The sequence below is a fragment of the Mytilus galloprovincialis genome, chromosome 5, assembly GCF_965363235.1.
Source record: "Mytilus galloprovincialis chromosome 5, xbMytGall1.hap1.1, whole genome shotgun sequence".
Taxonomy (NCBI): Eukaryota; Metazoa; Mollusca; class Bivalvia; order Mytilida; family Mytilidae; genus Mytilus; species Mytilus galloprovincialis.
The window spans coordinates 42,842,494-42,964,389 of record NC_134842.1 but is presented as its reverse complement, the minus strand read 5'-3'; the positions used below and the strand labels follow the sequence as shown (position 1 = coordinate 42,964,389).

Sequence of the window (121,896 nt, the reverse complement as noted above, 5' to 3'; positions counted from 1 at the left end):
TTCGGGTCATAATGTACCAACACTTTAGAAGACTTCAGTAGAGTTTTTAATAGTTCAAAAGCCTCTTGTTGTGATTTGACCCATTCCCATTGTTTTTGCTTTTTCAACAGTTCATGCAACGGTGCTAGTTTTGAAGATAAATCCGGCAGAAATCTGTTGTAGTAGTTTAGCATTCCTAAGTACGATTTTAACTCGGTAACATTTTTAGGTTCCGGTGCCTATGTGATCGCTTTGACTTTGCTTTCAACAGGATATATTCCATATTGATCAATTCTATGACCTAAATACACTACTTCATGTGCTAGAAATACGCATTTGTCCTTGTTGAGTCTCATACCTGATTCCTGTATCTTGCCTAATACAGTTTCTAAATTGTTTAAATGTTCACTCTTTGAACTTCCAGTGATAAAAATGTCGTCTACTCTCACAACAACTCTCGGGATTCCTTGCAACAAATTTTCCATTGTTCTTTGAAATATTCCCGGTGCGGATGACACTCCAAACGGCAAACGATTATACTGATACAATCCTTTATGCGTGTTGATTGTTACATATTTACGTGACTCCTCGTCGAGTACAATTTGTTGATAGGCCTGACTCAGATCTAGCTTGGAAAAAGCTTGTCCCCCACTTAATGTTGCATAGAGATCATCGGTTTTAGGGATCGGATAATTGTCAAGTTTAGAGACTTGGTTAATAGTTACTTTGTAGTCCCCACAAATCCTTACTGATTTGTCTGGTTTTACTATTGGCCCATTCGGAAAATTCCACCTTTTCGATATTTCCCCCTTTTTCCAATCTATCAAGTTCTTTTTCAATTTTTTCTTTGAGTGCGAACAGCACTGGCCTTGCATTGAAATATTTAGGTGTAGCATCTTTATCTACATAAATCCTTGCTTTAGTCCCCTTTAACGTGCCTAGTCCTTCTTTAAATACTTGAGGGTACTTACGTAACAAGTCTTGAAACTCCTTGTCCTTTTCCGGTTCCTGATTGTGTGACAATTGCTCAATTTTGAATATTGATTTCCAGTTGAGTTGTAGTTTATCAAGCCAATCACGCCCAATTAAACTCGGTCCCGTTCCCTTAACCACGGTGATCGGTAAATCCACACTTTGACTGTTGTATATCACGGTAACATTCCGTTTTCCTAACACATCAATTTTCTCTCCTGAGTATGTACGCAAACTACACGGTGATTTTTCTAATAAATTGTCACTTCCAAGTACTTGTTTACATGTCTCCTGACTCACTGAAACTGATGCACCTGTATCGATTTCCATATTTATTTCAGTGTTGTTGAGTTTAATGGACACAAGATACGGTTTTCTTTTTAGCTCACCTGGCCCGAAGGGCCAAGTGAGCTTTTCCCATCACTTTGCGTCCGTCGTCCGTCGTCGTCCGTCATCGTTAACTTTTACAAAAATCTTCTCCTCTGAAACTACTGGGCCAAATTAAACCAAACCTGGCCACAATCATCATTGGGGTATCTAGTTTAAAAAAATGTGTGGCGTGACCCTGCCAACCAACCAAGATGGCCGCCATGGCTAAAAATAGAACGTAGGGGTAAAATGCAGTTTTTGGCTTATAACTCAAAAACCAAAGCATTTAGAGCAAATCAGACAGGGGTAAAATTGTTTATCAGGTCAAGATCTATTTGCCCTGAAATTTTCAGATGAATCGGACAACCCGTTGTTGGGTTGCTGCCCCTAAAATGATAATTTTAAGGAAATTTTACTGTTTTTGGTTATTATCTTGAATATTATTATAGATAGAGATAAACTGTAAACAGCAATAATGTTCAACAAAGTAAGATTTACAAATAAGTCAACATGATCGAAATGGTCAATTGACCCCTTTAGGAGTTATTGCCCTTTATAGTCAATTTTTAACCATTTTTCATAAATCTTAGTAATCTTTTACAAAAATCTTCTCCTCTGAAACTACTGGGCCAAATTAATCCAAACTTGGCCACAATCATCATTGGGGTATCTAGTTTAAAAAATGTGTGGCGTGACCCTGCCAACCAACCAAGATGGCCGCCACGGCTATAAATAGAACAAATGGGTCAAATGTAGATTTTGGCTTATAACTCAAAAACAAAAGCATTTAGAGCAAATCTGACGAAGTAAAATTGTTTATCAGGTCAAGATCTATCTGCCCTGAAATTTTCAGATGAATCGGAAAACCCGTTGTTGGGTTGTTGCCCCTGAATCGGTAATTTTAAGGAAATTTTGCTGTTTTTGGTTATTATCTTGAATATTATTATAGATAGAGATAAACTGTAAACAGTAATAATGTTCAGCAAAGTAAGATTTACAAATAAGTCAACGTGACTGAAATGGTCAGTTGACCCCTTTAGGAGTTATTGCCCTTTATAGTCAATTTTTAACCATTTTTCATAAATCTTAGTAATCTTTTACAAAATTCTTCTCCTCTGAAACTACTGTGCCAAATTAATCCAAACTTGGCCACAATCATCTTTAGGGTATTTAGTTTCAAAAATGTGTCCGATGACCCAGTCATCAAATTAAGATGGCCGCCACGGCTAAAAATAGAACATAGGGGTAAAATGCAGTTTTTGGCTTGTAACTCAAAAACCAAAGAATTTAGGGCAAATCTGACATGGGGTAAAATTTTTTATCAGGTCAAGATCTATCTGCCCTGAAATTTTCAGATGAATCGGACAACCCGTTGTTGGGTTGCTGCCCCTAAATCGGTAATTATAAGGGAATTTTGCTGTTGGGTTATTATCTTGAATATTATTATAGATAGAGATAAACTGTGAACAGTAATAATGTTCAAGAAAGTAAGATTTACAAATAAGTCTGGTCAATTGACTCCCTAAGGAGTTATTGTCCTTTATAGTCAATTTTTAACAATTTTCATAAAATTTGTAAATTTTTATTAACATTTTCCACTGAAACTACTAAGCCAAGTTTATTATAGATAGAGATAATTGTAAGCAGCAAGACTGTTTAGTAAAGTAAGATGTACAAACACATCACCATCACCAAAACACAATTTTGTCACGAATCCATCTGCTTCCTTTGTTTAATATTCACATAGACCAAGGTGAGCGACACAGGCTCTTCAGAGCCTCTAGTTGTACCTTCCAATTGATACATTGTATAGGTATCCTCCATATCATCACTATCCTCTTCAACAAAATGTGTTTTAGTCGGACGCTGCTTAGGGTACACTTTCCTTTGCTGTGTTTGTTGCTTAAATTTCGTTTTTCTTTAGCATTTTGCTTCCCCTTATTTCGGCATTTTTTCGCTAAATGTCCCTTCTCATCGCACATATAACACTTTGCATCTTTCCATTTACAATTATGAGATCCTTCACATCTGTAACATTCCTCATTACGAATTGTAACTTTGTGCACTTGCTTAGGTTCCTGAACTTGCAGATCGTGTGCGTTCTTAGCTGCCATTTACATTGCTGTTGCAACTTCCATTGCTTTTTTTGAATGTCAATCCAGGTTCAGCTAACAAACGTCTCTGAATACGGTCTTCTTTTATTCCACAGACAAGTATATCTCTCAATATATCATCAAGAGTAGCTTTGTAATCACAATGTTCAGATATCTGTCTAAGCTCTGCTACAAACTGGCTCACCGATTCGTTTGGCTGTCTCAATCTACTGTTAAACTTGCACCTCTGTACGATAGATGACGGTTTTGGATGTTGGTGATCCGTGACTAACTTAGCAATGTCATCATAAGTCTTTTCCCCTGGCTTTTGCGGAGTACTTAAATTCCTCATAAGTTTATATGTCTTTTTGCCACAAGCACTTAAAAAAATTGCTCGTTGCTTTTCCATACTTTCAATGTTATTTGCAATAAAATAATGGTTAAGTCTTTCGGTGTATTGTATCCAATCTTCTGAAATGTAATCAAATTCGTCAATACGTCCATAATTTGTTGGAATTATTATAGGTGGTGCAGCTTCGTCTCCCATTGTTATGTTCACAATGTATTCACTAAATCGAAAAAAGTTTTAAATCCTCGTCGCCAATTTATGTGGCATCTTATGCTACATATATATAAAGTAGAATCCAAGTAAATACTAATATTTATTATACAACTCAAACGATCGAACTATAGTTACAGAATGATTATAATCCTAATAAAAGCCTTATTAAACTATGTGTAGATAATGAACCCGTGTGTGGTCGAAATGATAGATACATAGAAACTGTCACAGTATCAATTATCAGCGGATGTAACTGTTTATATTAATAACACTACAATACATAAATATAATAAGCAAGTCTAAAAGGGTACAACATCACCAAAAAAAATAATATCATGAACAAATACTAAATATTTCGGATAACTTATATCCTTCATCAGTAAGATGTCAAATGGTTCTTATCTTGACATGTGGTAGTCACACTATAATAGTAATCTCGATCGTTATACAAATAATTTGTGTAAAAACTTAAGTACGAAGTTGGATATCATTAAAGACCCAAAATTTCGAAACAAAGGTTTTGCTAATACATCTAAGGTAATCTATTACCATGGTAGAAAATTCGTAGTATTTCGAAAACTTTCAAAATTTATAATAGAACAGTCACTTAAAAATGAAAAAGAAAGAAGCAGGTAGAGGTCAGAATACCTTAAGTAACGACGACCACTGCTCCAAAGTCACATGTCAAGCTTTTACTGCCTTGTCCTGCATTTAGATAAGAAATACGAAAAAATCACCTTGAGTGAAATTAATATTGATGCATGCACGTGGTTTTCTTGTTCAAGAAAAAATTAATGGAAGGCATACGCACTGATATTTTATAATACGCATTTGCGTGATCTCGTATATTATTCTAGGCTCAAATATAATGTTAGTTGAATTTGGAAGTCAAACTATCTACCTCAAGTGTCTTGACTCCGGATTCATTGCCATTTAATCCGGAATTGTTTTGACGCAAACCGATTTTGTGTCGTGTAAACAGGGTATAATATAATGTACATGAACCAAGCCGTTAGCGTGTGTAGGATAGCTGGTCAACCAGTGAATAAAATTTTCAAAATCGCACCAAATTGCAAAGATTTAGATGCTATCAGGTTGAACTATTGAAAAAAAATAATGATAATAAAATCTAATTAACATACATTCCTATTAATGAATCATTTCCAAAAAACTTATATAATAACACAAACGTCAAGTTTTTCTGAGACATTATTTTATCGATTTAAGATCAATCTCATCTTCAAGTCTAACTTTCCATTTCATGACTATACTAATTTACTGCTATACAAAATATAAGTAGAAACATATAAAACAAACTAAAACAGTATAAGATAACTAACGTTGTATTTGAATGATTGTAATTGTAAAATATATAGTAATTACGTAATATGTGGGATGCAAGGATTTAAAATCGTTGTAAATTATGTTTTTTCACTAACTTCAGTTTAAATTTACGATATTAACTTATGTGTACGCATTTCTGATAATTGGTGCAACGCATATAATTTTTATAATGGTATTGCATATAATTTTCATAAATGTATTTACTGTTGAAACCTGTGCATGGGAAATAAGATAATATTTGTCATAAATTATATTTCATTAATGATAAATTTATTCTCAGTTTAAAAGTAATTTTAATGAATATTTTAATATTTTATTGGTCTGTTAGTATCTATAGTAATAAAATCAAATATTTTGACAGAAATATCGTTTTGTTTAATTATCTTTCTGCTTTCCGACAACTGTTTTTTCCGACCTAAGATAAATATTTACGACAGAAATGTGGTTTTGTTAATTTTCTACTTGCTTCTCGACATTTGCCCAGGCTATTGAAATACAAACTATCACGTTGTAAACGTTCAGAAATAATCAGTTTATTCTGGGACATAAAATATGCGTATTAAAGGAGTAGGTTCGATAAGGCCCTTAAATTGTACATGTCTTTTTGTTAAAAATTTACGTACTCGTATTCTATTCATGACGTAAGAAAATTCAATGAAAACGGGTAAATTTCCTTTGATGTTTTTTACAGGAAATATAGAGCGCATGCGTCGACAAAAACAATCTTTTCACATACTGATGACGTTTATTATAACATTTAACATATTTGACTTGAATATTAAGTTTGTCGAAGCGTGCGCTCTATGATTCCCATGCCTTAATTTGGTTAAGATCCGGACGATTTTGTCAAATTTAGCAAAAATCTCTATTTTCGGCCCATTTGGGAGATAAAAATCAACGCTTTAAGATAGAACTTGGACAACAAACTTCTTTTTTACTTTCTCACATGTCTTTTCATCAACTTAAAACATTTCTTTTTTTATCTTGAAACATTGAACTTTATAATCAGGGCCATATTTGACCCTTTCCGAACTTACTCCTTTCAAGGTTGTGTCACAATGCACAATGCACAATAACACATTGTAATAAATTACACACACAATGCGTAGCCTATCCATGAAGGGATCGTATCAAAGACATCGACAACTACCTACATAATGATTGGAAATTTTCGAGACGACAATCTTGTTTTCGAGGATAGCACATAAAAGTATCTAAAACTCACCAATATATAGGCCTGAACCCTCTGAGGCGGGAACCTTTACAGTCAGGATTCTACTTCGTCAATGTATCTACTAGCTATTTAGCATCATTTAATGTACTTTAATGCATTTGATCAACTTAAAACTATTGTCTGATCGGTTGTCAGGGGGGGATTTGCGAAAGTTCAAAAATATTTGAAATAATTCTAATTAAATATTTCGTGGAAAGACAGACTAAAACTTTTCAGAGGTTAAAGACGATTACCCTTGATAACACATAAAAAAAGGATTTTTTTTCGGAGTTATGCATTTTTAAGATCCACTTGAAAAGTCTGTCGTCGAGTACTTTTAGTAAAAATTTGTTATTCGAACACACCTACTCTGTTATGACTCATTAGAAAGGTATTTCACTTGACCAATATATTTCATTTTTTAGTACTGTAAATTTTTAATGTTATATCAACCTAGAGCCTAAATATATAAAAATTAATAGAATCTGAAGCGAGATGATGTCTCAAATATTTTTCTTTTATAAGTTTTCAAGACAGAATAGTCAACTCAAACACGCCTAAACATAAAAAGGTGTACTCGACTTTCTCTTTTCGATGAAATTATTGCCCATTTTGGGGATTTTTTCCCAAAAAACAGTCACAAAAAAACCAGTCGCCGGGCAGAGATGCAAATTAATGCTTTGAAAAGATCAATTTATTATCTTCCTTTCGAAGGGGTCTCGGTAGCCGAGTGGTCTTAGTAGTACAACTACTGTATCACTAGCCAGTCAACACTGAGTGTGAGTTCGAATCCCACACGGGGCAGGTGCACTCGACTCCAATCTTAATTGACTAGAATTGTCAGTTTTCCTACCGACGGTCAGTGGTTCTCTCCGGGCACTCCGGCTTCCTCCACCAATAAAAAACTGACCGCCACGAAATAACACAATAGTGTTGAAAGTGGCGTTAAACACCAATCAATCTTCCTTTGGAATATTTTCGGCGGAATTTATGCTAATGCACAAAAAAGATCCACATGTATTTGCCCCTTTCACAATCGACTGTTTTGTGAAAATTTGTCTATAATTTAAAAGGTTACAAATATATCGAAGCTCCATATCATAATTTAATTTAAGTAAAAACACATACATAAGATGCATAAAATTTAAATTATGCACTGACTTGAACTTTTAAGGCCCATAGAAACAGATGTAAACAATTCAAATTTACCAATTTGGCCTTTTTTACCTTCTCTAACAAAGAGTTTCATTTCTTTTGTTTAATTTCAACTGGGTTTCCGCCTGTTTAATAAATATATGGTATATCAAATACAATCCATTATATTAAAAAAGACAAAAATAAAACTATATATAGATCTCAATATTAGCAATTTGTCCGACTTTTAATTTCCTGTGATAAGCATAAAGGATTACAGAAACATAATCAATATAAATATTAAATGACTAAGCAATAAAATTGAGAAGGGAAATGGGGAATGTGTCAAAGAGACAACAACCCGACCATAGAAAAAACAACAGCAGAAGGTCACCAACAGGTCTTCAATGTAGCGAGAAATTCCCGCATTTCTCCTCATTTATTTGCCTTGCAAAACTTTACTTGTACATGATAAAGTATCAGTAACTGTTATAAAAACAGGAAAAACAAATATATTTTTTTAAAATTTATCATTTCTCAATATTTTCGGTGACGTTACTTCATTCCTTTTTTTCTATTTTAGAATGTCGGCTTGTAAAAATAATAATTGACCATATGGCGTATGGCACTAGGCTTGATTATTAATAAAAAGATATTTTCTTACTATAAACTGTTTTTGTACAAGAAAATGAAGACACGATATTTAACTTATAATTTTTGTATCTTCATAAGAAATATGAAAAAAGAGATATTTACACTTGCAAACAGAATTAATATCATTCAAATTCCAGGTTTTTGCTGTCAACTTATGTGGCACACATATGCTTTAATGCATTGAACGAGATGAACATAATCACTAGATTTCAACAATTTCTCTTGAAAAATGTGTTTTATCAACTCAAACATTTTTTTTCTTTTTTATTTTTATGCACCGAGTACAGTAGTAAGGATAGGAAAGGGTTATGTTTTCTGGTCTGTGCATCTTGCAGTCCGTCCATCCGTTATATAAATAGTCTATCCTGTATCAGATTAAGTTTTTGGTTAATTAACCATTAAGTTTGGTCATATCAACTTGAAACTAATAAACAAATGTATTATGCTGTGATCTTTTTAAAGTATGTACCAAATAACAGTTTTGCCCCTATTTCATGGTTCACATGGTTCATAAAATTGAGAATAGAAACAGGGAATGCGTCAAAGAGACAAAGACCCAACCAAAGAGCAGAAAACAGCCCAAGGCAACCAATGGGTCTTCAACACAGTGAGAAAATTCCGCATCCGGAGGCGGGCTTCAGCTGGTTCCTAAACAATAATGTATACTAGTTCAGCACATGGACTCCAAAACATATACTTGTAAATGAACAAATTAAAAAAAAAAATACAAGACTAACAAGGGCCAGAGGTTCCTGACTTGGGACAGGCGCAAACATCTGGCGGGGTTAAACATGTTTTGTGAGAATTCAACCCTCCCCTATACCTCTAGCCAATGTGGAATAAACAAACACACAGTTATACGCATAGTAAGATTCAGTTCAAAAGTCCGAGTCCGATGTTATAATAGGTAACAGAAGAAACTAAGCAAAATGACAGTAATCAACATAAATTAACGAAGGACTACTAGCAGTTACTGCCATGCCAGCTCCAGACCCAAGTTAAACTGATTGGAAGATCATCATATGCAAATCAAGCACAATCCCTCCCGTTAGGGGTTTAGTATCCTACCATCATAAGATATGCAAGAAGAACAACAACTAAATATGCTGCCGAAATTTACCAACAGCAACTTACTTTAAATAAATCAAATATTAACAGCAATAAATGTCCTTTCCTAGATTTAGATATTTCAGTTTTACACTAGAAACTCTACACAAAGGTTTACGACAAAAGGGATGATTTTTCTTTCCCTATTGTTAATTTTCCTTATTTGGACGGTGATGTTCCTCTTGCACCATCTTACGGTGTTTATATATCCCTTACTCGTTCGTTATGCCCGTGTCTGTAGTGACGTTTTGGATTTCAATAAGCGTAATTTATGTATTACTGGTAAATTATGAAGTCAGTGATCCTATAAATAAACTTATTCTCAAAGGTTACCAATTCAACACTGTAATTAGACCATTGAATATTGTTTTTATTGGTATAAATATTGATTTTGTTATCAGTAAATTAAAATCATACTAAATAGTTTTGTTATACACATATTAACTTAAACGGTACTACAGTCTTTCTTTACCTTTATTTTGGCATTGCACAAGGTCATGTTTTTCTCTGACTGTTAATGACGTCTTTACACTAAATCCATTGGACGTTGGCTGTGTACTGATTGATAGTTTAGTCTTAGATACATGTTTTTTTCTATTAGTTGTTATTGGCTTTGATCTTGCTGTCAGTAACTGCGAGTACTCTCAGATCTGTACATCGTGTTCTTTTTGTTGTTAGGGATGAGGGCTGGATAAATACCCTGCCAAGTCCGGTCTGTGTTTATGTTTGATGTTTCTCTTCTTTGAATCGATCTGATGAGTTAAGCCTTTTCAACTGATTTTTATAGTTTGTTCTTATGTTGTCCTGTTACACCACTGACCCAGGTTAGGGGGAGGATTGAGCGCTCACAAACATGTTTAACCCCGCCACATTCTTGATGTGCCTGTCCCAAGTTAAAATCCTGTAGTTCAGTGGATGTCGTTGGTTCATGTCTTTCATATTTGTTTTTCGTTAATTGTTTTGTTATAAATTAGGCCGTTAGTTTTCTCAATTGAACTGTTTCATAATTTTCATGTCGGGGCCTTTTATAGCTGACTATACGGTATGGGTTTTTCTCATTGTTGAAGGCCGTACGGTTGCCTATAATTGCTTACATACACTGTATTTGAACTTTGGTGAATAGTTGTCTCATTGGCAATCATACCTCATCACCTTATTTTTAAACTGGTTTTAGAATAAACGTGTTTATTTCCGATGCAAAGACCCTGTTAGTGACTCAATATTAATTCCAAAAAATGCCATCTTTAATGACCTGACAAGAGTATCGTAACTATATCCCTTCTGAATAAGTCTGTTTGAAGGTTTGGTTAGCTTTTGAGGTGAATAACTTCATTTTTGTGCTTTGTATAGAATATTACCATAAAAGATGGGATGTGAAATACCTGAACGTATACGATGTTCATGGTTGTTTTTGCTATGTTACTTTAAGTATATAAAGTATCTTAAATTAAAAAACAGTATACAGAGAACTTGAATGTACAAACAATCCACACTTCAATCGCTCGAAATCTTTTTTTGCTAGGCAAATTACACATTACTAGGTAGTTGCTTAGCAAAACATCTGTTGTCAAGATATCACTAGGACATTTTTTATTTATTTGTATTACACTATAAAATATTTTGTGGTAAAACTTGCATTTCAGCTTTATGTGCAAATACATGCTCAATAAGTTTGAATTACGTTGCTTGCTAAGCAAAATAGTCAATCATATGCAGACTTTGCAAAAAATGTCTATGGTATGCAGTTGTTACGCACAATACATGTTATGCTATTGGAAGAAAAAAGTACATTATACAAATTCATATATTTATTGAACTTGATTATCCTAAGGCGTGTTAAAAATATAATATAAACTGTTTTAGATTGTTTTAGTTAAAATCTTTCACTTTTGTAAAAATTGCTTAGTTCGTATGTTTCCATGGGAACCCATGAACATCTGCACTTGGTTCGGGTTCGGATTTATGTCCTTTTAATTTTCACGTTTTCAGGTTTACAACGATTATTCTCAGTGATACTAAAATACTATTTGAAATGTACCTTCATTGTTTATTTATAACTATTTTTTGCTAATGAAAACTCTGGTTGCTATGATGGTTATGTTAATATACATTTAAATCATTTAAAAAGGAAAACATGGTAACTAAAGATATGTATATATGACTTAATATGAATTACTAGTATATGAGAGTATTTGCCCTTTTTTGTTCTTTTAAATGTATAACATTGTATTACAAAAGCCCTTTTGTGTGGTTATTAGGCAATACTGTGGTTTCTAGGTTGCTACTATTTACTCCTTGAACTGTAGGATTCAACTGTGATTAATGTCAAAGTGATTGGCAACACAAAACCTTACATTTTAAACGATTTAGATGTCTTTTCCAAGAGAAAATGCATTTTAGTTGGATATTTCAGTTTGTTCTATGAAAACCGTTGCTAGGCTTCAAACGAGTCATACAATAACTTACATCATGATACCACTTGCTATAAAAATGAGCTAATCAGCACCAGTAATATAAACTGCAACAGATAAAACACTAACCTTGCGGTCAACGGAACAACTTTATATGTAATACACCACTCTTTAAATATTTGAAATACACATCATACTTTTTATTTGTAGAAATTGCTTTACTGCTTTTCACAATATTGAATATGCGTTGTTCAGATCCGGTAAATTGTTCATTGGAGTTCGCAACGTGAACAATTTCCCTTTAAGATGCACTGTCCTGTAATAATGAAAGATACATAAAACAAAACGCAGCAACAAATATTTCGGCTGAACAAATAGTATTCGTCAGTGTCTAAGGCTATTTGTTGAGCCGAAATATTTGTCAACGCGATTTTATAGCATCATCTTCATATACTACCAATATATGTTAGTAGCATTGCGCAAATCTTTTAAGAATTTACCATTTTGTTTCTCATCTTAGTAGTATCGCCTATTTAGACGATCCTGTACAAATTTGCTGGTTGGTCCTTATTATAGACTTTTATATATGAGAGTCTGGATGGGGGTCTGGGGTCCTTCATTTCTGTATTCTTTATTTTTTTAGGCTATTTTTCTCTATTCTTTATATTTTAGCTCCTCATTGTTCTCTTTTCTTTATATTTAGGCCATTTTTCTCTATTCTTTATAATTTTTGCCCTTTATTCTCTATTCTTCATATTATAGTACCTCATTGTTTTTTATTTCTTTATTTTTTGGTATATTTTTCTCTATTCTTTATAATTTTTTCCCATTATTCTCTATTATGTAAACCCCCATCTAGAGTCTCATATATATAAAAGTCTATAATAAGGACCAACCAGCAAATTATATATACAGTGTATAATCCTTATAAGGACAAGGTGCATCTCCATTTATCAATCCATAACTAATAATGTATAATACACTTGTAAACGTATAGTAAATTCTGTAATGTTTACCTATTGAGATACGTTTGTTGACCTCATACTAATAATTTTACACCCGATAGTAAAAATGTGCGATGAACCGTAAACAAGAATGTGACCTCCTAGGATGAACAATCAAGTTTAAAAACAAGGACATTTCTGATGAATGGGAATTGCGCGACAACGGTATTCATGGCTGAACCTAATAAAAAGAATTGTGACGGATGTAGTATTGATCGAATTCAACGAATTCTGTAATAAATTCATAAAATTGGGAACTACCAGTACACCTTTTGCTCGACAAATACACACATGATTTTAATAGTACTAGTCAAACTAACCCAAACTGGGGGCACATTCCAGCTATTTTCTTTGGACCAGTCGAAAGAGAAAGCGTCGACTCCTTAGGTCCCTGGAACCCAACATTTTGAATCAAACCGATCAATATTATGATTTGTATCGTCTGCAAATCTGTCAATAGTTGATTTCCCACATCTGTTTACATTTATAAACATTTATAGCAAACCTTTTTCTAAATTCTCCCCGTTGATAAATTCAGAAATTGTAAAAAAAACTAAGGTTCCAACTCCCTTAAGCAAAGTTGACCTTAGACGAATTTGTGTATTACTTTTAGGTCGTATAGTTCTTCATTTGCGTGGTTCGGTTTATATCCATCCGTCTTTCAAATTTTGAACTTTGAGGATTCCTGATGAAGGTATATCCAGAAAAGCGTCTCGGATGCATAAAATTGATAGTGTTATTTTCATTTTTTTTTCAAATACACAGCCAAGTCGTCCAAATGAAAAAATTCTACTAATTTAAAGTAATCTGCTAGTACATTCTCAGATCTCGGGATCCACTCAACTTCAACATACATGCACCAATTGCATGTGATCAATTGACAAATATGGCCGAAAACTAAAATCAAAGATATAATCTACCCGAGAACAGATTTAAAAAAAAAAGTATTTCTTAAAATTTGTAATTTTTCAAAAACTCATTTGTCAATTTTAATAAAAAGTAATATGAGAACATCTACACATAGCGTACGATAATGATAATTTGTCCCAGAAGTAATTTCCACTGTGTAAAAATATCATTGAGAAAGCAATCTATTAGGTGCAATTATTTCAATTTGCATTTATCTTCTTAATGAAATGCACTACGAAATAACTGTGTTCTCGGGGCAAATTATTTATATAAGTAAGAATAGAAATCATGAAAAAAAGGGAAAACAGAAAGTAATTTAATAAATGGAACATACATAAATAAATGATCATGACAGTTGTATGATTCAATATTAATTATTACCTTACGCTACAGTTTGGGAAACAAATAACGGTTACACAAATGTAAATGTACATGGATGAAAAGTCGTCTCAGGATTTCAATTTCAAATTCAACTTCCTAATCTCCAATCCACAGACTTATCATCCCCGTATCTTTAAGTAGTACACAAATGTAGACAGTCTATTGTTTACGGCTTTTGGGTATTTGAGTTGTTGAGTTGCTGCCACCGTGACGTATCTATCACATCTCCTTTTTATTCAAAGGGTGTATTCGTATATGTACGCGACTTTGATATCGTCATTAAACTCGCGCCACTCATACAGTATTTTATATTACCGAAATCATTTCACATTTTTGAATATTCATAACATAATCTGAAATGATTTCGGTAAGATGGAATGTATAAAAACCAAGGTAAATTACTTCCATGTGGTATTATTTGTGATACGATATGTATTTTGAATTATATTATAAATTAAATCGTATTAATATATTTTTAACACTAATATTTAAGTGGAATTAGTAAACAATAATTATAATGTCTGATGGAAGATCGCTAAATCATTTGATAACAATACACGCTTAATACAAAAAAGCTTAGATAATCATGTCAAAATCAGAAAATAAAAGTGAAATATAAAATACTGTATGAGTGGCGCGAGTTTAATGACGATATCAAAGTCGCGTACATATACGAATACACCCTTTGAATAAAAAGGAGATGTGATAGATACGTCACGGTGGCAGCAACTCAACAACTCAAATACCCAAAAGCCGTAAACAATAGACTGTCTACATTTGTGTACTACTTAAAGATACGGGGATGATAAGTCTGTGGATTGGAGATTAGGAAGTTGAATTTGAAATTGAAATCCTGAGACGACTTTTCATCCATGTACATTTACATTTGTGTAACCGTTATTTGTTTCCCAAACTGTAGCGTAAGGTAATAATTAATATTGAATCATACAACTGTCATGATCATTTATTTATGTATGTTCCATTTATTAAATTACTTTCTGTTTTCCCTTTTTTTCATGATTTCTATTCTTACTTATATAAATTATTTGCCCCGAGAACACAGTTATTTCGTAGTGCATTTCATTAAGAAGATAAATGCAAATTGAAATAATTGCACCTAATAGATTGCTTTCTCAATGATATTTTTACACAGTGGAAATTTCTTCTGGGACAAATTATCATTATCGTACGCTATGTGTAGATGTTCTCATATTACTTTTTATTAAAATTGACAAATGAGTTTTTGAAAAATTACAAATTTTAAGAAATACTTTTTTTTTTAAATCTGTTCTCGGGTAGATTATATCTTTGATTTTAGTTTTCGGCCATATTTGTCAATTGATCACATGCAATTGGTGCATGTATGTTGAAGTTGAGTGGATCCCGAGATCTGAGAATGTACTAGCAGATTACTTTAAATTAGTAGAATTTTTTCATTTGGACGACTTGGCTGTGTATTTGAAAAAAAAATGAAAATAACACTATCAATTTTATGCATCCGAGACGCTTTTCTGGATATACCTTCATCAGGAATCCTCAAAGTTCAAAATTTGAAAGACGGATGGATATAAACCGAACCACGCAAATGAAGAACTATACGACCTAAAAGTAATACACAAATTCGTCTAAGGTCAACTTTGCTTAAGGGAGTTGGAACCTTAGTTTTTTTTACAATTTCTGAATTTATCAACGGGGAGAATTTAGAAAAAGGTTTGCTATAAATGTTTATAAATGTAAACAGATGTGGGAAATCAACTATTGACAGATTTGCAGACGATACAAATCATAATATTGATCGGTTTGATTCAAAATGTTGGGTTCCAGGGACCTAAGGAGTCGACGCTTTCTCTTTCGACTGGTCCAAAGAAAATAGCTGGAATGTGCCCCCAGTTTGGGTTAGTTTGACTAGTACTATTAAAATCATGTGTGTATTTGTCGAGCAAAAGGTGTACTGGTAGTTCCCAATTTTATGAATTTATTACAGAATTCGTTGAATTCGATCAATACTACATCCGTCACAATTCTTTTTATTAGGTTCAGCCATGAATACCGTTGTCGCGCAATTCCCATTCATCAGAAATGTCCTTGTTTTTAAACTTGATTGTTCATCCTAGGAGGTCACATTCTTGTTTACGGTTCATCGCACATTTTTACTATCGGGTGTAAAATTATTAGTATGAGGTCAACAAACGTATCTCAATAGGTAAACATTACAGAATTTACTATACGTTTACAAGTGTATTATACATTATTAGTTATGGATTGATAAATGGAGATGCACCTTGTCCTTATAAGGATTATACACTGTATATATAATTTGCTGGTTGGTCCTTATTATAGACTTTTATATATATGAGACTCTAGATGGGGGTTTACATAATAGAGAATAATGGGAAAAAATTATAAAGAATAGAGAAAAATATACCAAAAAATAAAGAAATAAAAAACAATGAGGTACTATAATATGAAGAATAGAGAATAAAGGGCAAAAATTATAAAGAATAGAGAAAAATGGCCTAAATATAAAGAAAAGAGAACAATGAGGAGCTAAAATATAAAGAATAGAGAAAAATAGCCTAAAAAAATAAAGAATACAGAAATGAAGGACCCCAGACCCCCATCCAGACTCTCATATATAAAAGTCTATAATAAGGACCAACCAGCAAATTTGTACAGGATCGTCTAAATAGGCGATACTACTAAGATGAGAAACAAAATGGTAAATTCTTAAGATTTGCGCAATGCTACTAACATATATTGGTAGTATACGAAGATGATGCTATAAAATCGCGTTGACAAATATTTCGGCTGAACAAATAGCCTTAGACACTGACGAATACTATTTGTTCAGCCGAAATATTTGTTGTTGCGTTTTGTTTTATGTATCTTTCATTATTACAGGACAGTGCATCTTAAAGGGAAATTGTTCACGTTGCGAACTCCAATCAACAATTTACCGGATCTGAACAAAGCATATTCAATATTGTGAAAAGCAGTAAAGCAATTTCTACAAATAAAAAGTATGATGTGTATTTCAAATATTTAAAGAGTGGTGTATTACATATAAAGTCGTTCCGTTGACCGCAAGGTTAGTGTTTTATCTGTTGCAGTTTATATTACTGGCGCTATACTAGTATAACTAATAAAGGCCAATGGTGTTGATTAAAAATTACACCATTCAAGGCCCTTTTGTTTTCTACGAAATTTATATTACCATTGATATACAAGTTCTGGTTTAAATCAGATACCGATACCAACAGTAACTATAACCTGTTACCTAAAATGCACGTTCTGCTTCTGTGTGTATTTGGGATTTGCTATATTCACGGGTCATAATCAAACCTGAACTTCGTCATTATGCAGGGATTATCATTCAATCAAAAATACATCTACAAGTAGTTTTCGTCTGTAGTAAGAAAACCTGGACGGATTCAAACAAAGAACACTGTGCACCTTATAATCAGCACTAATCAAATGATGATACGAATACTAAAAATCCAGGCTGAAAATAAGGCGTAAAGACTTTAATTCAGTCACAGACGCGGGTGTGTTCTAGTACAAATATAATTATGATGATAGGCATGCCTTATTCATCACCATTGAAACATGACAAACGCGAATATTGTATTAATACAAGTGTTTTAACATAATGTTTAAGTGACCGTAAAATCTAGCGTTGGGAGAAAAAACTTCTTGGAATAAATGTCTTTTTTTTTAAATAATTTAACATGAATCATTTTCATACATTCCTATCTTTACAAGGTATTCCGTTAAAGAAATTTTTACATTAATCAAACAATAAGAAATCAATTATCTTGAGATATTTTCGTTTCTTATTAGATTCTAAACGATGATATAGATAAAAGTAAATAATTGATTACGTCATGACTACAAAGGTTAATTTTCTCCTGGATTTGATTGCTGATGGGTTGCAGTTTTTCTTGTATATCTACAAATATATTGTTTCCAAAATCCATATTCATCTGTCTCTTCCTAGAACCTGTTTAAAAATAAAATATAAACAGCAAGCATATTTTAAGTTTGTAATTTTCTTTCTTATTTCTGAATAACGAGAAAAACTGAGACAATAAACTGTAATATAAGTATTGTAACACAGTAGCGAGAATATTCAATTACAGAAAGTAGTAGTTATATCGGCAGTTGGTATTACATTTCCACAAAGGTCAATTACCTTCAAAGCGGTAAGTTCAATACAGGTAAACGAATTGCTAAAAATAGGTTTAATATAATCTTCGATAATGTTTAATCAGCTGTTATCTGTAAATATTGATATATTTTAGATTAGTTCCACCTGTAGTACATGGCAACCTAAATAGAAGTATATCTGTTAAATACATTGAAAATAACGTATAACAATTATTCCGATAGCTTACTCTGTACATTGTTGCATTGTGCTGTAATTCACATTTTTTGCTCAGGGTCCAAAACAAATTGTTTTTTTCATCAAAAACTGGAAACAAACTTTTTTTTCCAAAAAAAACCATAGCCCCCCCCCCCCCCCCCAGAAAATTAAATGGTTGCTGCCTTACGTCTTGGAAAAAATGTCACGTCTTTTTTGTAAACACTAATGTGTATGGAACGAATTTAGAGACATAGTCTTATCTATGGAGCGCATTTAGCTCTTTACATTATACTGATATAAATAGCACAACATAGACAAAAAAGAGGTGCATTTAGCTTCCTTAATATAAAATATATTTATAAACGAGGTGCTTTTAGCTTCCCATCAATAAAACGATATTTATAAAGGAGGTGCATTGATCAATGTGAACAATGCAGATGCAAATAACACCAATAAACACGATTTCAGTCAAAACAGCTTAGTTTTTAACAGGACCTCCATTTAACAACGAAATCTGGTATAAGTAGCCCCACACATAGCAGCTGGTCCAGCTCAGTCAGAAACGGTTCGATTGCCCTCCACCTCATTTTATGGATCAGTGATCAAGGTTATAGCAAGATTTAAGCTAGGATTTTAGGCCTTTAGTCAATTTTGCGTGATAAGAAACCTGACCTTTCTTGGGTAGCAGCTTTACATGATACTTGTTGTACTAAAGTGATTGTAAAAGGTTTTATACATGAACAAAAACATGAGTATCTTCGTTTTCAGTATATCAGAGTATAGTAAAATTGAGAATGGAAATGGGGAATGTGTCAAAGAGACAACAACCCGACCATAGAAAAAACAACAGCAGAAGGTCACTAACAGGTCTTCAATGTAGCGAGACATTCCCGCATCCGGAGGCGTCCTTCAGCTGGCCCCTAAACAAATATATACTAGTTCAGTGATAATGAACGCCATACTAATTTCCGAATTGTACACAAGAAACTAAAATTAAAAAAGTACAAGACTGACAAAGGCCAGAGGCTCCTGACTTGGGACAGGCGCAAAAATGCGGCGGGGTTAAACATGTTTATGAGATGTCAACCCTCCCCTTAAACCTCTAGCCAATGTAGAAAAGTAAATGCATAACAATACGCACATTTAAAATTCAATTCAAGAGAAGTAGTATACATGTACAAAAATCTAACAATTGAGATTCAACACAAACAGCTGTTTTTCTTCAAAAGATACATATTGTATGTTTTTGTTTTGATTGGTATGTTTCAGAATATGGACTAAGGCGACTAATATCATAAATCTATTTGTTAACGTTCCTGTTTTTATAATTTGCGTATGGTCTACATATGCTACAAAATAGAGAAAATGTTTTAATATCAAAAATAGAGAAAATAGAGTAAGTAAAAAAGAGAGAAAAATAGGTTCTTTGATATACAGAATAGAGAAAATTGGTATAAAAAATAAAGAAAATAGAATACCGAAGCCCCTCTCATTAAATCCACTAATTTGTACCATAGCTCAACAGACCTCTTACTGTCAGAAGTATATAGATATATCATGAGTTGGTATTTTAATACAATAGTGTGTGATAAGGTTGTGTGAGGGAATTCGATGTTTGATACACCATGGTTCATATTAACGCACTTCATCTGTTAATTTCTGTGTCGTTTGGTTTCATGTGAAGAGTTGTCTCATTGGCAATCATACCACATCTTTTTGTTTTATATTCGTGACAATACCGTTGAACAAATCAGAATTAAATCTTTTGCAGTATTTTTACAAATGATTTTGCTATGTATACGTGTATTATATGTTAATACATAAACGCTTTAAGAAGGTTAATTTCCTGCATATAGTCAATAATTTTGTTGACCTTTTAAGCCCAAATTTTCTATAGCTTTAAATACGCTAACGAGATGCTAATACAGACATATAGGTTTTCGAGATTCTTATAAAATATTTTGGTGATGAGTGTTTTGTAGTATAAGAAATTGTCTTATAAAATCTCACATTTTCTCCCTACCCAATTCACCCAAACACTTAATCTGATATGGACTGGTCATTGTTATTAAATCTTACGCAATTTGATTGGATGAAGTTATTATTGCTTCACCTTTACATATTTACTGGTATGAATTTGTCCTGTGTGTATTCTGTAAGCACGCGAAATTTTATAACGTCAATAATTATTGTTTATGAAGACAAGGATGACAACTCTAGATCCGAAGTTAAAAATCTTAAAGAAATTATAAAAATACTCTTGTTTGTGGATTAACACTTATGGTTGTGGTTTTTCTATAGTTTTCTGTCCTAATATTATACTTAAAGGTCAAGTTGAATTTTGATTAATTTTATTTTTAATTAAGGGGCTCGCGGGTCTAAATCAATTTTTTTTTTATTTAATATAGGATTTCTCTATATTTTTCATGAACTTTATCTTATACTTAATAGAAAAATGAAATAAAAAATGGGGTCACCGGTAATTTACGCTCACAATCTGCCTTCGAAAGAAGCATACATTTTTGTTAATGTCCTTTTTTCTGTTGAACTAATAGGAGAAATAGCGGTAATGTCGAAATAAATAAAGAACTAAATTACAGAAATCTCTTAAATTTTATAATTATTTAGTTTATGTACAGCTTATACGAAAACAACAATAAAAAATATATGTCACCGATGAGATATCTACATTTCAAAGGTCACCTGGGGCCAACACGAATTGATTTTTTGGAATGACTTTTTGTACCAAATGATAAAGTAACAACTACTAAAGGTAATAAATAAAATTTGTAATGAAATATTAATGCTTAATTTTTTTCCTGAAAATCTTATACCCGCGAGTCTCCTTAATACGATTAAACCAATGTTCTTTAACTAGAGAGTCTGGATTACAGTCAATCTTTGGAATAATGGGCAACATAAGTGATCTTGAAGAATAGATAAAAATGTCCTTAAAATTAAAGAATATAGAAATGAATAATTCACAATTTCACTTGGCTAAACGTTTCTACTCTGAATGCATTTAAAGTATAATTACATTCTGTATATCTGAAAACAGGTTAATATGCATTTTTTTACACACACATGTGTGCTTCAATTGACCACCAAACTGTATACTGGACGAGTTCGTGATATTTTTATTAAATAAACAAAAGGTATGTAAGGTTTGATTTTAGATTACATTTTTTACGAAATTTTCGTTTTTCAGTGATGTTTCACAATAATGAAATAGCGTGTTGTTTAGAAATTTTAGAAACTTTATAGATTTTCGTGCTTTGGAAAATGTATTATCTTGAAGAAGAACTTCAAAAGATATTTTATGCACGTCTACATGCTCTACGCAAGGTGAAAAAAATTCTGTGTCTTAATAGAACATAGCAATTCCAGTCTCATTAAGCTGTTATTAGTCCAAATGTTACAGTTCGTCCTATACGAAGTCTTTTTATATTCATTTTGTGCTCTGGTACAACACGACTGCAGTTAACATTGATCATGTTGATATACTTGTTCCCTGAAAAAGAATAACAAACAAATTATCAATTTTATTGGAAATTTTTGTAGTAGTTTTTTGTTTCTGTTATTGTCTAGTAGTTTGTTTGAAAAACTTCAAATAATAACATTGACATACAATGTGTTGACTATACAAACGTTCTACAAGGGTAGGGGAGGAGGTTTAACAATTCAAATTCCTAAAGTAATTTTAGAAAAGGACAAATTTTATGTGGTGTCCTTCTTCAATTCCCCTTCATAAAATCAATACTATTTTTTATTTTTTTGAAAAATCAAGCACCCTTTGTATTTTTATTAATGTTAAATGATGTGAAAATCGAATATGAAAAATATGGAAGAAAAATAGCAGAAAAGCAATGAAAATAGGACTATATCAATTGCTGGTAAAATACAAACAAACTAAAATAAAGAAAAACAAGAAATTAATCTATAACATTTGTTATTCAATCAATTTATTTTATAGATCTTATTATTAGGATAATTTACTGTGGATACATATTTTAGTGGATTGAGGAAAATATATAGATTTGCCAGTAGTCATGTTCTTCCTACTTGATTTACTAACCATCACATTTTGAATAAAAAAGAAGCGGAAAAACTTAAGTAACTTTCAAATCTAATTTGTGGAATGGAAAATAACAACACCATGCAAAAAATGAGAACAAAAAAAAAGAAAAGAAAAGGAAAAAGTCCACTAAACATTACATAGATACTTAAGGACTCTACAAAAAAGTGGAGGTGATCTCTGGTGCTCCAAAAGGTTAAGCAGAAAACAACTACATGTATATAGAATATATATTAGAAGGTATTGTAAGGATATCAACCTGTCATAGTATAATACCATTGTGACTTTTCAGATTTCTTAATTACTCACACAAAGCATGTTCTATGTTCTGTTTCAATAACAATTTCATTAAAAGTGTGTGTATATATGTACACCAAGCCATTGACATTGGTGGAAACATATTTCTAACGTTCATCACAAACAAATAATTGTAAGCATGTCTGTCAATCGAGTGTGGTTTATTTTACACATTATAAAATCATCAACATCATCAAAGAGGCCAGGAATACACACTGGTGCGACATAATTGTGTTTAGTCGAAACAGGTGGAAAGCCAAAAAAAATTCAAAAATGAACAGTAGTAACGAATAGCCACAAGTGATCTAACAACAAGAGAGATTATCACAACATATTACCAGCCTTGACACTTTTTATGAAGGTGGTCATTCGTGTGTAAATGCAGACCTAATTAATGTGATGATGTTTTCCATATTAAAGTGTCTAATCAATGCCTAAAACGTACAGGTCCAGGTTTGATATGATTAATTTATTACCGTGATTCTATTAAAATAGCACTACAGTCAAACTTGTCTGACTCCAACAAACAGTCTTTAAAGAACTATTTCTCCAAAATTACTATGTGTTTTTTTCAAATCTTTATCTTATTTTTAATCTGATATGCTACTCTTTCTTTTTCTTAAGATAAAGTTATGTTTGGTATGATCAATTGAAAAATTAAGCTAATTCATCAGTGTTCATTGACATACAATTGGTCTTCCAACTTAAAATATAGCACGTTCAGGTCAAATGGTAGCACACATGTGTTTTCATCCCTTTAATTGACCATACAAAAGATACAAAATATTGTCTCAATTTTTGAGCTCATCTGGCCCACAGGGCCAAGTGACCTTTTCTTATCACTTGGCGTCAGTCGTCCATCGTCGTTCGTCGTCGTGTGTCGTCCATCAACCATCGTCGTCGGTCGTCTGTCGTCCGTCGTCGTTAACTTTTACAAAATTCTTCTATGAAACTACTGGGCCAAATTTTAAAATTGACCACAATTATCACTAGGGCATTTAGACTTAATAATTATAAAAGGTACCTGGCTTATAATTTGATACGCCAGATGCGCGTTTCGTCTACATAAGACTCATCAGTGACGCTCAGATGAAAATAGAAAGAAAGCCAAACAAGTACAAAGTTGAAGAGCATTGAGGACCCAAAATTCCAAAAAGTTTTGGCAAAAACAGCTAAGGTAATCTATGCCTGGGATAAAAAAAAATCCTCAGTATTTCGAATAGTTCATACTTTTGCAACAGTAAATTTATAAAGATTACTCCCATGTGTCTGATGATCCCGCCTGCTAACCTAAATGGCCGACATGGATAAAAATAGAACATAGGGTTAAGTGCAATTTTTTCCATTATTTTGAAAACTGTTATAAATTAAGAAAATCTGACAGGGCAAAAATTTTCAGAATGTTCGGCTCTACCAATTGTGTAAATACGTCAAAACTGTCAGACGACTTCTTATAGAAGTAATTGCCCCTAATTGACAAATTTTATCACTTTTTTTCAATTTTACCTATTATCGTGAAAACTAAAAATCTTGAAAACTATAATAGATAGGGAGAAACTTTAAATTAAAAAATGATCAGCAAGGCAAATTCTACAAAAAGGTGTAATGGTCGAAATCGTCAATTGACTCCTTATTGGAGTTATTGCCCTTTGATGACGAGTTTTACTATTTTTTGTGTTTTCGCTTTATATCGTAAAAATTATAATAGATAAATAAAAACTTAAATAAGCAAAAATGATCAGCAAGTCAAGATCTCAATCAAGACAAGATAAAAGATATCAATCGACGACTCCTTATTGAAGTTATTGCCCTTTAATGACGTTTTTTACCATTTTTGTTTGCGTGTTGTCTTGTCTTATATGATAAAAATTAGAATAGGTAAATTGAAAATTTAGATAACAAAAATGATCAGCATGACAAAATCTACAAACAAGTAAAATTTTGCCGATATAGTAAGTAGACTGCCACTGTATATAGGTGCGATTGCCCTAGATAGAGAGAAACTGAACAAACAAAACGATCAGCATTACAAGATCAACAAAAATTAGATTTTTGTCATGAATTTTATTCTCGTCTTCAATATTGGAGAGTTTCCGTTGTTGAATATGTATAGAGGCATAGGTAAGCGACACAAGATCTTTAGAGTCTCTAGTAAATATATGCAGTTAGTTAGAAGATATTTTGTATTAACTGCTTGGTGCCATGCCTCATTTCGACTTTCATCTTTGAAGACCTATTAATTGATTCAGAAACAAATTATAAAAAAACTGGCATATTATTTTGTGGAAAATTCTCCTTTAAAACATATATTTCATAGGCAAACCAAAGTAGTACCAATAATAATTTTTGCTACCATTTTTGATAACAATTCTTACAAAAAAACACGTCGAACCTCTCTAAATGCAGCAAACATATAAAAATTCTACTAGGAACACCCAAGAAGTGTTCTGACCCCATCATTTTTTCAGTAGTACCACACAGTTTGTGTCTTATATACACTTACACTTTAAATTGTGCATTTTTTGTACACTGTCCATCCCTTAACAACATTAATTTGACATTTGAAGTCACATATTTGACCAACTGCTGTAATGATCCTCCCGTGTCCAGACAGTCTAAGATAAGAGTATATTAAGAGTGGTCAACTGCGGCTGTATACAATTAATATTCAACATCGTTTTCACTATGAAATAATAATAATCATTCATCGTGTATATATTCAAAAAGAAGTTTATTGTACTGTGAAATGTACTAGAATACAGGAGCTTAAAAATGTGCAATAAATAGTATTTACATACAAAGACATTATTAAGTCCATCCCTGTCTGAAATATTCCTGTTTCGCATAATGTTTGAGGTATAGGAAATTGAAAATGACACGAACACAAAAACAAATGTTTCAATGCTTAAATTTCCTAGAAAATGCTTATCACTTAGGCGTAGAAGACAAAAGAGAAGAATATATACAGGATTCAGAAAAAAACTACTTTCTCTATTATCAAGGTGATTTGTCTAAAATGAAGATTGTTGTCAGATTCAGATGATTTGTTCTTGCCTAAGTACGAACATTTGTCAGAAGCTTTCAAGGCTACTCTTATAAATTTACTCATATATTTCTTCGTTTTAGTTTTTTCCCCATCTGTATTTTGCTAGATTTGATTTGATGCACACTTTAAAAAACACCGCTCATCCAATTCTGAAAAGGAGTTAATCATGAAAAAAACGTTGATCACGTCACGGTCACATGAGAAATTTATGTCTATTAGCCAACAGATATAACACTTTCATCCAATCAGAAGACGTGTTACAACCAAAAACTAAATTATTCTAGAATAAAAACAAAGGGGATTGTAAAGCAAGACAATATACCATAATTTCTTTTCGCATGTGAAGAACTCTTCTACTCGTGGCATACTGTTGAAATTAGTTGCTGTAGTATAAGAGTATGCTCCCACGTCTTTGAAGTATATCCAATCTCCAGTAGATAGGTCAGGGAGTTTGATGTTGTCTACAACTAAATCCACTGCGGTGGAAGTTGGTCCCCAAATAGTACTGTTATATAATACCTCTTCATGATTGTTCTTGAATGAAATAAATTTAAAATTGACATCTGTGTAAAACAGTAGATTGCTTTTTTTTAAACACATTTGGAAATCCGATTTTATCGAATATGACTATTTCACAACATTGTTTAAACAAAAAAGTTTAATATCTAATTTTAAGAGAACAGGATATTGCCAATTTAAAAAGGAAGATGTGGTATGATTGCCAACGAGACGACTGTTCACAAGAGACCAAAATGACACAGACATTAACAACTATAGGTTACCATATGGTCTTCAACCATGAGCAAAGCCCATACCGCATTGTCAGCTATAAAAGGCTCCGATATGATAATGTAAAACAATTCAAACGAGATAACTAACGGCTTTATTTATATAAAAAATGAACGAAAAACAAATATGTGTGGGTCGTGTTAACTGAATTTTGTAGATCTTATCGATAATCAAGTAACGACTGTACAGATAGATGATAGCATAAAATACGCTGCTTCCTGCCTACTTAAGCTGTTTGACCTTTCCTTGTGCCTTTCTGTGTCACAAGACCTTTCTTATGATCATCAACACCACGGACCGCTTTTAAACAATGGAGAGAAAGTCTTTAACTTTTTTCCCGGATAATTTGATAGACAAGTCTCTGAATTCCAGTGATTGTTATATTCGTCAGTATTTTATCAGATTTGCATGTCATGAATTAATTCTGATTAGTTTTAGTTTTTGGGAAATAGATAAATTGTGTGTTACACCAGTTTTACAATAATTGACATTCCACTGGTTAGAAAACTTATATGATTCAGTGACAACGAGTTTTTGGGAAATTGATAAATTGTGTGTTACACCAGCGTTACAATAATTGAAAGTCCACTGTTTAGAACATTCATTTGACTCAGAGACAACGAATCACAAAGCAAAAGATTTTCACAGTTTTTGATATGTGTATCAAGTAAATAGTTTAGCCCTATTTAAGAAGATATAAACACATATTTGAACGATTATTCCTTAGTGTATTATATAAGTATGGCCTTCTTAGTAGGTGAAACTGTTCGGGATGACTCCCAGAGGGCTTAAGCCCATGGAAGAAACCCACAAAAGTTGGCGATTCAGATTGCCCGTAATCGTTTCAATTAACCAAACAAGCCAGGCCTAGAAATAAAAAAAAAACAGTGAAATTGTTACTTGGATGGAAAATTGTCTCATTGGCTTTCATACCACATCTTATATCTATGTAACAACTATTAGACATCTTCAATATGATAAATCATACCATAACTCTTGGAGTGGACTATATTGTGTTCTCCGTGACCGTTCGTTCTAAAGTATGTTCGGCAAGCAAATATGTTCGTCATGTATCTCATATTCTAATGAACAGAATGGCTTCATATTTGGTTAGGTTAACAGTGGTGAGCTGTAATGTGTGTGACCTTTTTTTCTCGAGTGGGGATATGATAAGCACGACAACACGTTCAGATGTTGTTTTATTAATATAACAAATCGAGTGATTATAAAAACTCAACCAATTTAAAGGCCACTTCCGGTAATTGTCTGATGTTGTTATTAGGGCTATGATGATATTGCCATCCTGGAGAGGGGGCTTGAATGAAACTACAGTTGACAAGGTCATGTGATCGTAATTCGCCGTTTTAAAATCTAATGCATTCTGGGTATTTGATTCAAAACCGTACATCAAAATGTTGTGATTGGTTAAAAACCTTTCTAAACAATTGAAATTCAACCAATGACGTAACGTTATTTTCATTTTGGTGTACGAACAATAAAATTACCCATTGTCCTCTAGTTTCTGAAAAGGCCAATTCTGAACAATGAGAATTATTTTTGACATCTTTGACCTTCAAATGTTTGGGTTCGAGCATTTTTTATGACTGTAAATCCAGAAAAGCACTTTGAAAGCACACTATCTATAAAGTGTTTTATTCATCTGATAGTAATAATAATTGCAATCATTTAAATTATTTGTATTATTTGAATCTGTTTTTTTATACTTAATAATTATGAGAAATGAAACATGTATATTTTGGCCAGGTGTTGGTATAGGGCAGCGGTATACTACTGTTGCCTTTATTGGAATTTATGATGCGATATACTTGCAAAAAAAATCAATATATGTCACTAAATAAATATTAAAAAGAACGCTCACTGTAAAGTGTGAAGGTACATAACACCCCGGATCAATCAAACATGGCAGAAAACTTCCGAATATACCCTCATTTACATAGTACATTCTAAGGTGTTCATTCTGTGCTGTTGGATGGTCAAGTAAATCTCCTTCTGAAAGATAACGTTACTGTACTGTGTAGAAACCTTAATTCTAATATGTCGTCCTTATTACCATTTGTAAACAAAACTGTGTTCTAATTAGCACAACATATGTTTGACACTTGCCCACAAATTTACTGTTTATATTCTCCCTATTTTCATTGTTATGCTAAAAAAAATATACATTTTAGTAGCATACATAAACTTTCATTGAATATTGTTTAACAAACAACATATATTTATCCTGCTTTTAGTTTTTAAACTTATTAAATGTGAAAATGTAATGTACAGTTCCACGGGGAGTAAATGAGAACAGCCAAACATTTATTAGGTATTTTTGTACGCCTCGACCTATACAAATACTGTATTTGTCCTTTTAGAATGGAAATGATTCCTTCAAATCCTGTGTTTGCTCATTTTAACATAGATAGGCATTACATTTGACCATATTTTACAACTCGCTAACGCTCATGGTAAAATATCGACAAATATAATGCCTACCGATGTTAAAATGAGCAAAGAACATGACATGAAGGAATTATTTCTTAATTAATGACTGGGTATGTGTTTTTTCAAACTGAGAAATCCCCATGCCCAATGTGTTAAGGATGCAATCACAACTTGGTTGATGGGTGTATCATTTATTTTTTTTGAAATAAGTCGCAAATACTCTATAAGAGTGTAATATGTTTAAACCATAATAAAAAAAAAAACAAACTTGGTAACACATTTTCTTCATCTGTAACGATTTTCTTTGTTATGATATTGGTGGAAATTGTGAACGCTGAAGCAACATAGTACCGTCCGGGCTCAGCTATAATCCGAACGTCATTACTAGGGAAATATTTATCCAACGAGAGGTTCACAGCTTTAGCTATCTGTAAAATGGTTCACTGTTAATTATAACTTATTAATGTGTACTTGTTAATTCATGTCAAACACCAATATCTGTTAAGTTTCTTTAAATGATACTCACATATGTTCTTTCATTAGATAATTGCGTTTATGACTGTATATATACATATGAATTGTAGAAAATATAAACAAGTGTAAAAAAACACAACTATGTGTTGTCAGAGAAGGGACGTTTATTCACTTGCTAAATGTATTGTGAGGGACACGTTCGACATGTTAATAAAAAAAAATGTTAAAGCCAGGTGTGTTTAAATATTTTAAGGATGTTCGCTATTCTTGTTTTTCACTTTGGTAAGATATTTGGATTCTTCTAACTTTATTCATGTAGTGCAAATTGAAACTGTGCCCGCTATCCCCTACTTATCTTTTCAAAATTTCCTTACATATAGTTAAATAATCCATTTACACAAAAAAAAGTGTCAATGTTAAATGTATGAAAAATCTTTGGAGAATCATTCCCCACAAAATTTTATATTGATTTGTATGCGGCGAAACTGATCAGCAAGACAAAAGCTACTTGTCAGTCGGCTCCTTAATTGATTGATTGTCCTTTAATGACGATTTGTAAATTTTGTTTACGTTTTTCATTCTTTTGCATATTATCCTGAAAATTATAACAGCATGAACAGATGGATGAATATTTTCCCGTCTTTTCATATTTTTATGAAACTATAGTAGAAAGAGAGGATTTGAGAGCAAAAATCTGCAAACAGGTTGATATTGCTAAAATCGTTGGTCAACTCGTTATGTGAATTACTGCACTTAAATGACAATTTTTACCATTTCTGTGCGTGTTTGCCTATTATCTTTTAACTTTAATTGATAGACAAAAACGTTAGTTAAAGTAAAATTGATCATCAAGTCAAGATCAGCATACTGTATGGTAGAAGGATTTATCAGTTGTCTTCTTTTAGTAGTAATAGCTCTAAAAGAAGATTTTTACACTAATTGTGTTTTGGGCAAAAACTGTAGAAGACAAACAGACACTTGAAACAGATTTTTTTTTATCAGCAATCCAAATTCAACTAAAAATTAAGAGATTTTAGTTTTGAATAATATTCGAGTCTCCAATATTGAAGTCCATTGACGAAGATACACATAGACCTAGGTGGGCGCCGTAGACTTTTTCGAGCCTCTTGTTATATCAAATTCATTACATACGATACTTCTAGAGCTAAACATATCATTAAAAATAGTGTCAGTACGTGTAATATTCAAAAATTGCAATAAACGTATACAAATGGTATACGTAGACATAAAATCTTTTCAGTAAAAAATAGAAAAAAAAAAATAGGAAATTTATTGTATGCAAATTCATTTGATTTTATTCGGTAACCTTATGTTTTATTTTATATATAGCCATTTTCGTATGGTATTTATTAGAATTTTAATGTGTAGGATACATTTTTTCTTCTATTGCCTATCGATTATTTTCTTTATACTTATTGCTTCTGAAGGATTAAAACAATGAAAAAGAAGGCCAACTAACGCTCTTGAAATTTGAATAACTTAATTTATACAGCTGCTGTATAAAGGAAACGTCAAACAAGACTATGTTGAAGATGTGGTATTATTGTCAATTAGACAACTACCACAGGAGACCAAATGACAGAGAAATTAACAACTATAGGTGACCTATAGTTATCAAAAGTACCAGGATTATAATCTTGTAAGCCAGACGCGCGTTTCGTCTACATAAGACTCATCAGTGACGCTCATATCAAAATTTTTATAAAGCCAAACAAGTTTGTCCTATAGTTGTTAATTTCTGTGTCATTTGGTCTCCTGTGGATAGTTGTCTTATTGAAAATAATACCACATCTTCTCATTTTTATGTATAGAAATTTGAGACATTAACTGCCAATTTTGTGCAGTACAATTTCTACCTTTAATGTATTACTAAAACTTGGTCGATATCACTAGTTTTTGATTATTTGACCCCGCGAATATCAATAGCCCAGTAGAGGCATAGATTGTCGATATAAGCATATGGTGGATTACTAACACATAGATTGTCGATATAAGCATATGGTGGATTACTAACATATAGATTGTCGATATAAGCATAAGGTGGATTACTATCACTGGCATTGGTTGATACCTATACTGGTAGATTCTTAGACACCAAGTGTATCGCCTGACAAGTAGCCTTTACTTAGCTTCTAACATTGAAATATGACAATCGTTTAATTGAACTTTGCTCTTATTAAATTGATGAAATCATTTTATTAACGTATCCTTCTCATGCAAATTCTTCAAATTCCCTTTTCTGGTTTGCCTTTACTTTTTGTCTTTTTGTTTTACCAGCTTTCCGACGTTTGTATTACGGATAAGACAATAATCGTCGAAATCCATATCTAGTTAAACAATTGTGACCGTTAAGTTAACTAAAGTTTGTTGACGAAAATACTATAAATGGAAATACATTTCACTAGTCAATATTTGTAACCTTCAATTGGGTCATTTTACCGTTACTATGTTGTTTTTTTAATAACACAAATTGAATACATAAGGCATCTATGCAGTGCCTCTGTACTTGCTTACTTTTAATAATAAATTGATAACAAGTACATGAAATTTGTCAAATATATACATAAATTAAGTTTGGTGTTTTTCAATTCGAACGAAGTTTTCGCTATGAGTTGACTTTTGCTTATATTTTCAGCCTGAAACGGTACCTATAATTCGAAAAAAAACGCATTCCAAGACTTCGATTAATCATTCATTTGAATACATCAATTGATGTTGAATTCTATACACACAGACTATAAGTGTGCATTATTCGAGGCTTACCTGTTCAAAAGTTATGTTTGTCTGCACATTTTTCTCGCCAGGAAATCCCCCACCGATGTCAAGGATGTGCATGTTAAATCCAACAGAGAGTCCTATATCAAAAACACGTCTTGACTGCTCTATCGCTGTTTCAAAGGCTCCGGCTTCTAAACAGCCACTTCCAATATGAAAGCTAGTTTGTAAAAAATCATACTTTATCAATCTACGAAAAATTATTGTTTTTCTCTACCGCCACTTACGATTTTTTCTTAAATTTTATAATCATTTCTTGATATCTCTATTATCGCCTATTGCCCTAAATTTGGCAATTATATCCTGATATCTTAATAAGCATGATATGTCGTTGAACTGTGACAAAATATGTTTCTAACAAGTAAAATGCATAAAGGTATAGTCATTAAGATGATAAATACTGGATTTTACAACAATGTTTAACTACAATGTAGGTCGTGACAAAACCGATAAAGCTAAAGAAACGAAATTGAAGTTGATTTACTCAAATATCTCTATTGGCAAATATATGTTGAAAACATTTTGAAACAAAGAACATGAAGAAAGCAAACCAAATCTATTGAAAACTAGTGACATTCATCTTATTGCTATGAGAAAGATGAATTTTAATTATTAAAAGTTAAGTTACCGCTTCTTTTTTAATAGTTTGTGAACAAGGAACGAGACTGTAAATTCTTTTGGTGCAAACTATCAAAAGCAATCTATATAGAAATCAAGCTCAAATTCACATTCAGTCCAGAGTTTAAAAAAAAGGTGTGAATAAATTAAACAGACACTATCGTAGATCTACCTTCAACAATAGTCTGTAAACAACATTAATATATAGCATTCTTACCTTATACCGATGACATTTATTTCTAATTTCTTAGCAAATTGTAGCAGTTTTAAAGCTGTTGACAGGTGACATCCAAACTTTCTCCCCAGTTGACAAATGACCTTGTTGTTTGATTGTGGACTGATTCTCAGGACTAATCTTTAATTAGAAAAGAATTGTTTTATGGAAAGGAATCAGGCAGGGTTTAAGTCCAATATATATGATATGATGAAAATTCTCAATATAATTTCCATGTTTACATGATACAAGATAGTCGATATAAAATTATCAAGGATATTATATTTGTAGGTAAAAATAACTTGGTATTCATTTGCTAAATATATAATGAAAATTGAAGATTTATTTTTTATACTGTTTTGCTGTTTAGAATTGAACTTTTGAAAGACATCTATCTAGAATGAAGTTTTTACCATGTTTACTCCAAATAACAACAAACAGTCCAGTTGTGCTTTCTATTAGAATTATTCACAAATGGTTGATGCTTTAAAAGAAGACACCTCACCATGGATTTGTTATGGTAACTGTTTTTAAAAAGTGCTTGTTTTCAAACACTAGAAATGGGCAGCTTTTTAAATGTCAAGAGTAATACAGTTGGATCTAAGATCAACACCTCTTACCAGTCTGATCTACCTAGGTTCAACCTTGTTTTTTGAGTGTTTATGATAATAAATCGGTTTTTTTTTTTGGTCAAGTGATCTTTAGTTTTGTTTAACGGCGTTGAAAAGCGCCTTGGTCGCATGAATTTTATAACTTATTGTTTTTTTCTGTTTTCATCTCATTGCTTGTCATCAATAATTATTTTCAAGCTACTTTATTTTTTAAATTGTACTTTGCTTGGGGGTATTCCTTCTTGATCTTTGTTAGTTCATCCTCACAATCGAATGACATCAAAGTGACTCCATTATCAGCAGCATATTTGATAAATGATAGCTGTTTAGATGTGTTGGCATATATAATTCTAGAGGGATCAACTCCAAGGTCTAAAATCTTCTGTATCTCAGCCTATAAATGAAATTATTTAAACAATAAATTACACTACTCATTGCAATATTTTCGTTCCGACAATTTTGATGTACGAGCTTTTATCTAAACGGTTGTGTTTTTGTGTTTCAATCTTGTTTTAATTCATTTTGTACCATATTGGTGTGAATGAATTTGCTTCGATGGGTTTTTGTCTCAGAGAAATTTATCTGACCATAAGCCAATGTTTTATCCTTGACTTGATTGAATATAAATGCGCATGTTCAATACATAATTATGTAATAGTCTAAAACTAAGTTTGCAAATTTCTCTGACCAAGCTAATCTAAGAAAACTTTCGTCAACGGAAGGAAAAACTTTTCTGATATAGAACACTAATCACATATCAGGATGACAAATAAACAATTTCATTCCGGTTCTGAAACGTTAATTCCGAGACATCGAATAAATTAACATTACTGTAATGCATTGTGAGAAAAGATTCAAATTAAAATTTAAATTTATTGACCATAATATCAATGGCCTATTGCTTCATTTGGAGTGATTGTTGTACGGGTGGTATGTGTACATTGACTTTTTTTGCGCTATAAATCTAGGTTCAATCCACCATTTTCTACATTTGAAAATGCCTGTACCAAGTCAGGAATATGACAGTTGTTGTCTATTCTTTTGATGTGATGTATTCTTTGATTTTGCAATTTGATTAGGGACTTTTCGTTTTGAAATTTCCTCGGAGTTTAATATTTTTGTGATTTTACTTTTTTCAATATAACAAGATGTTTGGGATTTTTTTGTACAAAACTGTTTAACAAATATTCTATTTACCACAATATATAAAGTTTCTCCCGTTTGCGGTTATGTTTTACTTCTTTCTCTACAGACCGCAAATCCCGTATCTTGATCTGGTTATTTTTTTTTTAAACTGATGAAATCTTAACTGAACATAAGTAATTTACCCTTCCAGAGCACCTGAGATCACCCCTAGTTTTTGGTGGGGTTCGTCTTGCTTATTCGTTTGTTTTTCTATGTTGTGTCATGTGTACTATTGTTTGTCTGTTAATATTTTTCATTTTTAGCAATGGTGTTGTTAGTTTAATTTCGATTTATGAGTTTGACGGTCCCTCTGGTATCGTTCGCCCCTCTTTTACATTAATTATTCAGTTTTATAGTTCTCGTGTATTCTTTGTTGTCAGGGATAGGATACATTATCTGTCCACTAATATTCTATGTTTTTTTTAATACTTATATTTATCAACTTTTTATGTTTACCTTACTTGCACAGTCAAACGAAAGGCCCATATCTGCTAGTAGTCTAATTACAGGATAAATATCATTACATTTTACAGCTGCAAAACAGAACTATTATCTTAAATAATATCAATAATAAATGCTTATTTTTATTTGTTTTACTAAAGCTTTTTTTTTTTGTCTTTTGTTTATATGAAGACAAAACGACTGATGTATTGAAACATTTTCAACGGATTTTCATTGTAAACATTTAAATATAATGTACAAACAAAAATATTGATATCGATGGTTTTTCAAATGAGAGGGGTGTTTCGAAGCTACATTCGCTCGAAAGGCGAATTTACGTATAAACCGAGATTGATTATTATTTTTTTTTGTGGGAGGGGGGAAAATTATAAACTTGACCTTTTTTATATAAAAGTGTTTTTAACTCATTTTTTACGCTTATCTGGTTTCAATTGTTCTACGTGGTTATTCATATTAATTGTGGAAAAAATGGTATGTCACCTCTTGTCTCAGCGTTTGAAAATTTCCAACATCCCAATGTAAAATATAAAAAGTGAATGGTAACATGTAAAGGCAGTCCATTATAAAATTTTGTATTCTGATACATGTATAATTTTAACCTTGAAGTTCATGTCTCATCTTGAACAAAATGCTGGTTGAACATGATTTATACAGGTAATATACTTAAATCATATTCCAAGAATATTTTTTTATAAACATTTAATAGACTTTGCAGAAATTGTATTTATAAACATGGTAACTTTTGTATACTTTTAAGAGGGATAGGATTACCTACCATAAAACGGTTCAACTCTTGGTAAACATTCCTTCCACTTTTTGTGTTTCGATATTATATCACCAAGGTCGCCTATAGAAATAGCTTTTTCCTATAGAAGTTTATATGAAGATAGTATAAATAGTTATCAAAGGCACCATGATCATAATTTAGTACGTCAGACGCGCGTTTCGTTTACATAAGACATCAGTGACGTTAACTAAATATATAAGTTGCTTTAATCTAGTTAGTTTATGTGCAGATGAACACATAATCCAGATAAGACGAACTCATGTACAAAGATATACTACTATTATTCATGTTATCCTACTTGATATAAATGCTTCATCCATCGCCATTACAAACATGCCATACGATTGGAGAGTATATTAGTTTACAGTGTCTTTAAGTAAGTTCTAGCTTTGAGAGAAAGACTTCTTCAAATAAACTTTCTATTTTATTAAAGAATTTAACTTAAATCATTTTCATACATTCTTGGCTGTAAAATGTATTCCATTAAAGGAATAGATCTTTTTCATATTACCAACTTTTGACTCCGTAATTTATAATTTTTCGACTTAAATTGCACAGATACTATATTTTTGATGTTACTTCTTTTTGTTGCTCTTACTTGACCGAGTATCAGGATGTCTAATCGTAGAAAAGGCTGAACCAGTAGTCTTAGGAAAAGGTTACCTGCCGAAAATTATATAATCTGGTTTCAAAAGTCAGTAATAAGAAAATAGATGTAGTCTAAAATTTTTAGCAAGTAACAATCAATGCATTAGTTTGCGATATATTGGTTTCTAATAAATTAGGTTTTAAACAATGATATAAATAAAAGTAAATAGATGATTACGTTATGACTGTAAAGGTTAATTTTCTCCTGGATTTGACTGTTGATGGGTTGTGGTTTCTCTTGTATATCAACAAATATGTTGTTTCCAAAATCCATATTCATATATCTCTGCCTAGAACCTGTTGTTAAATAATATATATTTTTATAAAGAAACCAATTTTTCAAGACGTTTCGGCCATTGGCCTTTTTCAGTTGCCAATAGCCGAAACGTTTTGAAAAATTGGTTTCTTTATACAATTTTGAAAACAAGAAATAATATATAAACAGAAAGCATATTGTAAGCATGTACTTTTTGACAAGTTTTTCTTAATTCTGAATAACTGGGAAACATTAACATGATTAATAAGATAAACTGTCATGTAAGTATTATAACACAACAGCGAGACCATTCAAAAATAAAGAAAAGTTACAGTTACAAGTATATCGACAGTCGGTTTTTCATTTGTGTTAAGTTCATGATACTTCAAAGCAACATGTTCAATACAGATAAACGAATTTCTAAGCATAACTAAGTTTAATATTATTATTGATATGGTTGAAAACAGTATTAACATATTTAGATTAGTCCCGTCTACCTATGTAAATTTACGTGGCAACTTAACGAGACATTTGCAGAAACTAGGTCTATACCTAGGATTACACTTTAGACTTACGATTACAGGTGACGGGGGATAATTATCGACACCGCAAAAAAAAAAAACAAGTCCATACTTAATGATTCCCAAGATCTCTATTATAATAATTACATAAGAGAAAAAAAAAACAACTTGGAACTCGTTTGTCATTTTTTATTTGTTGCTGTTAACATGGTTAAAAACATAGATAGCAAAGATTTAACTATTTGAGTACACCTATTCTTACATTTCAACTGAGTCTGGCGAACAGTCTAACATATATTTCCGACATTGAAAAGTTCGTTGATAACTGTTTTTTTTTTTCCCTTTTTTTCTCTCAAAGAGTTTTCTCCATTCACGTAGACAAAAGTGTTTGTCCTATTCAGGATAAATAAAAGATTTCAAAATTATACTGAACGGCAAATGAAATTTCATGAAGTATGAATAGCTCAAAAACACCGATCCGCTGTATTTCCTCATTCTCTTTAAAACAAAATAAAAGAGAGAAAGTATGTCTGGGCATAAATATGCTAACATGCTCCATGGTTGATTGCACTTTTCCTAACACCAAGTATTTTCAGCAATTGTCCCAAACTAGCTACTGCAACGACAATTGCGATATTTTGTGTCTCATGTTAAATTTATCTTTAAAATAATGTTAGTTCATTCTATCATACTTCGTACATTTACAGCATTTTCAACATGGATAATACCGTATTCAATAATTGATGTTAAAATATTGCTGCAAATATATTACAAAAAAATCGTTGTTCAATTATAGAAAAAAGTAAAATAACAAAAATACTGAACTCGGAGAGAAAAACATCACTATCGTTACATTGTTTTGGATCGACGGTTTGTTTTTACACTTTGAGAAAGCCCAAGATTTAAATGCTACCTGTAAGTGTAATTGTAATCCTAATCGTAGGTGTATGACAGTTTCCGAAAATGTCTAATAGATGCAAATCTGTTGAATGCATTTTAAATTACATGTAACAATTATTCCGATAGTTTATTATGTTCATTGTTGCATTGTGCCGTTATGAGGTATTCTTTTCAACAACCAATTATTCATTTAAGCTAACAATATTTACTGTTGAGAACGTATAGGCATAAGGACAAACATCATCATATTTATTATGCCTTGCAGCTACATATTTGCGGGTATCTTTCGTATTTCTTTGCTTTGAGACTGGATAAGACATAGCAATAAGCAAAAATTACGATAATAGTGGCAGGTGTCTAGTACTTACGTCTTTAACAAAATTTGCCACGTCTACTTTGTAGATAATAATATTATGGAACGGATTTAGGCACATAGTTATATGTATGGACTGAATTTAGATCCACACAGTATAATAAATTATATAGCGCATTTCGGACAACATAGGAGTTGCATCTAGCTTCATTGAAATAAAATATATCTATAACTAGTTGAGACATTTCCAAAATCTTTTAAGAGAACTGTAGTTTTTTACCGAAATTGTTTGTATTCTTCTCTGCACATTTTAAGTCAAAATCTGCTATATCATATAAAATACAAGGAAGGTTGCAATATTTTAGGTGAAATGTTATGATTGATAGATGTCTAAACCTATATTCTCTAAATAAAATGTTGAACAATGTTTTAAAACGTATGTGATTGTCATTAACTGTAAGGCAATACGTACAAGCTTACCGGGAAAATATGCCCCCCTCAACAAAGTATAAATTAAAGTAATCTGTCTTAAATAGAAACGATGTTTGTATATTCAAATACTAGAGATTAAGCGAGGCGGTGACACCTATGATGAATAATTCATAGCTATCTTGTATCTTCTACCTTTAGATGGTCAACTTTATTGATGTTTCTTCAAACGCATTACACATTTGACAAAGTTTGGTTTTGTTTTTATCATCAAACAAATAACATTACTAACTTTGTATTTTCAAAGAGCAGAAATGCAAACCATGACTCCATGAAACAAGAAAAACGTTTTGTTTCCTTTCTCATACATTTTAATTCAATGACACTTCTAAATCGGAACAAGAAATGTTATCTTGTCCCTTTTACAGATTTGAATAAATTCATCAAATTAATGAAAGATGAATATATTTTGGTATCACATTTGTAAAGGTAAACTTCGGCAATAAACAAATCACTGTAGTTTAGTTAGACAGCTTAAAGTTACATCACCGCTTGACTGCTTACCTTGCCAATGTTAGAAAATCTACAACATATCAAACGAAACAATAAATGAAATGATATAGTTTACTGGTCTAATGCACGAATACTTTGAATCATTAATGCAAAACTAGTTCTTTTTATGTGATCATTGATAACACCTTTATTATTTTCATCTTGTACACAAGATTACAATTATGTACTTGTTTGTGCAAATTATTTTATAAGTGGTCGGAAAACCAACCACAACACATGTATAAGCACGAACATTTTAAATTAAACCTGCGTTTTTATTTTATAAAAATCCACAATACCTATCCAAATCTGATACTGAAATGCAGACGAAACATATAAGAGCACATAAATAATTTTGATTGGAATCGACAAAAAAAAAGGATCAAGGGCTAATAATTTCAAGTTATAAAAAAAAACGTTTCCGACGTAATTAATATATTTATCTTAATTTACAAGTGTGGACACAGATCAGTGTGGATAGAAATTGTTATGGTTGTGTTAGTATGTTTGACATAGTTATCATCACCGATTTTATGTATTTGTCGTGCCCCCTTCAGCAATTTCTTTGTCTTTCACATAGGATTCTATGTTAAACTGTGTTCAACTGTGACGGTCATCTTGCCTTTTAAGATAAGAAGCAAAAGCTAAAAATTGGCTTTGTACAGGGTTTTACATAGTCTGTTTTTTAAAAACTTGTCTTTTTGCAAGTGAGCACTTGCTGAAATTTTTTAGTTGCTTATGAAATTTCTATACTACCATTTACAGACGTAAAATGACGTAAACTTAGCTTTCTGTATTTTTGCCGAAAAGCTTCACTAGAGTAAGCTGCTGTCACACAGTGTCATCTTATAACAGATCATTTGTAGATTATTGCTTTTCCGAATTCTAATCAAACGGGGAACCTAATCAATAAAACTAAAAGTCAGGGAAGGTTCTAAATTGAGAATTTCCGATATATTTTCTTTATTTCATCGGTTTAAAATTATTAAGTAATTGATATGAAATATTATCCAACAAGAATCTACCAATATGAAACGCTTAAAGAGAGAAAAAAACATTTCAAGTCAAGTATTGTAAATTAATTTGAAATACATAAAATCATGTTAAACATAACGTTTAAATTTGGCGCTGTGTTATATTACATGTTATAGTCATAATATTATTTCCATTTGGCATTTATCTAGACAATTGTCATTTTCCAGATGTCAAGTTACATGCAAGGATACATAAATGATACATGAGAGGATAATATGATTGTCTACAAATGAAATTCATTCAGCGTTTGGTGTAATACGAGTTGTGCTCATTAGGTTTTGTCCAATAGTTTAAATAAAGGCAACAGTAGTATACCGTTGTTCAAACTCATAAATCCATGGACAAAAAACAAAATCGGGGTAACAAACTAAAACTGAGGGAAACGCATTAAATATAAGAGAACAACGAAATAACACTACAATGTAACACACACAGAAACGGACCAAGCAACAGACAAAATCCCACGAGAATAACAAATATAACATCAAAACTAAATACATGAATCTGGGATAGACAAGTACCGTGACATGTCTTATCGCAATGTGAATTTACACTAAAAAATAAGAGAAAACAAACGACGCAACGTTAAAATGTAACACACACGGAAACAAACTATAATATAACAATGGCCATATTCCTGACTTGGTACAGGACATTTTTAAAGAAAAAAATGGCGGGTTGAACCTGGTTTTGTGGCATGCCAAACCTCCCCTTTTATAGCCATGTGAAATATAACATTAAGATGGCAACTAAACACCACAGGACTACAATATAAATAAATTGGAGAATACAATTGACAAAGAAACACACGAACAACAGTCAACGAAAGGCAACAAGTTGAAAATTTTAATACGCCAGAAGTGCATTTTATCCACACAAGATCTACTAGTGATGCTCAGATACAAAAGTTTGAAAGCCGAAACAAGCACAAAGTCAAACAGCATCGAGGACCAAAAGATCAAAACAGTTGTGCCAAAACGGCCAGGGTTTTCTGTTAGTTACCAGAACATCCTTATCATTTAGAACAATTTATACTTTCGCAAACAGTAAATTTATAAAATTAATAAACAAAAGCTGTACATGATAGAACTGAAATATTAACTAATTACAGGAATTTAACATTGGCACGGCATTTGCTATATCAAATGCCAGACACTAGCATATACTATTCCTTCGAATATTTGGATGGCTTATAGACGCCTGTTGATGATTTTTCATGAAATTCATCGATTATACGGTTATCATGTTATATATAGTGTAAAAGTGTAACCAATAAGCAACTAATTTCAAGTTTTCTACAAGACCTGTACGGTTAAATATCTACATTATACACAAATTTGAAAATTTAAATTTCTGGAAACATTGTATTCTTTAAGAATGTGTTGTTTCTTTTTGGAGATAGTATTTTATGCGAAACGACGAATTAAGCTAATGTGAATATGCATACAGGTTTATTTCTTTTCAGGACGACACGAAAAAGTATGTGACAGCACTATATGGAAATTTGCGATGCTGTAGATTTAATCATTGAACACATCAATCCACCAGACTCTCTCAAAGAGGAGAGTGGGTTTACTTCAAGAATATGGGAGCATATGTATTCCAATGTGTGTCATCTTTAAATATTATGCCCAAAGTTAAACAATATTTCATATGTAAGCTTTATTGTTAGTACTTTTGGTTTTTTTAGGTAAAGTTAAGAACCTAAGCAGCACTAGAATATAAAATAAGTAAATAAAAGGATGCTACGATCTTTCCAGAATTGATCAGTTACGTGTTGAGCGCTTGGGGCATATTAAAGTAAAATTTGCTAGTATAAAATTTTATATGGATATCTCATGCAAAGTTCTCCTTGTCCTGATTTGGCTATAATTATGATTTCTTTTGGTATTATCAGCTCTTCAATAATAAAATAAGGTTTTGGGTTTTCAAATATTTTGCCCTCGAGCATCACCAACGAGATATTAATTGTCGAAAGACGCATATTATGCAGTTAAAATTATGTCCGTTTTTGTTATTAAAGGCATCAATGAAACGTTGAGATTTAAAAAAAACAATATTTACTCTTTTTCGTTGCTTTGTGTTTTTTAAACATATTAGGGATTTTGTGTTGTGGATCAATACATCAAAGGATTTTTTGCATTTAGCTATGCATCAGGTTCAACTTTTTCACACAAGAAATTTTTAGAATTGACCAAACGCTATCTAAGTTTCGACATAGTTCAATAAATTTTTTGTCACATCAAAACAGACTTTGTAAATATTTTCTGAATACTAATGATTGACATTATATAAGGGGAATGTGGTTATATTTCAGAACATGTGTGTGTATGTGCTTATAAAATTAAAAAATAATAATTTTGTACGCAAAACTCGCGGTTCATCTAGATAAGACCCATCTTTAGCACTTGAAATAAGGAAAAATAGCTGGACAAATCTAACCTGAAATTGTACAGCTTAAAAAAACGAAAATCCCGAAACTAAGTGCCAAGTACGGCTAAAGCAATCTATACACTAAAAGCTATGGAAAATGAAATATTGATTACTGTTGATAACTCTTGGTGAACCCTTCCCTAACCTGGAATAGTATTATAAGAATATCATATAATAGCAAACTGAAACAAAGTTGGGAAGTGGTCGAAGTACATATAACAAATCACAAAAAGAAAAAAAGACACAACTAGTCATGTATTTCTAGAATGCAATTTCAATCAGTAAACACAAAATGGATATGGTTACAAGACTTAATAAACAGACAGAGAAAAGCAGGACAATATGAATCGATAAAATTTTAGAAACCACATTCTTAATGTGCCTGTCTCACGTCTGTGTTGCCTTTAACGTGGTATTTATTTCTTTTAACTGGTTTGAGTTGTCTCTAATGGTGGTCCGAGTTTTCTTCAAGAGTGCAAAATCTTTGGTCCGAGTTGTCATGTATCAGTAATAAACTTTAAATCCTGTTTTAATGTATTAAGGTAAGTAACTTTGAGGCTTCCATACTAATACAGATTCGCTTTTGTTTTTGTTTTGGATGTTGTTGGTTTTGTTGTTGTTTTGTGTGCGGAGAGGGGGGTTGATGTAATCGAGAAAAATATAGTATACTATCTAGCTATATATCTATGAATCGTTCCATATATAATCATTTTGTTAAAGTATTCTTTTAATCTAAATATATACATATTTTTCTATTGTTTATCTGTATTTCAAAACAGTGTCATTTTCAATAACAGCTGTTTTTCGTGTTTGTTATGCTATATGAAATAACATCTACTTTTTATACTCAAGACCAAAGCTATGAAAAAGCCCAAACCATAATATCACTAAATGGACCACATCTCGTCAAAACTGTTTTATGTTGTACCACTACAATTTGTTTCTAAGATAAATTAAACTGATATTTCCTTGTTATTTTTATATGACAAAGGGCTTGTGGTTTTGGTTTATTTCCATTAGTAACGTTGCATATCTGCTCTTAAAATGTACAATTGTTTAAACACAACAACTTTTAGAACCAGTACCATGTCTAGATATTTGGACCTTTTGATGTGTTGTACTGCCTAACCTTTTCTCAATTTTTATAACCTTGTTTATGTACTACTCAAATTGCAACGTTTTATTTAACCTTTTTAAAGATAAACTCTAAGATATTTTGATGATATGATAATATATTAATAATTGAGAACTTTTTTGTTTATATCATGGGGAAAATATATCCACTAATCACCAAGACTACACAAGGCGAGTGATAAACACATTACGTGATGTCGAATATATAAAACATTCACAACGTGAAATAACTGATCTTACTCTAGCGAAATGAGGTCAGACGTGCCATTGTATATATGGATAACAATACATATACATGTATTTAGTTCTAGTAATTTATTGGACAAAATGTAACATGTTGATAATGTTTTAAATATATACAATAAATCGTACAATACTCAATAATACATAATCTTGAGAAATGCAATATATCTAAAGCAGATTATTATCTGTACAATTAAGGATAAAAAATTAATTAAGTTATTTATGAGAAAAAAGTGTCGTTTTGCGCACTTGAAAAAAAGGATCTGAAAACTGCAGCAATGCTTTCAAAAGCTAAAATCTCTCTGGTTACTCTGCGTTTAATTTTCAGCAATGAATGAATTGCTAAAAATTTTGTATCTAACATATATGCAGATAAGACAGAAAACTATTAAAAATAGAGCAACCACATTTGTTTATGCAGCATTATCGCCAAGGTTCTTTTTTCTTTTCATTTCTTGAAACAAGCATTGTAAACATTTTATTCTTAATATTCATTGCACGTTTTAAGCCCGTCTTAAATGTTCCAGAAATAAAAATAAATTTTAGTAATTTGTTTATAACATTACAAATTTGAAACAAATAAAAAATATTTTTAGATATTTTCTGCTTTTCATTCTAACAACTTGAAATCATGACAAAACATACATATATACACGCGCTCCTTCACGCAAATTAAACACAAACATATACAACTAGATATAGAAAACTAGATAATTAAACATATTCGATACGCACATTAGGGTTTATATAGAGTAAGTAACCTTCATCTATAGGAAAGCGACATCATAATGAATTGTTTAATGAAAATCAATGCCAAAGGGATCTTCACTTATCGCTATATTTCAAGTAGTTTTGTAAAGATAAAATTGACCGCCAGATAATGTCTTTCACAATTTAGCAGGATGAGACATTTTGTTCATAGCATTTACACGTACAGGGCGTTATCTTGTGAGTTACGAAGATCATAAAAATCCTTATGTTTGTGTAGCTAGCGGAATGGGATGGTAAACATATGATCTCTCTTTTTTTTCTTTAATAGAATATTTGTGTTTAAAAACAAATTTGCAAATAACCCATTATGAGCAGTAGGAAATCCTTATACATGTCTATGAATAGACATTCTGTGTCCGTTAGAATATCACTACATTGTGCGCCAGATTTTCATAACATGCACTCCATTGAGCTGGTTTCTATCTGATCGTACTTCTATTTAATATACGTCTACAACTGTGAATTGAATCTTAAGTGCATTCGTCACTAATCAACCCTAAGACCAAATTCTGTTTTATGAATGATTATAAAATTCATATGAAAGGAGGCAAACGATGGAAAAGGGACTTTCAAACTCATGTAATTTCGGATGCTTCGGAAGGGTAAGTGACTCCAGTCGTGTTGATCATGTTAGTACACACCCGGTGATAAGTCTAATATGGTAGGTCACATTTGAGGACAGGATCGTGTGTACAATAATTGGAACATATCCGTCGTCATCTGTTAAACAGATGTTCCACATCGGTCAACAAACTCGTGATGGCGTACATAACATTTTTTTCGAAGGGAGAATTTCAACTTCATCATGTGGAACTCTTGGTTTTATATCTTTTTGTGCGCTGGAATGGTGCCTCATAGAAACGGAACGTTAGCAATAAGAAAGCTGAAATCATCTCTTTTGTCATGAGGTTTATGCTCAGCCGACTAGCATTGACAATTTTTGGATAAAAGTCAAGATCATATAAGACAGATGTAACTCTATGTTGTAAGCTTTTCTTGTAGCTTCGAAAGAAATGCCAAAACATATAAATGACATACATGTTTGTAATGATTAATAGATCTTTTGCTTATTTATCAATTAATTAATTTACTTTCTGTCCTTATTGTTTCATAATAGTATAGCTGTTAACTAAAAACATTAAAAAAAACTCCCCATAAAGCCAAATAACTTCAATAAAAGCTCGTCTGAGAATTTTGAGTGGTTTTATTTAAGTTTTGAATTTCTAGTTGGTTTTTTTCCTGTGATAATTTCTTGTAACTTTACATTGTCTTGACCCTTGAACTTTTAACGTTATCTACTATCGTCAATGATAAGTCAGAAAATTTATTTCCATATGAAAGGACACGAATTATATAATTCGAAAGAGAAATGCCTAAAACGCATTACGTTTCAATATAGTGAGCTGTAAGTATCTTTTAAATATAATATTTTGATTTAAAATTAGAAGATTTGGTATGATAGCCCATGAGAGACCTCTTCAACAAATGCCGTAGAGGATAAGCCATTATTGATCACTGTACAGCCTTCAACAGTAAACAAATTCCCAAGCCGCATAGCAAGCTATAAAGTAGACAGAATGAAAAATGTAAATAAATTCAAACGAGAAAACTAACGGCTTTATGTAAAAAACAATAATCAAAAAAACCAATTTGATAAACAGCAACAAACGACAACCACTGAATTCAGACTCCTGACTAGGACAGGCATACACAGAAGGTGGCGGAGAAAACATGTTTGCGGGACGCCAACTCTCCGACAAATCGGGGACAGTGGTGTAACACCTCAACATAAGATCAAACTATAGCAATCAGTTGAAAAGGGTTTAACTTATCAGATCGAGAAAAAAAAAAAAACAAAAACAAATAACATAGATACGAGACACAAAGTACAGATCTGACAGTATTCGGCGTTGCTATGGTAATGAACTGTGCGCCACTTCTTGCAGACTTCTTCTCATTTACATTTTAGTCGGAGTTCCTTCAGACACTTGTCAAAAACAAGATGATAAAATATACCACATCATTTAATTTCACATTAAGATATATTAATGATGTTCTTTCCATTAACAATCCAAACTTTTTTGATGGGTACCATTAATATATAATCCTGAAATAGAAATTAAAGAAACTGCTTCTTCCGCCTCGTATTAGACTTATACCTCGAATTTAACATAAGCGCTCATCTCAGAACCGGAATCTATGACAAACGAGACAATTTTAATTTTGAAGAAGTTATAAATTTCCCCACCATATACCAACTTCGCCTGCGTATGGGATATACTGTTCCTAACTCATTCAGTATTCAAGAGCTTACACCTTGTAATCAGGCTTTATAAACCATCAACATCATCTGAGTTCGTCTATTGTCTAGAAATCATCGCACGATACCAAGACCTTGTTGATAAATATTCCGTATCAACTTCACAAATGATACATAATGGTCTTGAAGTATATATTCTAGACACTGACGTTGTTCGTCATCTTAATATCTTGTTACAGTGTTCTTTTACTTTTCTTTGTATATCATTGACCTTTACTGTTAAGTCCATTTTTTTGTAATATCCTTTTTACGTGGCTCGGTATTTACATGTGCTAAAGTCATTTTTTGTTTTCTTGTTTCATGTTTACTTATCGTTTGTTTTTATAGTGATTAAGATTATAAAACAAAATTAACTGAGTTACCCCGATTTTTCAAAACACACCTATTATGTTTGTTTGTTTTATTCACATATTGTTGTCAATATAATGGAATTTTATGTGACTGTCATACAAGTAAGAGGTTTGGCTAGCTATAAAACTAGGTTAAATCCACAGTGTGCGACTGCCTGTACAAGTCAGGAATATGACAGTTGTTTTCAATTCGTTTAATGTATTTCAATTTTGATTTTGCCATTTTGACTTTCCGTTTTTATTTTCTTTGAAGCTCGGTATTTCTGCTATTTTCCTTTTTACTCAAAGTCAATAACATCTGCTACACAAAGCATGTATCTAAGACTATTTGTAAACTTAAATGTATATTTCTCAGTTTTGTTGATAATTAATTAATAACTACAGTTCATATATTAAACTGTTGAAGCATGCTTACGTATATAAGATATGTTTGTACTTCATTAAAGTGTATCATGTTCCTTTTACACTATTTGTTTCATCAAAACGTAAATTTAAATTTCCGGTAATTTCGAATCGAAAATTTATTGACGATATTTCACATTTTCAATTTTTCAAACATTTCTATTGTACTGTTCGTTATCCCTCATCCAGAATTACCCCACCTTTCTTTGATACAAAATTCAATAACAAATTGCTTGAAAACGTAATATATAAATATAACAGTATGATATCACCTTATGCACGAACCATTTTTACAATAAAATATCGTATTCCTAGATTTCACCAAACTTGGTTTTATTTCGAAAAAGTAAAATCTGAACGCCGAGGAAAATTCAAAACGGAAAGTCCGTAATCAAAGGCATAATCAACTGACAAAACACATCAAACGAATGGACACCAACTGTCATATTCCTGGCTCGGTACAGACATTTTCAAATGTAGAAAAGATATTGTTCACGCTAGAAAAAAAAACAAAGACATTCAATAATATCCAACCGTTTAAACTACAACAGGTAAGGAGCTATATGAACCTCTTTAAAACAAAACCTTTGATATACTTGAGCGTATTATTTAAACTTTTAGACTGCAGCGGTTTGTCTATGTTCAAATCTCGTAATCAACACATCAAGGTAACAAACGAAAACCGCGGGAATCGCATGAACTCCAAAAAGGAGCGCAACCGTTTAAGTCGAGCGCAACCGTTTAAGTCGAGCGCCTCCTGATATACAAGCAGCACCCACAAGGGGAATCCACATTCAGTCAAAATGTTACAATTGGGAATACAAAATGTAAGACACAATCAGTAAAATCACAGATAAAAAGAACTTAACTGTATCTACGTTGAGTAAGGGACATTCTATATGTAGCGAGCGCTCACAACAAATTTAAATGTAAACAAAATATGATAAGTATATCTTCCTGCTGGTATCAGTTTGTATGAGTCCGAGTGTTTTGCACACCACTTGTTCATTAAAACTGTATCGGTGGATATTAAACATCAAGTCAATTACCTACTGCACCTTTTTTGTTGGCGTCTTTGTAAGATTCATTTGTATGTCAAATTATTGTCATATTACCCTATTATGTCTGTTTGGGTTACTAGAACAATTTTGTCAATATAACGCACTATAGACAACTGTCATACAAGTGAAAGGTTTAGCTAGTTGAAATAGGAGGAAATAAGTCATGATTATAAATTATAATGTAATATGAAATGTAAAATCAGTAAGGTTTATCTGTTTTACTGATAACAAACACCTGTAGCTCCTACTAAATCCGCCAGTTGTCAAATGGCCTTATCTAACCCAAAGACACTAACAAATGTATAAACTGTCTGTACATCTTATTATCTAACCCTTACATATGACTAGTTGTAAAACTTCGATATGAACATCCAAATATAATGGAAAAGAGAGGCGAAAGATACCAACGGGACATTCAAACTAATAAGTCGAAAATAAACTGACAACGCCATGGCAAAAAAACGAAAAAGACAAAAAGACAAACAATAGAATATTAAACACTACAAAGAAAACTAACAACACGAACTCCATCAAAAACCGGGGTTGATCTTATGTGCTCCGAAAGGGTGAACAAATCCTGCTCCACATGTAGCACCCGTTTTGTTGCTCTTGAAAACAGGATAGATAGAACCGTTAAATGTATTTACATCATACACGACAAAAAAGACAGCATCACAACAAACATCACAGGCAACTCATAATTACTTTAGAAAATGTGACACGGTCTCTTTTAACAGAGCATTCAGTTTGAGTGACTCATGTTTCTATAGTTTTGAGATATACTTGTATGACATTTGTTTATTGTCATAACGTTAAACATAATTTACAGGCTAACAAGCAATTCATCATGACCAATGTCGATGTAAATACACGTGTAGAAAGAGTGGAAAAATTACCACCCGTCAGTAATCAAATCCAGGAGAAAATTGACGCTTTTGGACATGAGGTAATCAGTTGTTTTTCATATACATGTACTTTGATTTTCATATAGCTAAGAATAAATCTAATTATATGAATACTAAAGAAATATTTAAATAAGACATAAACGTATGCTACAAAGAAAACTTATTTATCCATGTACGAGTGCATTACGGAGACAATAGAATCCTCACACCAAAAAAACAGAACAAAAACATGAAAAGAAATAATAAAAACCAACCAGAATGAATACTCAAGGTTTGCCTTTCAGAGGTCAAACAAAATTAAGCAAAATTGTTATATACCACAAATTTGCGCAAGTGAAATTCATCACAGAGAATGTTCTTGTTTATAGAACATATCTGCCTTTCAATATGTCAGACTTGCACAGAGATCCATCCAAAGTATTAAATGATTTCTTTTCCAAATGATCGTTTAATCATTAGAACAAATGATCAAGTTAAATCTGATGAATTTCATCATCATCATCATCATCATCATCATCATCATCATCATCATCATCATCATCATCGTCATCGTCATCGTCATCGTCATCGTCGTCGTCGTCGTCGTCGTCGTCGTCGTCGTCGTCCTCCTCATCATCATCATCATCATCATCATCATCATCATCATCATCATCATCATCATCATCATCATCATCATCATCATCAATAATATGGTTTGTGCAGGTTGATTGTGGATGTGCTTGAAAAAATACTTCATAAAATGCAGCTAGCACGAAATACAAATGTATAATACGTTTTTTTTTATTAAAAACACTAGTTTTATTAACAATCAATATTACAGGGAGGAACCTTAGTGTCATTGTTGTAGAGCTAAAGGGCAACTATTTATGCAATAAAATGCTTGAAGTCTGAAAAAAGCCATCAATAAATAAATGTCATTTTAAGTTTATATATAACTAAACCACTACAGGACAATGCATTTGCTATCGGAAATCTTGGAGATATCATAAGAAAACACAGAATTTGGAAGGAGTGTTTCCCTCGAATAGAGCCATTTTATGGTACGTATTTCAATGAAATGTAAGTGCATAAAAAGGCCTTTCAACAGTTCATTTACGCACAACAGTGGTAACAAAACTTTGATTGGCGAACCCCGGAGACGGATCCTTCGTATTTATTCATTTATTCCAACAGTGCCAAGACCAACAATGCTTCTACACATAACTGGTATTGGTAATATCATTTTGTAACGTCTTTTTGAGTGAATAAAGTGCTTATCGAAAGAAAAAATACTAATCAACCGACTTGTCGTTAAAAATAGATGTCACATTTACTAAAGTCACGAAAATGTTTGAAACCAGTACATTTTTATAAGAACAAAACGTGAATAAGGAAAACTATACATAGAGTAGCAGGATAGCCAAAACAATAAACAAATTTTAAAATTTCGGTCGAGTGAAATTTTTTATCAATTCATATCAATGTGATGCCATGCCAGTTTGATTGAAAAAGAAAATTTGCTTCTGCTTACAATTCTGAGGAACTATATGTTTTATAACAGTTCTTAGTGTTTAGCATTTGTGATCCAGTAAGCAATTACGCAACAAGCAAAATCATAATATGTTAACATTAGGCTAGGTGAGATAAAAAAAAATAAACTAAAAAGCATGATGATAAAAAAAACACTTTTTGTAGTTCCCAAAACTTGGGTTCTGTAAGGCAAATGCTGAAAAAGTTTAATTGAATTTTTGAAATTTTCGAAATAATATAAGATGAAGAAGTGTATCTAAATCATGCATAGCGGTGATTCGTTGTTCATGTTAAGCAATGCCTTTCGTCCCTTTTGGCTTTATTGACTCTTCAAAATTTAATGTGAGCAGTTTTGAATTTTCAAATGTTTTGCCCGCGAGCATCACTGAAGAGACATTTATAAAATGCGCATCTGGCGCAGTAGAAAATGGCACCGGTAAAGTTTAAAGGGGGTACCTAACAATTTGACTAGAATAAAATTGACTCGTTTAATTTCCATAAAGCTTTGACAATTGATTTTTCTTGACCTGCTTATAAAAATACAAAAATTTCAAGATATTTGAACTACACAATTTACAAAAAAAAAATCATTGGATAGATATCACTTTGACGAACACTAATTTTGATCATCAAGAAGCTTGATTTCTCTTTACTATTTTAAGTGGTTAAAACTTCCTTAGATGTTTATCCTCTTACACAAAATTAGATTTTTTAATAGTTATCTTACTGAAAATGCTGACAATTATAATGACAATCTTTTTTCAATATGATTACAATAGTTATTTCTTTTCATATCACATAATATTTGAATATGATATAAAAAAAATTATGAGGTAATTAGAGCCATTCTACCAAACAAAACTAAACAGATGTAGGTGGATTTAGTTAATATTCTGAAGACGATTCCATTTGCTTGTTATTTCACATGTCGTTTGGATTGTATGTAGAGTCATTTATTTAACTAAAAATATGTTGTTACCTGAACATAGGAATGAGGGCCCTCATGGGGTTTTTGATTATGTGATTACTTGGCCGTTTTTTTAATGATTATTTGATTATTAAGCCAAATATTTCATGATTATTTGATTACCTAGGACTGTATTTTTAGTTTATGATTATTTGATTACTAAAGATAAGCAAATATTTAATGATTATGTGATTATATTGGCAAAAAAATGGTGATTATGTGATTACTAGGACCCCCCATGAGGGGCCTCAGAAATACTACAATACGTTTGGATATTTATATAGTGTTATTCATTTTGTTTCCAGCAGTAAAATGTAATGATGTTGACCCTGTGATTAAGATCCTAGCAGATATGGGACTTGCATTTGATTGCGCAAGTAAGGTAAACGAACTTGGTTTTGATAATCAAATCAGGGTTGCAGAAAATTTTATCTTAAGCATGAGTTTCTTAAAATTTTGGACAATTACATGTAAACAACACAACTGTATAATGAGTAATAATAAAATATAATCTACTACGAGCATCACTGAAGAGACATTTATTGTCGAAACGCGCATATGGTGCAGAAATATTGGTATCGTTAATGTTTTTACAGCAGAAAACCTAATGAATTGGAAATACTTGTTTCTGTCAAACATGAAGACCATTGTTAATTTTGTGATTATTTGTCATTTCAATAACTCAGCATATATATCAATTACTAAATGCAAGCTGGTTGTTGCATTTATATGAGCAAAAAAGGAGTAGTTCCGGTAAGCACCGATTTTGGCCTCAAATTTCAGGTTCATCTAACGAAAGATTTTGACCACTTTTTAAACACTTAAGTGTCTATTTCATTTGTATCAATTATTTTATGTGAACGATTTTAACTGATTTAGTCATTAAAAACGATCCGATTCAAGCTCAAATATGAAAAATCAACCAAATATGCCAAAACATGTCACTTTTCAGATGCCTTTGTCAAAAATGAAAGTGGCCGCATCCGTGTTCATCCTCAACCTTTATATATGTTATGTATTATCATAAAATACACCTTACATTTCAATATTAAGGATGAACACGAATGCGGCCACTTTCGTTTTACACGAAAACCGTCTAAAATTTAACCAAAATGCTAGAATTGTGAAGATTTCAGTAATTTAGCATGACTTAATGGTGCTAGTACCCGAAATATGTGCATTGTATTATCAAAACCAGCCCATATTTATGTAGCAGAAGCATTCACCTGTCTAATAAATAACTAAAAGTGTACATTTTAACAATTTTGTAAAACTGTTATATTTTGGGGCCAAAAAGGGGTCTTACTGGACCTACTCCTTTACAAAAGAAAAAAATCCAGCTTCATAATTTGAAATATATTATATTGGTTTTAATATACCAGTAAAATCTCATTAAAAATACCATGCTCATAATTCGTTACGAGGTTCCGATATAAAAAAAAACAAAGTTGAAAAGCATTATACAAGCCAAAAAATCCAAAAGTTGTGCCAAATACTGCTAAGCCAATATATGCATGGAGGAAAAAATCATAAGTAGCCTTTTCAAAAAGTAGAACAGTGGTGTTTAAGATCAATACATTATACTAATCGAAGTTACTTACAGATTGAGATACAGAAGATATTAGACCTTGGAGTTGATCCGTCCCGGATTATCTATGCCAACACTTTCAAACAATCATCATTTCTTAAATATGCTGCTGAAAAGGGTGTTTCTTTAATGACATTTGATTGTGAAGATGAACTAGAAAAGATCAAGAAAGTCTACCCAGAGGCGAAGTACATAACATTTTGATTTTAAAATGTCTGCTGCATTTAAATACGTCTAAACTATGCTAAATTTGTATACCAAGTAGATTTCTACATAAAAACGTCTATAAATACATGCAAAATGTTATACTGTTTTTCATTTTTACCATATTTGAATTTAATTCCAATGTTGAGTTCAATTATTATTGGTTATAATTTAATTGGAAAATTGATTTAGATGTGATCGCTTGAATTAGTCATAAAGTCATATTTTTTTAAAACCATACCTTGATTTTAATAATGGTATGAATGTATGTATGCATGTTGGTTGTGTTTGGTGCAGCTTCACAATGGGTGGTAAAAAAAAATCAAAAGATGTCTACAAACTTACAAAAAAAAATTTTTTTTGGTTTTAAGATTGGTGTTAAGAATTTGTCCACAATCAAATTACAAGGTTAAATTTCACCTGGGAAGAAAGTTTGGATGCCATCCTTTGAGAACATCGGAACTCTTCCAAGTTGCTAGGAGACTTCAACTAAATGTCATTGGTGTAAGGTAAGGCCATCAAGATACGGTGTATAATCGCAAATAATCAACTGATGTCAATAGCTATAGTTTTTTTTAACTGATATTTCATTCTACAAATACAGTATGACTTTCTCCTAATGTGTGAATATGTTTGTCTTGAAAGTGCATTGTTTCACACGATTAGTTTTCCTTGAGAAATGTCAAAGTAAGGCTTAACATTTATATTTTGTGCAGTATAAGAAACAATAACAAGCTGTAAGGCATACGTAAATGAGACACTAAGCTAGCTACACAAATAGCCATCCACAGTTAAGTACAGTGCAGTATTTTAAGTAATGAAATGCGACGAATCTGGACCAGTTTTGTATGAATCTATCAAAGAACATTAATAAGTTCCTCCCTAAAGCATCAAATTGAACAATATACATAATCTTTCAACGATAAAAGTATAATTTTGACAAACAATTGAATGAACACCAACAAAATTGAATCATTGATATGACTGTTACATTCCGGACTTAACAACAGTTTGTTTCACTTAAAAGATGGTTTCCAGAGTGTTTTTTTCTATCGTGAACTCGGTAAAAATGATGTTCATGTTCCTCATGTATGCTCTGTTTGCGGCCATTTAATGATAAATTGATCCCTCTAAATTTGGATCACATTAGATAACTTTTCAAGTTCTAACGAAGTCATGTTGTACGTTAGAAAGAAAAAAACAATTCGGGAAGGAATTTTTACAAATACGCTTACCACGGCAAGTTTTGTTAAGTTAGTACTTCTAGGAAGGAAAGTAACAATCAATTACCAAATTCAATATATTAAATCAAGACCGAATAAAATCAGAATAACAGTGTGTATAGTTTTGAGATAATCTCAATTTTCCGACACTAATTTCGTATGAATCTTTTAAAAACTAGTTTTCATGTTGGAAGTGGCTGTCTAGAAACAGGAGCGTTCGCGGAAGCCATTGAGCAGTCACGAGAAGTATTTGACATTGGTTTAGCTATGGGATTTAACATGCACCTCCTGGACATAGGCGGTGGGTTTCCTGGAAAGAAAATACAAAATGTGGAAACGAACATCACTTTTAAAGAGGTATAGCTCAGATAACTTAGTTTAAACTGATTAATGGAACAGGTAAACGAAATTTTGTAATAAATCATTCTTATGAATTTTTTCCAATATCATAACTGCATCAACATTGTTTGGATGCTTTTGGTAGCTTTGCTTTTTGGACATTTGCCTAAATCTTATAATTGCGAATGATGAAATACATTTTGTTAGCGAGTTTCGTTACGTTACGGATCAAGCTTGAAATTGACTTCAATTTTGTAACTGTCGCATCAAATGTCAGACATTCAAAATAACCACCATATCTACATATTTTCAAAGAACCTTACGAAAAAGGACACTCAATAAGTTAGCATAAGATATCGGCGATATAAATCTAATCGGATTACAAAACTTTTTTTATTTATTTGAATTTCAAATAAAGAACGAAATAGTCCAGGGCATGAACCAATAATATGCATAGATGCCAAATGGCAGTAAAAACTCAATCTATTTTGCATACTATCTGTGGTTTGTTACTCAACTTGTCATTTTCATTATTGTGCGTTTAAATATTTCTTTACTATGATTTAGTGTGGAGTCCATTAGTCCATTAACAAGAACTAGTATACATCATTGTTTATGAGCTAAATGAAGCTTGCCTCCGGGCGTGGAATTTTTTCGCTTCGTTGAAGACCCATTCCTGACGTTGAACTGTTTTGTGCTCTTTGGTCGGGTTGTTGTCTCTTAGATCTGGGAACAGTATATCTATATATATGTTCCTGAATGGATCTATTTCCCGTTTCCGTACCCAAATCTATTAAATATTTAACTATTGTTTTATGATAATGTTTAACTTGTCACATAAATAAAAGAGTGTTTAAAATTTCGCTAATGAGTTAATATACCATCTGCTTAAGATTTCAAATATGCGATTACAGAGGTCAAAGAGGGCCGTTTGTGGCACATTGTTAAATATTCCAACGATGTGGACAGTCAAAATTAACAGGAGGAAATAATCAACTTAATGTAGAATTAGGTAACTGGAGAATAGACAGAAAATATTTAGAATATTCTAGAATATTTGACTTTTTTTTTCGTTTTTGTAATTGCTATTTTTTTTTTTATTTTGGCAGATTGCTCGAGTTGCAAACAAATCTTTAGATAAATATTTCCCTGGAAATAATGTTCGCATTATAGCCGAACCAGGCCGGTACTACGTCGCCTCAGCGTTTACAATTGCCGTCAATATCATAACAAAGAAAATCGTTATGGACGAAGAAATCGTACAACCTAGTACGTATTCTTTTACAATAAATCAAACAAATCGAATGTAGCAAACAGTATATAGCAAAGATGAACTTATATATACACTTAATATATAATAAAATTGGATGGTGCTGCTGTCTTATGAAACTTGAGTGTATGTTACGGAAAAAAATTACAGAAGTAGTAAAAATCATCATAGAAACCAGGATTAACACTGTGTACGCCAGACGCACGTTTCGTCTACAAAAGAATCATTAGTACGCTCGAATAGACAAAGGCCGAATACAGGTACGACAGTGAAGATAATGAAGGACCGAAATTCCGAAAGATGTTGTCAAATGAAGCTCAATTATACCACTTTGTCGTGTGAATTTTACTATTAATGTAGATTCCCGTTGTAAGATACAGACCGTAGTGGTATCTTTTGAACAAAACTGAATGAACATGCAGTAATTTAGACAAAGTATAACAAAAATGACTAAAAGGATATGTTGTGAGCATGACAATGGGGGAAGCAACATAACGACATAAAATAATGTCTAGGTCAATGTACAAATCAATTTCTTTGCAATATGTACAGCTCTGAATTAGTCTAGTCTAATGTTGGTGCTATTCAAATTTCATCTTTAGATTCAACAGAATGTGGTGACGATCCTACAACAGAGAATAAACCCGTCAGAATGTATGTAATTAATGATGGTATATACGGATGCTTTTTTGAATGTTTTATTGACCCAAGATGTTATGTACCTTCACATTTTAAGGTAGAGGAACTTTTTACAATATTAATAATGAACCTTTAGCACTTTTGAAAAATTCTGAAGAGATTCGATCGTCTGTTATCAGCCTTGCCAAATCTAAAAACAAGCGGGAGATAACAAATTGGCAATCAAAATCATAAGTCGAAGACAAAACAACAGTTTCACAAAACACATGCCAATCTAATTAAAGTGATACGCCATTTGCAAATATAAAGCATTTTAAAAATGTAACACTCACAATAAAAGCAGATAAAAACATATAAAGGGATTTTTTTTATGAATTTCAGGAAAATGTATGGTACATACAAAGATGTATGATATTACAAGATAAACGTTCCTTGCTGATTACACGGATAGATTATACATACATATCAAGCAGTGCAACCGTTTTTTTGTTTTTTTTTTTAAATTTCATCAAACATTTAAAAATGAGTGGTTTTTTTTGTCATATATAGGTTTCTTAATCTGTTGCAACCCTATAAATAATAAAATATATCTTGAGCGTATAAGTTTTAAAAGCGTTTCGTCTATGATCGTCTCTACATCAGACCTGTCAATGGCGTTCGAATCAAATTAGTTTCAAATTAGTACGAAGTTGAAAAAATAAGTTTAGTACAGCATTAACGTGTTCTAATTATATTCCAAGAATTGATGACAGCTTTAATAATTTATTACCTGACAGAATTTGAAAAATGTCTTTATGTTTTAAAAAAAAATGACTGAATTACCTTCCAAAGTTTCCATGCAGACATAAGTATTTATTTGAAAGTATGTAACAAATGGTTTTCATTTGACTTTTCTAAATTACATACCGAACTTTTTTTGCAAATATGAGCAAATGTTTTTCTTCATGAATATATGGATTTTATATATACTTTTCAGTCTATTGATAAAGAGTTATACAACAGTACTATTTGGGGACCAACTTGTGATGCACTGGACTTAATTATAGACAATGTCAAATTACCTGACCTATCTACTGGAGATTGGATTTACTTTAAAGATATGGGAGCATATTCGTTTCCTACCATTTCAACATTCAACAATATGCCAAGAGTCAATGAATTCTACACATGCGAGAGAAAACTATGGTAGATTTTTTATTCAACAGAAATTTGTCATGTTTGCGAGAAGAAACAAAATGATATATCTAATAAAAAAAGAAGAAATAATATGCTATTATGTTGAAAACAACAACATTTGTGTACTGTAACAAAACATTCATGGTTCATATGTTACAAGTATTGTGATATTTACAGCATACGTTTGCGTTCGTGCACATGCAGTGTAGGTTAATACATATGTGCAAAAAGCTAACAAAACGTTAGCCAATATATGGCGCCTGTTTATTATAATAGAAAATATGATTACCAAAAAGACAACTATATGTATCCAACAGACTCCAAATAAAGAACATGTAGATTGAAGCAAATTTAGATCACGGTAGTATTTAATTTCAATACTGATATCTTAAAGGAAGGTTTCGTCAATCACAACCGTACTTGGTCTTCAATAATAAGCAAAACTTATACCATTGTGTCAGCTTCACAACCGAACAGCCTGATTTATAAAAAAACAATAGACGAACATACAGCAACCAATAAAAACCACTGAATTACAGCTGCTCCTGACCTGGAAAAGGGACATATGAAGTGTTGCAATGTTCAACGTGATGTGACACCTCGACCCTCCCCTCACTAGGGACCGAAGCATATAAGCACACATAAGCACAAACTACTAAAGTATAAATAAAAAGATGTGGTATGAGTGTCAATGAGACAAGTCTCCTTCCATGTCACAATGTGTAAAAAGTTAACAATAATAGGTCAAAGTACGGCCTTCAACACTGAGCCTCTTATTCGCCTAAAATAGAAATTAAAGGTTTTGTATGACAAGCAGACAACTTAAATTTGATATGTCAGCATGAGCTGCATTTTGAACCTGGTTTTCACGATATACTCTAGAACTGGTGCTTCACATCAATTTAACATGTGTAGAGAAATCGACTCTTGTCACTTGTGGAGCAGCTTTATTGATATTTCAAATCAAGTAAGTTATTATTAAGTAGTTAAATTTATAAATGGGATTCGTGCATGCAGAGAATCTTAAGTTCAAAACTAAGGTTTTGTTGATTTATGTTGTTCCTGTGGCGTTTAGAATTATTTTTTTATTTTTGACTTAATATGATTTTGATTTTCCTTTGTATGTTCATACTTTATATTAAACTGAACATTTTTTTTTTCTATTTCAGGGAAGAAGTATATCAACCCTGATTTCATCTACTTTGATTCAGAATAGAAATTTTTGGAAAAGAATGAATTTGTAGATATCAACATGATCAAGTACAGATGAAATAAAGTTAAAATCTATCATTAAACTGTAAAATATAATTATTTTGTTTTGTTTGTAAATCTGAAAGTGTGTTTATCCACCAAAGAGTAAAAATGTTACTTAAATATACGTCGGTTAAAAGGAAAGCCTAGTCGATACATATTATCACAGAATGAACTAGTGTTTAGTAGACTTTGAAAATTACAATGGAAAACTTGCATGTGACGTAATAACTTCAAAGATACTCGACAGTTTGCACAGATATCACTCTGCTCTGCTGCTGCCTGTACACCGCAAATAATTGCAGTAGGGGTCAATTTCATCTACATTTGTTTCATTCAAAGGGTCAAAATCTAAGATTTGTCAAAAAACTACTGGAGATTGAATGTCTTTATCATATGCTTGAAATATTTTTTAATGTATCGCTAGGTTTTGTCAATTGATGTACGATATGTTTGACTATCGAACGGGCGAATGTTCGGATCTGGCGATAAATGTGTCATACTGTAGTTCATGGGTTGTGTATCGTCTGCAAAAAAAAAAGTCAAATCAGCGAAACCGGAAATAGTAAAAATTAACTGCAATGTCTATACATCACTTCTTAATTTAGATGTCTTTACCATAATATTCTCAGTTATTATGTTATAAAATTATTTTATTCCTTTGGCATAAACATGAAATTCAATGATTAAACCCATACCTTCGACAATGAGTAAAAGCTTATAAAGACCTCAGCTTGAGAATACATAAAAACAATTTAGACGAAAAAAAGGTTTATAAACAGGACATTCTAGAAACACATACGCTGATTCACACCTTTTATTAAAATCGTTTTGTATAAATCACTGCCGTAGGTCTTTTAATCCCTATCATATCCAGTATAAAATCCCACTTCCAAATGTTAAACCCATCAAAGTTATAACATCCAAATTCAAAATCTATAGAAATTTAACATAAGCAAATTATCGGAAGGTTAATTCAAAAAGCCTTGATTTTGTATAGTTCCTGAAAACAATTTTACGAAAATTTCAGGCATGGCAATTATGTGAAAGACTATATTGAGAAGTTACGAATTTTAAAATGCATTACACTTTAAAAAGCATGCCCTCAGTTTCATTGAAAAGTGCCACCAAACGTTTATGGGATACACAGACGAACTGGCGAAAAGACGGACAGACGATAATAAAATGCATTTTTAACCAAAAAAAAAAAAATAATCGTCCAAATAAAAAAAGGCTTATGGATACATAAAAGTTAAATAAGAAAAAACTCAGAGTTGGCTGTACTAATAGCTAGCAGAATTATGATTGTATTATATAAATTCCCGGTCGGTTTCAAAACCTGCATCGATTTTTTAAAAGTTGTAAGCAATTAAACGAAAATAATAAGATAGCTATCATCATCAGCCAATGAACATTTTATGGTGTCTGTATATATAACGTTTATAAATTAATCGCTTTCTGTTAGTGTGTCAGTTTCTGCGTTTTAATATTGTTTTTGGATTCGAAGCAAATATGATATACAAATAAAATTTCAATTTAGTCTATTTTGATGTTGTGTTGTAAGTTTTTTTTTACCTACAGTAAAATTGGTTTTAACTCCCTAAGTTAAATTGACGTTAAATCCTAAATACACGCTTTGTGCTTACTAGCTCCTAACGTACTAGAGTCCTGCATTGGCTTTTAATTTTTGTGTTGAGCATACTTTTCCAGATGAAGCTTAGTCCAATAGGAAAGCTCTTTGGATGCACGTAATTTATAAGCCGATTATTTTATATTTCTAATTTGTTAGTAGTGGATCGATATGGCCGCTAATTTTGATTTACAAAGTGTTCTGTGACTGACAATTCCTTCTATGGTAACTATCTTGAAAATTTTGTACTTCTGGTAAGTTTTGCTGATAATACTGAAGAATTCGAACAAAAAAATAGTATCAATCCTAAATAGCATCTGTATAACCTACATGTATGTATAGCTCTTCCTTTTCTGATCATTTTAATGTGTATATGTAACTGTTTCTCTGCACCTTCTTATGTTTTTGTTCAAATGACGTGTTTAACACATGTTATTTCGTTTGTTTCTTACAATTTTATGGTCACGGTTACATCCAGAATGGGACAAGTCCGAATAAGAAAAGACACCGACAATTGTGTACACCCAAAGCGAACTTAGCTAAGTCAAATAATTTTGCACAAAACATATTTACGGAACAGTATACATGTATAAACATCAACGCACAAAACATATTTACAGATCAGTATATAAACATCAGCGCACAAAACATATTTACGGAACAGTATATAAACATCAGCGCACTAAGCATATTTGGGCGTTTTTCAATAAAAACGTATTTTCTTGTCCTAGCCACTTTAAAAAAAATGTGTTTGATCTTTGCAAGTAATTTTTTGTGCAGTCAGTACATTGAATTAGATTTAACATTTTTAAGCAAAGAAACAGTTTATTTTTTAGAGGGATTGATAAGATATTGACTCCTGAATGGTCCAAAACAACCAAAATGGCATGTCCCTAGACCGCCTGTCCAACATTCATACTCGTAAAAAAAAAGAAGAAATTAATGTTTTTTTTACTTTACATAAGTTCTTTAATAATTCAAAAGTATGTTCAGAGCCAACATATTCTAATAAACAGCTTTCAATATAGGTTTTTTTAATTTCAGAAGGTGTGTCCCTCACAAATTGTCCACTACGAAACGAAGTCATTAAAATTTGCCAATAAACAGTTTTATAAAATCAATGTAATTTTTGTTTGCAAGAGATATAAACATTAGGGTCTTACAAAAGAAGTGATGCTTTTATAACGGCAATTAAATTATTGGTAAGAAAAATTGAGCACATCAAATGGACCAGAGTGATACCGTATTTTTGATAATGTCCCCTACGAAACGGGTCAAATCTCCTTCAGTATCTGGTTTTAAAATTATGAAAAAAATATCAGTGTACAGCTTGATAAATGCTTTGATGAATACAACCAGTCTTGTTACTATTACAATATAGGGATTGTGGGGAAAAAATAAAGCATGCGAATACGTCCCTTACGAAACGGTCCCCTACGAAACAAGTATGGGAGAAAAACGTTTCGTAGTGGACACTACCACTACCATGGAGTCTTTTTTTAATCTTTTTTCAATTATATTCGTGCAAAACAAATAACAAGGATTAGTTTCATGTAATTTTTATTATGTTTTTATTAACATATAATAGGGTTGATGTCAACTACGAAACTTTTTGTCCACTACGAAACGGTTTTGTCCACTACGAAACGCATCAAAATGTCCACTACGTAACATGAGTTGAACCTTCATATGTGAAGTGCTGTCTAATCTTTATCGATAAAAATGATTTTCTAATTCAGAAAAAAAATGATATTTTTCTAGTATTTAAAGTAAACAAACTGGAATGTCTATAGGAGACATTTAAAATTGCAAAAAATATGTATGTTTAGAAGAAGTTTCGTAGGGGACAAAAGTCCCCTACGAAACAGTACACAAATTATGAAAATAATATCATTTTAAAGAATATTTAAGATTGCACTTTTTGTTTACAAACAGGTCTATTATAGAGGTATTCAAAATAACTCTTGAAACTAAATTTTAGACAAGTTGATTTTCCATTTTTTTTAGGTCTGAAATGTACGCTTTTATTGAAAAACGCCCATTTAAGGAACATTATATAAACATCAACGCAGAAAACATATTTACGGAACAGTTTATAAACATCTGATTATGTACACAAAACATATTTACAGAACAGTATATAAACATCAGCACACTAAGCATATTTAAGGAACAGTATATAAACATCAACGCACAAAACATATTTACGGAACAGTTTATATAAACATCTGATTCAGTACACAAAACATATTTACATCTAACAGTATATAAACATCAGCACACTAAACATATTTAAGGAACAGTATATAAACATCAACGCACAAAACATATTTACGGAACAGTTTATAAACTTCTGATTCAGTACACAAAACATATTTACGGAACAGTATATAAACATCAGCGCACACAGCATATTTACGGAACAGTATATAAACATCAGCGCACAAAACATATTTACGGAACAGTATATAAACATCAGTGCACAAAACATATTTACGGAACAGTATATAAACATCAACGCACAAAAAATATTTACGGAACAGTATATAAACATCAGTGCACAAAACATATTTACAGAACAGTATTTAAACATCAGCGCACAAAACATATTTACGGAACAGTATATAAACATCAGCACACAAAATATATTTACGGAATAGTATATAAACATCAGCGCACTAAACATATTTACGGAACAGTATATAAACATCAGCGCACAAAACAAATTTACGGAACAGTATATAAACATCAGCACACTAAGCATATTTAAGGAACAGTATATAAACATCAGCGCACTTAACATATTTACGGAATAGTATATAAACATCAGCGCACAAAACAAATTTACGGAACAGTATATAAACATCAGCGCACAAAATATATTTACGGAAGGGTATATAAACATCAGCGCACAAAATATATTTACGGAAGGGTATATAAACATCAGCGCACAAAACATATTTACGGAACAGTATATAAACATCAGCGCACTAAGCATATTTAAGGAACAGTATATAAACATCAGCGCACAAAACATTTTTACGGAACAGTAGATAAACATCAGTGCACTCAATATATTTACGGAACAGTATAAAACCATCTGTGCACAAAACTTATTTACGGAACAGTATATAAACCATACAATTATATTAACCTGTAGTGTTCGGGGCCTTTTATAGCTTTTAAAATATGCAGTATGGGCTTAATTTGCTTATTGTTGAAGGCCGTACAGTGACCTATAGTTGTTAATTTCTGTGTCATTTCGGTATCTTGTGGAGATTTGTACGCGATCATACCACATCTTCTTTTTTATACATGTATATAATATATCAGTGACTGTTGTGTATGGTAAACTTGGAATACTTGGTATATTTTTACCCTGTAAGTGTTATTGATAGGATTTCAAACTTCTGTGCTATAACTCTACAGAATTACCTTACCGTGTTCTGCTATCATAGGAAGCTTATTTAAATACACAAAAGAAGAAGGATAAATCGTTATTTCACTTTATTAATCTATTTGTAAAATATATGAATGTTCTTTATGAAAGATATGAAAAGCAACATATGATGATCAAGATGATCGATGAATTCAATAAAAGTTATTTATCCTGTATCATGCAGTTTGAGTTCCATACGTATTTCCTCAACTGTTATAAACCGGTATTGATTCGAAAATTAATATTTTTTTACAGCGCTCTGTTGATCACATGATTTAAAAATGGTAGATATATATCTAAGATCGTTCTGTTGGAAAACCAAATCTCTATTTGTTAGTTTGACATTACTGTTTATATTTTTTGATGTAGTTCGATGCGATTATTTTCCCACTCTTTATCCAAGAGAATCAGAAACAAGGGAAGTCAAAGAGCTAAATGGATTATGGAATTTCAGAGCAGATATGTCAGTCAACAGAACTCAAGGCTTTGACGATAAATGGTATATGTCACGACTTGAAAAGGTAAATAAGATTAAATAATCACATTCAGTTTCAGTTGACGCTGATTCACAGCTTTCATTATTGTCTGCACAGAACTGTCTAAAAAAAAGACAAAGATATAGTCATATAGTATATATCATCTCGTACTTGTGTTTTCGACCGTCTTACGTTTTCGACCTAATTCTACTTTCACTTCCCGTATGCTGCGCATGCCTATGTGACTTCATATTTGGCTGCTATACTTAGTAACAATTGGAAATGATACCAAGTGTGGTGAAGATTTTTCAAATAAAGTTATTATAATAAGTATTTACGTTTTTTTTATTTGATATCACATTTTTGTACCATTTCACTGATACTAGTTTTACCTTCCAAAAGAATCAATCTAAAATAAACAAATTTTCTATAAATATGGCAAAGCTCTTTTTGCTTGCAAAGTTAACTGCTTCAAGGTCATTTTGGGATATATATACTGTTAACGTCAAATTGGTTAAACTTTTACAGCCATTTGTCATGTTTGTCAAAATATCATTATTGTTATTTGTCAGAGGTCTCAAATAAGTATTGTTTGCATCATTTTGGAAAAGAATAACCTGTTGTGACAAAATCAGTCGATTTTTTAGCTCACCTGGCCCGAAAGGGCCAAGTGAGCTTTTCCCATCACTTTGCGTTAGTCGTCCGTTGTTGTTAACTTTTACAAAAATCATCTCCTCTGAAACTACTGGGCCAAATTAAGCCAAACTTGGCCACAATCATCATTGGGGTATCTAGTTTAAAAAATGTGTCGGGTGACCCGGCCAACCAACAAAGATGGCCGCCATGGCTAAAAATAGAACATAGGGGGTAAAATGCAGATTTTGGCTTATAACTCAAAAACCAAAGCATTTAGAGGAAATCTGACAGGGTTAAATTGTTTATCAGGTCAAGATCTATCTGCCCTGCAATTTTCAGATTAATCGGACAATATGTTGTAGGGTTGCTGCCCCTGAATTGGTAATTGTAAGGAAATTTTGCTGTTTTTGGTTATTGTCTTGAATATTATTATAGATAGAGATAAACTGTAAACAGGAATAATGTTCAGCAAAGTCAAATTTACAAATAAATCAACATGACCGAAATGGTCAGATGACCCCTTTAGGAGTTATTGCCCTTTATAGTCAATTTTTAACCATTTTCCGTAAATCTTAGTTATCTTTTACAAAAATCTTCTCCTCTGAAACTGCTGTGCCAAATTAATCCAAACTAATAGCCACAATCATCTTTGGGGTATCTAGTTTAAAAAATGTGTCTGGTGACCCGACTATCAAATCAAGATGGCCGCCACAGCTAAAAATAGTACATAGGGGTAAAATGCAGTTTTTGGCTTATAACTCAAAAACCAAAGCAGAGGAAATCTGACAGGGTTAAAATTGTTTATCAGGTCAAGATTTATCTGCCCTGAAATTTTCAGAAGAATCAGACAACCTGTTGTTGGGTTGCTGCCCCTGAATTGGTAATTTTAAGGAAATTTTGCTGCTTTTGGTTATATTTTTATTATCTTGAATATTATTATAGATAGAGATAAACTGTAAACAGCAATAATGTTCAGCAAAGTAAGATTTACAAATAAATCAACATGACAGAAATGGTCATTTGATCCCTTTAGGAGTTATTGCCCTTTATAGTCAATTTTTAACCATTTTTCGTAAACAGTCAGAGGACTTACTTAAATAAGTGATTTTCTAAATCACTGATTCAAGTAACATTATTTCCATAAAGGTTGGAAGTTAGAGTTGTCTTTCTTTACTAATCACCTATTTAAGTAGTACAAATTAATCACTAGAAGAAGTGATTTAATTTTATTGTAGCTTTAAATATAGAATACTAATGATCCAGGTACTAATTATGTTGCTAAACTTATCAGAACCAACATCTGTGTTGTCTAGGATGACCAGGTCATTTCAGGTGATGACCTTGTACTGAATCTAGGATAATGACATAAAAATCACTTGTTTAAGTATCAGACATCAATTTCCTTCCCAAAAATCACTTCTTTTAAAAGTATCATTCTTTTAATAACCCCCCACTAATTTCAACACCCCTGAACAGTGAAATTTTTATCGCGAACAGTAGAATTTTATTACATAATCTGAAAGATGAAACCTTGAACTTCACAGGAAAAATACTCCCATGCACTGCTGGGAAAAATCTTTCAAGAAAGTATCAGTTCATTATGTAAAGCCATCCCTTGCAAGAATCTATTGGGATATCCTAGGATATCCCAAGAACTTCCTGGGATTTCCTGAGATATTTTCTTGGGATATCCCAGGACTTCCTGAAATGAAATTTCAAGACTTTTCAGGAATTTTAGGGAGAGTATTGGAACAGGACTTCCTGGGATATCCCAGGAAGTCCTGATCCTAAAAGCATAGAACCAATTGGGACATTTCAAGACTTTTCAGGACTAGTAAACCTGAAATATCCAAGGATTGTCCTGAGAAGTCCCAGGGTTTCAGGACTTTTCAGGACTAGTAAACCTGAAATATCCCAGGATTGTCCTGAGAAGTCCCAGGTTTAAAAAACTTTTCAGGACTTGTTTACATGTAAATTATTTTAATATTGTCCTGTGAACTCCTGGGATGTCCTGGGATATTTCAAGACATACCAAAAAATCAACAAAAAAAAGCCATGGGGATAACATGGACTCTTATCCTTTTAATCTATGAAAAGACAGTATTCGATCATTCTTCCGACTTTTTTCTTCACAGCACATTTGATGGCATTTTTAAAATCAAATTACTTGAAAACAAATTTATTTTCTATAGTACAGTCACTGTTTTGTTCATTGTTATCATCTTCTATTCTCTCAAATGTTCCAAAAAGCTGTCTTGTCTTGACTTAAGTTTAAGCTGGTCACATAAATGTATCTTGGCCCTCACTATAGTTTTTTTTTATAACTCAGAGCTGCTGGTCTTTAACAGTAAATCTGAAACAAAACAAAAGTTTTGGATCTAAAGTTTGATAAAAAAAATTATATACCAAATCTCATGCATTAGTATGTCAGATTTGTTTAAGTCAACATGCTTTTTTCTTTATTTAAATGAGTACATACATGTATATATTTTGTGTATTAATGTACCCTGCCATTAAGGACATTTGATTCATTCATATATCATAGACTTTAAAATATCTCCTGACAATTATTTTTAGCATTTTTTCCCCCTACTCAATCATTAATTTAAAATTTGTAAAATTAAACATGTACTAGTATTCAGAAGTATGTATCTTAATGAATTAAGCAACTTATTTCAGAGATATTGCAGCAAACTGTTTGTGGTATATATCTTAATGTGAGTTTTCTCACTGTTCTATGTTTAAGTTTTTATATTATTATTAAAAGCATACCTATACAATTTAAATATTTTTTTCATTATAAGTAAAAACAATGTATTGCTAATTCCTTATGATTGTGATGAAAGAAAATCTTATGTAAACATTCTATAACTGTTTTCTTTACTCTTATTGTAACATGCACATATTCAAAATGGTGGAATCTAATGTATTTGTACTTACCAAAAGATATTATCCAAAATGCATGAAATCATCAAATTAATGCTCCTTAAAATCAAAGTCATGTCACCAGAAGAAAACATCTGCACTATTAATATAATGTTAAAATATAGAACTGTTGGAACTTAGTTAATTTCATTTATCTGCATTCACTTTGTGTTTAGGATATATTAGACATCTTTGCTTGTTGTCCAAGTTCAAATTCTAATTGTGTCAGGGGTTATTTAAGGAGTTAAATTTCTATTTTCTTTGAAAGGTTCCCTGGTTGAATAAATTTAATTTATCTTGAATATTTGATATATATATATTATAATAAAAAAATATCCATTTATTGTTTATTTACCATCTTAATGTTAAAGGTTATAATAGTAATTGCAGAACATGTATAATTTAGCCATATGTGATCCCCTGTATTTGGCCTCACACTTCCTGTCCAGTGTCTACACTAAAATAAGTATTAACCAGATGGCACATTTATACATTTCTTTCACTCTGGCTCACATTTCAAAGATAAAGAATTAAAGCATGCAAATTATTTGTGTGTTCATTTAGATACTTGCAATTATATAATTTAACCTGTTTACATTTAATCTATTATCTTGGGTATTACATCTATGGTTGTATGATCATGTCTTTAATATTGGGCTTTGAAAATAAATAATGTTTAATTAAAAAAAATCATGTTGCGTTGTTCATGTTGTTACTCATATTTTGGCTTGGGACATGTGACATGATTTGTGATATGTGAGTTTTGCATTTTCCAAAATTGTGTTCTAACATTTTTCATCAATATGATCATATACAAGTTGAACTGTGCACAAACAATTCTTGGAACTTAAATTTTAAATGGAATTGTAAATATACTTAAGTGGAATTCAAATTGCAAAAAAAGACTAAGTTTTGAAAAGAAACCCATATCTTTAAAGTCTTGAAATATCCCAGTAATTCCTGTTAATAATCTAAAGTCCTAAGAGTTCTTGAAAAATCAGGATAAACTTGTGTTCATCAAATATTGTAAGTCCTGAAATATCCCTGAAATTCCTGAAACAAATTTAAAGTCTTGGAAATTCCTGAAATATCAGGACAACAGATTTCAGGACTTCATGGGACTTCCTGGGACACTTGAAATTTCAGGATTTATAAAATTACCAGTGCTGGGATTTTTCAGGATATCCCAGGACTTCCTGGGATATCCTGAAAGACAAGATTTTTTCAGGACACCATTTTGCAGGGGATTATTACAGCATTTTTTCAATTAAAATTGAATTTTCAGCTAAATGATAGCATCAAAGGCATAAAACTTGCTACTTAAAAGAAGCAAAAAGTTCATTTTTTTTTAATTTTACTAATTAAAAGATATTATTTAAACCTATGTGTTTAAAATTTTGAAAAACTACAAAATCCCAATTTGTGACAAAACCTCAAATTTGCTACCCAAATAAGTGATTTAAAAATCACTTATTTCAGTAATTAAGTCCCCTGACTGGTAAATCTTAGTTATCTTTTACAAAAATCTTCTCCTCTGAAACTGCTGTGCCAAATTAATCCAAACTAATGGCCACAATCATCTTTGGGGTATCTAGTTTAAAAAAATGTGTCCGGTGACCTGACCATCAAATCAAGATGGCCGCCACAGCTAAAAATAGTACATAGGGGTAAAATGCAGTTTTTATGCCCCACCTACGATAGTAGAGGGGCATTATGTTTTCTGGTCTGTGCCTCCGTTCGTCCGTCTGTTTGTCCGTCCGTCTGTGCGTCAGTTCGTCCGTCCGCTTCAGGTTAAAGTTTTTGGTCAAGGTAGTTTTTGAAGAAGTTGAAGTCCAATCAACTTGAAACTTAGTAAACATGTTCTCCATGATATTATCTTTCTAATTTTACTGCCAAATTATAGTTTTGACCCCAATTTCATGGTCCACTGAATATAGAAAATGATAGTGCGAAGTTCAGGTTAAAGTTTTTGGTCAAGGTAGTTTTTGATGAAGTTAAAGTTACATCAACTTGAAACTTAGTACACATGTTCCCTACATGTATGATATGATCTTTCTAATTTTAATTCCAAATTATGACCTCTATAAAATATCCCAAAAAAGACATCATCTTCAAAAGAAATTGCATCTTTTTTTCCAGACAGGACCAGTTATACCAATGCCTGTACCATCAAGTTATAATGATGTGACACAAGAGAAATCTTTACGAGACTTCACAGGATGGGTTTGGTATGACAAGGAGTTCTTTTTGCCTCTATCATGGAAAGGACAGAGGGTTGTGGTTAGAGTAGACAGTGCACGATATTATGCTAAAATGGTAGGCTTAAAAATATTTATATGCAATTCAGTTACGCATCTATATAGCTATATCATGTATTCTACAATGTATAACTAAAACTGGATCTCATGTTTACAGCAATAAAATATGTTAAGGCCCAAACTATTAATACATGTGTTTCTTCTAACTCTACCTACCCTATATATTTAACACTTATTTTGCCCTTTTGAAACAAGCATTATTAAAGCAGAATGATTCCCTAATAAAGTAATTACCAGCTAAGGTATGTTTGTAAAATAAAATGATATTACCTACCCTATTTTTTTCAGCACTATGAAAAGGAAACTATATATATACTATAGGTCAAAGTAGGGCCCCAATATGAGTAGTGTAAAACAATTCAAACAGGAAAACCAAAGGTCAAATCTACATAGAAATGAGAAAACACTTAATATGAACCTCATTAACAAAGAACTACCACTGAACAACAGGGTCCTGACTTAGGACAGGTGCAAACAAATGCAGCTGTTTTAAACGTGATAACAGGCGCCTACAGTCACCTGATCTGAAACAGTAATGCAATATTCATATATTACAACATTGAAAGATACACTAAAAAATAACAATTAAAATGTCTTAACTTAATCAAAAAGATATACATGATATATTAAAAAAAAACAATTAAAAACATACACTGATATATTTTTGGTAATGTGTAACATGTGTAAGTTTTGTAGATAAATAGCATGTAAAACCAACCTAAGTTTGCACCCTAAATGAACTTGTTTGATGAATCAGCACTTTTTGTAACTCCATGTACATGACATCAAGTTCATTGTATCTGTGACAATGAAATCCATCAAGAAAAGTTTGTTACAAGATGTTTCTTTTTAATTGGAATGAGTCAGAAATTGTTGACAAATATAAGCAAAATCAATATTGAATCAAATTTCATTGTATTATATATTTATTGTAGTTATTGTACACTAGCTTTGAATGAAATTAAAACTTTAGAGGGGAAAAAGAAATAAAATCATTTAGCTATACTTTTTTGTACTTTCAGTGGATAAATTCTGTGTTTTTAGTTGAACATGAGATGGGACATTTGCCTTTCGAGGCAGAGATACAAGACATAGCAAAGTTTGGAACAGTGAACTATTTAACAGTAGCTGTTGATAACACATTAACACCCACTACACTGCCACCCGGTGAAATAGTGTATAAACATGGCAAGTAAGTATTCCAATGGTTAACTATTAAATGAAAAATGGCTACCCAAACCTTTTCTGTCTGAGATCCATGTTGAATAGGCATCTATATAATATAGGGTAAGTGTAAAGATACATGTACATGGACAATTTGAACTGGTACTGCTGTTGAAACCAAGTACAATTTTTTGGTTATACCACTTTTTTCATTTCTATGGTAGAAAGTATACAAGATCATATATTCACTTTCTAAAGTAAAAGTAAATGCAGTATTTCTTTTTCACAGTAGCTATTGCTAACAATAGGAAGAGTTTCTTTGGGTGTCATTTAATCAGGTTTCAAATCTTCTTGATTCTTGAGTCTAAACATGCTGAAGGTCTGCATCACCTGATGTCTTCAATATATAAATTATTATTTGAGGTTTCATAGTCTTCCATGTTTGTACTGAATATGCTTTAAAAAAATTGCTATCAGATGTAAAGCAAACAAAACCTCATTTCATCATGTCTACAACTTATCAAACTTGTAATATGATGTACCGGGGTACAGAATAACATGTGAGTTGTCGCATGGTAACTCTATCTGTTATTTTTATCATTACTGTGGCTAGTTTTTGTCGAGCCTGCAGTTTTTGTCGCAGAAAGCTTAACAAAGGGATAGTGATCCGGCAGCGGCAGCGGTGGCGACGTGAGCTAGCTTCTTAAAAGCTTTATATTTTAGAAGGTGGAAGACCTGGATGCTTCATACTTTGTACATAGATGCCCCATGTTAAAAAGTTTCCGTCAGTCTCATGTCCAATGTCCTTGACCTTATTTTCATGGTTCAGTGACTACTTGAAAATAAAGCTTTTTGTAAAGTTAAATTCTCTCTTATTATAAGTAATAGGATAACTATATTTTGTATGTGCATAGCTTGCAAGGTCCTCATATCTGTCATACAGTTTTTACTTGACCTCAACCTCATCTCATGGATCAGTGAACAAGGTTAAGTTTTGGTAGTCAAGTCCATACCTTAGATACTATAGGCAATATGTATGGTATATTTAGTGTATAAAAGGACTGTAAGGTGAACATATCCATCCGGCAGGTGTCATCTGACCTTGGCTTCATTTTCATGGTTCAGTGGTTATAGTTCAGTTTTTGTGTTTTGGTCTGTTGTTCTTATACTGACTATGCAACAGGTATACTATGTTTGGTGTATGGAATGATTGTAAGGTGTACATGTCTATCTGCCAGGTGTCATCTGACCTTGACCTCATTTTCATGGTTCAGTGGTCAAAGTTAAGTTTTTGAGTTTTGGTCTTTTTTTCTAATACTATATGCAATAGTATAACTATATTTGGTGTATGGAAATATTTTATGATCTATATTTCAGTCATGCATGTGACCTCATTTTCACGGTTCATTGTTCAGTGTTAAGTTTTTGTGTTTTATTCTGTTTTTCTTAAACTATAATCAATAGGTCAACTAAATTTGTTGTATGCAATGATTGTAAGGTGTACATGTCTACCTTCCAGGTGTCATCTGACCTTGACCTCATTTTCATGGTTCATTGGTCAATGTTTATTTTTCTTGGTTAATTTTAAGTTTATGTGACAGTTGTAATAAAGCTTTATATTTAGGACAATCAACATAATATCATTGATTAGTAAAGAAGGCGAGACATAACAATGTGTGCACTCAAGATTGTCTTAGTTAAAACATGGACATATATTATTATTCACATAAGGCGCAAGTGACCTAATTAAACCCCATATATATCTTATAAGGTCATTAGAACACTGTGCAACAAATTTATCTTACCAACTATCTGAACATGTGGTATTCACTGAGACTAGTGATCCATCTTAAATATTCAGAACATACTTCCATTTGTCTAAACAAAATCAAATGCCAACAATAACAACTTGTTTAAGCTTTAAATGTTTTTTTATGAATTTTTTTTCAATCGTTCATAATCAATTTCTTCCCCTGTTAAAACCTTTCAGATATTTCCTCAGCACAGTGTTGTTTTTACAAATAGACGTAACACCACTACCAAATGTGTATTGAAATAAACCATGCCTAGTTAAGCCCCTTATGAAATTTACATTGTCTCCACATGGTTGCTTTAATTTTGACCAATCATATTCCTAGAAATGTATAGGAGGTAATCATGGTAATATAAAATGTCATACAAGCACATATTAATTAATATGATTTTAAGTCGAACAGATAATCTGCTTTGATTTCTATATATATATATTACTGTCTTTATAATTTTGTTTATTTTATTGAAAAAGGAATCGGCATGAATATCACTTTTTTAACATTAGAATAACTATACGAAATGATTATGATTAATTTTATATTTTGTAGTTATCCTCCACATTTCTTCATTCAGAGCTTAAACTTTGGATTTTTTAACTATGCTGGTATAGACAGACAGGTTCGGCTGTATACAACACCACTTGTATATGTATCTGATGTTCGTGTTGTAACAGATTTCACTAATAATGGAGGCAAGTTATTATTTACATTTTTTTAATGGGATATAACTCAACCCCTAAAAACAATTACCTCTTCCAATATAATAAAAAGAAGATTGTTTGAGTATTACCCTGACTGTATGCAGATGACCTCTTGTACCAGATTTACCTCTTCATATTTTCCTGCTTTATTAAATAAACTTGTAAATAAATTTGCTACAAAACTGATTATTTTATTTTCCCTCAGTTACATCATACATGTATCTATGGTTATGGTGCTTCATACCTGAGGGGGGATAGGACCTTTATCGGGACTCCGGGATCGGGTGTTTTTAAGCTCGGGATTTCGGGATTGACACTTTCGGGATCCAGGAATTCTTTTTTCGAATTTCGGGACCTCAGGATTTCGTTTAATTTAAGCCCGGGATTTCAGGATTTCGTGTTTTTAAGCTCGGGATTTCGGGATCAGGACCTCTCCTACCCTCCCTCATACCTGCCAACTTTTCAAAATATTTATGGGGATTTTAGGCCTAAGAAGACCTAATGCTCCTCTAGCTTATATAGCCATAAGAGTATTTATCTAATTCTGTGTACTATTGTTTGAATGAGCATACATGTATATGTGGTTAAAACAATTTTATACTCATTTAAATGCTGTGTTTAGGAGTTTAAGTTTAGTGAGGTATTGAAAACCACAAAAACAAAATATATCGGTAACCATCTAAAACCACAATTGAAACCATGCAAAAAGTTGTTATCTATCACCTTTTTTAATGTATCAAATTGAAATTGTTTTTTTCCCCTAATTTAGGTTCAAATACTGGTACTGTCTATTGGACAATAACAACAAACTCTGAAAAGGTCAAAGTTCAGGTGGAAGTTGTTGATGCTGATAGTAACACTGTTGCCATGGGAGAAGGTATCCAAGGTCAAGCTACTGTTTCAAATGTTAAGCTATGGTGGCCATATTCAATGGTAAAAACTGGAGCTGCCTATATGTATGTATTAAAGGTAAGTTTCTTACCAAATGTATAGAGTTGTTTCTTTGTGAACATTTACTTTCTCAATTAAGAAATAATTCATGGGGGCTTGAATTATACTGATTTTACCACGGGATGGCCCTTCATGCTAAATATTTTACCATGAGCGACAGCGACAAACATTTTACAAAAGGTTTCTTCTTATATTGTTGCTATTGGAACATGTTAAATATCAGATATATTTTTATTCTCTGAAAAACTTGTAAGTTACGTGTCTTATTGAAGTAAGGACAAAGAAGTTTGTTCAAATTAGCTTTAATGAACGGTGATCCCATTTTTATACGACAGCAAAATTTTTTGCAGTTGTATATTGAACAGATATATCATGTTAAGGAGGGGTATTTGCGAAAAATACCAGTCGAGAGAATGTAAAATTTCACGAGCCGTAAGGCGAGGGAAATTCATTCTCAAGACTGGTATTTTTAGCAAATACCCCTCAAGAACATGATATATATATCTGTTTAATTACACCAAATGTTAATATACTAAAACACATTGTTGACCGTGACGTTACAAGCGTCCAGTCGGATAGAGTATTTTTTGGCAAATACCACGGCAGAGAGGATAAAAAAGGCATATCCTTTTAGCAAATACCCCGGCGGCGTTAAAAATGAACGATATTCATTTGATAACAGTAAATTGGTGAAAAATACACTGCCTATCAACCAATCAAAACCCCGGATTCTTACATAAGGTGTAATTGATATTGGTATCACCACGTCGTCGTCAGCGTCGTCCGAAGACAGATGGTTTCCGGATAATAACTTTAGTATAAGAAAATTGATATCAATAAAATTTTAATACAATGTTTATAACTGCAAAAGGAAGCTTGGGATTGATTTTGGGGGTTATGGTCCCTATGGTTTAGGAATTAGGGGCCAAAAGGGGCCCAAAACAAGCATTTATCTTTTGTCAGGACAATAAGTTGTGTATAAGTATTTCAATTGTTCTGAAATTGTACCACAATGTTTAATACCATAAGTAGAAGGTTGGTATATATTTATGGGGTTAAGGGGCAAACAGTCTAGGAATAAAGGACCAAAAAGGGGCCAAAAACAAGCATTTTTGTAGTTTCAAGACAAAAAATTGGATTTATCTTTCTTTGTCCAGAATGGTTATTGAATCACCTAAAACCAATGTTTTATGAAATCGTCTTTGAAAATTGGAGTTATCTTTCTTTTTCCAGAATAGAAGTTGAATCAACTTAAATCAATGCTATATACATATACAATGCAACATTCACTTTTACTACCAAATGATAAATTAAAGCAATCTTTACCATTCAGTGCTTACATACACCATTATAGGATTATGCCCCTTTACAAGTGGAAAAATTGAAGATTTTTTTTGTTTCCTTTCTCTTAAGGTGGTATGGGTGTCTTCCGCCATCTTGGATTGTAAAAAACAGAGAATCTAAGGTCCACATTTTCTATCAAGTTAGCAAAATTTGATACAGGAATGCAGATATTTAATGTGCATTTTCATTTAAAAGAACCAATTTATAAGAATATAACTTATAGTTATTAACATTTTTACAAGTATTGATTATTTTTGGTTGTTTTTAAAAGTTTTTGAATGGGCATTTTAAGGGGAGGTAATATATTCCCAAAGCATTGTCTGAAGCTATATCTTTTCCTAATTTATTTTACAATTCTATCATTTTGTTTAGTGTCTAATCACCAAATGGTGTTTTTTCCTGTATAATCCATACAAATTGTGTCATTTGGTCACAACCTGTAGCTTGAGAAAATGCGCGGTGACCTATCATTTTTATTAGCTCACCTGGCCCGAAGGGCCAAGTGAGCTTTTCTCATCACTTGGCGTCCGTCGTCCGTCGTCCGTCGTCCGTCGTCGTCGTTAACTTTTACAAAAATCTTCTCCTCTGAAACTACTAAGCCAAATGAAACCAAACTTGGCCACAATCATCATTGGGGTATCTAGTTTAAAAAATGTGTGGCGTGACCCGGTCAACCAACCAAGATGGCCGCCACGGCTAAAAATAGAACATAGGGGTAAAATGCAGTTTTTGGCTTATAACTCAAAAACCAAAGCATTTAGAGGAAATCTGACAGGAGTAAAAATGTGTATCAGGTCAAGATCTATTATCAGGTCAAGATCTATCTGCCCTGAAATTTTCAGATGAATCGGTCAACCCGTTGTTGGGTTGCTGCCCCTGAATTGGTAATTTTGAGGAAATTTTGCTGTTTTTGGTTATTATCTTGAATATTATTATAGATAGAGATAAACTGTAAACAGCAATAATCTTCGGCAAAGTTAGATTTACAAATAAGTCAACATGACCGAAATGGTCAGTTGACCCCTTTAGGAGTTATTGCCCTTTATAGTCAATTTTTAACCATTTTTCATAAATCTAAGTAATCTTTTACAAAAATCTTCTCCTCTGAAACTACTGGGCCAAATTAATCCAAACTTGGCCACAATCATCTTTGGGGAATCTAGTTTAAAAAATGTGTGGCGTGACCCGGTCAACCAACCAAGATGGCCGCCAGGGCTAAAAATAGAACATAGGGGTAAAATGCAGTTTTTGGCTTATAACTCAAAAACCAAAGCATTTAGAGGAAATCTGACACGAGGTAAAAATGTTTATCAGGTCAAGATCTATCTGCCTTGAAATTTTCAGATGAATCGGTCAACCCGTTGTTGGGTTGCTGTCCCTGAATTGGTAATTTTGAGGAAATTTTGCTGTTTTTGGTTATTATCTTGAATATTATTATAGATAGAGATAAACTGTAAACAGCAATAATGTTCATCAAAGTAAGATTTACAAATAAGTCAACATGACCGAAATGGTCAGTTGACCCCTTTAGGAGTTATTGCCCTTTATAGTAAATTTTTAACCATTTTTCGTAAATCTTAGTTATCTTTTACAAAAATCTTCTCCTCTGAAACTACTGGGCCAAATTAATTCAAACTTGGCCACAATCATCTTTGAGGTACCTTGTTTGAAAAATGTGTCCGATGACCTGGCCATCCAACCAAGATGGCCACCACGGCTAAAAATAGAACAGGGGTAAAGTGTAGTTTTTTGCTTATAACTCGGAAACCAAATAATTTAGAGGAAATCTGACAAGGAGTTAAATTGTTAATCAAGTCAATATATATATGCCCTGAAATATTCAAATGAATTGGACAACCGGTTGTTGGGTTGCTGCCCTCCAATTGGTAATTTTTAAAGAAATTTTGCTGTTTTTGGTTATTATCTTGAATACTATTATAGATAGCGATAAACTGTAAACAGCGATAATGTTCATCAAAGTAAGATCTACAAATAAGTCAACATGACCTAAATGGTCAATTGACCCCTTAAGGAGTTATTGCCCTTTATAGTCAATTTTTAACAATTTTCATTAATTTGGTAAATTTATGTAAATTTTTACCAAATATTTTTCTCTGTTACTAATGGGCAAAGTTCAATATAGATTTAATTGTAAGAAGCAAGAAAGTTCAGTAAAGTAAGAACTTCAAACACATCACCATCACCAAAATACAATTTTGTCATGAATCCATTTGTGTCCTTTGTTTAATATGCACATAGACCAAGGTGAGCAACACAGGCTCTTTAGAGCCTCTAGTTATATTTTTGAACATATATCAATAGATACTACGTTTTGGCAAGTATTAACAAATTCTATCATTTTTATTTTAGACTCCCATACCACCTTAACTTAAGTTTGTCTCAACTAAATTAAATGAAATGTGCATATAATGCTTATTACCTCTAAACTCAGTTGTGTCCATACTTGCCTCCACCGTTCAGGGTTCGACCTCTGCGGTCGTATAATGCTGTGCCCTGCGGAGCATCTGGTTTTTATTTATTTTTCTATTAAATATATGATCAAGTTCATTTTAAAAAAAGGGATTTATACCTTGAGCCCCCACAAAAACATATTGGTCTGTTACGTTATTAGTGATGTATTTGTGAAGTCATAACTGTTGATGACATTTTGTTCAAATCTGATTTGTGGCATAATTTATGACAATTTTGCTGGAAAATTGACAGTTACAAGACGCCTTGCCCAACAGACACATTTTCCTAAAAAAAAACTGGACATGAAATATTTTCATATATTTTTTTTTATTTAATTTTAAGAATTATACATGTACATTAAATTTACTCATATAGTTGGAGTTTAAAGATACATTTTACAGGACCATTTATTGGAGTTCCTGGTTCTTCTCCCTTAAGAACAAAAATGACAACTTTTCAATTGGTATTGGTAAATAACTTTATGTGTGTAAAAAGATAATACACACTGTAGTCATTAGTAGAAAGGTACATATTACATGACATACAATTTGTCAAATTTGAAATTACCCTGTGTTTAAGATAGCTTTGAATTTAGCAATGACTTGCATAAATCAGACTTTGATGAAATATGCAATATATTTTTGAATCTTAAGCTTATTCCTTTATACCTGACCATGGTCATGCAAGGTTTTTTCAATACGAAAATGTAGGTAATGCTTTAATAGATAATTATATAAAATAGATTAAAAGAAACCCACCAAAATTAAATTTATATTAATGGATAATATATGCATGCATTTACTTTTAAGTTACAAGTTGTGACATGGACACTCATACCAAATATTCATATACAAAATGTACCTATTTATTAACAGGTTACAGTGAAAGACTCTACAAGTGCATCAACAGATATATATAGACAGCCATTTGGATTCAGGACTGTTAACAAAACTAACACACAGTTACTGATTAACAACAAACCATTTTATTGTCATGGTGTGGCCAAACATGAGGATTATGATGTAAGTAAATACAAGGAAAATGTAAACAATGTGTAGTTGCCTTACTTACAATCATACTACATCTATTTACAATTATAAAAATATTTTTAGGTTAAGATTGCATGAAATGCAATCAAAACCTTATAGGACCGACTTGATATCTAAATCTTCCAAGACTTTTACACTACCTTTTTTGATACACAAAATATAGTGCATAGGTCATAACATTCATATTATTCATATTATATATACATATAGTCTTTGTCAGGCATTTTGTCAGGGGTTGAATGAAAAAACAGAAACCAGTATTTACAAAACTATTGTGATATTTTATAAGAACAGATATATTAGCTTTCCATGTACTACCTTCACAGTTACTTTTTTAGTCATGCTAGTGCAGCATTCATAGTTAAAATCTAGTAGAATTAGAAAACCATTGACAATGCCATTGATGTATGTGAATATCTATACAACCAAAAGGAACCTTCAAAGCATAGTCATCTTTTAAAGGTCAACATTGACTATGAGATTTAGAAATTTGGTTACATGATAACTTCTACTTTTATCAAAGAACAATTTCATTATGAGATATTTTAGATCATGACAGTACAGATGAATTTTCTACAGATCTTTATCAAAATGGATCAAACAAACAGAAATGATCTCTAAGGATGAACATTTTTGATAGCATTAATAGGCCAGGACCTCATATTTGATAATGGCAGAAGAAGCTTTAGTTACTGTGGATTCATTTATATTAGTTGGAAACCAATTTTCATGGATTTCGTTGGTACAGGTGAACCGCAAAATTAAATCATCAAGGAATTGCAAATTGCAAATTTTCTATAGACTTGTAAGCTGATTTCACCAAAACCCCAAAATTAAGTATCCACGAACATGCAAGTTTTCTGTATTCCACTAAAATTGGTACCCACCAACAATAAACCAATCTACAGTATTGTGAGTATATAATATATATGGCTTAGTCCACATTAAAACAGTACTCTTTATTCCAGCTTAGAGGTAAAGGTTTGGATATGGTCAGCGTAGCTAAAGATTTTAACATATTGAAATGGTTAGGTGTGAACTGTTTTAGAACATCCCACTATCCCTATGCAGAGGAAATAATGGACCAAGCTGATCAGCAAGGCGTTGTAGTAATTGATGAATCACCTGCTATAGGATTACTCTAGTAAGATGTTAGTGTATAAAAATAAGGAGATGTAGTATAATTGCAAATGCGACAACTATACAAAAAACTCAAATGATGTTGTAAGATTTAAATTGCCATATGTGGTTCATAAGATAAGTGTTTCTGGTTTCTCGTTTTTATATATATAGACCTTTGGTTTTCCCCGCTTGATGGTTTTACACTAGTTATTTTTGTGGCCCTTTATAGCTTGCTATTCGGTCAGGGCTTTCCATTGAAATTGAAGTAGAAGGCTCAATTAAAATTATAGGCGGCTGTAACATGCGTTCGGCGAAGCCGGACGCCCACCAAGCTGTAAGCTTGGTGCCTTACGGCAGGGGCTGGGGGCCGCTCAAGGCCCCCAGAAGCTCTGGCATAAATAGAACAAAATCCTGCATTCTCGCAATCTCCTGGCCCCTAATTTCATCTTTCAAATGACCATTTTTTATGTATGAAATTAAAGAAAGAAAAAAAAAACTCAAAGAAATTTCATTTTTTTTTATGTTAGTTTTTTATTTTCATTACCTTATGCTTAAAATTTATTTACTTTTAATGTAGTTTTATTTAAATAATCATCCGGTTTGTTAGAAAACTTGATCGATTTATTTTGCATAAGTAGGTGCATTTGTAAACAAATGACCCCCCTTTTCTCTCTAAAGACTGTTACGCGTATTTAAATCATACAATTATTTCTCAAGCATTGACAGAAAATTGATATATCCTCTGGCTTTCTCTTTTTTTTGTAAACTGTTCAATAAGTAGGATACATAAATCATTAGGAAATGTTATTTATTTGAGGTCGAGTCGACTATATTCTACTTTCGTTTTTTACCTTGATTGTCTGAACACCACGTGGGCTTTGAAAAAAGAACTTCAAAAGATTCTGTTTTCCAGATTCTGAATAATATGATCTACTACACTTTCTTTAATTTAACTAATAATATTCCATAACATAAGATTGTCATCCTATCTGATTGTCTTCACGTTTTAAAAGCCAAAAAAGCCAACGAGTTAATGACCATCGGAACGTCTCTATTGTTATCGTTCAATGACCACCGGAACGTCTCTCTTGTTATCTTTGAAAAGAAACGATGCATTCTGACTTTAAATAGACAACCAATCAGTGACCTGAATTCGTGTGAACTATATATAGCCAAGGTAAACACTGACTTTTCATCCTTGTTTATCGTGACCGCGACTTTGCGACAATACGTCTCTCGGCAACCTGTAAACATTTGAAAAAGATATTTTTTTCCTTTTGAATTTATATTTTTGTCAGTGAAGTAGCCGGCACTTGAAGCCACCGTAAGCGGCGGATTTCCGCCGGCTACCGGCTTCAATGGAAAGCCCTGTTCGGTGTGAGCCAAGGCTCTGTGTGGAAGGTGTACTTCGACCTATAATGGTTTACTTTTATACATTGTAACTTGGATGGAGAGTTGTCTCATTGGCACTCATACCACATCTTCCTATATCTATATGAACAAGTTAATGTATCTTTACACACACAAATCTTGTCAGATGTTACTTGTGCACTATAACTTTGCTTATTCAGATGATGAATAGCATTACATGCACAATAACATGTGGTTGATATGAAGGACCCACATGGCACAAAAAGAGACCAGGCCCATTTGTTTTTTAAATTTCTTTCAGAATACTATTATAAATTGTCAGACAATTTTTTGTAGGAGTTATTGCCCTTAAATGATAAGTAATAACTTTGAAAAAAAACATTGCCTGATATTGTCGAGCTATTGAAATTTGTCTTAGAAAAATAGAAATTTTGACTAGAATAAATGATCATCAAGAAAGTGGTAATGACCAAAATCTTAAGGTGGTACCTAATGCTTTAACTAAAATTAATTTGGCTTGTTTAATTTTCTTAAAATTTTGACAAAGACAAAGTATTTACTTTGACCCTATGACAAAAGTATAAAAATTTCAAAAAATTTGAACCAACCGTTTTTATAAACAGAACAATTACACTGGTATAAGCAGTTTGACAAACACCTATTTTGATCATTGAGAAGCTTGATATTCCCTTATGAACACAACGTCTGCTGATTTTACAGAGTGATCTCCCTGTAGTGTTAGGTACTTCCTTAAGTCTGCTTATTATGGGAGTTATTGATCTTTATAGATAATCTTTTATATTGTTTTGCCTTTTTTGTGGTTTATCTTGAAAACTTTAAAAAAAAAATTAAATAGAAACTTTGAGAAAATGAAAATTATAGCTGAATTAAAGATCTGCAAGTAGCTGAAGTTGTCAGTGCACATTTAGTAGTTATTCACCTTTTAATGATAATTTTTACTGAAAAGTGGCTATTTTTGAAGCGGTGGGTTAGCCTCTATAGCTAGTTATAATTTAATTATGGTATAACAGCTTCATTCTGAAAATGAGTGCACCAGCAATGCTTTCACAACAAAAGAAAGTATTCAATTCATGTTATAATTACATTTTAATGCTACAGCGATGACATTAAGAATTATATGAAACTTTTTCTTTGCAATGTTTTAACATTATCACTTATAATACTGGCAGTACACACAGTCAGATCTTTTGTATTGTATTCTGAACTAAATTTGATATTGCAGTGTTATATGGATGTTCAAATCAAAGTTTTGGATTCTAATTTATAAAAACTTAGTTCAAGGCCGTACATTGACTTATAATGGTTTACTCATTGGCACTCACACCACATCTTCCTATATCTATGTTATGTATCTTTTGTTATAGTGAAGGTAATTATGGCAACAAGACCTTGACCTTACACCTTCAAGCCATGAGGGAGCTAGTATCCAGAGATAAGAACAGGCCTGCTGTTATAGCATGGTCTCTAGCTAATGAACCTAATTCTAGATTAAGTATATCTGGTCCTTACTTCCAGTGAGTATAAAATAGTAAATGTGGATTAATTTATTTAAATGTATACCAATTTTGTGGATTGAGGAAACATTTAGTTTTCTTTAATTTATATTTTTGGTTTTGTTATTTTTTTTAAAGTATGCATTAAAGCCTATAGAATAGTTGTTTTTTTATTCAACATTTAAATTTGTGGTTTCACTTTACCTATGCTATGAAATGCATAACGATTAATATTCTAAAAATAATATAAATGCTCATTATTTATCATGTTTATCAAAGATATGATCATATGCCTGTCTGAAGACAGGAAGCTTACTAGTTTCCTTTGAGAAATTTTAATTTAATTATTTATATAAATATGATTGTCTTGGTTGAATCTATTTACAACTATACTTTCTTCCTTGACTATTTAGATCTAGAGCTTCACATATTTTTTAGCTGCTGCCTATTTTTTGAGTCTTTAGATTTACATGTTTTTGGGTTGCTGTGTCGATAATTGGCATAATCATTTGTTTTTGTTCATATGACATGGTTTACAATCACAGCTTTTACCTATGCTCAGTATCATGATCTATCATTAAGGTGGTACCCAACACCTTAACTAAAATTAATTTGGTTGGTTTAATTTTCTTATAATTTTGACAAAGTATTTACTTTGACCCTTTGACAAAAAATTTGACAAAGTATTTACTTTGACCCTTTGACAAAAATATAAAAAATTCTAAAAATTTGAACCAACCGTTTAATCAGAAAAATTACACTGGTTATATAGCAGTTTGACAAACACTTATTTTGATCATTGAGGAGCTTAATATTCCCTTAACAACACAACATCATTAAAACGTTCTGCTGATTTTACAGAGTTATGTCCCTGTAGTGTTAGGTACCACCTTAAAGGTAAAGAAGCAATCTCTTTTAACTGAATTTAAATGCAATTGTATTGTAATTTCAGAAATTATTGCAAGGTTTTTAACTATTGATTATTAACTCGACTTGATGAGAATTGCAATTGAATAACCTTCAGTTTGACAGTTTTAATTTGTTTGACAGAGTGGTTTGATCTGGCGTTAATGCATCAAAATCATACATGCAGTTTCACAGAACTTTATTTTATTTCAATTTTATACATTTTTCCAATGGATTAGAAGCTCTACAGTTTTAGTTTGATTTCTATTTAAATACAGCACAGTGGTGGATCCAGGGGGGTTCCTTGGGTTGAAACCCCTCTGTTTTTTTGGATGATCAATGCATATTTGAATGGGGACGTATAGTTGGACAACCCCTCCCCCTCCCCCTCCCCTACTTTGACTTAAAGTATCATCTTTAAATTATTGATTTTTTTAATTTCACCTTAGTACATCAAAATATATCAAGAAGTTATTGGGCTGTTATTAACAAAGTGAAAGCAGCATGTCATTTTAAAATCATTTTTTAAATGTTTTAACAATTATGGAACTCTTGGTAATTACACCCTTTTACTTCTTAGACAGGTATATAATTTGACAAAGACTCTGGATCCATCTAGACTGGTAACCTTTGCTTCAAGTAACAGTAACCCATTAACTGATCATGCAGTTAGTATATTTTAATAATATATATATTTATGCAAATTAAATTGAAAATACATTTTTTCTTCAACTATTCAGTGGCTGAGTCACATAGTGTAACTGTTGTCCACTAAAAACCAACAGTTGTCAGGGTGGTTTTTGTCCTCTTTATAGATATGGATCTAGATCTGTTTTGGTTAATAAGTGTTAAATGACTAACAGATCATTTTGATATTTCTTTTCCAATAATTTACCTTTGGAAGGTCTAAGGTCATTGGGAGACAGCTATATACCAAAAGTGTAAATACATTTATTAACCAATAGAAGAAAATATGCATATTTTGAAAACAAAAATTTCCTGATGCATTATGCATTTATCTTGTTAGCAATCTTTATAAGTACAAAGAGTATACATGGTTTGGTAATATTTATAATTTTCAGATGAGTTTCAAAATATCACCGATAATTATGAGCAAAAATATAAGGAAGTGTTAGTCATGCAAGACATGAACAAGGCTATCTTGAGTTATAACTCATATTGAAACATACAGACATTAAACATGTCAAAAGAGTTACAATCATTCCTTGTGGATTGATTTGAACACTTGTGAGTTTGATGCATAAAAAAAGAACATTTCAGATTAGACAATTGAAAAACCTTGACACATTCTGTATAAAGTTAAGTTTTAAGATTATGAGATTTGTTGGCAGAGAATGACAGATCACAGTTGTGTTTTGTTTTTTATAGATGAACATAGTTGATATTATTATGGTAAACATCTATTTTGGGTGGTACCAAGATACTGGTTACCTGCAGACAATTCCATACCAGGTACCACCAACTTTGGGAGGTCTTTTTAAGCACTACAATAAACCTGTAATGGTCTCAGAATATGGAGCAGAAACTCTAACAGGATTACACACAGTAGGTTTGATTCTTCTTGTTTAAGGATGTCTGCTTGTCATGTTTTGATTTTCTGAATCCTCTGGTTTTATCCATTTGAATGCCTTAAAAAAAATCCCCATGAACCCTTTTTTTCTTTTTATAGATCTTTTACATGTATAATTATGAGTCATTTGTAAAAGTCTTATAAAATTGTATTTATTTTTTAATAGTATTCAACTGGTCAATGATAAAGCTATGAAAAATCAAGAGGGAACATTTCCCCGCCAATATTCCAATGGCTAATATCTCGAAAACAAGCACATTAACCCCTATAATATTTTTGCTTTTTTGATTCCTCAATTTATTCGCTATCAATACATACTAGTTTTATGAAAAAAAAATAGCACGTTTTGTGTTTATAGCAGTTATTTTCTGATACCAATGGTGTATGCTGTTCCAGTTTGTTTCATAGATATAAGAAGATGTGGTATGAGTTCCAATGAGAAAACTCACTAATCCAAGTCACAATTTGTTAAAGTTAACCATTATAGGTCAAAGTACAGTCTTCAACACAGCCTTGGCTCACACAGAACAGGGAAAGCACCAGTACTTTAAACTTTAAGCCAATAATCTTACTTCTGTACTGCTGAATGTTTGCTCCTCTGTTTCAAAATAGCAAACTTTTAAAGCAGTAAAAAATGATAGGACTGTGTCTTTGTTTTTGAGATTTAATCAATTGAAAATTTCAGTGGGAAATGGTTCTCTCTAGATTGTTTATACATCTAACATTGCATGCATTGGCACCTTTTACTTTTAAAAAACTATGAAAAATTATCAATTAAAAAAAATAGCTTTTACAAAATATGCATTAAAATTATATAAATAATAGAGGTAAGCAGACAACATTTTTATTGAAACTACATGAATAAAACCATATCAAAAAAGATACAAGAAGGACAGTCAAAATTTTAGATTGAAAATAAACTACAGTGAAACCTGACTAAACTGAAACCTGCATTACCTGAAAACCTGTCTAAACCAAACATGTTCGTAAGCACCGTCATATCAAATTATGTGTGTTGTGAACCTGATAAAACCAGACAAAATCATAAGTCCTGAAGAGGTTCAGTTTAAACAGGTTTCACTGTAACAAAGCAATGTAGCTAAAAAATAAAAAGACAAACAGACAAATACTAGTACACAAGACATGTAGATGGTGAGATGGGCCTAGTGAGATACAATTTTTAGCATTAATATATATGTAGGACTCGGAAGTGCGATGGGGACGCTGAAGTTCGATGGTCTCGCTGAAGTGCGATGGTCCACGCCGAAGTACGATAGTTTTGTGTATGACGTTTGAATAATGTGACGTTTTCAAAATACAACATGGATTCGCAGGCAGGGGAATAGGGTTTTGTAGATGAAGGTTTCATGCAAACAAAGGAAAGTAAGGAAATAAGAAGGAAACGAACAGTTTTAAGCATTACATGTTGAGGTTACAAAAATTGTTTAAACATTTTAGGCAGCAAAGCGACTGAAACTGAACTTGATCAGCAAATGGGCTAACCAGTATTCTGAATTATGCCGCAGACTTTTTGTACGATAAATGCAGTATACTAATCTAAATATTAATCTTAACTTATCTTTACGTAAGAGTCACATGATTTTATGTGGGCAATTTAATCAAATAAAAAAAAATGCTAGTATTAGCAATGTTTCAATGTTTTTGCTATATCAAGTTTATATAATGTAGTTTTATTCCGAAGATCATTTTTTTGGTTTTGAAGGAACACGGTCGCTCTAGTCATTTTTTTTATGGTTTCAGTCTACAACATGTCAGACAGAAATTAACCTGACTAAACCCTACTTCCCGATTTATCATCCTCATCTTTGTTTTTCGTGAAATAATTGCCTCGCTATTAGTCAAGCATAGATTTACTTGTCGGTATTTTACTTCGTGGATACTGTTCTGACATCAGGTATATATAAATTGATGAAGAATTGTTGTGAGCAATTACTAAGTTTTATCATAATATATAAGTAAATGAGATGGACACTTCTTAGTACTATTATAAAGACCTAAATGCTGAATCTTTTTTTTTATTTCTCTCTTGAACACCTTATTCCATACTCTTGCGTGCTAAAAGGAGAATTAGAGACTTGGAAAATTAGATTAAAATAAAAATTAAAGTCTTTGGTTTGATCTTAACAGAAGTTAAAACATCTTCCAAATAAGAGGCAAGCAGCTACTTTTGTCAAATCTTAATGGTGTTATTTTATTGCATTTTACTTTTACTCAAAGTCTTAGGTTGGCCATCGCACTACAGCGTTACTACCATCGCACTTCAGCGTAGATATCAACACGTTAACGTCACACTGTCACCATCGCACTTCAGCATGTTAACCATTGCACTTCAGCGTAGACCATCGCACTTCAGCGTGACCATCGCTGTTCGGAGTACCATCGCGGTTCCGAGTCCTACATATATAAAGTTTATATTTTTATTTGTCCATAGAGTCCGTCATTTACCTTCTCAGAGGAGTATCAGAAAGACTTACTCATTCAGTATCATCAAGTATATGATACCTTAAGAAAAGAGTATCTAGCTGGAGAAATGATCTGGAACTTTGCTGATTTCCTCATTGATCAAAGTAAGTAATTAATTTGTCTGGTACACTTTGAGCATGTTGAGTATATATATATGTAAAGACAAATTATAGAAACAAATAGTCATTGTCTGAATTTAAAGATGAATACTGACTTTGCATGACCATCATGGGTAGTCAAGGTGGTTATACAACTCCGTGGTAGTATTTCAAATCAATGTATTATAAAATCATACATAAGAAATACAAAATCTATTAGATTTTAAACTCAAATATTAGAAAATGGTTTTAACCTCAAATATTAGAAAAAGAAATATTGACTAAGCAGCTGAGAGCTGCCTGAAGATTCTTACTTTTATAAATATGCTTGTAATCAGGATATTCTAACAATTCATATAAATTTACTGGATCCTCTAGAGCATTTGACCAGGTCCACAATTTAATTTGAAAATAGATCTTTCATTAGGTTATAACTTACAAAATAAACTTGAATAGAAGGAGTGAACCACTACTTTGGTACTGGCATGAAAATACAGATTTTTTGTGTTATTAAAATTTGCTGTTACAAAATGTTAGAAATTATTATAAATTAAGGAATGTATCTCCCTCATGCAAAGCCCTGATTCCTTTCATGGATTTGGCTATACTTTTTGGACCTTTTGGATTATAGCTCTTCATTTTTTATATAAGCTTTGGATTTCAATATTTTGGCCACGGGCATCACTGAAGAGACATGTATTGTCGAAATGCGCATCTGGTGCAGGAAAATTGGTACTGTTAATGTTATTGCAGTTTAGTTCAAGTAACAGAATTTCACAAAAATACATCATTTTGTTGATTTGATACATTCCTAATTTTCTGATGTAATTACATGAATGATGAGGTCATGAGTCAGTTTTATAAATAATTACGACTTTTATTGACCATAAGTATACTGAATTGTTCATTGGTTAAGATCAATCTTAGTTGTAAGTTATTTTTTGTTGAAACAGACAAGAGAGCTGGAAAAACACTTCTTTGAAGCTCATTATTGCTACACATGAATTAAGATTATTATTTGCAAGACAATTTCTCAACACATTTTTGTATTCTAACAAAACTATTTTCTTGCACTATTATTGATCTGTATAGTCCATGTCATTTCCTAATGTATTAACACACTTTTTATGTTACAGAAACTAATTGGGCATATGGTTGTAACAAAGGACTATTTACAAGACACAGACAACCTAAAATGGCCGCCTTTACTGTTAGAGAGAGATATATGAAAATGATTAATGAAACTCAGAAGTACCAGAACTAATAAAGGGATAAACATTTGACAATCATATATAAATATACTAGTATATAGATATATGTGAACTAAAACAAAATGCTATACTTAAATTAAAATCAATATAAAAAACACAAATGATTTATTATACATGCTTCAGGGTTCTATTTTTTTAAGGATTTCTTTATTTCATACATTCCAATTTTACTGTAAAATCATCTCCACCTCATACCATATTTATATCACTATAATTTTGTAATTTAGAGTTTACAATTTTAATAAAAAAAACAAAAATTTACTGATTGAAAAAACAAAGAAATTATTAAATGGTATGATTTGATAATGACTTTATCCAAGTAAACCTTGACAAATTTCTCTTTAGTGCAATATGTTTTTTTAACATTAAAGATTGAATAATTACAAAGAATTTTCAAACTTTTTTATGCAACCCCAAGAAAAATTGCCACAGGATTTTTTTCCAGTTTTGACCTAATCACATAGTTATCAAATAAGCACCACAATGTTTTTTTTTTGTTATTTTCAAATGAGGTTAAAGGATACGAAGAGAGAAGATTTTAATAATCAGTTTGAAAATGTCATATTTGTTGATTAATAGATAGATGTAGTCAGAAAGTTGTACTCATAAATTGTTAATGTCACAAAATCTGAGGACCATAGCAGTTTATTTGCTTAATGCTTATTATCATTTTTTTTTAAAGACTCACGTGGGATGCTTATCGTATTATTTAATTAAGGAAAGCTTACACTAATTATACAATGAAATGAGATTTATTAAAAGGTTATAGCATTGTTTTCATTAACAAGACAACAAAAGAAGAAGATATAACTATATATGTTTGTTTTAACTATTTATGTAGAATGTTAGATGACTAATATTTTGTTTAATTATTTATGTAGAATGTTAGATGACTATGTGATGATGTTGATGTATATGAAAAAGACAAGTTTGTTTCATACTCTATTTTATGAATGAGATTAAGTAAGGAGATTGTAGTAGTATTCTTATGAATGAAACTAATTCCAGATAGTTTAGTTGTTTGTTAAACATGTTAAAGCTGCAATTGACAAAAGAGTTAAATTAATTTTTCAAATTGCAAAATTAGTAGCGGCTTACATAATGATATTATGAGAATGATGTAATAACTATTTTTTTTATATGTTTTATGAAATGGGGAAATTGTTGCAAAGTTTTTATAATTTTAGAGATATCTATTATATTTTTGTATGACATTCCTTGTTTTTTTCTATTATGATTTACATTTAAATTTTGAATACCTTTGATCTACATTATTTGTTTGAAATTTAATTTCGTAATCCATTTTATAATTATACACCAAGTGCTGCCAATCTTTATACTGTTCAAGACTCAATGTAAAAAATAAAGTATATGTGATTTAATCTTGCCTAATTATTTGATAGCTGCTGAAATAACTGATGATCAATATTTTTTCTGTTGAACTTAAAATCACTTTATTTTACTTGGGCACTAAAGTAAATCTTTAACCAATTTTACTGTGAAAGCTGAAGTTTTCTTTGGGGTTTTAAGTTTATTTATTAGATTTAACCCCAAGAAACTTTTAATTTACATACATATATTACATTAGTGTAATGGAGTTCATTAAATATAATTCCAATCAAATTAAATTCAAAGACAAAACTTGGAAAGGTTAAATCAATGTTTCTATAGTAGATGATTCACCTTTTTTTTCATTTTTTCTTCATTCAAAAACTGTTAAAAGATAAAAATATAGCCTTCAAAATAATTGTACCATTAAGATTTTTATATTTAAGGATTTTCTTATCCCAGACATAGATGACCTTAGCAGTTTTGGAATTTTGGATCCTCAATGCTCTTAAATTTTGTTCTTGTTTGGCTTTATAAATATTTTGATATGAACGTCACTTATGAGACAAAATGCGCATCTGGCATACTAAATTATAATCCTGGTAATCGTGGTACCTTTGATAACTATTTCCTTTAGGATAATTGCTACTTTTTTTTCTTTTATCTATGTGCTATGGTTGCACAGTTTTAATCAATTTAACACTCATGATTATTTAGGGAACACATATTTATTCTAGTGAGCTTCCTCCGAGCATGCTTGGAGGATGCTCCGAGCATTTTAGAGAAGCTAATATCGTTAATACACCATTACATTCCCATTAATGTCAATCAAATATAAAAGTAATAGTTAAGAGCTTGTATGAGCTTTTTGTGAGCCTTTTGTACGCCTGTAATAATAAAATTTTACTATGTTGCCCTAGAAAATTAGTTAATTGACACAAAAATGGATACATTAAAACTTGAGGTTAAACAGTTTAGGGACATTTCATCAACATGAGATGGAAAAGCTCTAATATAACTAAACATATTTATATAAAGCCGATCAAAATAACACAACATTGGTTGTATAAAATTGATTACATCAAAACAGAAGCAAGTCACCTTAACAGTTATCATTACTTGAAATTAAATATTAACGTTGTTGTCAAATCTATAAAAAATATTGTTGAAAAACTATATAGGAAAAAAGAAATAGATTCACAAACTTATAAATGTTTGAAGAATGATAACGAATCAAAACATGGAAACATGTACCTTCTTCCGAAAATTCATAAAATCAATCTAGAAATAATTAATGAGGCAATTCGAACTGGTCAAATAGTTAGCTACATAAACATTTCTTACTGACCAATCATCCATAAGTGTAACTCTACCACGAGACGTATTGAAAGATTACTGGATCTAAATCTATAACCATTATTGAAGAGTCATCACTTTTACATTCAAGATACCAAAGACTTCCTTTGTAAAATAGAGTCGCACAAGGTACATTAAGAATGCATTCTCATTGTCTGTTATGTAACAGTTATCAATGCATTTTCATCAGTTGACAAACAAGAATATACTTTTAAAATTTCAAACAAACAGAATAAACGGCATTTGTAAAGTTAAGAAACATTGAACTTGAATTAAATTGACATTTATACAGACAAATAATACGAGCGCCTATTGGTGGTATGTGATTTACATCTGTCTGGTCTATTAAAAATATCTTAGATATTAAGTTCCAATGGATAGAAAACATCAAATTGCACTGCCAATACAAAGACGACAGTTTTATGTTCTTCACAGGCAGATTAAAACAGGTTGAAGATTTCTTGAACACAGCGAACAACATTTCCCCTCTGCTTAAAATCACATTTGAGGTGTCTAGATTTAGTATGACCTAATTATTTACCGAAGTGCACAAAGATAAAAGATTCAATAATAATAACATACTTGATGTTCAATCAAATATAAACAAAAACACGAAACGTATCAATATTTGAATGTTAAATGTTTATCTAATTCAGCGATGTGACTATTATTTCTAATTTGACATATATATTAACACACTGTAATACTTTTTAATGTGTGTAGGACGGGCACTAGTGATTGGTAAATATTGATACGTTTCGTGTTTTTGTATATTTGATTTAAAAAAAAAGTAAGTTATTATTATGTCGGAGAAAATATACCACCAAAAGGCGCTTCAATAATTTGTTTGCATAACTGTGAATTTAATTCGAGTTCATTGTTTCTTAACTTTACAAATACCGTTAATTTTGTTTGTTTGAAATTTTTAAAGCATATTCGTGTTTTTCAACTGATGAAAATGCATTGATAACTGTTTCTTCTTAGTTATCAATCTTCATATTTGAGTACATTGACGTTACATCATAGGCAAAAAAAATGCATTCTTTCTTGACCTTGTGCGACTCTATTTTATAAATGAAGTCTTTCGTATCTTGATTGTAAAAGTGATGACTCTTCAATAACGGTTTTAGAATTAGATCCAGTACTCTTTTAATGCGTCTCGTGGTAGAGTAACACTTATGGACGATTGGTCAGTAAGAAATGGTTATGTTGCTAACTATTTGACCAGTTCGAAATGCCTCATTAATTATTTCTAGATTGATTTTATGAATTTTCGGAAGAAGGTATATGTGTCCATGTTTTGATTCGTTATCATTCTTTAAAAAAGTATAAGTTTATGAATCTATTTCTTTTTTCCTATATAGTTTTCAACAATAACTTTTATAGATTTGACAACAACGCGTTAATATTTATTTTCATGAAATTATAACTGTTAAGGTGACTTGTTACCGTTTGGATGTAATCGATTTTATTTAAAACCACTGTTGTGTTATTTTTATCGGCTTTATATAAATAGGTTTTAGTTATATTAGAGCTTTTCCATCTCATGTTGATGAAATGTCTCTAAACTGTTTAACCTCCAGTTTTAATGTATCTATTTTTGTGTCAATTAACTAATTTTCGAGGGCAACATAGTAAAATTTTATTATTACAGGCGTACAAAAGGCTCACAAAAAGCTCATACAAGCTCTTAACTATAAACTCTTCTATTTGATTGACATTAATGGAAGTGTAATGGTGTATTAACGATATTAGCTTCTCTAAAATGCTCGGAGCATCCTCCAAGCATGCCTGGAGGAAGCTCACTAGAATAAATATGTTCCCTTAAATTCATCCTCCTCATGATCATTTTGAATGTTAAAGTATTATAAGTAAATTGAGATTGTATTTTGATCATACTTGCAGTTTGTAAATACTCACTCCACAAAATACTCAATGTAACCACATTAAGTTTCTTTTTTTAACTCTGTATGGAAGGCTTTGCCATGTTTTGAGAACAGATAACAGCAATTAAAGCACCAATATTGTGGATTAAATATTTGCAAGTACATGTAATTAAGTTTTGCCATGAGTTAGCACTTGGTTCCAATTGCTCAGTAAAAAATGTGTACATTTTGAAGAACTCCAAGAAGAGATATTGAACCAAACAAAGTTTTAATTTGAGTTTGGTTCTGTATCCCAAACATTCCCTGACTAACATATCAAACAGTATTATTATTTTGTAAAACAAGTATTTAGAAATATCAAATAATTTGTACTTGTTCTTTTACACTTTTTAGTCCAATAAGTCGGACCATTTAGTTGATGTAATGTAGGAAGAACAAACTTATAGTAGATTGATTGATTGAACAAACTTATAGTGTAATTGATTGATTGTTTGTTTGTTAATGTCTAGTGACAAATAGTTTATGCATTTCAGGACAAGAAACAATTATCAATGAATACAATAGGTAGGTTCTGTAACAGGAAAACTTATGACATGAACTCAATAACAAGTCATCATTGTACAATTTTGTAGCATTTTGTTATGAGTTTCTTTATTTTTATCTCTTTTCTAAAGTAACTTTGTGCACATTTATTTTGGACAGTATTGAAATATTCATATTAAGTTAGTAGCTGTTTTTATTTTTTATATTTGTAGTGCTTTTGATATTATGAATAAAAAAAAATTATAAAAAAGACTTGTTTGCTTTGGTGAATTTATATGAGTTGATAAGACTTTATGACTGTCAATGTTACATTGACAATGTGGGTTAAGAAAAACAACATAATATTGTTCCAACATTTGACGAATTTGAGGTAGTAATTATTGCCAATGAGACAACCCGGGGGCTCCTACAGATGCCAATTGACATTGAAATAAGCTAGCAACTATAGATCACCATATGTCCTTCAACAATGTGCAAATCAAAAACCACATAGCAAGATATTAAAAAATAAAATTAATAAAATTAAAACACAGAATTTCTTTCTATTGTACAAAAGCAATAAACGAAAATCAAATATCAGTGTACAGCAACAAACCACAATCACTGATTTACAGGCTCATGACTTAGGACAGGCACATACTAAATGTTGCGGGGTAAACTGTTTGCGGCACCTAACCCTCCTTACCTTGAATTTTCAAACGATATAATATGAGAATAAATGATAAAAATCTATTGTGAAAGCTTGCTCATCAGAACAAAACAAATTAAAAAGCAACTTTCAAAAAAAAAAGACAAACAGTACACAAATCTGTGAGTATTTGCAGTTTCTAAAAGCTAGTTCAAAGCCACTTACTACTAAAAAATTATAAATTTATCTAAGAGTGAAATATAAAGCGGTACATATCCAACATCCTATTAAGTGTACAGGAATTTCTCGCTGCATTAAAGACCTATTGGTGACTTTCTACTGGTGTCTGTTCGATGGTTGGGTTGTTGCCTCTTTGACACATTCCCCATTTCTATTCTCAATTTTATAAGTCATTAACAATCAGAGAAATACATGGCCTTTTGCAATGCCAAAACTAAGCTATTGAAATTGAATATAGGAATAATTAATTGAGTACAAAATCGATTTTAGCCGATAAACACAATATTCAGATATATACTTATAAATGTCAAAACCTCAAGATATATCATTGTCTTTATGAATGAATCAAGTTCAGGTATAATGTATAAGTATATTGAGGTAACACAATCATTGACTTTTAAAATAACTAACCAGCTGTACATAGAATACGTTCAGTGAAACCCAAATCGTTTCTACCGACACGTGCATAGTGAACGATTTTGGATAAACATACAACGTAAGTGGGAGCCGAAGAATGACAATGTCCAAGAAAGGAAACATTACAATCGGGAACGACCATGGTTCCTTCATGTCGTAAAGTTTTGTAAAAGGTTTCCAGTGTTAAACTGAAATATCTATATCTAGGAAAAGACAGTTATTGCTGTTAATATCTAATTCATTAAAAGTCAGTTCTTTTTGGTAAATTTCGGTAAAAGATTTAGAGAATTCTTAAGTATTTAACGAAAACAAATATCCTCAAGATAACGGTACGTGTTGTTTAATTTATCAATTAGATATATTTTGGACAGTTTTGTTTTAATAAGATTGGCAAACAAAGTAATTCATAACAATACAGGAGTGACTCGAGATCTGCAATTTAAATGGTGCAATTGTGCAAAGTGAGTTTAAGTAGATTAATTTGCAATTATGTAGTTCAAACGGCCATCTAGTTTTTGTTTCAGTTATAACATATGCTTTATTACTAAATATAATGATCAGTTCCTTGAAATTAGTTGAAGAACTATATAATAGCATATCAGTTGTATACAACTTACGAGCGGTCGATACTTTACTGGTGTTTTGTGCAGTTTATTCTAGCAATACATGGTAGGGACCTTCATATGATGAAATCATTATCTTTCAGTCAGTTTAATTGAAGTCTGGAGCTGGCATGTCAGTTAACTGCTAGTAGTCTGTTGTTATTTATGTATTATTGTCATTTTGTTTATTTTCTTTGGTTACATCTTCTGAGATCAGACTCGGACTTCTCTTGAACTGAATTTTAATGTGCGTATTGTTATGCGTTTACTTTACTACATTGGTTAGAGGTATAGGGGGAGGGTTGAGATCTCACAAACATGTTTAACCCAGCCGCATTTTTGCGCCTGTCCCAAGTCAGGAGCCTCTAGCCTTTGTTAGTCTTGTATTATTTTAATTTTAGTTTCTTGTGTACAATTTGGAAATTAGTATGGCGTTCATTATCATTGGACTAGTATATATTTGTTTAGGGGCCAGCTGAAGGACGACTCCGGGTGCGGGAATTTCTCGCTACATTGAAGACCTGTTGGTGACCCTCTGCTGTTGTTTTTTATTTGGTCGGGTTGTTGTCTCTTTGACACATTCCCCATTTCCATTCTCAATTTTACCTTCTAGTGTTCAGATGAATTGTCTTATTGTGATATTAAAATGATTGTTTACAATTCAATTCTATATAAGGGACCTCATGGACCTGTATGAAGAAGAATGTTTGATTTCTTTCTAAAAAAAACTTACGTGTAGCACTAACTTGAGACCACCACCACATTGTTGATAGAGGGGATCGAAATACTGAATTATTCCATACACCCTCAAACTTTCATTTAAATCATTAATGGGTATTTCATAATATTAACATAGTTATTGATGGCTGCCCTAATACATAAATATAGGTATCATAGTCAACACGTTTGATCTAATCACGTTCAAAGTAATCGTATGGGGATACTTTTGTCGAAGGGAAAAGATGGAATCGGCGTTTTTATTTACTGAATTGTCCGATTCTTTTCAACGTATATTATAATTTGAGTATATACTAATCTTTATCAATTTTTATTTTTTATAAAATTGCGTCCCTTGATATACCTCACACTATCTTGAAAATGTTCAGAGTGGTAAAATTGAAATCATGCCTTAGAAAATTTACGGACGTCATCACATACTGGTTGACCGTTGTTAGATAATCACGGATATGTGCAGGAAAACTGGTACCGTTAATGTTATTCATACTAACGTAACCACCTTCCTGTCCTGTTTCTCACAATAGTGACGTTATAGAATGAGAACTCATTACCAAATATGTAATAAGTATGAGCATAACGATGGGTGCCACTTGTTCCAGAGTAATTGGGATCAACTCCTATTTAGTTTGGATCATTTTGTCTAGTCTGTAGTGTTCTATTTTTGTGAACTTGCTTGACTCTTTTTCGTCTTCAGTTTTTGCCATTTTGTCAGTTTACTCTCGACTTGTGAATTTTGAATGTCTGCTTGTTTGCCAAGTGATCGGAATTCCTGCTGGAATGTTGCTACATAGAAATGGAAAGATCACAATTGGGAAGATAAAATCATCTCTTTCGTCGTAAAGTTTTATATTCAACAGACCCTCATTGAAAATTCCTAGATGTAAGTCGAAATATGAGGCATTGTTATCTGTAAAATATACATGTAATGTAATTAAAACTTAATTTACGTGTATTGATAGTAAATTCTTTGTATTCAAAGTGTCACATGCTATAATTACAAAATTGATAGAACTTAAAAACAAAAAAATCAGTGATCAATTGATGAAAAATACAGGTTTGTGTAAAATGAATGATTATAGGACAAATGAGTTGAATTAGTGTATTTCAAAAGCAATTGTGGATACAAAATTTGATCACCACAAAACGTAATATGGTCAATTGTGTGATAGGATCTAAACATGACTATAATTGTTTTCGCCATGCATTTTTACTGTCCATTTAGGCCGTATTACTTGAAAATCATTCGAAAAATTTCTCTTTTTTTTTTCTTTCTAATTTGTAATGCCATACCTGTATTATACCAAATGTACAAAGATTGAACTTTAAGCCTTAAAGCGTATTAAGACCAAAGTACAGTTCAAATTTTCTTATCAGAGATATAACAAAGAAGTTCTGGGGTTAACTTTGATAAAACAAAATCTCTAAACTGATTTTTATAGTTCGTTCTTATGTTGTACTGTTATACCACTGTCCCAGGTTAGGTGGAGGGTTGGGATCCCGCTTACATGTTTAACCCCGCCCCATTATTTATGTATGTGCCTGTCTCAAGTCAGTAGCCTGTAATACAGTGGGTGTTGTTTGTTTATGTGTTACATATTTGTTTTTCGTTCATTTTTTTACATAAGTAAGGCCTTAGTTTTCTCGTTTGAATTGTTTTACGTTGTCTTATCGGGGCCTTTTACAGCTGACTATGCGGTATGGGCTTTGCTCATTGTTGAAGGCCGTACGGTGGTCTATAGTTGTTAATGTCTGTGTCATTTTGGTCTTTCGTGGATAGTTGTCTCATTGGCAATCATACCACATCTTCTTTTTTATATACTAAAAGACGTTTATAGTTAACCGTGATATTTTATAACGAACAGCAACCATTACAAATTATGAAATTTATAAATGTATGGACACACAGAAACTGTGTAAAAATAGACCAACAAAGGACAAACCTATATAAATCAAATATATCAGTTAGACAAGGAAATAATCTTAGTCCCTATCTCTTAGCTTCTATCTAAATGATTTGCCAACTTATTTTGACAAAAAAGGATATATGACCCAAGCCCATTTAGCACACACCCAATACATATTGTATTGTAAGCTGATGATGTAGTTCTTTTATCATCACCAGAAAAGAGCAAGGTTCTTGTATTAAACCAACCAGGACGACATTTAAAAATATTAAAATATCCGTACATAGCAACTTAATTACAAGTAATCTTAGTGTACAGTTCTAAAGCTGTAAATAAACTGTACATCTGTAAAGCTATATAAATTGTACAGCTCCAAAGCTGTATATAAACTGTACTGCTGTTAAGCTGTATATAAACTGTACATCTGTAAAACTGTATATAAACTATACTTTTTAAAGTTGTATATAAACTACAACTCTGTAGAAATGTACATAAACTGTACATTTTTAAATCTGTGTTTAAGCTATACATATAGCTATAGATTATACCACTACACTTTGTTTGATATGATATCTACCAACATTTTGGATATATTGTCCATTCCTTAATTTATATATCATAGTGTTACAACATAAACCTTTACAAAGTTAGTTACGAGAAAAGGGATAATTTTTCTTTCCTTATAGTTGATTTTCTTTGTTGTTTGTTTACTTATACTAAACGGTTACCAATTCAACGCTGTAAACAAATCTTTGAGTACTCTTTTTATTGGTGTACATATTGATTTTGTAATCAGATAATTACAACCATACAAAAAATTACACATTTATACTGTCACAGTACTACATCTTTCGATATATTTTTTTTTGCATTGCACTGATCGATATTCACATACATGATGTTTTGATAAATTGTTATTGGCTTTGAACTTGCTGTCAGTAACTGCGAGTACGTTTAGATCTGTACTTAGTCTCATTTTTGTTTTAAGGAAAGAGTGATGGTACATTGTATATACAATTGATGCCAACTCGGTTTTAAGTTATTAATCAAGTACTGTTCGTTTTAACAAGCGATACTCCTGTTCTTAATCGGAAACATATCTACAAAAAAAGAAAAAGAATGATAAAAATTTAACGCATTATTGGTCGTTACCAAACTGACGTCAAACCCTCCAAATTATAACCTTGGGCTAGACAATAAGTTTTTGGCATAATCAACCATAAGTAATTGCTCAATCACTTCATGTTTCAACTTAGTCTTGTTGGTGAACAATAATTTACTCAACCATTAAATGAACTCGGTTTTAAATAACTAATCGAGCAATACTCCAGTTCTCACTCGGAACAAATCTTCAAAAAAATAATACGCATTTAACGCATTGCTGGCCTTTACCAAATTGACGTTAAACCATCCGCATTATAACCTTGGACTAGACAATTAGTCTTTGACATAATCAATCAAAAGTAATAGCTCATTTACTTCATATTCAAACTTAGTAAACAATAATTCAATCAAGCATTAAATGAACTTCCTTTGATAATAAGCAATGATTAAAAGTCTTACCACTGCAGATAAAACATCTGTTTCATTTTATAATCGTAAAAAAAGACTCGTTCACCAAGCTGTTATATACTTACATAAAAATGTTCTTATCTTTGTTGTACTTTAACAATAATTCGCTATTAAAAAGTGCAGCATGCTATCCAAGTTGCTGAAAAAAAAACTGGATTGTTGTTACGACATCAGGAGCATATCCGATACCATATGTACAAAGGATATTCCATAACGGTCATCCAACTCGTGATGGCGTCCGTAAAAATTACTAAGTGATTATTTCAACGTTACCATTTGAAACTCTTGGTTTAAAAATGTAAAGATCAAAAGGGGAAGCCGAAACATCTCTTTGGCGTAAAGTTTTGTTTTTAATATCTAGGTATATTTAAAGTCCTAATAAAATGGCAAAATCAAAAGCTAACATATCTAACACGAATGGATAACAACTGTCATATTCCTGACTTTGTACAGGCATTTTCTTACGTAGAAAATGGTGGATTGAACCTGGTTTTATAGCGCTAAACCTTTTACTTGTATGACAGTCGCATCAAATTCCATTATATTTACAACGATGCATGAACAAAACAGATATAATAGGTAAAACAGTTAAAATATGGATACAGCAGTCATCACTGTGTCACAATCTCAAAACCAACAAATATTTAACATAAAAGCACAAAACGTATCTATCAATTTAAAAACCGCATGCATTGCTTCAGGTGTATGACGTCAAAAAATGTAAACGTCACATTGTAAAAATGTAAAAACAAAATTGTCGTTCAAAGTATTTAAAAACATATATAATTTCACATAGGGAACGGTGGTATACAGGGTTAAAATCACAGGTAAGTCCTTGTCAATCAAGATTGGAGTCGAGCGCACCAGCATCAAAACAAACTGATTGCAACTATTGAGAGATATTATTTTTTTCAGAAAATTCGTAAAAACTTTAGAGATAACTGAAATTAAAAAAAAAAATGCACATTTTTCTCTTTTATTTACCTAACTACAACAAAATGAATTCTTTCAAAATAGATAAATATTTTTTCAATAATAATTATATATATCTTGATATCATCAGATTTCTGATTACAAATGTTAGATTTTGCATTAAAAAACTTGATATATGTTGTTAAATCATTTTATTTTCGAATGATTGATCTTGAAAATTATAGAGTTGCCCAATCCTTTTGTTTGCAAATTAACCAATCTATTATTTAGTTTGCAAAGAAGCACATAAAAAATCTACAATTTACGTCACGTCACGCCTATTCCAACTGTTTGAGGGCATTAATTTTTATCAATCTAGAAGACAATTTGAAAAAATGAAATAAACAGCTAACTGATTTTAATGTTTAAAAATTTTGCATGACTTAAAATTTAATTCACCAACAGTTGGATAATCAGTTAGAATGCGGAAAACTTAGTAAAAATATACTAGCAACGAATTCAATTCAATGTAAACAAATAACTATAATAAACTGATATTCTGAATGCATTTCCAAATATTTATTCATTCTTACCTAATTATACAGGTTATAAAAAAAGGACGTGACATTTTTTATTCATTTATTCTCATTGACGGACGTTTTGTTTTGTGTTATGTTATGTGTTAAAGTTAAATGGCTCTTGTTTTATTCTTTTAGAGTAACCAATTTAAAGCCAATTTGAGTGGTTATAAACATAAAGATAAAAAAAAACTTTGATTAACTAGTGTGAGACCTTTAAGTTGTCAACTTTTACCTTTTCCTGCAGGTTAAAACGCTGACATATGATTGATTGAATAAAAACTAATCAACAATGCCTGCTCTATGTATAGTTCCACTTGATAAATAACATTGATTGTCAGAACAACGAAAAAGGTCTGCAAATTGAAAGATTCAGGATAACCTTAAAATTGAATACAAGTGTGAATTTTCAAATCTGCAACATTTCTAGCTCCTGTGATATTGTTAATTAAGATGTAAAGTTAATGGGATAACATACAATGCATATTCAATTTAAAAAAGGAAGATGTGGTATGATAGCCAAGTTTTTTTTTTTTGAGATTTCAAATTGGTTAGATGATTTTGAGGTGATGGACAAATAACAAACAAATGCACATAAATAATGAGTACAGTTCACACGTTAATGTTGTTTTTTTTATGGACAAAAAATAAAAGTATCCCTTAAAGAGTTTCGCTGCCCAGGAAGAGACCTGATCAAAAATTTTAACTTATATATGAATGAGAAAATCCATAAATGACATTCATTGATCCCATAAATGTTGTAGCAAGAGCCGCTTACTCGATCGATGCACCCAGTTCCGCTCATGAGGATGATAAGGTTGTAACTAATTTTCATTAATTATGCTTTTGAAATCTTTGTCGTTCATATCTTTGGTTTGTAAGAATGATACCGACCTTTAGATGCAATGTTAATTATTGTCCATCAAATGTTCAATGTAGCTTTGAGGACATGCCTTTTCAAACCTGTAGATTATGCAATTAAGACCGGATCATGTACATCAAAAGTAGGAACTAATTGTATCAGCCGGGTTTTTTTTCTTATATTGTTGTGCATGTGTTATGTTCTCTGTTACTATAGATTTGGATATCTAAACATGCTAAAAGTCTCCAATAATTTTAAATTTACTTAACTGGATTTTTGTTGATGTTTGGTTTATGCATGATGCTTACATCAAGTAGACAATTAGTTTCTTTGCCTATGTTAAACTACGCAGACAGAACTAAACTCTGAAGACGCTGTGTTAGTCATCCAATATGACATACAGATACTTCCGATAAGTTCGGGTCACTTTTGTGTATGTGTTTTTTAACACAACAAGTTTATGAATGATAGGTTCTGGTATTGGTGTGGCATATTTGATTAAATGTTTACTGCCAAACGTTTGATCTTTGTCCGTGATGATACTATGGCAAATTTGAATATATAATAGATTTATCAGTGTTATAGTGTAAATATGTGTCTTCAACCTTCAGGTGTCCGTGATGATACTATGGCAAATTTGATTAAAAAAATAGATTTATCAGTGTAATAGTGTAAATATGTGTCTTCAACCATCAGATGTCTGTGATGATACTATGGCAAATTTGATTAAAAAAATAGATTTCTCAGTGTAATAGTGTAAATATGACTCCGTCACTTGAAGGTGTATTGCTTTGGCATGTTTGTAAATGGAAGTATTCAGTCATTTGCTTGTTGTTTTACTTTTAGAAAAGATCATTGTCTTTGATACAGTCTGAAACAATGTGATATTTACCCGAAAACACTTATTGTGACTCATGTTTCACATGGCCATATCGTTAGTGTAAAACGTCCTTCTGATGTCATATATGGCAATTCAAACATGATCAGGACATCGAAGTAACATAAGGGGCCTCGGTGGTCGAGTGGTCTAAGTAGTTACTACTGTAAACACTAGCCAGTCAACACTGAGGTTGTGAGTTCGAACTCTGCTCGTGCGGGTGGATTCGACTCCAATAATAATTCACTAGGATTGTCAGTTTTCCTATCGAAGGTCGATGGGTTTTTTCCGGGCACTCTAGCTGCCGTGCAATAGCGGTGCTTAAAAGTGGCGTTAAAACATCAAAAATCAAAATCAAATGGAAGTAACATCAAAAACTGACATCTTATTTAGTTTAAGTGTCGAAATTACATCATTCCTTTCTTTTTATTTATTATATTCTAAAGGACTAAGTACTATGTGTGCTTACCTTTTCAAATTTAGACATTAAAACAAATAATTGGTTTAGATTATATGTCTTTTTTTAATTGATTGATTGCAAATACTTCAAAAGGTTTTTTCAATGATATATGATTTTGTTCTATTTAAACGTTTTAACAATCCGACAGCAGATTACTTTGATATCGAAATGATTGCAATTATCAGTTAATCAGGCATACCACTCCAATTCATTAATAATGTATTTTTGGTATTGATTATTGCGATTTAATGATATAAAAGGCATATGATGTATATGCAAGAATACCTTCTTTGAAGAGTTCGAAAGAAAATGCATTTACTTAGAAGCTTTATGATTTCTGTTATATTTTACGGTTGGTATTTTTTAGTGTTAGGCATTTTCACAGAGACGTTAAAATAAATTCTGCATTTGCAATGAGATATTAAAACAAATTTATTTATGTCTATTATATAATTGATTCCATTGTAACTATTTTATTGCTCATATGATTATATTTTTTTACAAATGAGAATAAAATTGAATATAATTTAAAAAAAAAGGAATGTATTGTTATGTCTTAGTTAATTTTTCCTAAACTATTTACCAGTTTCTTTATCATTAGATTATTATTGAAAACAATTGTCTCAAATATCATGAATATGTATAGCTTGAATATGTTCAGCAATTTGTCAAAAATATGTTTTAGTAAATAGTAAACAATCTTCTTGAATAATTATTTTGCAGATCTATATGGTGCTTTACAGTATTACAATGATACATGTAACTATCCGTTTTTCACCTTCGACTACTGTGGAAACAAAGCTGCAGGGAATGGCGTTTACATTATAAATTTCCATTTACATAATTACATTTTTTTAGATAGTTCGTATATCCCATTGTGTGAAATAAGGTAAGAACATTTTCTCTTTATTTGAAATGATGAGAGTCATTTAGTCATTTTTTCAGCTTGACTATCAACTAAGATAACCTTTTTCTGACAGCATATCCGGTTTTATAATAAGTATAGGACTATACTATTTACTTCAAACGAAAGCAATAATCTTATTCCTTATTTCTTATGAGTGTTTGTAAAATACCTATTAAATCCTTTATTGCTAAAACATTTGAATGACGGCCGTTAACTTTACAACCACCAAATATAAATGTTTTCGGGTTGCTTACCATAATATTACCGTTACTGATTCTTAAAATTAAGTTTCAGTAGTAATGCATACACAAATCAAAACTGAAAGTAGAAAAAACGTTCAATCTTCAAACATGAACCAATGTTTTAACTTGACAAAAGTAATCATAGTTAATCGTAGTAAAATCAAACAGGTAAAATCATTATTTGTACTGATACTTTTCTCCTTGAAGAACCTCAAAGATATTCTTACTGCATGATAATCTTATAGAGGTTGCACGGTAGTATTTACATACTGGAACTTAGTTTTCTCTTTTGTGTACCCCACTGAAGTCAACAGTGTGATTGGACAAAATGTACAGTGGCTGCTGAAGATACTTTCCCAAACTGAGGAATGAAAGTAATTCATTTACCTGAGTAATTATAACTTTGGGCAGTGTTAGAAAGTGGTGAAAATTCTGAAAAGGTTATTAATATTTGTGTGGGTCAGGAAATAGTACTGCGCTACCTTGAGTATTCTATCTCCTGGTATTACTTCTCCAAAAAAGAAGTAACGTAAAGCAGATTATTTCAGAAGGTCAAAGCTGTCATTCTTTATCATAGTGATATACATGTGCAATAAGATATCTTATATAGTCAAAGAATAAATAACGGTACCAACTGATAGTACATGTCACAACAATGTTCATTCAAAAATAATTATTTTTGTGGGAGTTTCCAATACCTTGCATTTTGAAATGTTAGAAGACAGTTTCGGAGAATCATCGTTAGCTAGCCTGTGATGCAGATTTACAAATACCAGAGAGACTTTTCATCTTGTACAGATTTCAGTTTTCACTCAAAAGCATATAGATAATATATGGATATATTAGAGACGTCAATAAATGAGATGCAAGTCAACATTCCAGCCGAACAACAGCACTGATAAAGTTGAAAGAGATGTACAGACACCAACAACAAATATGGATGACAAGTTTAGTTTCTTTCTATTCCAGTTGGTGCAGGTAGGAATAAGAAGTTTCATGTTTATATTATCAGTGACAATGTATTATGTTTCTAATATAAATAGCATGCATTTCATTTTTAGATTTTCATGTATATACATTTAAAGACCAAACACAAAAGTAAACATGTATAAAGACTTCCTTCCATGCTTAGTATTTTTCTTCTTATGTTTATTCTTAAACAGCAAGTGAATTGACATACGTAAATTATTGGCACCAGTTGCTCATTGCCATGCAAAGTGCCAACAATAGCACTTTTGAAAGGGAAGGTAAGCTCTTTAATGCCCAACATGCTAGATTTGTAAGGTATTTTATTTTTTTGGTATAAACAGTTGTTTTTTTATTTTACTTTCAATGTTATTTGTAATCCACTGGCTATTAGATACAGAACTATTTATATTTGTATACAAGGTTTTTATCCAATTTATGAAGGGTTTATTAAAACCAAAATATTCTAAAGTATGATACATAACATTCTATTGTAATGTGTTGAAGGTGTCAGACCACCAATTAAAAATCCCTATCTGTTGAACCAAATTTTGCAATTTTCACAGTTTTCTAAATATTTTACCTTAATTTTTAATGCAAACTCATAGACAAGTAAATTTTGACTCAAAATGATCTAGATATATTTCTCTTTCACCAAAAGTTTCTTTTCTGCAAAGAGTGAATGAGATTGTCTTCATCATCTCCATCTTTTACTTCAGGTTGTTCATCAGTATCCTCTATTTTGTCATTTTCTGTAAGAACTTCAGTTTGTTGTTTTCTTCATGTTTTGTATTTTCGTCATCATTAACTGTTGTTGTTTCTTGTTGCTCTTCTCCTTCTGTTTCAGTATGTTTTTCCATGTTCTTTTTCACAAATGAAGGGCATTCAATTATCTTGATTATGGACATATTCATTGCTTAGTTTGTATTTCCATTCATTTGAATAGTTATTTATATTTATTTATTTATATCATGTCTTTTCAGTTAGTATTTATTGCGCAAGCAAATGTCTGTATCTTTCAATTGACCAAAGTGATATATTCTTGCTATATATTTACTGATTGGAAGTGGTTTGTCAACTTTTTTGCATGAGACTATTTTGTCTCCTGTCCAGCAGTGGGTAACCATATTGTCAACCCTGAGTCTTTCTCTGTTTTAAGACAAAACACATCATTCTATGATTTTGTCTGAATTCTCTGTCAATTGACCATCATCTGCTGATAGTGTGATGTTTTTAACTCTGCTTATTGTAATAAGATTATGTTCTGATGGAAAATAGTTGGAAAAACCACATCTACTGTTAGAAAAAAACTGTTGTTATTAACCACTCATCTTTTTGGTAATATGGGATCTGGGAATACAGAGGTACCGACTTGTTTCTTATTAATGTGATACCTCCTGTTAGCAACATCATTCTGTCTTCCTCACTGTCTAGGTAGATTTTCCACATTTGTTTTATTCTTTGTACATGTTGTATGCCTCTTACAAACTGTGGTTTGATCTTATGTCCAAGTGCTTGTATATTTCTACTTGTGTTATCCAAAGTTCTTTTGACGGAGTTTTGTTGCCAAAGAAGTCTGATTCTTTAATGAAGGTAGGTTTGACTCCTTTAAGCTTTGGTTTGAGGATCACTGTAGGCCTGATAATTTGAGTCAGTTAAAAATGTACACGTATACCTCATAAATTGTTTTTAGTTTCATTATCTAATATTACTGTATAATATATATTTCATTTCTACAGGGAAGTTGAAACAAAAATCTGATGTCAATTGATGAACAAACAAATTAAAAAAGAAATGAATTCATTTATTTGTAACTTGTACAATAAATGAATCTTTATGTCATTGTTGAAAACGATCTCCATTGTAAAAACATATCAGTCTTCAAATACCAAAATGAGTCTTTCCAGAAATACGTTTGAAAATCTTCTATGATTAAGAAAAAAAAACTTTTACACAATAGTACTTTAGGAATACATTTTTACTTTTCTGCTTAGAAAACTGATGGTTAATCTTGAAAACTCAGAAACATAAAAATCATGCTCAGCCAGTCATTTCTTCATTTCATGCAAATTGTCGAAAAATCTAATCTTTCTGAATTTATTAATCTTTCTATTATATATAGAAATTGGAATGCTTATATTCAGGCTAGTTTCGATTTTCTTCCCAATCATATCTTAATGCCTCAAAATGCCGAGCAAGATTGTTTTCGTTGACAGTTCTGAAAGTTAATTGTGACCAAACTCACAAAATTGCCAATTTCTAAACATAATTAAGGTGAAAATTAACACTATAAACATTGATAAAGAACTGTTTGTAATTTACTTTCATTCAATACACCAAATATAGAAATTGGTAATTGGTTTCTGAGATACTGGCCAACCTGAGGAACTTTTGACTAGTAACTAAAGTGCTCAATATATTGTTCTCTTCTAATGAATATTTAATGAGACTTTTGAATTGGTCTACATTAAGGTCAAACTGATCTAAAATAATTCTGTGTTCGATTTCTTCAAACCATTGAATTATTATTGGTTAATCTAATCTTGTATTTCGATTTTGGATTTTGACCCGTATTTTTTTTTTATTTGTCTATATCAAGGTCCAAAAGGTTCAAAATTAAAGTACTAAATATATGTATTTTTGGATATGCCAAATATAACTGCAAAAACAAATCCTGGATTTTGTGCCCTGTTTTTAAATTGGTCAACGTTGAGGCCCAAAAGGTCGAAAATCAAACTGTTAAATTTCATCAAGAATTAAATTATTTGGATTCTTCGATCTGCCGAATCTAACTGTGTGTTTCGATTTTATATTGGGCTTGAATAAAATTTTGATCTGCACTTAGGTCCTTAGGATCCAAAATGAAACTTACTTTGGTTTAACAAAATTTAAATTTTTGAGGTTCTTTGATATGCTGAAACTAAAGAAAAAATTAGATTTTTTCATTTTTGGCCCAGTTTTCAAGTGTGGTCAAATAAAAGTCCTAACCTTTGTATTTAGCTTTTGAATTTTGCACCCCGTTATCAATTTATTAAATAACTGTAGAATAAACAACTAGAATTTATTCGGAAAATTAAACTGTAAGTTGAATGTGATCTCCTGTTTCAGTGACCTAGCTATATTACATTCAACTTGTCCATCTGTCTGCTTATAGGACAAATATTTATGTCACACTTTCCCCAGATAATATTGGACTGTTTTAAACAGACTTAAACTTAAAAGTTTGTCTGCAGCTCCAGAGTGATGAGGTATTACTTTTTTTTTATTTGTCTTACAACCACCTTTTTTTGTATAATAAAATCAATGAAACTTCTTGTTCAAATTTATCACAGTCTTCATCCAAATCTATTACAATTACTGGTCATAATATCAATAGTTGGTGGTTCTTATGTGCTCAAACACACTTTTGCAAATACTTACTTGTCGGAATATAATTTTCCTGGTCAGAAGCAGCAGACTGTTATTGTTTCTTAGTTTCCAGTAATTTGTATGTATTAAGTCAGTCAAATGTCATCACTTAGTACAAACAAATTATTGATATGTTAATTAAAGAAGTTTCTGGCATGTTAAATTGAAGAAAATAAACTAGTATCTTTCCTTCTTTAATGAGTTTACCAGTCTGTAAAATCATGAAAGTAAATATACAGCTCGAAATAAATATTCAATTTCAAATAGTTAGAATAATAATGTTTTCAATTATTTTAGGCTGTGTATACTTTCCCACAAGACCAACACATCAGTGGCAAAGTTCACACATTTGCAGCAAGTTGAAATAGAGATGCTCATGATCAGCAACATTGCATAAAGGAGAATCAACCTAACTCAGAAAACAGCAATATGTCTACCTTAAGTGTATATTGCTGTTGCGATAGAGTGTTTGTTACATCATTTAATTTTGACAGTCATTTATTCCCTGAAAATCATAATTACAGGAAATATAAAGAAAGAAGCGCTTTATTAAAACATTCAAAGATAAGCTAAATGCATAAAGGAAGTACGTCATTTATGCACAACAATAACGTAACGTCACACTACCCACGTGGTCACGTTACTTAGTTACATATCTTGATGAATCCCGTGAATGATGAAAACGTTAGAACAATATTAATAATATTTCATTATTTACTTACCTGATTTTTTGTGTTTATATTAATATAAGAATCTGTACACGACTTATTTTAAACATTTATTAATATTTGTCTATATTTATATATATATATATATAGATATATTGAAAAATTTTGTGAATTTTGTCCACACTGATTCAAAAGTTTTTAATTTTGTCACACTTTTCTCATGTTTTTCAGACAAATTATGAAAGATGTGCATTATACGAAGAATTACTGCTGATACATGTAACTGTGGCAGGGTAACTTAATGTTTTTTTGAAAAAAGAAATAGTCTGGTGATCTATAATGGTTTTTTTTTTAAAGCTCATTGTTTTGACCATCTCATGTCAAATAAAAAAACAAATTAATGGAGCAAATGAATTCTTTTTTACAAATTCTGTTATTCATGTGTGCAGCAAACTTGACAAAATTTGAGCTGGATTTAATAAATATGTATAAAACTGCAATAAATTGTGTTTTATTTATATCTTTAACACTATGTGTGTGATAACTAAAGAACCAACCTTCTGAGATACTTTCAGAGCTTAAAAAATCCAGAGTTTCTACTTCAGGTATGTATATATTCATAAATGTGTTGTACCAACTTTGGTGACGGACGTTACAATTGAAACATCACTGGAAGCATACAATTCGCAAATCAATTTTTATAGAGGCCATTAAGAAAAAATTAAAGGTAAAAACAAAATACATGTATCTGTAGGGACTCACCTCAAATAAGTTTACCTTCAATATCAATATTTTCGGTATTCGAAATTCAACCTTTGCCTAATACTCATCAGAAATGTTTGTAGGGAAATCGAGTATTCAATATGGTTATAATTGAATATTTTTTGACAATATTTATTTTTCTCAGAAAAATGACCGAATTTTTGGAATGTGTCAGCAATTTTACAAACCATTGTTCAAATTGGAAGATACCTCAGGAAGTGACTAGATGGAACCACCTTGAACATTTCAACACCTTTATAATTGGCGCCTGTTTTAATGTAAATGGTAAGTTGAAGACCTGATATTACGTACTATTTTAAATACTGGTACATTAGCGAAACATTGGTGCAAGTAGGTTCTTTGCTTGGAGGAATAATTTGTTCACTTTTTATCAGTGTATTCATCAAAATTTTTAGGGAACCAATCAGAATTCTTTTCAACATTTATACGTATTTCTTACTAAGTTTTATGTAAGGTATTTCAGTATACATCTGGGTATTGCAAAACTATTGATGATATTTTTGTCAGAATTACTTGCCGTTAATGACTGATTGTAATTACTAAACATCTGTGTTCTTCAATGCTACAATATCGATATAAAAGAATTCCTCTTAAAACAATGAAAGTGACAGCTTTGCACTTGTTTGAAGAAGCATGAGTTTTTCCATGATGAACATAAACTTATCATAGAAACCAGGATTAAATTTTGTATTTACGCCAGATGTACGTTTCGTCTACAAAAGACTCATCAGTGACGCTCGAATTGAAGGCATCTTTGTGACTTTTTAATGAAAAACATAAATTCAAAATTATATTTTTCAGCGTTAGATGATGGATTAAGGTGTATTGGTTTAAAACGATGGAATGTGCTTAACATATACGCCAGGAGGAACTGCGACAAATCTGCAGCAGAATGGACAAACACTTTAAGGCCTAGTACGGAAATGCAACATTATTGTATGTATGTACTTTTTATAATTTATCTTTAATCAAAGTAAATTTTTGAAAACCAATTAAAACATAAAATACAAAATACAAAAAGAAAATGAAAAATAACGCTTAATTTTTTTTTTACCTTTACCAGAGTGCAAAGCAAATGTGAATTTCTAATCGCATCCAGTTATTCGTATAGCTAAAATATTTATAACGTTTTATGTATATTTTCACATCATGCAAAACCGATGTTATCAATGTTTTTTTTTCTTCAGTCGTATGATTTTTGCAATCCAATGTACTGTCAATCAAACACGAGAGCTCGGATGTTCCTGTTCCGATGAATTTTATGATTTCTTGCTACATTCGTCCTACGTCCGTTTGCCAGTAGAGTGTTTTGAATCTAATTCGACTAAGATGAAATGGCATTACATGTACACAGAAATACCAAAAAAGTTCCCAGTAAGACAGAACAGAACATATGAAGAAGAACCAAATACATGTACCACTACTGATGATACTGTTAGTTCTGCAGCTTGGAACTACATGCCACACGTTTCAATAATCAAACTGAATTTGATTTTGTACTTGTTACAAGCAGTTTTGGAGTTACCATTGAAAATTAACTTTCTGATTTAAAGTTCACAAAGACCTATATTCTTGCACTTTTTCAAATGGACAGTTTTTTTTTTATCTATTTGCTCTAAGTTGACAACATTTTGACCGTATATGTTTTAGTTACCGTGTGTTCCTTTTTAGTTTAATTTACTTCAATAATGAGCATAGATGACTGTTTGGCTCTATCAATGATTGATAATCTAGATTTAGATTCCTGTTCAATGATTAATCTAAAAACAAATTGTTTTGTTTGTTGTTGTTTTTATTGCCATTTCATATTTGTTTCAAAATACAATCAATCTATGTTGTTTGATGGGTTATTTAATAATTCGAATGAAAAATCGTTAAAGAAGTTTAATTAAGTTGTCCATAAATAAAAACACATCTGTCCGCCAAAAAAAGAACGTTTAGTAAGATTAAATTTTTACTCGAAATTTACCACATTTTTATCCAAAGTAAAATTATTGTGTGTATCATAATACGTTTCTTTATATGTGAAATATACGTCGTTTTCAAGAAACTAGAAATCAATCAACACTTTTGAATTGTTAGAAAATGAATTATCTCGTTCCGTTAACCATTGTGTTCCATAAACTATAAGGTCAATAACAACGATAGTTGTCAGTCAATACATTTTTGTGTGTAATAGTTATCCCATGAGGACGCGGTGTGTCAGTGTCAGATCACCCGATGGCATGAGGCCAGAGGGAGATCTGACACTGACACACCAAGTCCGAATGGAATAACTATTTTACATCCCAGCTGTTTAAGATTAGAGGAAAAACATTTACAATTCGTAAAATCTAGTTTATAACGCCACACAACCATTATAATATACTTAATATGTTACGATATACTATACACCCTTTATGACCCCCCGAACACGAAGTTTAAATATGAAACCATGACAAAAAAATTGAAAACAACACGTTTAATATTTTCATGCGTCCGAAGCGCTTTTCTGGATTTACCTTTATCAGGAACTCGTCCAACTGACTAATCGGCTCACACTAAATCGCCACTTTCTAAAAAAATCAACCAACTCTTGTTTATCAACACGCCCCACCTACGAAAAGGGTAACCCATTGAACAATCAGTCTGATAACTCGACTTATTTATGAAAAGGATAAAAATCCCACTAAATAAAGGTCTGTATACTCGCCCCCACTTATGAAAATATATTGCTTCCTTTAAATATGTGAAATTACTGAGAGTTGGTATCAAGTCGTTCTGGTGTAGGAGTATGTGTCGTGGTTGATATGCTAAAGGTCTTGAGTTTGAATCTTAGTAAAGATAATGATTTTTTCTACGTTAATTTTGAATGTGTCTCTTCTCTCATTATATATTTCTAAGTTTTATTGTTGTAATAAGCGTTCGCGCAAAAATGTTACAAAACAAATGAAAGCATACAAAACAAAGAAACACTTGATGGGGTGATCCGGTAGAACAAATGAGCTTGGATGTAAGTTTAATTTATTTATTTGTATGGCCAGATTGTAGATTGTTATTTTGTTCGGAAGAATATGCTTTATATCAGTTTTCAGAACTTTACACTTTTCATTGAATACATTTTTTTCTTTCTTATATGTGTGGTATAAGAGTCGGACAGTTTCATTTCTCTTACGGAATATAGCACCTCAAGTCTATGTTATGGTCATGCATGATGTTGTCGACCAAAATCACCCTCGGTGTCATGAAAACAAAAATGTAGCACCGTGCGTTATTTCTAAAAGTTATACAACCGTTACAGCAGACATAACTGCAGTTATTTCACAACTTAATATGAATGTTTAATCTTTCTACCTTGTTTAAAATTGGAATTTGTTTATTTTGATGCTAAACATACATTTTAAACAAATTTGGTAGTTTAAAATTTCAAATTAAATAATCAGCAATAAAAGTCACCGACAAAACAAATTATGAATCAAACCAACCAAAAATACTCCTAATGGTCCTATTTATGACATCAAAGAAAGCAAATATAACAGACAGCGACCAACAGCAACCAATGAATTACAGGTGCCCTATTTTGAACAGACGCATACATAGTGTAGCAGAGTTAAACACTTTTGTCTGCAGTAAACCCTTCCTTTGCCTGGGACAATAATGTAACAACACAAAATAAGAACAAACTGTACAAAAAAGGCTCAACGCATCAAAACGGCACAAAACACAAACAGAACTTTTGTTTTCATTTGTTGCCACTCATGCTCATTTTTGTTTCTATGATTTTTCTATGTTTTCTGGCGAAAGTATATTGTAACTTAAGGTGGTAAAATTAATTTGGCTTGTTTAATTTTCATAAAATTTTGACAAAACATTGACTTTGAACATGTTGAACCTTTGACAAAAATAAAAAAAATTCACAAAATTTGAACCAACCATTTTATCAATAAAATTACACTGGTTATATAGCAGTTTTACAAACACTAATTTTGATCATTGAGAAGCTTAATATTCTCTTAACAACACAACGTAATCAAAACGTTTAGCTGATTTTACAGAGTTATCTTCTTGTAGTGTTGTTACCACCTTAACTACATTAATTAACATGACTGGATATGTCGAAAGTCTTAAAGAAAGTTTTAATGGTTATACAACAAGTATAACATAACTCTATCTTTAAAATGTATTCATGTTAGTAAGTTAAGGTAAGATAAAAAAAGGGGGGCGAAAGATACCAGAGGGACATTCAAACTCAAAAATCGAAAATAAACTGACAACGCCATGGCTATAAATGAAAAAAAACAGACAAATAATAGTACACATGACACAACATAGAAAACTAAAGACTAAGCAACACGAACACTATGCCATACAGATTACATTGCTACCATTCCATATAAATATATTTGACCAACTACAAAGCCACTTTAAGTTTCTGAGATTCGTACTTGACCATGGAACAAACCTTGTTCACTTATGCATGAAATGAAGTCAATCGAGGTCAAGTAAAACATGTTTGACGGTTGGAATAATACTAGTTGTCAAATATAGTTATTATAGAACTCATGATAAATGATACACTCATATGATGAAAAAACACGATGCAACTTTTTAACAGGCACTGAACCATGACAATTATTTTAAGGACAATACTAGTAATCATATATGACAGACTAGTACTTCGTAAAACAACTATAAATAAAGTATGAATCATACAGTTCCTATAACCTCTTATATATATAAAGCTCTACAAATAGTTAATGCTGTTGTCGCCGCCACCACCATCCGATTGTTATTACTTTGACTTGCAATATACAAAAAGCGTTGAATGCGCATGAAAAATAGAAATAAGCTCTCTGATCAAGACCTGGGGTCGGTTTCACAAAAAAACTTACGACTAAGATTGGTCTTAAGTCATGAACGAATCAGTATACTTACGATTAATCATAGTCGTAAGTTTTTTTTATGAAATCGACTTCTGGTCCGTGAACTTTCAAGCTAACAGTAGAACATGAATCGTAATATCTACTGCTAGCTTCGACAATTTTTCTACAACTGCTCGAATAATACATCGATGCTGTACATAACCCTCGTTTTGTAGATAAACTATATTATATCGCTGAATAAATTTTACAAGTGTGAACGATGGAATAATTAAGCGTCCTATTTCAATTTTGATTTTGTTTTCTAAATTTTGACAGACACCCATCCCCTTTTTCATCGTTTGCAGTATTTCTTACTTCTACAGACAGGACATCAATATACTCAGACCTCTTTTGAAATTCAATTCATTATGCGTTATACCTATCAAAAGACGTGAAAAAATAACATTCTGTGAGGGCAACTTATAAATTATAAAATCTATAAAAATAAATCTTAAGTGATTCCGTATACATAATATATCTAATTCAATGTAAAAATTTCACATCAGGTTAAAGTCACTGTTCTTTTCCAGATAAATGAAAATTGTAAATGTGCACCCTACATATATAAATACAAAAGTCAATATCGATCATATTTTGCAAAAAAAAATTAAAATAGTCCTTACTATAGAAACTGTAGTAATAATCTTTTACAAAATTCTAAAAAAATTCGCTCTTATGTGTATACGTTTATGCGTCAAATTGTCTCAATGTGAATTTGCGCTTCCCTGCAATTTACGCCTTGACCCATGTTTTAAAAAAACGTGTGACCACTGTAGACAATGACGATATCAATATTACTATAAGGCTTTCCTCTTTCCAATCATACTAATTACATCCCAGCTCCTTTTTTCTACCAGGGGTGATCTGAGTCGGATAACCCCAACCAGATCACCCCAGCTGGAGTTTCCTTGTTCTGCATGCGTTCCTTTGTTCTGTAACTTTTTGGCGGGAATAACAGTCTCCGGGACAAGTTTGCAATTCCGCTGAGTGCAAAAGTTGTCACCTTAAATTTTGGAGTTAAGTCAAAATGAAGTTGATAACTTGGTTGGTATTGGTTCCCTGATATTTGTCCTAAATTTTTTTGGCTCTAGCACCACTGTTGAAAAAGTTATGCCCCTTTTTTCAACAATTTCCTCAGAGGAAAAGTACTTTTCCTCAAGGGAAATCAAATTTCCCTACAGGAAAAAGATTTTTCCTCAAGGGAAATTGTTTTTTCCTCAAGGGAAAAAGATTTCCCTTAGGGAATTTGCTGCATAAATATTTCCTTAGAGGAAATTCTATTTCCTTAGAGGAAATTCTATTTCCTTTGAGGAAATTCTTTTTCCTTTGAGGAAATTTGCGGCTTCAAATTTTCCTTTGAGGAAATACTTTTTCCTATGAGGAAATTTGCAGCTTCAAATTTTCCTTAGAGGAAATACTTTTTCCTGTGAGGAAATTTTTGACAAACAATTTTCCTTGAGGGAAAATTCAAGACAACAAATTTCCTCTAAGGAAATCATTGTTCTTCAAATTTCCTCAAAGGAAATTTCTGAACATCAAATTTCCCTTAAGGAAATGTTTTCCTCTATTTTTCCTCTGTCTATGGAAATTTCATAACAGTACAAACAGTATAAATATAATTTTTCCTAGACTGAATTATTGATACAAAAGATAATTAAAACTTTAATACAAATTTTCATGGTGAGTATTAAACATACAAAAACAAAAGGCTGACTGTTTAACATGTTTAAGACAATACAATAATAAGCAAAACGCTATGAATATCATACCATTTGTGATGTTATTAATATTATGCTCATATTTGCATATTAAATAAAATAAACACTTTCCATGTTAAATTAACTTGTCTTTTGTTTCAGCTGCTGTGTACAATTAATCGACCCCCTACATAACAGTTCAGTGCATAAATAATTTCATCCACAAGACATCTTCCTTCAATTGGTTGAATAAATTTTGGCAACTTGTTCTTCAAACATCTTCTCTGTATACATGGTATATTTGATATGATGGAGCCATGTACATGAATGGATAAAGCAGGTGTTTATTTCGACAACAAACATGACAAAGATACTATTTTTTTCTTAATTTCTCCATAATCCATCAGTGATGTAGGTTGTTACATTTTACACAATTGTGTTCTTTTGCATCTTTGATAGTACTCCATTTTCTTTATAGCAATTTTGTAGAATTTTTTCTTTTTCTTTTTCCAGAAAAACATGCAGTTCATTTCACATTAATTAATCCAATTATGTAGAAAACTATTAACAATTAAGTTTCCTCTTCAGTATAGACCTGCAGGTTGATGATCATAAAAACCAATATCTGACCTATAAATACACAAAATTAAAAAAAAATGTTATAAATTGAGAAAAAAACAGCAATATAAATAAGCTTATTTTATCATGTTTTAATGAAAATTTTGAGAAACTTTCATTTGATATTCTTACTTATGAGTTCTCTTATTTCAGTGCTTTGTGTCCAAGATTTAATATCCGTTGTTTAGTATTTTAGTGCCTTGCAGTGAAATTTAAAGTTGAGCCACTTGCAATAGTTGTTATAGAATGTTCATATGTTGTGTTATTTAACCACTGTCCTATATTATGGTAAGGTTGATTGTTATTGACTTTGAACATGATGAACTAAATTGGATTTCATGTTGGGATCTTTATTGGCTGACCTATATTTGGAAGTGTTTTCTCATTATTGAAGGCCAGCCCATCATTGGCCTTTAATTTCTTGCATCCACTTCATTGAACTCTGGTGGATATTTAGTCACTCATTTACCATACCACATCTTCTTATTTTTATATGAGTCATCATTCAAAGGCAATTAATTTTATTACTGTAATTCAGAAATTATCGAGAGGTTTTTATTTATGCGAATAATGTGACTGGGTGAGTATCGCAAAAATAAGAACTCATATTTTGATAACAAAAACATATATATATATATATATATATAGATCTTTATGCAGATTTTTGTTTGTAATCACAATAAGTTGTCCATTCGTGAAAAATCACAATAATAAATGCAAGCAATAATTTCTGAATTTACATGTGCAGTATATAGAAGTGGTCTTACCATTTAGGCCTTGTTGTATTCTGTTT

The 121,896-nt window shown here is 31.6% G+C and overlaps 3 protein-coding genes and 3 long non-coding RNA genes across 10 annotated transcripts in view; 3 read left to right on the top strand and 3 right to left on the bottom strand.

Annotated features, from left to right (window-relative positions):
- Positions 1–21,832: 21,832 nt before the first annotated feature.
- Positions 21,833–39,994, bottom strand: LOC143075854 (ornithine decarboxylase-like). Of its 4 annotated transcripts, none has more exons than XM_076251435.1 (11): positions 39,929–39,994; positions 37,124–37,242; positions 36,286–36,376; positions 35,505–35,581; positions 34,085–34,257; positions 33,256–33,393; positions 32,409–32,580; positions 29,419–29,578; positions 28,582–28,712; positions 26,236–26,447; positions 21,833–22,006 (listed from the first exon to the last, which is right to left on the bottom strand). In XM_076251435.1, the coding sequence occupies exons 2-11, from the start codon at positions 37,223–37,225 to the stop codon at positions 21,976–21,978; spliced, it is 1,287 nt and encodes a 428-aa protein (XP_076107550.1). In that variant the 5' UTR covers positions 37,226–37,242; positions 39,929–39,994; the 3' UTR covers positions 21,833–21,975. The 4 variants fall into 4 exon arrangements, with proteins under 4 accessions (XP_076107550.1, XP_076107552.1, XP_076107549.1 ...); XM_076251437.1 differs by lacking the exon at positions 39,929–39,994 and adding an exon at positions 39,408–39,432; XM_076251434.1 differs by lacking the exon at positions 39,929–39,994 and adding an exon at positions 38,991–39,024.
- Positions 39,995–46,829: 6,835 nt separating this feature from the next.
- On the top strand, positions 46,830–60,793 carry LOC143075853 (ornithine decarboxylase-like). Of its 2 annotated transcripts, none has more exons than XM_076251433.1 (11): positions 46,830–46,937; positions 50,495–50,611; positions 51,520–51,610; positions 53,355–53,428; positions 54,650–54,822; positions 55,210–55,347; positions 56,241–56,418; positions 57,510–57,669; positions 58,273–58,406; positions 59,286–59,494; positions 60,655–60,793. In XM_076251433.1, exons 2-11 carry the CDS (start codon positions 50,513–50,515, stop codon positions 60,674–60,676), a joined length of 1,278 nt encoding a protein of 425 aa, XP_076107548.1. In that variant the 5' UTR covers positions 46,830–46,937; positions 50,495–50,512; the 3' UTR covers positions 60,677–60,793. The 2 variants fall into 2 exon arrangements, with proteins under 2 accessions (XP_076107548.1, XP_076107547.1); XM_076251432.1 differs by having other exon boundaries at positions 53,352–53,428.
- A 5,337-nt stretch (positions 60,794–66,130) lies between these two features.
- On the top strand, positions 66,131–92,389 carry LOC143075852 (beta-glucuronidase-like). Its single transcript, XM_076251431.1, has 12 exons — positions 66,131–66,326; positions 71,982–72,158; positions 73,183–73,352; positions 75,685–75,827; positions 76,606–76,805; positions 81,479–81,625; positions 82,621–82,796; positions 85,531–85,680; positions 87,146–87,233; positions 87,955–88,131; positions 90,609–90,744; positions 91,875–92,389. The coding sequence occupies exons 1-12, from the start codon at positions 66,267–66,269 to the stop codon at positions 92,000–92,002; spliced, it is 1,752 nt and encodes a 583-aa protein (XP_076107546.1). The 5' UTR covers positions 66,131–66,266; the 3' UTR covers positions 92,003–92,389.
- A 10,014-nt stretch (positions 92,390–102,403) lies between these two features.
- Positions 102,404–103,365, bottom strand: LOC143074532 (uncharacterized). Its single transcript, XR_012977918.1, has 2 exons — positions 103,290–103,365; positions 102,404–102,752 (listed from the first exon to the last, which is right to left on the bottom strand). It is a non-coding gene; the product is annotated as an uncharacterized LOC143074532 (long non-coding RNA).
- A 9,938-nt stretch (positions 103,366–113,303) lies between these two features.
- LOC143074531 (uncharacterized) lies at positions 113,304–115,668 on the top strand. The gene is made up of 4 exons (XR_012977917.1): positions 113,304–113,397; positions 114,012–114,151; positions 114,689–114,827; positions 115,075–115,668. It is a non-coding gene; the product is annotated as an uncharacterized LOC143074531 (long non-coding RNA).
- Positions 115,669–120,415: 4,747 nt separating this feature from the next.
- LOC143074530 (uncharacterized) overlaps positions 120,416–121,896 on the bottom strand; it is a 1,799-nt gene continuing 318 nt past the window's right edge. Inside the window, exons 1-2 of the long non-coding RNA XR_012977916.1 lie at positions 121,871–121,896; positions 120,416–121,115 (exon numbers count right to left, since the gene is read on the bottom strand). The exon at positions 121,871–121,896 is cut by the window's right edge and continues 318 nt beyond it. This is a non-coding gene — a long non-coding RNA (uncharacterized LOC143074530). The remainder of the gene's footprint in view (positions 121,116–121,870) is intronic.

Bases quoted from the DNA above. Each gene is read 5' to 3' on its own strand.
- LOC143075852 (XM_076251431.1), top strand. From the start codon at position 66,267: ATGTCAGTCAACAGAACTCAAGGCTTTGACGATAAATGGTATATGTCA. The intron at 75,828-76,605 runs GCAAGTTATTAT...CCCCTAATTTAG, and splicing joins AGATTTCACTAATAATGGAG to GTTCAAATACTGGTACTGTC. The intron at 88,132-90,608 runs GTAGGTTTGATT...ATTTGTCCATAG, and splicing joins CTCTAACAGGATTACACACA to AGTCCGTCATTTACCTTCTC.
- LOC143075853 (XM_076251432.1), top strand. From the start codon at position 50,513: ATGACCAATGTCGATGTAAATACACGTGTAGAAAGAGTGGAAAAATTA. The intron at 51,611-53,351 runs GTACGTATTTCA...TTTTGTTTCCAG, and splicing joins TCGAATAGAGCCATTTTATG to CAGTAAAATGTAATGATGTT. The intron at 59,495-60,654 runs GTAGATTTTTTA...TTTCTATTTCAG, and splicing joins ACATGCGAGAGAAAACTATG to GGAAGAAGTATATCAACCCT.
- LOC143075854 (XM_076251435.1), bottom strand. From the start codon at position 37,225: ATGAATATGGATTTTGGAAACAACATATTTGTTGATATACAAGAGAAA. The intron at 36,377-37,123 runs GTAATCATCTAT...AAACTTCTATAG, and splicing joins TTAACCTTTACAGTCATAAC to GAAAAAGCTATTTCTATAGG. The intron at 28,713-29,418 runs GTTTGTTTTTTT...GTTATCTTTCAG, and splicing joins TGAAGAAAATGTGTTACCAA to AAGGAGATTTACTTGACCAT.